At 46.7% G+C, this 144,179-nt stretch overlaps 1 protein-coding gene across 1 annotated transcript; it reads right to left on the bottom strand.

Moving 5' to 3' along the window:
• Positions 1-106,497: 106,497 nt before the first annotated feature.
• Positions 106,498-142,088, bottom strand: GPR50 (G protein-coupled receptor 50; the record flags this gene model as incomplete). The annotated part of the gene is made up of 2 exons (XM_084269307.1): positions 106,498-107,366; positions 141,914-142,088. 2 exons carry the CDS (start codon positions 142,086-142,088, stop codon positions 106,498-106,500), a joined length of 1,044 nt encoding a protein of 347 aa, XP_084125433.1.
• Positions 142,089-144,179: the final 2,091 nt, after the last annotated feature.

Here is a 144,179-nt window from a genome sequence, read left to right as displayed (position 1 = left end):
AAAAATAATAATAACTAAAAAAATATCTGAATGATAATTCCTTCAGTGTTAGATTTGTAACAGAAGCTCATCACATATATCAGATCCCTGGGTACAGATGCAGATGTTTCAGCCATATGCAAGAACATATGGCACGCTTTCTCACAATAACTCATCTTTTCTTCCTTCATGAGGCTATACAACCATATAATCACAGGGTGTCCCAGCCTGCTTGGGACAGAGGGGGTGTCTCTGGTGCCTTCAGCTCCCCCCCAACAGACCGACTGCCCACCAGCCAAACACTGGTTCAGCTTCCTCTCCTATGAAGACAGGATGCGAGAGCTGGGCTTGTTCAGCCTGGAGAAGACAAGGCTCTGGGGAGACCTAATTACTGCCTCCCAGTACCTAAAGGGGTCTGACAGGAAAGCTGGAGAGGGACTGTTCACCAGGGAGTGCAGGGATAGGACAATGGCTTCAAGCTGAAAGAGGGCAGGGTTAGATTAGACCTTAGGAAGAAATCCTATACTCTGAGGGTGGTGAAACACTGGAATGGGTTGCCCAGAGAGGTTGTGGAAGCCCCATCCCTGGCAGTGTTCAAGGCCAGGTTGGATGGGGCTTTGGGCAACCTGGGCTAGTGGGGCTGTCCCTGCCTATGGCAGGGGATGGAACTAGGAGATCTTTGAGGTTCCTTCCAACCCTAAGCATTCTATGATTCCTCTCTCTCTCCAGTCCACTTTCCAATTATCCCAGTAGAATTCAAGCTCTGCACAAAATATCTCTCTCAGACCAAGGTGCAAGTCAAGGCACATCCAGCCAACCGAGCAAGCCCCCGAAACCCAAGAGCTTCTCCTCGCTGCCTTCCTGCACAGTGGTGGTGTTTGCTCCAGCACAACAAGCCTCAACATGGCCACGTTATCAGCAAACAGAATTAAAAGGAGGGACCTTTTTATCTTGAACAGCCAGGCGTTTGATCTCAGGGCCTGGTGTCTTTGCTGCGAGATCAATAGCAACAAATTAAGTGCTGCTCAACCTCTACTTGATCAGATCACCTCCCTGCCCCAGACGTCCCCGTGGTGGGAACAACTGGTTGCAGACACCAGCTAACTTCCTTCACAGGCATCCTTGAGCAGCAGCATGCGTGTCGAAAGGCACAGGCTCAGCAAGCCTCACCAGACATTTCTCCTGCCCAATGAGTGACTGCTTATTGCATCTGTGAAAGTTATTTGTAGGGCAAAGCTTTTTTCTGGGTGCAGGGGGAGAAGTTGGCAGCTCGGATGAAATTCAGGGCAAGTGCTTGGGATTGAAAGGTGACGGTTGTTAGACTGGGCAAAATTTAATTCTATAACCAATAGCAGCCACAAAGAAGGAAAGAGAAGCTTGGGGGTTCCAGCCTGGCTCGCAAGGAAATACAAAACCAGACCTACAGGAGATTTTAAGCTTCTAACCCAAAAAGCAGGTTGGTTTGAGTGATGATGTGGGATCACAGAGAGATGCTTCAAAGTACAAAATTCCCAAAACAGAGAGAAATCAGAAGAGCTGCGGGGATTAGGGAGTGCTTCATCCGAAATAATTCACATGGCTGCACACATAACCTATACCAGAGGGGACTGAAGACCTTCCAGCCAAAAGCCTGCATCAGGAGGGCTCCCCTTCACCATCAAGCTGTAATTGAAGAATGTGGCTTCAGTCAGGCGAGAGCGGGTGGCTTTGGTGGATGTGCCAACCACAAAGTGTACCCCTTTTAAACAGAAACCTTTTGGGATGTTTTGGTTTGCAAAATGTTATGAGTTTTGAAAAAACACTTTTCCCCACTCCTTAACACATGTTTAAGCTTTGCCAGCTTCCCCGGGTCTTCGAGCTTTGTTTCCTACTGGCTCTACACAACTCGCAACATCGCTGCTTCACTCGGCGCAACTGCAGCCTGCCAGCTCCCTCAGTGCCAAATCACACTTTCCAGTAACAATATGAGCTGGAGCATAAGTGCAGCAATAAAAAAAAAATAAATATGGAGGTTTTTTGAGACTTTTTTGCTTTTTTACTGCTTTGTTCCCTGAAAAAAAGGGTGTACTCTACACACAGACAACTTTGTTTCCTAAACGCCTGTCAGAAGCAGGAATTACTCAAATAATGTGACTTTCTGGAGAGATACAGCTATTTCAGACCTCTGCTGGAAGTTTATTGGAGGAAATGTTGGTGTTTACAAGTAAGAGAGAATGTTTGTTTGGGAGAAAAGAAAAAATAAGACCAGAGCTACAAAGATATGAAAGGATAAAACCTGTTTATTTTTGGGCTCTGCTTCTCCGTTCCTTGACTAAATAAAGGACTCTGTAGCTCCAAAGGAATGTGGCTGCGAAGCCCTGAACCTCTGCCCACTTACTCTGTCTGATCCCAGCACGAGAAGTAGCTGTGGAAGAACCAGTACTCTGCTCATTGGCATGCAGAGGAGGTGTAGGTTTGGTTTTGGAAACTGGAGGATATCTCCAGCTGGTTCCCAACCCATCCTCCATCTACTTGCAGAGGTCCAGCCTGAAAGATGCCCATCCTGCTTGATGGAGCCTGCCAGTCCCCAGCACTGGGCAGAGCAACAAGTTACAGCTCACAACAAGTTCTTTAACAGCATTCAGAGCAAGACTGGTCTAAATGCTGCTTTGATACCATTTAAGAAGCCTGACTTGGTCTTGTTTTCCCTGACTGCTCCGAGCCTGCACCAGGAATAACAGAGCTCTGTGAGTGATGGCTCTGGGCCGCGCACCGAGCTGCTGGGGGAAGCAGGGCCACGGTGCTGGCTCTGTGCATGCTTTAAAATGATCGTTATATTAATTTAAACTCTTTATTTTGTTTATGACCTAGAGGCTTAGCAGTTCATTTTGCTAGAAAAGGAACGCCTCCTTCTAATAAAGAGCAGAGAAAACCCAACCCTCACGTTCCTCTTTTCTCCCAGGCCTCTCTTGGCAGCTGTATAGCCTCTGCCTTACTGAGCATACACACTGGGGGAGGTCAAGTTCATCTCCTTGTGCTCCTCAGGAGTAAGGCTCAGTCCTTGACCCAAGGTCCAGCCACCCTCTAGGTACATAACCTGAGGCATGTCACCAAAACGTGATCACCTTTCCCTGGGGCATGCCAGCTGAAGTCAAGGGTGTGAAGAACAAAGGAAGCTGGCTGGTGTCTGGGGAAAACATCCAGCCCTCCAGAAGAGGACAATGATAAATAGAGCAACAGCTGGCAAGAACAGCCCAATAACAGCATGGTACTGGGGGAAGACAAGGGAAAAGATGGATAGAACAGTGTGTGTTTTCACAAGCCTGACAGCTGAGACGCATATTCTGGGAAAGATAAAGCTGCACCCATTCTTAAGATGGCTCCAGCGGGAATCTTATACCTGGGGGTGGGGGAAAGCAAAGAAGATGGAGCCAGACTCTCCTCTGTGGAGACTTGTGGGCACAGTGACAGGACAAAATTGAAATACAGGAAGTTTTGTTTGGAAATTAAAGCTTTTGTTTGCTTGGGTTCTTTGTTTTGCTTTTCTTTGAGCGTGAAGGTGGTCAAACACAGGAACAAGTTGCCCAGACAGGTTGTGGACTCTTTGTCCTTGGAGATACTCAAAGCCCAAGCAGGAATGGCACTGGGAAACCTTCTCTAGCTGGTTCTGCTCTGAGCAGAGCTCCAGATGCACCTGCTCACCTCAACTGTCCTGTGATGCTGAACCAGACAAGGCCCGTAGCCAGCTTAAGAACAACCTCTCACCTGGTGTAGATGTGTTGTATCACCTTCTGCCTTGCGAAAGCACAGAGGGCACCCTTAACTTCTGTTTGGGCAAAGAATAAACTTAGTGAAAGACATGACTTGCATACAGATAAAAACCAAACCCTCCACGTATTTTGGGTATACTTTGTTCCTCTCAGCGAGGGAGAAAAGCTGCAATCAGAGACCTGATTTTTTCAAACAAGGCAGCTCAAATGAGTCATCCCATATTCCTGGCACGAACCCCTGCTCACTCTGGGAGGCTGACAGGCAGGATATACTAGGCAACAGCCTGACTGTACATGACTTGAGAGCTGGATTTGATCATGCCAATTACTTTCAGAGATTAGCTTCTGCAAACACGCTTTCTACAACCAAATCAATCCCTGGCCCTGTTCAGTGCCCCCGTTCTGTGGCCTCCTGTCACCCACCACCCTGCAGCAAAGCAACCAGCTTCTCTGCACGCTGACCTAGCTCATCAATTCTCAGCCTGGATTTTGGTTCCATCCATATCTCTTCACATGGCTTGGGCAGACCTAGCCCTGAGCTCCTGTTTGCTTTTCCTTCTGGTGCTGTATTTTCCACAAACTGGGTCTAGGGTGACGTCTTCATTCCAGGCAGGACAGAAACACAATACATTTCTGTGCTTACTGACAACCTTGACACACTGCTGCTGTAATAATTTATATTTTGTCATTCTAGAACAAGAATAAAGCAAGTCAATGACCCCTGTTTGACTGAAGTTGTTGCCTGTATTGTCAAAACACACAGATTTAGAAATATAATTACCCCATTACTTCTGGATGACAATCTCAAATTAAACTACAGCTCCATGGCCTATCTCTTTGCAGATGAACTCACTCCAGAGACACACAAGCCAGAAAGGAAGATAACCAGGAAGGCTTCACAAGGTTCATGCCTCAACTGCTATGGAGAGAGGGCCAAACAGCGTGCCCCCCCATCCCCAGTAGGCAGGGTGAAAGCCCATACAGCCTGGATGGGCACTGGAGCAGGCACAACCTCCCCCAGAGCTACAGCAGCCCATTCTCAGTGTGACCAGCTCAGTTGCCCTGGGAAGGACCATGAAGAACAAAGCTGTAAAGCAGCCACCTGCTGAGGCCAGCTCCCTTGGAAAACCCCTGGAGAGACACAGGCTTGTACAGCCCACAGGCAACAACAGGGCACTGACCTTTCCATAGCACCCCCCACATTCAACTACCTGAATTTGTGGGAGAAATATCTTACCCTCTCTCCATCTCCCCTGGCTCCAGGTGTTGAATGCTGCTGGCTGAGCTGGTCTGGAGGAGCCATGGTGCTCTGCAAATATGAGACCTTCCACTCCCAGGAATCCCTAAAGTACCACTAGCAAATTGTGGGACAGAGTAGCCCAAACAAACAACATACCCTGAAAAGAGCAACTGCAGTCCAACAAACAGAGCTTAGCAGCCACAAAACTCCAGCTGCCCCTGTTTGGGTGGAGCTAACGTAACAATGAGCAACTGGGGAATTGGCTGGGTCCCATTCAAGCTAAATTGGATAATGGTGTGAGTCATGAAGCTGGTGATGAGGAGGGAGAGGCCAGGAACTTGGATCATCTGGGGATCTGGCAGAGGTTAACACCAATGTTGTATTTGAGCATTTGCTTGAAAAATGTGCCTCTCACAAGTGCTCTGTCTTGCATACAGGGTTTTGGCTGCCCAGCAAACCCAGCCCTTCCTCTGCAGATACAGCATAACACCTCTTACTATGCCTCTAGCAATACTTGTTTATTTGACCTTACAGTTGCTTTGTATCAAGTAATCCCTCTTCTTTGTGGTTTCTGTTCTGGGCCATCACTGGAGAGTATTTGTTCAATCATTCTTTTACGGGTAAGAAAACATCACATGTGCTTGCATACATTTGTCAAGCATGCAACTCACCTGGCACGTGCTCTTTCACAGTGAGAGTGCCTCTGCACAGGTCACTGCAAGTCCTGGATCAACATAATGCACACACATGACATACAGACCCGTGCCCACACTCCTGCCTTCCTGCTGCACACATGGCCATGCATCTCACCCACTGTCTGAGCCTCCATCCGACATGATCTCTGCTAAAAGGCCCAGTCAGCAGGGCTTCATGAAAAGCAGGGGGTTCATGAAAGGCAGGTCCTGCTTAACTGACTTGATCTCCTTTAATGACAAGGTGACATGCTCAGTAGATAAGGGAAAGGCTGTGGATGTTGTCTACCTGGGCTTTAACAAAGCCTTTGACACCATTTCCCATGGCTTTCTCCTGCAGAAACTGGCAGCTCATGGCTGCAACAGGCGTGGTCTTTGATGAGGTAAAAACTATCTGGCTGGCCAGGCCCAAATTGTTGTGGTGAATGGAGTTACCTCCAGTTGGTGCAGGTCACAAGTGGTGTTGCCCAGGGCTCAGTACTGGGACTAGTTCTCTTTAATATATTTATCAATCATCTGGACAAAGTGCACCTCAGTCAGTTTGCAGATGACACCAAGTTGTGTGGGAGTGTTGATCTGCTTGTGGGTAGGAAGGGCTCTGCAGAGGGATCTGGATGGGCTGGATCAAAGGGTTGAGGCCTACTGTACAAGGTTCAACAAGGCTCAGTGCTGGGTCCTGCCCGTGGGTCCCAACAACTGCAGGCAACCATACAGGCTTTGGAGAAAAGAGGCTGGAGAGCTGCCTGGTGGGAAAGGACCTGGGAGTGTGACTGGACATGAGCCAGCAGTGCATCCAGGTGGGTGTGCAAGAAGGCCAACAGCACCCTGGCTTGTATCAGGAATAGTGTGGCCAGCAGGACCAGGGCAGGGATCGTCCCCTGTACTCGGCACTGGTGAGGCTGCACCTCCAGTGCTGTGTTCAGTTTTGGGCCCCTTGCTACAAGAAGGATGGTGAGGTGCTGGAGCGAGTCCAGAGAAGGGCAATGAAGCTGCTGAAGGGAATGGTCAGTCATTGGAATGGGCTGCCTGAGGAAGCAGTTGAGTCACCATCACTGGAGTTATTTAGGCAGTGGTAGATGTGGTGCTTAGGGAGATGGTTTGGTGGTGGACTTGGCAGTGCTGGCAGACTTGATGATCTTAAAGGGCTTTTCCAACCAAAATGATTCTGTGAATAAACAGGGGATGATAACCACCTGACTAAGTATCAGCCCCAAAATCTTCACTCTTAGCCTCAAAACAGTCAGTCACCAGCTGCAACCTTGCCTGACTCAGAGTTCACAGATGCTCAGTGTAATGGCTTTAGTACAGGCACAAATTTATCTTCATTTTTTCCCATTGTAATTATAGAGTAATTAGAAAATAATCCAAACATGTTTTATTCTTGATAAAAGCCATCAGCTCTTATTAATCTAAGTAGGTATGATATGTCTTTTAAGGCAAAGCCAGGCTCAACTCAGGTTTTTCCCAATTAGAAGATGTATTATTTCACTTCTGGATCCACGTGGAAGCTGCCGTGAGGCAGTTCTCTGTGTTCCTCGATTGAGCTTGTACCGTCACACATTCATGTAGGCTGCCACTTGGGCAAGGCCAAGGTCTAAGGTGCTGTTGTGCTCTCCTTAGGATGTTAGTTCTTTTCTGAGTGCTCTCACTAGTATTGCACAAGTCTAGTGGTTAATCACGCCTCAGGGAGCGGGTCTGAGGGCTCACAGGGACACAGATGCATTTTTGTGGGGGTTTTATGCCTTAAAGTACTGTAGCAAGGTCAGGATGTGGGATACAGTAGAGGTGAACTAGACAATTCACTGCTGGACACGCAGATAGAGGCTGAACTAAGGAAACCAACACAACTAACTATTGGAAAGCTCTGCTGTAAGACCTGAGACCAAGAGCTGATGCAGGATTTCAGAGGAGGAAGATATATTTTTTCTGATGGGAACAGTGCTGGTCTGGGCTCCGAAAACATTTGAAGCCCTGTAACTTTTGTGTTCCAAAAGAAATATTTGCTTTTGATGTCTGGGGCTGAAGAGGCCAAAAGGTGAGTCTGTTCCCCTTTGGTCACGGGACAGGGAGACGGCTCCAGGTGCTGCTGGTGGCCAGCACCATGCTTTGCAGTTGGATTATCAGGGACATCAATATTTACCTGCTGCCCTGAGGTAGGTAAATAAAACCATACCCAGCATTAACTTTTATTTCATCCCTTTGGCACAATTTCTTGTTGCTGTACCGTGAAATTTGCCACTTTCTTCCAATTGCTTTAAAACGTAATTGTTTAAAAGAGGGGAAATGGTTTTACTGCTCTGTTAGGTAACCAGCTGGCCTTGAACCATGAGGCAACACAGAAATTTCCTGTGGGGAGAACCAGGATAGGCCAGCAGCACACTGGGTTTAGCTTCGGGACCTTTTCAGGACTTGCCCACTGTCCTTAAGCAGCAAGGGATGTGGGAGGGACCATAACTCCAGTGTTGTGGTGGGGCTGAAGGACCCTAATGTCAATGAGAAATGGGCCTCACTTGCTCTTCTAGCAGCATCTACTGCAAATGCTTTTGGTTTATTGTAAGCTCTAATTGTCTGCTTCAGTTTCACCAGTTGCATCGCTGATGAGCGAAACTAATGTGCGATCGTCATGTTCCATTATGTTGGCAGCACTTTGGCCCTGATTAAAATATGCCTGTGCTGCAAAGCAGGCTCACACTGAACCAGCCACTCCTCCAGCTCTCAGGAACACAACCAGGACCTGCCCGAACGCGGCTGCCCATAGGGAGCACCTTACTGGTCTGGTAAGGATGAGCATCACTCTCTTGCCCTAAAGCCATCCATTTAAGCAGTTACTGATCTGCAAATAGAATCCATAACGGCTTTTAAAATGATGCTCAAATTAGGGCTTAATTATCTGCCCTCCTTTGGGAGGTCAGATCTCCTGTTTATTTAAATCATTCCTTTTGCAAGGCTTTAGAAGGCCTGGCAGTGTGGGCTGCTGAGATTTTGATTTGGAAAAGCACGAGAGATGGGGGCACAAACGGAGGTCAGGAGCCCCTGAGAGAGGGTGTCCCTCCATGGCCACCGATCCCCTGGCAGGCCTTGGTCTCCTCACTTGGTGAAGCCCCAGCCAGGTCTGCCAGGCAGGCGCTTCAGCCCCGGCTGCTGCATCCAGGCACTGTAGGAAGGGCTGGGGAGAGGGAAATCTTCTTACCTTTGCATCCTTGGGCTGCCTTTTCTGGGAGCTCTCAGAGGAGCCTCTCCCTCAGCTGGGGTGTTGGCTGTGTCCCCTTCCCAAAAGCATGGGAAAAGGGTCCTCATGGTTTGCACTCATCCGTTTGCTTTTCTTATGCCTTGTAACCCTTGGCCGGGCTCTTCCCCTCCTGGCTGAGCTGGGGCTGATCCCTGCAAAAGGGATTGAGTGCCTCTGTTAGGAATGCCTGGGGGAAACTCCTTTTGAAGGGGAACACACTTGAGTTCCCACCAGATGTGAAAGAGCCGAGATGCAGCATTAAGCTGCTGGCCTCCACCATCGATTCACTTTAGATGTAGTCGAGCTATTGACTTTAAAGCCTCAATTCACCCTCTTAAGAAAAAACTGAAACAGGATTTGGGAGAGGAAGAAGAAATCTGCATTTTCATGAGCTGGCACCTGTGATTTTTTTCTGTGTGCTGATGAAAAACTGGGGGGAACACAGTGCAATAAACCAGGAGAGAAGACAGCCCAGTTGCCAAGTTGTCATCAGGAAAACCTCAGACAAGGGTTGAATGGCCTCCAAAAATCTTGTCTTACCTCTCCAGTGAGAGGAAATGAGCTTCAAACAAACCATGAAAGACTTCAAGGCGATAACACAGAATTAAAAATAAATCTGGAAGACTGAACAAGCTGAGGAAAGAGACCTCAGATGTTCCTGCTGCCAGTGTCTGCTCTTGGCAAGGAGGCTGTGTGCTCTCCACCCGATCTGGGTCTGTTGGGACCTACAGAACCATGAGATGAAGTTTCTACTGATTCCTGCAACCAAACCTTTATTCTTCTCCAGCATGCAAGAGAGAAGTTTTAAAAGTTGTGACAGCATTTGGGGTATAAGTCCTTGGGAAATGATCACCCCACAGCATTTGCAAAGTCCAGCCAATGTGCCCATTCACCTGAGTAGATTATTCTAGGAAAAAAGTACAATTTGTATTCCTGTCTTGTTACACCTGCATCAATGAACCTAAAATATCCATGTAATGACTGCCATGATTACTCCATGTGCTGATTATAGATGTGGTTAAGTTTATTTAATACAAAACTAAAAAAGGTTCCAAGAAGACCCAGTGGAGAAGTGTGACTCCCAGCAAAATGAGGCTGTGACGAAGATTTATTTAAATTAAGGGCAAAAATAAAGTCAAGAAAGCAATCAAAAGCGTATTTAGTGGACTCTCAGATGATTAACCAACATGTTCACAGAGCCAAACCTCTGTATCAGTATTTTAACTGCTTCATTAGTTTCTCTTGGCATGAACCAAATTACAAACTTCCAGCTGACCTTGACATTTGAGAAAAGTGAATTCTGACAATATTGTGATTTATATCAGGAAAACTTCTTTTTCAGAGAGCAGTTTGAAATAGGGATGCAAGTATTGTTACCTTCCTCCCTCCTTGAATTGGAACTACAGGCTCTAAGCATTGGTCTCCTCGTACAGCACATACGGTAGTGTAGAAACTGCTGTGAATTGAAGGAATGTTTAACATGAAGGACTCAAGTGGATTTCTTTTCTTTCCTTGTCGTGACTGCTTAACTCTGAGTTGTTTCATTATAAAATTTCATGGTCAGACATACCCCTGAGTGGCTGCTGTGTTCAGGTTTGGGGCCCTCACAACAAGAAAGACATCAAGGCCCTGGAGCATGTCCAGAGGAAGGGCAACGAAGCTGTTAAAGGGTCTGGAACACAAATCTTAGGAGAAGTGGCTGAGAACTGGGACTGTTTAGTCTGGAGAAGTAGCTGAGGGGAGACCTTATTGCTTTCTACAACTACCTGAAGGGAGGTTGTGGTGAGCTGGGGGTCAGCCTCTTCTCGCAGATGAGTAACAACAGGACAAGAGAGAATGGCTGCAAGTTGTGCCAGGGAAGGTTCAGGTTAGAAATGAGGAGAAAATTCTTCTCAGAAAGAGTGGTTGGGCATTGGAACAAGTTGCCCAGGGAGGTGGTGGAGTCACCATCCCTCAGAGTGTTCAATTAAAGGTTGGATGAAGTACTTGGGGACAGTTTAGTTAGTAATATAGGTGGTAGGGGAACGGGTTGACTAGATGATCTTGGAGGTCTTTTCCAACCGTAATGATTCTGTGGCAAAGGAGCTCTGAAGCGGCACAAGTAACTTCCATACCCTTACAAGCAGGCTCAGAACTTCTCACATTGTGTTGACCTTGTCCTGTGTTCATTACTTACAGAAGTGATATAATACTGGTTCTTTTCCTTGTCTGGATGACACTTCCTGATATTCAAAGTATTCTGTGACTGTTATAACCAGACCCACTACTCAAGCTTTATTTTCACCCACAGTGGTAGGAAAACAAAAACCCCAGAAACTATGAATTTGAATTAAAGCTGTTTAACACAGCCTTGCTCACCAAACCCTCCATGTGCACCTTCTGCAAACGCCCTGCAGGTAAAGCTTCATGAGAACAAACACAAGCAAAACTTGTGCTGGAATCTACCCCACATTCAATTTTTCCATATTTTACAGAATACAGGATATTAGGTAGCCTTGATCAATGCTAAATAACTTTCTTCAGACTTTGGAGTTAACACAGGACACCCTCCCCACCCACAAAATGAACTGAGTAGTTAAAGAGTTTTTCAAAATTAGGACCCAAATCCAACTGCTGTTCAGTCTCTGCTCACACCAGTTCACATCTGACCTATCTGACCATCATTCTTTTAATTATCTCCTATTAGCTATATTACTTTGATAATACAAAATGATCTTATATTAGTTTCTCATAAATATAAATTGCATTAAGAAGTCAAACCCTTCATTCCAGTTAAGGTTCCTAAGTGATAGCATTACACTTCCCTATCATCACTTACAAAAATCCAGGTACTTACGGGCAAGAAAATTAATAATTAAGAATGTAATAAATCATATACTGCCAACTTAATAAACACATTAAAAAGCAGAAAGTGCACTTCATCTTGGTGTTAACGATCCAATTACAACTTCAAGGGCAGCTTATGGGGGGAGGTGGCATTATTTCTGTCTTGGTGTCTGGACTTCTATGTCTGCCCTACCAGCTGCTGGGCAGCTGGATCTCCCCATCACAGCGTGGGAGACACAAGGGCTTTTTCCCTCCTGCTTGAAGAAGCTGTCAAGAAAATGTAGGTAAGGTGTAGGAAGGAATAGAGAGGAGGGCTGAGCTTGCTCTCTTTTCCAGCCAGAGCATCTTCCCCTGTGACCCATGGCAATGTCCTTACATGCCGTCACCCTGCCCTGGCTGTAGGAGAGTGGTCTTGGAGTATTTCTGAATACTTTGGGCCAAACCTAAAAGAGCAGGCTGGTTTGGGGTGCAGAGCTCCTTCCCCCTTCCAGGGGAAGATCCCAGTTTTCCCTAGTGGTGTGAGATACAGGGCAGCCTCTCAAACACGCGAAGGATCTGGGACATCATGCAGAGGAGGAGGAACATTGCTCCACCAGGAATTGCTTTGAATGCACTGCAGCCCTTCATAAAGCTCTAAAAAACACGTTTCAAACCCTTAAAAGTGAAGCGAGTGGCTAAAAAAAGCTTCATTTTTCATTTGAGCCGCTCCTGTAATAGAAGATCTATAAATTTACCTAGAAGACACTTTAAGAAGAATCATTGATGAATGTGCTTATTAAGTTTAGCCAAGTTACCCTTTAATTAAATCAGATGACTGGCACTTCACTGAGACCAGTGAAGCAGGAGTATGTGAGGGACTTCTCTGTTTTGAATACACTGAACAAGTCAAAGGACTGCCCCGACCCACTCATCCCTAAGGGCAAAGCCAGCCATCGCTGTGAGCTGCCACACCACCTCCTGCAACAAACTGCACGGGCTGCACTCGCCTATCTGGGAAGAGATTTACGCTTTAACAAGCTACTCAAGGCAGAAAGAGTTTTCTCTGGAGGCTGGTTTTGTGTCCCTGACTGGGATTCACCCTTACTGGAGAGCTTTTATGGACACAGCTAGAACCATCTGCCATAAATATGGGCAAAAATAAGCTGGGTTGTTGTTTTTTTTCGCTGAGGCAAAACCATAGCTCCTGTTGATTGCTGTGGGAGCTGGGTCTGGAGGGACACTGCTGGCAATTCCTGCAAGAAGGAAGAGAACAGCAGCTGTAGGAAATCTCTCCTGGTTCCAAGAGCAAAGCATATGCAATAGATTTCTCTGACATGGCAATAATAAATTATAAAAACTACATTCTCGTTGCACTGATGAAGAAGACTTCTTTCTTAATTTATTATTGTTGGACAGCTTCATTTTGTTGTAACTCCAAGGCAGACATGGTAAGGACTATCTGCAGGGTAATTTGTCTTTCGCAGGGCTGTTTGGGATAGCTTTGGATAAGTTTCCAGTTCAGCACAATGAAGGTGCTCAGATTGAATTTAAAGATGAATTATTTTTGTATCACACTTAAGCCTTTTGAAGAAAGCTTGCTAAAATGATTGACTGATGCGATCACACCTAGGCAGTAGGACTGTGTTCCCACTTAGCAATACAGGTACAGTTCCAGTAGACCCAAGAAAAAAGAGAAAATAAAATCTATGGGATAAAAGTTCTTTTTCTTCCTTGGTTTCCACCCAGACAGCCTTCACAGCCCCCAACCCAAATCCCCTCTGGAAAACAGCCTGGGATATACCCATGTGCCAAGGTGTACTCCCAACATCAGCAACATTATTTTGGAAAACTAGACAAAAAAAAAAAATCCCAGAGAAAGCCAGATGGGAACCCTGATGCCTTGCACAGGGCAGCCATCCTCAGCAGACTCTCCTCTTAGTCATTCATCTCTCGTAAGCCCTTTTCATAAGCAGATGGAAAATGAGAAAGATAGCCAAGCGTGGCTCTGACAGCACAAGGGTTTATTAAAAACGATGGGAAAGTTACAAAGTAAAACACCTTATCAAAGAGAAGGGACAAGTCCTTTTGGGAGCCTGCCACCACTCCTGATTCATCAGCACATTTCCTCTTTCTAAAGCAAAGCTACCCCAGCACTCCTCAACGGGACGCAATGAGCAGCGATGGCAAAGGGTTGCTGGATTCATTGCCCCAAGGTGGGAAATGAATTCCTCGTGCTCAGCTTGGCACTGCACAGGCCATTAGCTGAATGAATCTTGGAGAAAATTGCAGCCTGACCTAGAAAATAGCTGCTCAAGGGAGCACAGCAGCAGCAAGTAGGTGGCAGGAGGGATGGGAAGGCCACCGAGTACCGTCCTCGCTGTGTGCGGTCAGAGCAGCACCAAGCCCAACCCCTCCAACACTGTGCTGTGGCCCCAGCAGAAAAAATGGGAACAGAAATAAAATTGTGGCAGGCAGGAGGAAAACTGTGTAAACTGTTTAATACTTTGCCATGGGCAGGCTATGAGCAGCTTGGATTACTAACATCATCTCCAAAACATTTTTGAAATGAGTCAGAGAAACCTTATATGGTTGCTGAGCAGGGTGGGAAAGACAGTGCTTCCTTAGCACCCAAACCCAAGCCTATCTATGGCTGGCTTCTGGTCCAACACATCTACCTCACACGATCCCGCCATGCCTGAGATGCTGATGAAAATCCTCAGACTTTCCAAGATGAGACCCAGCCAAGCATGTTCCTGCTGCCTGGTCTAGCAGCGAGGGCTCGCTCTTCAGCCTTCGCTGCGCCAAAATCCAACAATCCTGCCAAGCAATTTCTTGCTTCACAGAAATTTCAAAGCACATTACTGATTCTGCAAAAAAACCTGCCTTGGTAATCGCTGCTAGTACAGGATCCATTTGGATAGGCTGCTATTTCATCCCTTCATCTGCCTGGATTTCTGTTGGCCTGAACCAGGCAACACCACCTCGTACCTCCCAACCAAGGTCACCCAGCCCATCAGCTTAGCAGGGCTCTTAATTACTGTTACTACTGTAATGCCTCAACCATTCACCAGCTGCTTTTCAAGAACTTTTATTTCATCTATTTTCCCTTAAGCCAATGCCTGGTTTTATTATTTCTTTCTAGTCTCATAAGCACGTTAAATACCTTCCCCTCAGAATCAGGCTACAGATCACGCAGCAGAAGCTACCAGCAGTTATCAGATAATGTACCTGATTAGCCAAACACTGCTCAAACATACGCTTTCCAACAGATTAGCCAACATAAATTTTAATCATGCAGGATTATAACCATGCTAATTTGGCCTTAAGATGTGCCTGTGCCCCATGAGGGGGATATTAAAAGCAGTGTTGGAACAGTGTGTGATTTCAGAAGGGTGGCTTACAGCCCGTACCTTGCCTTAAAGATGCCACTTTCCAGGCAGAAAGGGAAGGGGAGGGGATTTGCCATATAAAATGCAGATTAAAACCATATGATGCAAGCAAACTCAGCAACAAGTCCCATGGTGCCCAACAGTACCTTTCAGGAAAGTGACTTAAACAAAATTTGGTCCCTTCTGATAGAGAGCATCCAGCCACAAGACTCCATCCTGTCACAAAACTAACTTCTGGAGCAGCTCTGTGGCACTAAGTCCTTGCCTCACCTAGTGCAGTAGTTTAAGGTGTAAGACACATAAGCTTCAGTTAAAGGGTATTTCAGGCAGGGCTCCTGTCAGGTGTCACTCAGGTGAACAATCTCTGCCAGCACCAGAACAACATCGGTCCTTTAAGCTCCAGAGCCCAGCAACTGGGAACCCACCCAGGTGCCAGGACCTGACCTTTCCGTAGGAGCACTGCCAACAGGATCCTGAGAAGATCCATAGGTGTAGGCTGTGCAAATATTTCCGGCCCGTGTGCCGCTGCCAGGAGCAGTATTACTCACCCTGTGGTTAAACCTCAGCATTGTTTTACCTCGTGGTGTTGTTGGAGCTCACAGGCCCCTTTGGCAGACACCATTTCGTATTTCTTCAGTGTCCTAATCACGAAAGCCATCTGTTTGCCATGGAGTTCTTTTGCTTCGAGCATAATCCCAGCAATGTTAGTCTCTGTTCATATTTAATCTCTCTGGCATTCACATACACTCACTTTCAAGAGCATCAGGCTTTATACTCAGGATATACTCACAGCTTTCAACTCCGCAGAAACAACTGTAACTTCAGGAACATTGAGACCAGTAAACCTGTAAGGAGCACATACCGTGTCATTACCTGCTACATAAACCTGAGATTGCCCTCAAGTTAACTCAAAGCATCCTAAATCCTGGTGTCCTTTCTAAAGTTTGCTCTGCTGTTTTCTAAGTGTGCCACAGCCAGCTGGATTATTGGTTCTTTCTCAGCCCTCTCCCTGCACAGCTCGTCCTGGCAAGGGGAAAGAAAAGCAATGGGGATCTTTGACAGCACAGCAAAAGAGAACCAGGGGCAGTCCTGGGACCAGCGGGCTCCTATCATGCCACTTGGGACACCTTGAATGCAGCCCTTGGCCTTGCATCACCTGTGAGCCAAGATGGATCTTTCCAAACATCCTTTGGGCTGCAGAGATGTGAGTTCTAAGGCTGGAGAGTAGCCTAAAGCCAAGTCATTACTCAGGTCCATGAAACATTAGCTTCCCCAAAAAAGTAATCCCATTCCTACAAAACAGTCTTGAAGAGGTTTGTGTCTTGCTTTTCTCTGCATGTACTTGGTCTGAGGGAGAAGATTCACTATGTGGCAATCCCACACATGGTATTTTTTTCTATAACAAACTTCTAGAACAGATGGGGCCTAAACTGTAATAAAGAAGGTTCGATGAGTCATGAGAAACACATGGTCACATGGCAGGGAAGGGCAGAAAGAGGAGAGGATCACCATGGAAGTCTGTGCTCCATGTCCTGGGACAGCTGGATGAAGGTTCCCTGGGAAGGGCTCTGGCCTGGCACTGTGATGCTGCCCATGGTTCTGCCCACGTGGGCACCGACAGGACTCCTGCCATGTCAGGGTGGTCCTGGACCAAGCACAGTGCAGATCCCCAAAGGGGTTGTACCAGTTTATAGCACCTCTTGCCAGGGTGGAAGCTCATTTTCAGATGTTATTTGTGGGATTTGTTTAAGCACTCACTGCAATGTAGCAGAGATGTGCATCTCTTCTGCTAGTCCACTGCAGCTACTGTAGTGTAAAGCTACTGTAGTATAAAGCTTATAAAAACACCCTATCACTCACAACCCTCTGGACCTGCGTGCACTGCAGGGTAAGAGGGTGCTGTGACAAAGGAATGAGAAGCTGCTGGTTTTTTACAGGATGGCATGTATCAGACACCAAATCAAGGTGGCTCCAGCCCTGCAGCCACACTGGGACCAGCTCCCCAGCAGCATAGATGGATGGACAGTGAGTACAAGAATGTGGTGCCATATGGATGACTTGCTACTTACAGTATTTAAGTTTTATTATGAAAACAAGGGCTTGCCCAATGTAAACTTGTGGCTTTCCTCAGGCTGACTTGTTCTTTTGTTTCTTGCTCTGGCCCTGCCTTGGTTGGTTCCTGATGTGGTTCATTCTCAGCCTCTCCCTTTCCCCACAGCTCACCCACACCCTGCCCATCACTCACCTGGTGTCAGTCTCCATCCCACACGGCTGAAATCATTAATGAAGTCAGGTTCTCAGAGCCCGTGGGCAAGCAACGAGCAGAGGGGGGCTGGAAAGCAGCAGCGCTCTTGGGGAAAGGTACCAGTTTTCAGGAGCTGCTTGTACTTTGTGTGGACCAAATCCTAACCAGAGGATCTTCTCAGATCTTCTGGGCTCCAGGTCACCACAGGGCTCTTCCCCTCCACCCCCTCTGCTAGTTGGTTTTAAGGAAAAAGCATTTTCCAGTAGAGAGAGTGTGGGGATGCTGGTTTGGCTGAGCTCCTCTGCTGTCCTGCTTCTTGGGAAGCTCTACCAGTGCATCCACCATTCCTTGCAAGGGCACAACCTCAGCTGTCCCCGTTTGTGCTGTGCTTCCTGCAACTCAAGGGAGCAGCTCTGGGATTGCCCTGGTCCCTGCTCACTGCTGTACTTCAGAGAGGAGGGATGGAGCAGCCACACATGTCATGTCCCTACAGTCACTACAGCCAGGGCTGCCAGCTCAGCAGGATACCACTGCTCTCCCACAGCCCCAAAGACTCTCCTGAGGGCAGTTTTCAGCCTCACCATCTGGCAAGAAACCTTGCTGTGCCAGCACACAGATGTGCTAACGCGGTTCTAAAATAAATAAAAGTAAAATCCCATTTGTTTTCTAATTGCCAAACTAACTTTCTCTTCAGAATTGGCTCCAGTTTTCCATAAAATCCAACCTGTGTAGGGGCAACTATGGGAAAGATTCAGCTGAAACCATCCTCAAGGTTATCAGCAGGCTGAGAAGTCACTGCCCAGCTGGCTGTTACAACCAACGCCCCATTCTGCCGAAGCCAGGCAGTTACAGCACCAGGGCTGAGTAGGAAATGCTTTTCCCATCATTTGGCATCTGAGACACTGAAGATTTTCAGCAGAAAACAGTCAAAACCTCCTGTGAACTGAAAATATCACAAAGCTCCTTGCAGACTGGGACTGATTTGTTCAAACCAGAGCCCTGAAAAATCATTGAACATTTTGATTTTGACCTTGAAAATATCCAACTACACAGAAATACTGGCAGAGAAGCATTTTTCCTTACTTCAAAAGTCAAAATATGATTATTCTCATTATTTCAAAACAATTCTTTTTCATTTAAAAAGCTGTCATTTTCCCCCACACGCTGCCTTGGCATCGCCTAAATTTCTTTATCATTCAAATGTTAATAACCCAAATAGCTCACAAGCTTTATTTTTAGTTTGCAGAGATTAAACATCCTTCACATTAATGGATCTTCTCATGTTTTACTTCAGTTCGCTCATTTTCCTCCCTTGGTGAATAGCAGACAGCTCAGAAATCAACACAGCTTGTTAGAAAAGAGACAAAATGCCTATTAAATTATCAAGCACAGTTCTCACCAGAGTACAGCTATCATTCTCTGCAAAGAGAAACTATGGCTTAATTGACTTCCCAGCAAAAGCAATGTTTAGACAGATGGTACCAGGAATCATCTGACTGCTACTCTTTAAGAGGCCACGTTTAAGTGATGGGGATGCTGGGGAAACACGTAGGCAGAAGTGGGCACTGGCTCCATGGGGACAGGCTGCAGCCAGGGACAGCCCTCCTGCTCTGGCCACTGCCTGCTGGGGGAGGTGGTTGGCACCAAACCCTGATGGCCCCAGGAAGAACCTTTAAATGCAGCTTGCTGACATGTTGCTGGTTTTGTCAGATTCCCACGAGCTTCACTGAGGCTTTGTGCCCAGCAGCTGCTGGGTGGGATGTGGGTGCAGCCAGGTCTTTGCTTGAAAGGGGTTAGTGAGCTTTTTCAGGGGGGAAGGGGAAAAAAAGCAACATCCTGAAAAAAAATGAGCCTTCAGCCCAGCCATAGGGATGTGAGGTGTTACAGAGCTGGAAGGCTGTAACAGAGTCAGCCCAGCATCTCTGAGCACCTGCACATCCAGTTCAGAGCAGGATGCTCCATGGTTTGGACTTGAGCACAGGGACCCCAAAGTGTTCCTCCAAGGAGCCTGCATCCCTCTCTGCCACCATGCAGAAGCAGCATGAAGAATTTCCCCAGAGGGTGACGGCTTTATTGCCTGTTCCTCTGAAAGCACATCAGAAAAACTAAAGATGCTGCAGATAAATTAAGCTCTAAGGCACAAGAGTTAAAAAGGAAATCCTATTAATGAGCTTTCTGAGTTAAAAAGCCCCATTTGTAAATCAAATGCTATAGTCTGTTCCTTAATAGACTTTTGTGGAAACAAAGCCCATTTACTTTAATTCTTTTCATTTTTTTCATTAGTTAAGTATTTGAATTTTATAGAGAAACAGATTCAGTTGTGCATTCAAATTACATTAAAAAATTAAAGAAAAATTATTCTTAGACAATTTTAGGCTTGTGATTGGAAAAGTGCCAGCATTGGTGATCATCTCCAGAACTCTGTTTTCTATGGCAAAAAGATTGGAAGAAGTTCCTTCAAGCTACATTTCTCTTAAGCTTTTGAGGGCAGGAACAAACCCCATCTATAAATTGTTTAGGCTGAGTCTTGCTGGAAAATCAAGCAGCAGAACCAATGCCAGCCCCAGAGGAACCAGCACATTTTAGAATCACAGGCTATCCTACCCTTTTCCTGTAGCATTGCACCACAGAAGCTGCCAGAAGAGCCTGTTGAAGAGCTAAGCACATTGCTTAGGACTGTCTCCCTGCAAAGCAGAGAGAAAATCCTCTAAATGGGATTTTAAGAGCAGTTGGAGTCAGGCTGCAGCTGACGAAGCATTCGCCTGGCGACGTGACCACTGCAGCGAGCATCAGGACACACACCCAGACAGCGATGGAGCTCGTGCTAGGAGTTGTAACAGGAGGCATTAGAAGACAACTGGTTGCTCATCTGATGGCCAAACCACCTGAGCACTCTTACAATGTGCCCTTTGAAGGGGTCTGGGGGAGCAAGGCAGAAAAGACCTGGGAAAGGGCTCCAAAAATCTCCCTACCTGACCTGCTTCAGAGCAGCTTTGGCTACCCCAGTGACAGTCTGTGATGATAAAAGACACATGTGGCTTTACAGTACAAAAGCTTGGCTTACCTGGGTTTGCAAGATAAGGTCCTGGGTCCAGGTTCTTCTTCAGGATGGACGTACCCTAAATGTTCATATCAAGGCAACCCCAAGGTGCTGCAGCCAGGTCCCACAGGAAGATGCTGGGCTCCAGCGGATACTGGTTGAGGGATAGCAGGACAACACAGGGCTACCCTTGCTGCAGCAGGAGTCACTTGGTCCCACTGGACTTTGCTGTGGCAGAGCAAACACAAGCAGTGTCTCTGCCCCACAGCATGGAGTGTGCACGGCGGCAGGGAGGCAACACAGGAGCTGCCACCCTTCAAGAAACCTCCCTCTCACTGCACGTCTGCCTGGGCTGTAGCAAACCAGAAGCAGCTGAAAGGCTTGCACAGAAGGCTTGTGACACCCTTGTCTTTTCCTGGCTTTGTCAGTCTTACCAGTGACATTTCCAGAGGGCCCATCCACATCAGTAGTCATGGGTCTTGGGTGGAGGTTGCAGGGACCATGGCATCCCACCCCTTCCTCCTCCAAAGCCCCAGCAGGTAACGCTTGCCAAACAGGGCTTTCCTTAAACAGGAGCTCCCTGTGTCTGCGACAGCAGTGACAAAACACAGGAGAAGCACCATCTGTTCATCTAGACGGGTACCAGTGGTACCAGTCCTCACCACAGCAGTTGCAGCTTTTAATAAATACATACTGCTCAGTTTCTCTAAATATTGGGAACAGACCTAACCACAGAACTGCTATTCCAGCAGAATTTATTGTTATTTATGTTGCACCAACAGCTGCCCTTTGGCAACAAGCACCATAGGCTGATACAACAGCTCCCCTGAGAACATTGAGTCTTGTAACAAACCCTTGATGCTCAGCTTCCCACTCCTTGCTCCACACTCAGGCCAAGTGGGAGTGTGAGATGTGGCAGAGGTGCTCCGGCTCTGAGCATCACCAGCAGCAGCCCAAAGAGGAGAAAGTCCTCTCTGGCAGCCTTCCCCCATGGCTTTACAGGCACAGGCTGGGTGTCTCGCAGGCATCTCACGTATTCTCAAGCCCTGCACATGTACCCTTCTCCAGCATCACCTTCTTTCTTTGACCCCACTGCACTGGCATTGGAATTGTTTTCTAGTTTAGTAAATGTCAGCAAATGCCACGTGGGCTGTAGCTGTTCTGGAATAGAGAAAAATAAAGGTATGTCCTAACCTAGCAGGGATGCTCTCCGCAGTCAGCAAGCAGAGCTGGGTCTGTCCCAGGGCCTCGTTGCACCCTGAAGAGTCTGCTCACTGATTTTGGACTCCCTGGAGTTGGCTGTAGGACAAGAGCTGCTTTAATGGGGGCTTTTCCTGGCAACAGCGGTTTGCTCTGAATAGGGACATGGGATTAATAACCCTGGTAAAACCTTGCCTTTTTTTCCTGAATCTTGTACAGAAATCAGACTGGAGCTGGATGATAGGCATGGAGAACATCAGATAGGTTGAAGGTGTCACCCCCAACCAGTCTATAAATAGGGGCAAGCGTGGAGCATCACAGAAAGGAAACTTGTGTCCCAGGACCCAAAGCCAGGAGCTATGGGGCTATCCGTGCCCTCAGCAACTATCTCTCTTGCTTTGCTAACAGATGGTACCTCAGGCTCTTGAAACAAATAGCAATTTGTTGCCTAAGCTGAGAATGCCAGCAAGAGCTCTTCAGATAAGAAAACACCCACAGAGGGGGCTGTGTTATGAGCATGTTTTAAAAGATGCCACAAATTGCTGGGGAAAGGGAGGGCTTTAAGTGGGACCATTTCATTGACAGGATTGGGGATTGCTGAACAGGGCTGTTTCACCTGACAGATGCTGAGCAGGGATGGTTACAGGAGCACGTGGTGGCTGAGGGGGGGCACATCCACCCAGGCTGCTCGCTAATGACAGACCCACCAGATCAGCGTGCGGGCACCGCCTCGCTGCTGGTTTAGTCAATAAACCCCACTGGGTGATACTACCAGGATGTTTATTACAAATAATATTTGACAGGATGAAATTAGCACATAGATGCTCTTATGTTGGTTAATGAGGTCTGAAATATAATCCTATAAATCATCAACAGCAGCCATCTGGTGACAGACACATGAAAAGAAGAGCAGGTGATTATAACACAATCCACATCATTAGAGTGACAAGTGTTTAAAACAGCAGCATACCTTTGCAGAGGACACCACTGGGGTAGATTAGGAAGCAATGGGTTATATACCCTGGTTGCACAGTTCCCTTGCCAGCAGACATCGTGAGAGGAAGCTGGAGCACACCTCAGAGCTGCTGAAGCAATTGTTTTCCACCACAGCCAGGTGCAGCCAGGTCCTTGAATCACACTGTTGGGTAAGAAGGACCTGGTTACCTTGTCCCTTCCTCCAACAAAGGAGGGGAAAGTTGTATCTGCTGTGGTGGAATGGTCTAGATCTGGGTCAGACAGAAAGTCCCTGGCTGCTTTCCAACCCTTACTGGGCAAGCACCTAGGTTACCATTCTATATAAACACCCTACTTCAGTACCAGCAACAATAAAGGAAAATTACAACCAGTCTGTACCTGTTGACCAATTATTAGAAGTAACTGCATTAAGTTACAATATTTATCATCCAATAGGAGTCCTTTTTCTCACAACTGAGGCAGCAGTCAGGCTTTCCAAACGTATGTCTATTTTAATCCAAAGTCATGTACCCCAGCAGGAGTCAATGACTTACAACAATTCCCATTTACTGTCCACTATTATTTATTCAGGAAGAAAATCTACTTGGAAGATGACCACAGGTAGCAGGAGGTAGAGTGTGGGGAGGCATCACAAAGTCCCTCTGCGCAGAGCCGGATCATGGCTGCCAGCACATCTCTATGAACAGTTCTCTTCAGGCTGGGCTTGTTGTCAGGACTCTACTTATTTATTGATTTTATTTATTTAGGACCCCCAATTATTACCAGGGGTCGTATCTGACCCCTCTACACAGCCCTCTCCTACCTGCGCCTCCTGACAAGCAACACAATCCTTTGACAGTGGGTGCTTGAGCATCTCATGACCCGTCTCCTCACTCACACAAGTAATCTCCAGAGAAGCAGAATATTCTCCCCTGGGGGCTGGGAGAGGAGTATGCCACAAACAGTTAATATGACTAAATGCTGTATTAAAAAAAAAAAGATAGCCCTAGGCCTTTTTTCACTGCTGCTTGGCCTGTGCTTTAAATTATCCTATGACAGAGTTTAAAAATACATGTACATAACTGAAGCATTCTCCTATTTTGTATCCCACTACAATCTGCTCTATAGCTGTGGTTTTTACTTCAATTTTAACTAGTTTTCCTATGCTTCAGCTCATCCTTTGACAGGGTAAGATTTGCTGTGGTGGCATCTTTCTCAATAACAAATTACATTTACTCATTTCTTACATTTTCCTCAGTCCTTTAGTACTTTAAGTCATGTCAGCCTCCCATTTGGGACAAAGTTCTCTTGGTTGGATGTTGCAAATACTCTCCCCTTTGAATCTACCAGGAAACTTAACAGAATGTGTGCAAGTCACTCATTCACAAAGGAAACAACCACACCTGGGAAATCTGTGACAAAGGATTATGTCATCTAGCAAACAATACTAATTCATGTGAAAGAGAATAGCTAGCTGATACATTGCTTGATTTTTAGTGTAAGGTTATATTTTGCTGTCCCCACGCTTTGAGAATGAAACAGCATTCCAAGTCTCCAAGAACCAGCACAAGACAGCAGTCCCTGTGAATACCTCCCTGAACCAGGAGCTAGTTCATACAGAACTGCAGTGTAACCAGGGCACAGGAGGCTTTGGCTGTACTTTGGGTGTTTTTTGAAGCAAGCTTTCTTTCTCATTGCTCATTGAAATGATTTGTGAATTACTTTTACACTGATCAGGACAAAATGTTCCACAAAGAGCTGGTATGAGAACATGGAAATAGTCAATGGGGACACAAGAGGCAAGGCAAGACGCGCCCTTGCTTAGCAGTAACACACAGAAACCAACAGAAGCAAGGCCAGAGACATCGACTCTGTAGTTCATCTTAAGCTTACATACCCACAAGGAAAGGAAAACTGATCTGACTTCTCATATTAAATGCTCCAGAAGAATAAGAGACACTGGAAAAACTGCAAGTTTGCAACATGTGTAAAGCCACTGCTGAGGAGCAGAACTTCAGCTGGGGACAGAGACCAAGGATGTCAGCCTCAGCAGATGGAACTCTGCTTTCAGTAACCCCTGGCTGCAGCACAGGAAGGAATGGGCATGGGAAATGTTTGACAGAGTCTGTGTTGTGATGAGTTAATTTTGAGAAAACATGCACTGAGGCTTTTGGGACACGGATCTAACTCGTAACAGCAGGACGTGTTTGGACTCCTTGGTAAATGCACTGTCAGCAATGACAGGAAACATCTTGGAAACAGTACGAGGCACAGAGCGAAGAACACGACCTAAAGTTACATTTCTTTCATATCTAGATATCAAGCTGCTTTCACCCCACAAGCAATAATGGATTCTTCTCAGTTGCTCGCTTTGCTGATAGAACCTCATCACTTCCAACATAAAAGGTGCGCTGATGGCTTTGCTGCTGCAGTCCCTGTCCTTGATGCTGTAAGATTAACCTGCAAGCATTTGCTGCAAGTCTCCTAAGGCAAATAACTCACATGGAGCAGACTGCATTTGCAAAAAGATGGGGGGGGGGGCTTTAAAACACTGCTGCATCTCACAGGCGACGAACACAATGTATTTCTAAGCTGGCCCTGTCATAGAAAGCAGACATACCATTAAAAGAAACAGCAGCCTGCCTCATTTATTTTTAGAGGTAACTAAAAAAGGAAAACTTTCCTTGATGTAAGCCTGGGGAGGAAAAGAATCCCGCTCAAATCACCATCACTGTGCACTGCAGTAAGGCTACTGCAGAGAGGTGGTGGATGCCCCATCCCTGGAAGTGTTCAAAGCCAGGTTGGATGGGGCCCTGGGCAACCTTGTGTAGCTCCAGGCCTGGAGGTTGGCAGCCCTGCCTGTGGCAGGGGGGTTGGAACTCTATGATCCTTGGGGTCCCTTCCAACCCATACCACCCTATGATTCTACTGAACAAGGGGGGCACTTCTCACAAACATCTCCTGACTTGTAAATGGAGCGCTGCAGCAGTCACCTGGCCAGGGAGACAACCGTGCTTGGCACATGGGATGTGGGAGAGCACTCACTGCCTGTGCTGCAGAGACAGCTCTGGCATCCTGGTCCTTACAGAAGTCCACAGTTCAAGTCTTTCCTCTGGGCCTTGCAGGATTTTCTGTGGGCTCCATTCCCCAGAGCTGACTGTCCCTGCTTTGCAAAACCCACATCTTTAAGTAACCGACCAAAAGGGCCTCGAGACCATGGCAGTTCTCTAAGTGACATCGACTGCATCTGCTAGAGGTAAAGAACCAATTACTCTCAGCACACAGTTGGCAGAATGCTTAAGCTGAATATTTAAGGAGCTTTAGAAGCTTATCAGAGATCTCAATTTTGTGACTTGTTTTCAAATTTCCTCCAGAAGTCACGTGCCAAACAAGGGGACACAAATAAACAATGAAAAAGATATTGAAAATATTATTTCAGTCAGCACTAAGCTGAAACAAAGGAAGATTAATTTCACCTCAGCACATGCTGAGTGATGACACAAACACTCATTTGAAAAGATGCAAAAGGCATTGTGCCCCAAAAGATGGAGTGCGATTACGAGCTTAATGGGTTGTTTAACTTGATAAAGTGCCAGTTTCTAAATAGAAACCATGCTTTAAATATTTAATCAAATTTTGATCAATCTCCCATTTTTTCCTTGGCTAAAAACAGACACCAAAAAATTGCATTTTTCTTTAAGCACCCAGGAACACTGATACAGAAATTAAGCAGGAGGAGGGAGATTTAGTTAAATTTGAACCTACTTGGGCTTGTAAAGCACATGCCAACCCACAACGAGAACAGCCTGTGTCCTTTGACTTCCCCATGGGTTACACAACTACAAGTGGACATGCAGGCTCCTTCCCATGCATCCCCATCATTCCAATGCCTTGCACCAGGCAACAGTGTGGTACCACTGCCACAGCCTGGCATCCCCTTGCTGGCTCCCTGCCCTTGCCCAGTGAAAGGGTGCTGGTCTTTGCGGACGGCTGGCAACAGGACACAGAATGCACTGCATCCCACCATCTGTGCAGTAACCCCACCCTGCAGGGACCCTTGGCCTCCCCTCACACCTTCCACATTGCTACCATCCCCCATCTGCTTTTTTTTTCCCCCATCAATATTTCACTCTAATCTCCAGCCCCTGGGCAGTTCAGAGCATCCCCTGGTTTTCCCAAGGTTGAGCACCCCCAGCTTTGGGGTCTACTCCGACTCAAGCAGCAGCCACCCAGTGAGGTGGCTTCCCTTCTGTCCACATGCACGTGGGAAAACCTGCATATTTCCATCAAAAGACGTTGCAAACACTGTGAGAACTAAAAGCAAGACGACTGTCAAGACAGGCTCTGTCCCAGGACCAGGGTGCTTCACAGTAGCCCAGCTCCAAAAGCCCAAGAGGCTTTTTTCCTTTCCAAGTATCCCTCCATTCCCCTTCCCGCTGTCACCTCCCATGGGAGAGAAAAGCTGCTCTCCTCTTTTTGCCAAGGCCACAGCATCGCACTTTGAGGGAAGGAAATGCCTTTGTGGCTGGACGCTTTATATCCCAGTGACAGATTGCTCCCTGGCTGCAGCAAGGCAGCGTCCCCAGCACGTGCCTCCAGCCCCAGCCTGGCAGAGCAGGGATGGGAGCAGCCCCTCCGGCACACACTGGGCTCGGCCGCGTTTGGCTTTGTGCAGAGTCGGGTCCTTGGCAGTTGGGAACAAATTAACATTCAAGTGAGTCTGTTTGGATAACAGAAAATGCAAAACCTCCGCATGGATCCCTTTTAAAGCAGCATTACAAGCCTGGCAGGCGTCCAACTGGCACAGTAGCTCAGAGCAGCAAATACACACCACTTAGCTGGTGATGGCACTTCTTAATAATTTCCGCCTTGAAAACTGTCTTGTAAAATATTCCAACTCGGGTTGTATTCATACATCACCCAAGTCAGCTGCGCATCATTCAGTGTAGCTATTAGTCCCAGCTTTAAATAAATCTAGCATCTGTGTCACCCACCAGCAGTGACAGTGTGACACGTTTTTAGTTCGCCTGTTTTCCCTTCCATTTGGCACAGACAGCTGATTGATGAAAAGTCCTGGATGCTTCCTAGAGTGACTTTTTTGCACCCTTCATTGTTGTCATCCTCAGAAGCTCCCTGTGCTTGGAGCTAAAAATCCCACTGCATTTCCAACTTCAGCTTAAACTCCCCTAGGGGCTTCCTTTTCCAAACCCATTTTCCCTAATGCCCCCACTGGGTCAAACTCTGCAGTCAGCTACCTGAGGGATCCTGATTATTGTATCACAGACTATCCCAGCAAAGCAATAGGTGCTTTACAGCTCAGTCTGACTTTTCTTGAAGGGACCTGATGGGACCATGCTTCTCCTCCACTGAGCTTCATGGGCATACATGGGAAGAATCCAGAAAGGAATTCCTCTCCAAAGCAGCTGCCTCTTAGCCCGTGCCTCCTCTCGCAGGTGCCAGAACAGTAGCCATACCTCCTTACAGCAAGAGGAAACACTCATGCTTGGAGTCCCACAGAAATTTCACTTGCCCCTAGCTAAAGGTTACCACTTCATTTGTGGGCTTAAACCTCCTGGCAGCTCTGCAGAGGCTCACACACACACACAAGCACAGCTTTTCCTGCAGTGAGATGCAATAGGAAAGCATCAAGCTCAGTGTGGCACCTTCTCTGCCTCCCTGTGCTGACCCCAGCCTCAGCTCTTCCTCAGACAGCCCTGAACCACACAGCCTGCCCCGGAGGGTAACACATTTGAGCTATTTTGTTGCTGCTGTTGCAGGAACAAAGGCAGCAGGAGATGGGCTGTAGGACACAAGTGTCAGGGAAAACCAGCCAGAGGCAGGGAGGGGAAAGGCTGCAGTAGTGTGTAGCCCCTGCCCTGGGTGGAACAGGGCAACTTCATACAGGCGCATACTGCAGTCCACCCCTTTTGCTACCAGCTGTCTTGCTCTTCCCTGGTAGGTTTTGGGTTGCTTTGCACTCCCACTGCTTTTTAGGCTTCTTGGGAATTTCAAGGATCAAACACAATCAAAACCCAAGCAAGGAACACCCCCTCCTGCCACAGCTTATGTTCTCTGCAGAGACAGGGTGAAAGGGGTTTGGACAAATCCAAAATTCATTGCTGTTGTAGAACCCCAGAAATGCTCCCTGCCCTTTACAGAGGGGTGAGAAAGGCCTAATGTGCAAGGGCAGAGACATCACTCACCCACACAGGGGTAAGTATGGCACAGTCACAGAGACTGTCTCTGGAGACCTCCAACCCCCTGAAGCACTGACAGAGGGTACCAGCATCATTCAGAAAGGCCATTAGGAGCCAAGAAACGTGACAGAAGAGAACTCAAATCATGTTCTTTGGTAGGTCAGATTACATTCCCATACTTACCCCACTGATGCCAGCAAGGGTCCTTGCAGGAGAAACTCCTGATCTGTGTGACCTAGAGAGATAAAATCTGCCCCTCGAGGTTTGTCTGGCTGAGACCTAAAAAGGTCCTTGAATCTCATTACTTCTGTTCTGAAACCCGTTATTTTCTCTGGGCTTGCAGCTACCCCAACAACAGCCAATTTTACAAGATTAAAAGTTAAATGTAAATGAAAAGCATCAAATCTAACTGCTAGCAAGCTAAGCAAAGGAAAAGGTGTAATGAAGCAACTATATGCAAATAAGCATCTTGCACAGGTAGCAGAAATGGAGAGATAAGAAGCAGTAAGAGGAAAAACTTTAGTAACTCAGGTAGGAAAATGGAAGAGATATTCCCAGCAAATATATAGTTTCTACAGTAAATCCTCAGTGTTTCATTCCTGCTCTAAATCATCATAAGTGGGACACTGTGGTTTAGCCCCAGCCTGCAACTACATCCCACACAGCCACCTGCCCGCTTCCCCCAGCAGGATAGGAGAGAGAATGGGAAGAGTGACAGTGGGAAGACTCCTGGGCTGAGCTAAAGGCAGTTTAATAAGTAAAGCAAAGGGCACACACAAGCAAAGCAAGACAAGGGATTCCTTCCCCGCTGCCCCTGGGCAGGCAGGTGTTCAGCCATCCCCAGGGCAGCAGGGCTCCAGCACATGTCACAGGGACCTGCAAAGATAAACACCTTCATTCCAAATGCTGCTTGCTGCACTCCCCAACCCCCATCCTTCCTCTTACCCCAGCTGTATATGCTGAACATGACATCATACAATATGGGAACACCCCTTTGCTCAGCTGTCCCGGCTGTGTCCCCTCCCGACCCCTCGCACACCCCCAGCTATTCGCTGGAGCAAAAGGGGCCTCAGCTCTGTGTGAGCACCGCTCAACATCACCACCTCTGCAGAACAAAACCATCTCTATTATCAATACCATTTCCAACAAATCCAAACCACAGTCCTGAACTAGATACTAGGAAGAAAATTAATCCTGTCCCAGCTGAGAGCAAGACATGGGGTGATGGGAGGGGTGAGGTTACCCCAAGCACTGTGTGAACAAGCCCCCAGCCAACCCAGGACACATCATCCCTGCAGTTTCATGGCATGTCAGGAGTTCTTGGATGCTTGCTCCTGCCTCAAGCCACTTACAGGGACAGGCTGAGCATCACTCAGCTCCATACTGACTTATAGATGATTTCCCCTTGTGACCTAGGCAAATCTGTGATGCTTGAGTTTCAGGAAGGGCATGCAGTTCTGCCCAGCCAGTGCAGAATCCATACCCTTAAGCTATGCAGCTCAGACAGCAGGGCTGTAGCTTTTCATGCTGTATCATTACTTCACATCACACTCACCCTATAAGCAGTTGGGTTTGCAGACCTCAGACCTCTGCAGGACACAGACTCAGCAAATATTGCAGCTTCTGTGTGTGGTGCACAGACCACATCCAGACAGACTGACAGCAGCTAATCAGCTCTGTGCAGAGCAGCGGGACCCTGATAACCTTTTACTCCTTCCTTCTGCAAACCCATCTGCAGCAAGGGGCTTCCTTCCCAGATCAAAACAAGCAGAGCATATGCCTGTGCTATCAGTGTGTGGATAGTTCACTCGCAGGACTCCACTTGCTTTGCTTAGAGAACAAACAAGATAAAATACCCAACTACCTTATTGCACTGGCCTGATATGGTCTGATGAGAACATGCTGAGAGCTGACAGAATCACTTGTCTTTGCAAGATGTTCAAGCTTGGTAAGAAAGTTTATTGCAAGAGCTCTATTTAGGGGTGGATTTAGAGCACAGAGGAGAGGGGCACCTAGAGCTGCTGGCGTGCACAACCAACGCAGAAGCCACTCTGTTTGAGCTGGGGGGACACTGTGCTTCTGGGGAGGGCTGCCCACACAGCCTAGTCCCAAACTGCACCACCTCCCAGAGCCAGATTCTCTCCTGGGAGCATATTTGAGCTTGTTTAGCTAAGTGCATCAAAGTAGAAAAAAATTAATTAAAAAAAAAATCAAGAAATAGAAGACAAAATTGGCTAGGATAATACCTGTCTGATGGGCAGCACTGTAAACGCCTAGGAATAATCACAGAGCACCCAAAGACTGTTTTTTCAAAGGAAAGTAGTTCAGCTTTGATGCCTTTGGAGTCCAAGCACTTTGGCTTTTTGCTTAAACTCCTTCCATTATGTTTCATGTTTTCTCAGGGGAAACAACAAGCATCAGAAAAACACCCTTTTCCTTAAGTAGGCTGCAGCTACAGAGATGGCTTCATCTCCTGTGCAGAGATAAGAAGTGCTTTGCTTTTCAAGAGGTTGAAGTAAACAAAAAAATCTGCAATCAATGGAATCAGGATGCCCAAAGACTCTTTGCTCCCTGCTTGTCATTAATGAACAAGTTCCCGTAAACCCAAAAAGCCCAAACCAAACCACAACCCCAGAATTGCAACAGATGTTCAGGCACTCGCACTGCCCTGTTTGGCTGCAGGACAAGGCAGACACACAGCAAGAAGAGATGCTGAAGTGTACTTTTCCCTAGGAAAACAACAATAAAAGCTCAGTGAGAGACAAGAGAAGCCCATGCTTTGTGGAGCACAGCAGGAGCATCGCTTGTGCTCACCACTGTATTTCTGCTACCTACAGTCCTGTGTGATGATACATCAGGAGCTCCAGGGTTTGCTTCCTACTGGGAGGGGTGATGTTTGCCTCCATCCCAAGGTAGCACTGCTCCAGCCACATCGTGCAGCTCCCTATGAGCTGTGACCATCGCCCACCCCTTCTGTCCTACTGTCCATGTAGCAGCGGAGATCTGCTCCTGGCCCTCTGGCACCACTACTCATGCCCACACCCCCTTGCTGCCCCCATCCCCGAAGCCCAGCTGGGGGCTGCAGAACCACAGCAAATCCCCAGGGCCACAGGTACCACCCTGCCCACAAAAACCTCCAGCCTCAAAGCCCCATGGAGCTCTGCCTTGGTGTGGATAGTGCCCCACAGCCCTCCCATGAAGCACCAGCGTTAGCCAAAGGCCACGTGGGCAAGATCATGGGGGTGATGGCACGAGGGACCACGGGCAGCACTCAAACTTTCATGAGAGGAGCAGACAGTGTCTCAGGAAGCACTGCACGTACCTGGCCAGAGGCCAGAAACATGCTGGCTACAGCACTAACTTATCAGCAGCAGACAACTTTACAAACAGCCTACAAACAAGATCCTCCGTAAATCAAAGAGCCTGAGACAGGGTGAGAAACCCCAGCCACAAAGTTCATGCAGTGAGATGCCATTTCCTAAACAAGGCAGGGATGCAGAGAGCAGCAACAGGCAGCATGGTGCAGCACAACCCCTGGAGCAGGGAGGATGATGTCCCAGAGACCTGCCTGCCACCCCCTTGACTCCTGGCAGAGACAGACTCTGGTCCCTTAAATCCAGCGTTCCCCTTTTAGCTTTGTATTTTCCTTAGGCTGGCCGTTCCCTCCTGGGAACACAGCTCACAGGTTTGTCCCATCTCCTCACAGTGCTTCCACATCCCTGAAAATTTCAGATCCCACCGACAAACCTTGGCCACTGATGGAGTCTGCAAGGCACTGCGTCCAGCTGTTCCTGGGAAAGTGGCAGACAGGTAAAGTTACCTCACTGCTCTAGCAGAAAGTCTATAAAATAAGCCAAGCCCTTCTTTACCATGCACCACTGGGTCCACCTCTGCATCCTCAGGCAGCTCAGTTCCCATGTTTCTGCAACAGACAGATTTTGGTATTTTAATGGTCAAACAGTCCTCTGAAAGGATGTGCCATGCAGGGCCTTTTTTGATAAAGGGGCTTTCAATAAAAAGACTATTTCTAGTCTAGTAAACGATAATATTATTTGAAATAACTGGGCAAAGTCATTAACGCACCATTCTCAATCAGCATTTAATGAACAAGAACACAAGAAAACTACTACCCTAATTATCTGCTGTGGTAATTTCACATTTCCTTTCACTAAGTGAATGAAAAAAAATAAAGTGACCACAATTATCTGAGATTTTAAGTGGAGTCTTGCAGCCCTCCCACAATTACTCGAGTAGATGGCACCATGGTTTCCTCTAACTGCCCAGATGGTAAGAGGCAGCAGCCCCAGGGTGCAGAGCCACATGCATTTTACAGGGAAACACAAGAGAGGTGGTTTTACCTACCACAGGACATGGATACAGCTATTTGGGGCAGGCTGTCTTCACCAGCACTGAACTCTAGTGAGGTGCCATCGGGTCAAACCTGGTGTCAGCCAGATCAAAATCAGTGTTTATGCTGCAGCTGAAAGACCAGCTTCACCAGTAACGTGTGGTCTGTGCCAGTCCCCTGGGCAGCACAAAAGCCCATGCTTGCTTGGAAACACTGCAAAGCTCCTAGAAAGCACCCAGAGAACAAGGTGATCCCTACCCAGCAGCATGGGATGCTGTTAACTAGGAGGGCTGCAGTAAAGGGAACCTCCTGTTGAGCTGTGATGCCTGTGACATGACCCAGCGCAGGGGCAGCAAACACATTTTCAGTGATGGGATCCTAGCCCTGATCTCTGGACAAGCCTGGCACAGAGCTTTCCTCCAACTGGAGCTTCCTCAACAGCAACCTCTCTGTAGGGCCCTGTCTGAGAACATACCACCCTGAGAAAGGAGAAAGACAACTGTGCCTTGTTTCAGTCTGTAGAGTATCACACAGATTTATCAGCCAGCCCTAAGCAGCCACCAGCACGTTTTAACCTGTGGCTTTTCAGAGAACCATCTGCACCTTGACCCTCAGTTCTCTACCCTGTCCTTGCCCTTCCTTCACCATCCCCATAAGATTCAAACAAAACTCCAACCACCCCCATCTTCATAAAGTTGTGCTTACACCAAGCAGCAAACTGGGCACAGCACCCTGGAGCCAGGTCCTGGTTTGGAGACTCCCTGCTCCATGGCCCTTGCCACTAAACGTGACCGCGCTGTCCTCTCCCAGGAGCACCACCACGATGATCAAGGAGGGCATTAAAACACTCCAGACTCCTGCTCTGCAGTGAAGTCTCTAAACCCGGTGACCTGGCGCTGTCTGACAGACAGAAGAGAAGACACACAGCGTGTCGAGGCTATTAGCAGGAGTCAGGCGACAGAGAGCGTCGTGCTATGGAATGAAATTGCAAGGCAATAAAAATCCCCAACGGGAAAATATGCAGATGAACCTGAACTTTGTCACCAGGCTGAATTACAGCATGTGCAGTGACAGGGATTGCTTTTCAACTGGAAAGCAACAGATTTTTCCATCTGATGCTACAGAGGTCTGGGTGCAAAAAGCAGTTGCCTTGGGCAGGGACAGTGGAAATGCAATAGGTCTAGAAGGTGTTGCTTCCTTTCATTCAAAGGGATCTCTGTTTCAAGGAGAATTGAAGCTTTAATCAAAGTATTTTCTTATGTTTGTCGAAAGCAGGGGGGGAAAAAAAGTGGCAACCTCTTGTTGGTTGTTGGCTCGTGCTGAGCCAACCATTTGAACGTTATTCCAGTTGATTAAATTTGCATTGCTAATAGGGGAGAAGCCATATGCCTCACACACCTGTAGAATACAGCTCCAGGTTTTGAAAGGTTATTAGCACACTATTATATTCTGGCAAGGAAGGGTTTTTTTCTGAGTGGGATGAAGAGCTCCTGAGGGGTGCAAAGGAATGCAATGGGTCCTCTGCCACTGCTCCCCTTCCTGCACTGAACAGATCCTCTCCCTGCACACTCACCCCACAGCCGGTCGGTCACAGCAGGAAGGGAGAAACCTGTCTCTTCCTGGGCAACCCCCTTCAATATTAGCAGAGAAGCATCTATCAGAGCAATATGAGGTCTCATTTAAAAAAAAGAGCATGCAAGAGATTTATATCTCATGGAAGGGCTTATAAAGATAATGGGATTGCTCCTCTCCTTCTGGCTTCAGCTGAATTTTAAATGGCTTGGGTAAAAATGAGGGGTTTGTTTTTCCTGTTGTCCAATTAAGAACTCTGTCATCACTAGAGATTGCTGGAATTATTGCTTTCTCCTTCAGGTTATATTCCAAAAATTAAACAGACTTCTCCTACTCCCCACAAGACTTTGTAGAGGGATTTTATCCTGATTAAAGTGTTAAAAATTAATGCCACTCAGACAAGTCCCTTTGGATTCTACAGACTGCAGCTACTGCCTGTCTCCTCCAGGTATTTCAGTCGACATTATCTGTAATTAACATTACATGTCTTAGCCACTGGCTTTTTCTGAGGGAATTTCAGCTGTGCTACATGGGGACCAGCCCTGCCTGCTGTGAAAGCCAGACTCGAGCGCCAGGCAGATCCAGCCTTGTTCTCTTCCTGGCATGAAACATTACTAACAATAAAGCAAACACTGTATGGAGAAAATTCAGTGTGCACTTAACTTCCCAGGCTAAGGACCCTCCTTAGACATCACCTCTCTATACTGTGACATCCAGGCTCAGAGACAACAATCACTTTTCTCATTTAAAAGCTGTTGCCTGGCAAGAGGACAGAGCTTCTCAGGAAACCCAGCTAACAGTCTGCATGATACAGGTGGGAATGTGTTTGCCCTCAGGATGGAAAAATCTCTGCAAGCTGAGATGTACGACAAGCTGATGGTGGACGACAGGTTGGCCATGAGCCAGCAGTGTGCCCTGGGGGCCAAGGAGGTCAGTGGGATCCTGGGGTGCATTAAAAGGAGTGTTGCCAGCAGGTCAAAGGAGGTGATAATCCCCCTGTATTCTGCCCTGGTCCGGCCCCACCTGGAGTGTTGTGTCCAGTTCTGGACTCCTTGGTACAAAAAAGACAGGGATCTCCTGGAGAGAGTCCAGCACAGGGTTATGATGCTGATGATTAAGAGCCTGGAGCATCTCCCCTACGAGGAAAGGCTGAGTGAGCTGGGGCTGTTCAGTCTTGAGAAAAGAAGACTGAGAGGGAATCTTATTAATGTTTATAAATATCTCAAGTGTGGGACACAGGGGGAATTGACCAGCCCCTTTTCAGTGTCTGTGGAGACAGGACAAGGGGCAATGGCTGCAAGTTGGAGCACAGGAAGTTCCGCACCAACATGGGGAAAAACTTTTTCCCAGTGAGGGTGAGGGAGCCCTGGGGACAGGCTGCCCAGGGGGTGTGGAGTCTCCTTCTCTGAAGATATTCAAGACCCATCTGGACACCTCCCTGTGTGACCTGTCGTAGGGAACCTTCTTTGGCAGGGGGGTTGGACTTGATCTCTGGAGGTCCCTTCCAACCCCTACGATTCTGGGAATCTGGGAATCTGTACCATCAGAAGATCCAGCGGTACTTCCACCACTGACCCAGCCTCAGTATTTGAGAATTACAAGTTTCACACTCCCCTGAATTTCCAGAACTTAATTGGGTTAATTGAGAACCCTTTAAGGACAGCTGGCAGATAAATTCCTCACAGCAATGCTGTACAAGTCGCCAAGACAGTAAGAGGAGCTGGTGAGGATTTGTTCACAGGCATGTACGTGTGTTCTTACAGAAGGAGACATCAGCCCAAGTGTGGTTTTCCCCAAACCATGCTGCTAATCCTTACCCAGCAAAGAGGATCCAGCATGATGAACACCACTTTTTGCTCAAAAAATGTAAAGGAAATACCTGACACGATGAGCTCATGGGTGAATCCAGGCAGCAGCAGCATCCCACACTGTCTCTCACTGCAGGGGCCAGGAAGGCACCTGGAAGGAGTCCTAGGAGGCAAAGGGACACAGGGAGGGGCATATGGTGGCTGCAGTGACACCTCTGGCCCAGCATATGTGAAAATGGGTGCTTCCCCACAACTACCTGTTGAGAAACATGGCACTTGGGTCCTTCAAACACTCAATAAAGCCATTTAGATTTTGATAAAACTCACTGACAATTCCCAGAAATGCCTGACGCAATAATTGCCATTTAAAAACTCCCCAGAGCAATTTTTATTTCAATTCATTTATCAAATTTATGAGGAGGTTTAAAAAATCAACAAAACTTTCTGTTCGGGCATTTCTAAACCAAAAATATCTGGGATGACAACCCAGATGGGGTACACAATGTTGGGCTGAAAAAACTCCAACTGTAAAAATTCCAAGCTTTTGACCTAACAACACAGAAATATCAAATGCCCAAAAATATTGGTGGGACAAGCGACCAAACCACCCAAAGGAACCTTGTATTAACACCTTAGTGCTCACGTCAGCTTTGCTGAAGCATCAGCCATGGTCAATGTGTTGTTTTAAGCTACCTACTTCTAGATTTCAAATTATTTGGCTCCCCAAGCACAGGCAAGCTGCCTGCTCCTGTGGCAGCCCACCCCTGCACTTTATGCTGTTCCTGTTGTGTTTGCCTGACCCACAAAGGGGGCTGCGTGGCTGGAAGGAAAAGGGCAGCTCTGCACAGTGTGAGGAAGGCACAGAGCACACATCCCTCCAGCAGGCTTTTAAGCTTCCCCAGCATTTACTGCTTCCCAGGAAAGAAAACAACCACCAAGAGAAGCAGCAATTGCCACATACTTACAGTGTTCTGAAAATAATAAACTACTCACTTTGAGAAAAGGAACATGCTACTAATAAAACTACAGAACTAAGGTTGAAATAAGGCTCCAAGGTAATAACATGCAAGGGCTGTACAGTAATTCCCTGCAGAACAACTGAGCCCCTCCAAAGCTCAGCCCTGACATCTGGGATGGCTTATTAAAACCCACCTATGGTGCCAAGCAGCGCCTGAGCTCAGGATGGGAGCAAAAAGCTCAGCAGAAGAGGAGAGAAAAGGTTGGAGCTCCCCTCAAGGTGAGCCAAGACAACTCAAGCAGTGTGAGATGGAGAACCCATCAGTACAGCTGACCTTAAGAGATAGCTATCAAGGCACAAAAACATCCCTTCAGGAAAACAAGGCAACCCCTCCTCAGCCACACTGTACAGCAAGCTCAAGGACACGCAATGTTTCAGCACGCAGGCGTCTGCTCTCTACTCTCTACATTGGGAAGGACCTTGAATGCTGTGTTTAAATTTAATTTATAGACAAGAAACCCAAAGTTTTTTAAAAGAGCACATCAATAAATTAGCATCAAATTTTGCTGCCTTGTCAGGGATTAGCAGTTTTAATCCATTTCAAGCATGAACTGGGAATTAGAAAATAGTGCTGAGATATTAATAACAAGTAGTTCAGTGTGTGCCCTTAATTTGCTTAAATTTAAAGGGCTGCTAGGAATTTGTATGCAGAGTGGAAAAGGAGCTGAGCAGATAAGAATTAAAATGTCTTAATGGCATAACATACCTAGAGCTCTCAGGCTAAACCCCTGCTTTCCTATTGGTTTCTGCATCAGACATTTGATGGCTGGACCTGTTAGTAGCTGAGGTGTATATCAAGAGTACTTAATTTTCAATCATTTGAGTGAGCAGGACTAACTGCTGTGGACAAAAGTACACAACTGGGCTTCAGCACCAGGCTACACCTTTGACTTACCATTAAACCCAGACACCCTAGTTGTCAGGTTAGCTTGCTCCACTGAATTTACCAGTAGGCTTCTCAGCTTGACTACAAGGACCCCCCTTTTATAACAAGACCCTTTAGCCCCAAAGACTGCAAAGCCCAGTTTTCCAGAAGAGGCTGAATATGGTCTCCCTCTCTAGTAGGAATACAAAACAGGATTTACATCTTAAACTGGAGGGTGGATCTTAAATGGACATCCTCATATGACATGGAAATAATTGTTTGCATCTTTGCAGTGAATCCTGTTCTTTGGAAATCTGCATTTAAATCTGGATTGCAAAGACCTGTGTATTCTATATATGTTAACGGAGAATGTGTCTGCATGACTGGTATACACTATGATGAAGTGGTGAAATCCTACACATAAATCAGTTTAAAGGAAGGGAAATGGGTCCAGGGTTAAGGGACTAGCCTTGGGTTTTGAACACCAGGGCTCACATCCCTCCTCTGTAGCTGAGCACGCTCCCGGGTGAGTCCCGCGGGCTCATGGCAACCCGCTTCTCTCGCAGTAAAATGGGGTTACAGAAAAGCCATTACCCAGTCCAGGGGCTGCTGCAAAGGAAAGAACTTCCTGGTCTGGGAATCATTCAGCTATGAGTATTGAAGAAAGCGATGGAAGAGTCGTCATTTCATGTTTCAATTGGTTTTTGATGGAAACATTGCCATAGGGCAATATGTGCCCAGGTGCAGGAGATGAACATTCTCCTACCTCCAGCAGGCATTAGCCTCAGCAGCTTGAGCATTGTGTCTACAGATTAGACCATGGTAGTCCCCATGTGGGACCTCCACAGCAGCCTTTGTGGCAGTTCCTAAGATGTGGTTGTCTCCCAGGCCATGTGAAAGGAGTCACTTTTTCCATCCCTTTAAAACCCACATGCAATTTCCTGTGAAACTTCAATCTGCTGCTAAAAGCCCCAGTGCTGAAAAGGAACTGTGCTATATGTGCCAGTAGCAAAGCTACTGGGGGATGCTAAACCTACTTTTCCAATGAGACAAAGTCAGCCAGCCCTGCATGCCCAGCAGCAGTGTCCTCCTGCTCCTCCCTGATCCCACTATGGGCGGTACAGCAGCCCATGCAGAGATCTGTGTAGCAAGCACAACATTGTGGGTCCTCAGAATAAATAAAAAACAAACCCAGAGATTTTCATCCTCATGGGGCACACAAGGACTAAGTATGTGCTCATATGTTGTCTCCCAGATCTTTTACAGGTCTGGAATAATTTGGAACAATCACCCTCCTGGTGCAGTGTCATACTATACTCCTCAAATACCACCTTAAACAAAGACCCTGGCTGGACATAAGCTTTTGATTCTGTATTAATTCACATTTGGTCTGTGGGTGAACAATAGACAATGCAAAGCCAAGACCCAGAGGTCTGCATGAGGTCCTGTGCTGTATCCCACTGTCACCGTCTCTCTATCAGCAGCTGGGAAGGCAAACGGTGATGTGTGTGACTAATCAGAAGATCCCTGCCTGACCCTACGAGATGAAGTCTCAGGATTTTGCCACCTAGAGAGTGCTCACACACCCCTCTATATACTCACCCCCTCTCTTTGGTATCTGTGCACCTAGGAGCTTCCAGCCAAGATGCTGTGCTTCCCAAAGCAGAACTGGTGGGGATAAAGGAGGTAAGATACACAAAAGGGCATTCAAACTGATCGTTAGCAATTCAGGGAGAAAATTAACACGCCTCAAGTTATCTGGAGAACACTTTTAAGGCCAGCTCCTTAGCACAGTCCCATAGATCATCAATTTAATGGGTATTAATGGGCTGGTGTCTTCAAAGCTTTTCTGTCAGTACAGATGCTTGCCCTTTGACAAACCACTTTGATCATTTATCCCACTAATTATTTTTAATTCAGACATTGCCATATGAATTGTTTGAAATGTACTGCACAACAGGGCACAGTATTGTTGATTACCTCCCTTAAACTTCTGCAAAACTTTGGTTCAGGCATGCAAGAAGGAAATGCAATTAACATAAACTGAGCTGTAAGTTAAAGTCCCCTTTCTCCTCCCAGATAACAGTAGATGACATTAGGACAAGTTGTGCAAAGAAGTTGAGAAAAGACTGCGATATTATGGTCATAAATCAGTGTCATGACATAACCTCATTTACAACATGCACTTCATTCCCTTGGCCCCTTACACAGGAAAACACAGAGATGCTCCAAACCCAAGAACAGATTGCAGAACCAAAGTGAAGAGAGCAGTGCTCATCCATACTTGCTTTCCAGTAGCAGAAAACACTTCTTTTCTAGGCAGAATGACAACAGTAGAAATCTCATCATGTCCCAGTCACTATACATTACATCTATATATTACATCTGTAATCCAGTCCAGATTTTTTCAACAGTTCAGTGTGTTTTCCCTTTTTAAAAGAACTGCTCTAGTTTACCTAAAAAACCCAAAAAAACAAAGCCAGCCCCAAGTCTGGATCAACCAAAACTACTGGCACTGGTGCTAAGAGCACATATTTTGATGCAAAGTTAATTTTTAGGGTTTTCACTTCAGCAATAACAGAAAAAATTATCAGTGTTTAACTCAGGCAGTTCAGCTGCCCATCAGCAAAGCTAATAACCAATTCTCCACTGTCACAGAATGAGGCAGGGCAGAGCAGCTCTAGCTGCCCCTCTCTCTCTCTAACCTTCATTCACTGCCTACCAGAGTGTTTGAATTCACAACTGGTAAGTGTGGCCTGAACAACACCAGGGACAAGCTCTCAAGGGGTAACATTTAACTTGGGGTTCCTGAAAACATGCCTTGGAACACAGCAGGTGGTGTGGGTGATGCTGGGTTTGCCAGAGCCACCATAAAGAGATGCAGCTGACCAGAAAGGCAGGTAAGGAGAGATGCTTAATGCTCTGTTGAAGAAGCAACAGCTTGTCCTGGACATGCACTTCTGTGGACAAGAATTCCTGGACAAAGTCTATGACTCCAGAGAGCTGGCAAGAACAGTGGGAACGGTGTCTCATCTCATGTCTTAGGGCAGACAATCATGGAATGTTTTGGGTTGGAAGGGACCTTAAAGATCATTGAGTTCCAGCCCCCCTGCCATGGGCAGACACCCTCACTACACCAGGCTGCTCAAGGCCCCATCCAACCTGGCCTTGAACACTTTTCAGGAGGGGGCATCCACCACCTCCCTGAGCAACCTGTGCCAGTGTCTCACCACCCTTGTAGTCAATAATGCTTTCCTAATATCCAATCTAAATGTTCCCCCTTCCAATTTAAAACCATCCCCCCTCATCCTATCACTACATGCCCTTCTAAAAAGTCCCTCCCCAACTTTCTTGTAGGCCTCTGTAAGATCTCCCCAGAGCCTTCTAGCACAACACAGTAAAGTTGTCCCCTGCGAGACTCGTAGGAAGGCTCCTGAGGCTTCTCTCTCTTCTCCATGCAGGGTGAGACAGATGACTGCCTTGGGTGCTCTGGATGTTGGTTAGGAGATAAACCACCACCCTAGGATGTGCAGGATCGCTGAGTGGTCCCAAAGACCACCAAAAGGTTAGGAAAATTCATTTAAAAGGAAAAGGAGGTATTTTCTTCCCTAGCCAGATCAGGTTCCAAACCTTTTTTCCAGATAATGAATTGCTCTAAAGTATTTATATTTTTTCTGCAAAAGTTACAACTATTTAATAGTATTTCCTAACAACCACTCCATACCTGTTTTTCTAGGATATCTTAGGCTAAGACAAATAAAATTCACAAAGGCAGTAGAAAATACAGAAAGAAAATGGTTAAGATATTTCTCCCATTTGACCTTATATTGGAATACAAATAGTGAAACGTTAATAGAAATAGTGAAAGTAAATTTGTCAAAGAGATGCAGTTTTAATCACTCCTAATTAAAAAATAGCTACAAACAGTCTATTGAAATGAAACAACTTGAATGAACAAGGGGAGGAGGTGGCATGTACCTTTGTAACAGGCTAGATCAGCTTCCTGCAATTCTCCAAGTTGTTGACATGATCTCAGAAGTAATCATGTTGATGTCTATAGCCAGGGAAGATTGATGCCTATCTGTGCTGACAGACATGCTGATGCCTCTTTTCCCTGGGTTTCCAAGGTTATGGTTTGACAGTCAATTAAAAAGTTCTGCCTTCCCTGACAAACTGTTGGGCTCCACTGGCATTTCTCCCCTCCTCCCAAAACACCTTCACATCCTCTCCTCTGTCACGAGGATTTTATTAGCACCCTGTTGCTGCAGCCTTTTTTGGATGACTTTCTTCATGGTCTTTGTACCACAAAGGGGGTCCTGGCACCTGCAACGGGGCACCCCCCACGTCTCTCATGACAGAGGAACACAAACATCAACGCTGCACTCCTGTACACAGTTGAAGCCACATACCACAGCTGGCTGGTTCCCTGCTGCCTATGCCCACCCTGCCAGAGGTGGGGTGACAGGGGTCCATACCCAGAGCGCTGCCCTCACCCCTTCCTGCTGGTCCCTGCAGCCCATGGGTGCAGCCAATCGCCACCGTAGCAGGATTCCAAAGCACAAACCCAGGCAGTGCAGATGTCAAAGCTGCACATTCCCAGCTTCATTCTTCTACCTGTAGATGGCATGGATACACCTTGTTATCTGAGGCAGCTCTCCACCTCCGCTCACTTCCTTAGGAAGCAGTATTCTAGACAGCAGCACTTTTAAATATGAAGTACTATCTAGTGAGAAAAATTAACTCCCATCAGATGGTGTATCAGGAGGAGTGTGGCCAGCAGGTCAAAGGAGGTGATCCTCCCCCTCTACTCTACCCTGGTCAGGCCCCACCTGGAGTGTTGTGTCCAGTTCTGGGCTCCCTGGGATAAAAACACCAGGGATCTCCTGGAGAGAGTCCAAAGAAGGGCTATAAAGATGATTAAGAGCCTGGAGCATCTCCCCTATGAGGAGAGGCTGAATAAGCTGGGGCTGTTCAGTCTTGAAAAGAAAAGACTCAGGGGGGATCTAATTAACGTTTATAAATATCTTAAGCATGGAATGCAGGGGGAATCAGCCAGCCCCTTTTCAGTGTCTGTGGGGACAGGACAAGGGGCAGTGGCTGCAAGTTGGAGCACAGGAAGTTCCACACCAACATGGGGAAGAACTTTTCCCCAGTGAGGGTGAGGGAGGCCTGGGACAGGCTGCCCAGGGGGTGTGGAGTCTCCTTCTCTGGAGAGATTCCAGCCCCGCCTGGACGCCTGAGTGATGTGTCCTAGGGAGCTGCTTTGGCAGGGGGGTTGGACCTGATGATCTCTCGAGGTCCCTTCCAACCCCTACAATTCTGTGATTCTGTGATAGAAGACATCTGTATAAACCACCCACTGGAAACACCAATGCCCTTAAGGGCAGTGAAGGTAATACTCAAGTGAGAAACAGCTGTAGGAACTGCTGCACTTTGCTTCACAATGAAGTCTTCACGCAGTGAAGGTTTCTTGTGGCAAGTGGAGCTGCCTGCAGAGCAAGACCAGGACCCAACAAACCTCCAAAGAAACAAACAACCAGGAGGAAAGCTTCTGAACACCATTCAAGCAATACCAGGTGAAGGACTGTACCAGCAGACTCCCCTCACTGGGACATCTCTCAGCAAGTACTACCATGGAGACAAGATACAGGAGGGCACTCTTGGGAGGAGCAGCCTATCTGGCTAAATTTGCAACTATGCCAGTGTATCTTTGGGCTGGTTATGCAAAAATATTTAATTGCCTCAATGTTCAGAGAAGCAATTAGTAGGAAGGACAGAAAAAGAGGAACTGTAGCAAGTGTGGCTGTAAGGAGAATGAGGTACTGCAGCATTTCTGTACCTCCCGGTAAACATCCCTCCCTAATTTTAACCAGTTAGATACCTTTGTAAATCACTGCTTAGACACTCCTGAAAAGTCTATCCTTAACTACAAAGCAGAATTTTCCCAAAACTCTGCATTTGATTAAAATGAGAGATTTACTCTGTGCAGAAAACAAGTCTCCATGCAGAACTTCTGCCTTCACACGGGAACCCTCCAGCAGTGACTCTGTGTCTGCAGGGAGGTGGAGGCTCCCTGTAAAACCCTGCCTGCTGCAACACCTCTCCTCCACAGAAGAAGAATACATTAATTTGGGGCACTCCATTAAGCTGCAGCAGTCAGAAGCCATTCCTGCAAAGACTTCTCACATGGTACCATCAGCACCTACTTGCAGTGCACCAAATTAAGTGTGTAGGCAGGACTGTGGAGAAGCAAAGTCAAAATAATTCAGATGTGCACCTACCTAGGACACTGCTTCAGAGATGCAGCAGAACTCCTGAACATGTCTTAGTTCCCACAGCAGTTTCAGTAAGACACCAAAATTTTCCACTGTGCTCAGATCCAAGCAGCTTCAGGTCAACTCCCTACATGGCCAAGCAACCTCACCTTAGGGCAATGGATATTTGCTGAGAACATATCCTCATTTTACCTCTCCCCCTGGCTGAGGGCAGCCCTGCTGGCCATCGCAGACCATGCAAATCACACTCTCTGTTGGAAGTGAAAAAACTTGAAGTCTGGGCAGACTTCATACTGTGGACATGCCAAAAGTTTGAAGAATGAAGTTGGAGAAGAAAGAATAAGCATTAAGTCGTGCGTACATTAGGGACAAGGGTTCGCTGTGCTCTGTTATTTTATCTTCTGCTTCTTTTTATAGTTGAGGAAGGGGGGGAAAATGACAGATTAAAAAAACTGAGAGAATGATATTTTAATAGTAGCTTCTGTATTTTGAGTTTTGAAAACACACCCATACTCTTCAGTGAGTCTGAGAGACACTCACCTCTGCTTTTGAGTGACCGAGAAGATATCTTGTTCATATTCATGAAATTCCTGATTTACTCTGGGGCATGAACCATAACAAACTGTGTTTATCCTTTAAGAACGAGGAAATGAAGTGACTGAGAATGCAATTAGCTTCCTTATAATGTGTAAGAAATCATATGAGCAATTTCCCTAGTTCTTCAGAGGTGCTACATATATTTAGTCCCCTGCACCAAAATTCAACCTTGTTTAGGATAGAAAGCCAGAGGAGAAAATCAGACTGGAAGCACACCACCTTTCTACAGACTGTTCAATCATTCAGTGCTGTTTTAGCCAGCTAAGAAGTTTCAGCTCAAATCAGGACATTACAGGACTGTGCCAAAAGCAGTGAGTTGGTTCCCTTCAGCCTTGTATACCTAGACTTCATCTGAATTTAATCAAGACAAATTGGCACTGCCTTATAATTTACTGTATCTGAGGGTTTCATAAACACCTCTAGTTCGTGCTATGTAAATTAAGTGACTACAGAAATGGAGACAAACCTCTCCAAGATGTTGTAAGGACTGAAAAGAATAATTAAGCTTGGTCTTAGATCTCTTTTGATGCTTAGTTTCTCAAGTTTTAATACGAAATAGTTTCTCACCCTCCAGTTATAAATTATATTCATTCTCCAATTCCATCCCTCATTAAGGTAAGTGCACAAATTGTTGTCCTCTGTAATCATTTAGGTGAACATTGGTTCCTGGCTTTATTTTTAATCCCAGTTGATCAGTGTTTCTGCATCACCTCCCTCTCCACAACAGAATACCTATCCTTACCTGTCTATCCAAAAGGGTCACCTTTTTGCTGCATCACCTTCAGCTTCTTACAACCATTCAGGTTCTACCAGAGTGAACTTTATCAAGTAAAGCAAGTAAGTCTGCTTTTCTAGAGGACACAGTGTGATTCAGCTGAAAAGTTTAGTGACAATAGCTGCAGCCTTGCTTTGGAGACCAGAGCCAGAGTCCTCCACGTACCTTCAACTGGGAATATCAACAGCCTTTGGGTCGTACAGCTCTTCTCCACGGTCCTGTGCATTTCTCAGCACTGCTGCCAGGTTTCCTGCACATCTTGCATCACACTGGCAAGGTACTATTGTAAGAAAGGCAACAATGAGTGCTAATTACTCTGAAGGTTGAACAGGCACATGGGATGCAGAGGCATCTCACATTACTTAATGCCAAGTGTTCATTTCAATACCAAATCTACTGTAGCTGGAAACAACAATGGCTCCCAGAGCCATCTCAAAGCTCACATTTTAAACACATTTGGGCAAGTTGTCCTATCATTTGCCTAGAAGAATTGAAAAAGTTTGTGTGTTTGTTTTTTTTTTAAATGACACTATTTTTAGTAAGGCACAGAGAGTCTTTGGATCCAGCCATACCCCATTGCTCCACCCTCAATGCAGCTGAATCAAAACAACTCAAGCACTAAGGGCACAGAAGGTCACTTGGGATGAGCCAAGATATAAGTAATTTGCCTCTTAGGCACATCCAGTTCTTGTGCTTTGTGATGTTTATAGCTGCATATGCAGGTCTCTCTTGGGGTTTTTGAAGAGCTTGCCCAGCATGGCCAAAGCAGCTATTTAGCAAGAGCCTACACAAGGGAGGTAGCTCACTCCTGGTGTCTCTTCCACTATGCCCTTGCTCTTCACACCACAGAAGTGCCCCTTGTTAAGGTCAGATCCAATGCCAGTATCCCAAACTACAGAAAGTTGTGGGGAACCAAATAAAAGTGATTACCTCATCAGCCATCAGCTCAGACAAGGTATTTCCTGAAATTAGGGTCTAGGAGTCTCATGAACTCAACTACAGGCTCTGAGGGAGAAATAACCTTTTCCATTAAAGGCTCCCTGAAGACCAGTAAGTGTCAAGCTCTGAACACAAGCACCCTGTTGTTAAGGCAAAGTTGCCAGAAAAATAAAAGCTTAGAAAAACTCCCTAGAGAAAGCTGACAGTGGCATTGATCACTAATGCCCCAAAATCAAGGGACAGCCGTGAGGCCCATGAGCATCAGAGGATCTCTTGCATAAGAGAAGGAGACTTTGCTAACAGTGCTTTTCTCTGTGCCTGATCATTTTTGGGTCTCACAGCAAAATAGTTTGGCTGAAGAGAGATATCCGCAGGCATCAGTTATTATTCCATTTCCCCTGACACCCATTAACATCCATTAGCGTTGGCTTCTGACAAAACTTGGAATGCTAGGAGTGTTCCAGAGGGCTGGAAAGGAATAAATAGATGGCCGGAATAAGCAGATGGCCAAGAAGCCATAATCTTGCACGTACCCCAAGCAAAATCACAGGAAGGCTAATATGATACACAAACAGGAAAGAATTAAAGGAAGATGACATAATTGAATATCCATCAAAACAGCTTTTTTTTTTGCTCTGAAGTTATTGGCTCTGACTGATAAAGATCCCTATATGTTGGTCCAACAGTTGTCAGTAAGGTTTTTCATTTCAGTAAATGAGAACACACTCCTGGTGTAAGAGGACATCGTGGTCTGAAGTCAGCACTACAGATAAATCAATGTAAAGCAAAGTTAAATGAAAGTTCCTTACCTGAGCAGTCACAAGAAGCAATTGCAACATCATCCATCATAAACTTTCTCACACTGCAAGCTAAGTTCAGGCAAGTCTCTCTTGATTTCCCACAGATATAGGGAGACTACACAGGCATGGACTCCACCACTCAGCTGGCAGCTACCTGTAGCCTCATCACATCTGTGAGCCCCAGCCAAAGCTCCAACTTCATGTTATTGAAGATACCATGTCTACATAGCTTGGTACTTGATCCAATCCTTCTGCAGAGCAATGGACATGTCTGTCTCTTGCAGTTATGCTGCCAATGAAAACTTTCATAGAAAGCATTTCCTGGCTGGCTGCTTCTCCTACAGACATGTTGGACAAAGCTCTGTATAGACTCTCCTTGTTAAGCCTGCTTAGATACCTCCTTTCCTTGTGTCTGAAGATATAAAGGCCCATCAGAACCATCACCCTGTTAAAAGGTGATAGTCTGTTGTTTTATGTTCTGCCTATGTTTTCTTGGTCAAACTGTACCTCAATTCTTCAAACCCTTTCAACATAACCTCACCTTAATGCACAGACTCTCCTCTATCTCCACCTAACCAAAATTATCATCCAGGGGGTTGCTCCATGTGTGGACCACTGACACATGGGCATTGACTTCCTTCTAGCATGGAAAATATCATACTGGCCTACACACTTCTGCCAAGTGTGACTCAATGATAACAATCTGCTCTAATGTTTGCAGTTCTTTGCCCTATTATTCCTTGTGTTTTGGAAAAGCTGCTCCTACACTTCCACAAGAGACACACATTGCCTTCCTTCAGACCCTTTCTTTCAAAAAAGCCTTTCTGCAGGTCCAAACTCACAAATAGTAATGCTCACCATTATGACCTTCTTCCCTATTTCCTGTTCTGCCTCACCTGAGTTCACACCTTTCATTACCTGTGCATTACTGCACTCAGTGCACCAAGGTCCCAGCCCCTGACAAAGGCTCCAGAGTCCTACACATACTCCTACTAGAACCTCATTTGCAGGTTTATAAACTAGAAAAGGGTAAGCAATTTCTCAGCCATACCCAACTGCAACTTTCACAGTAATTTCTTTATCCTCTATGACTGTACTTGTTACTCACATGAGTGTCAAAACAGCAGGAATAACAAGCCTGTCCTAACCAACACTGCTGCTTCTCATTTGCACAAGGGCTGATGGACAGAACTGAACATGCCTCCAGACTGCCAGAGCTGTGTGACACCCCATCCTTCCAGCTTTCAGAAAAAAACCCCAACACATTAAGGATTTATTCATCCAGCAGAAGTTGTGACAAACCAGAATTGCCCAGCACTGGAGCATCAACACCACATTTTACTGACTCATGTTCCAGCTAAATGCATCCCTCCTGAAGTGACAGGTGCTCTTCCCCTTTATATCCCAGGACATGCAGATACACACTATGGAGCAAAAAAAACGTGTCAATGGTGCTCAAAACCTGGGAGACTCCTCTGCTCATCAGTGCCATGCTGCATTGAACTCTCCCCACGGCTGTGTGGTGTGGACCCAACAAGGAGCAATTCCAGATTTTAAACTGTACACAAGAGCTCATCTCTCTGGGAGGTTTTGGGGTACAGGTCAGACCTGCTCCTCACTTATAAGCACATCCACACACCAAACATGATGGGCAGCACATAGCAGAGCTATTGTATTCTTGGCCCTGAGGCTTACACCCTTCATCATGACAGGACAGCACAAAACCACAGTGAAACGTAATCCTGCCCCGGAGAGCAAAGGTGAGTCATGTAAATACAACACTTGGACACAGAGTGATGGTTCACACACATGTCCATATGCAGCCTCTTATGACAGCACCCCCTCCCCATTTCCATCAGGTTACTGACCTTTTCCAAGAGGTCCCAGAGCGAACTTTGTGGATCTGCAGCTACAGATCTGAGCCGCCTTCAAATCTGGAGGATGACTTTTTTCCTGCATGGTCCTAGTAGAAATAAAAGCCCATTTTATTTACCAACAGCATCTGAAAGGCAGGATTCAGTGCTACTACTGCAGCAGAAAGCAAACTCAGCACATAATTTCAATTACTTGGGTTAGACAACCAATTTCCATTACTGCTAATGGGATTTATGTATCCCTTATGCTGAGCATGTAGCTGAAAAGCTGCATCTCATTCTGACCCCAGAAGTTTTTCTTCCCTTGCATAGCTTTAAAAAAGTAGACTGAAATGCAAATAAAGTGAACGTTCTGTTAATTGCTGCCTTAGCTTTGGGCCATTTGCAATGCCTCTGCCTCTCTGGAGTTACACAGTCTATCTTCAGTAGATCTCGCTCCACTCCAGCAGTGAAGCAGTTGCCTGACATCGTCTGTCCGCTCTGGGTTTACATGTTGCCTGTGACAGCGAGTTACCCTTTCACATCTTTCCCTAGATTACTGGTTTGGGCATCTTGGCTTTGCCAGGCATCTTCAGGACTTTGTTCTTTCATTCCTGTTCTTGCATTACTATAGCATGGGGAATCTCTTCCCTCAGCCATTTCCTACCTGGAAGGCACAGGCCTGGAGGAATGCACCCCCAAGAGGTACTGGGAAAGAAAGTCGACTCAATTACACCGTGCTGACACTGAGGTTCAAAAAGCTCACAGTTGGGTTTTTTTGGTGCTAAGAAACAGTTAAAAGTTTAAATGTAACAATGAAAATGAGAATGTCAAAGCCTCTTTGTCTCTTGGATAATGTCCAGAATAGGTCTGTTTATTAAATAGGAAACCATGACATGACCACCTGTTTAGAGTCTCTGCAAGCCTCTTGCTAACCTTTGCGATTCATTTGTCTTAAACTGTTTGTATACACACAGGAGAGCTCCATCCTAACTGGAGCCTCAGGGTTTCCTGGTAATTTTAATAAAAAAGTCAAACTGAAAGAGGAGTGCTTGCTCACAAGAACTGTGCTCCTGCACCAGCTGCAGCACAGAGGAATGACACCAAGAAAATTCTAGAAGTTCTGTTCTCGATGCTCAGTTTGGTTGCATTTTAACACAAAGAAATCTGTGAAGCCAATACTGCAGTAATGAAGTGTGATTGGATGTTTGGATTTGAGTTACAGGTGGAATCACATGGAACAACAGATCTCTGCAAGAATCTCCCATGAGGCTGGACTCCAACATCCCAGCTGCTGAAAAGGAAAATGGCTTTGAAAAACACCATCCTCCCCTCTTTGCTTCGACCCCTTGCTTCTCAGACATAGCCCTTTACCCCCTCTAGCCAGTTTAGTCACTCTAAGAGTATTGACACCTTCAATCTCTTAAAAGCACTCAACTGTATTAATTTAAATGTCACTTAAATGTCATCCGGATTAAATTTATATTAGCAAGGCACAAATCTCACTCCACACTGTACTAAATCCATGACTGACAGAGGCTGCCCCCAGTCACACAGATGTTATGTAGATGGTGTTCCTGACACTGCTCAGCTGGGACATCTGAGCAGTCTTGTCAGTCTGTCCTGGTTAGACTTAGTTTACACAAGGAGCTGGGATTGGACACAGCCAGGACAGATAACCCAAACTTGCCAAAGGGATATTCCATACCATGCCAGAGAGAAAGACTGCTGCTTGTGTACAGGCTGGGCATTGGATCAAGTGGTGAGCAAATTGCATTGTGTTTTGTGTTTTCTAAGTACTGTTGCATTTTCCTTTTCCTTTACTGCCCCATTAAACTGCCCTTTCTAATTGTCCTCCCCATCCCAGTGGGGTAGGGGGAGGAATGAGCAAGCACCCACATGGCGTTTAGCCAGCTGGGGCTAAACTATGTTGCAGTCCCACAGACTACTCCTGGGATCTGCCAGAAGGGCACAGAAAGACTTTTCCAGTTTCTTCTAAACATTAAGGTAGCATAAACTTGCCTTAGTGTAGCAATCACAGCAGATCACTGCTTAAATCAATGCTTTAAAGGTGAAAGTCACAGCCAAAATCCAGTGACAAACATGGAATAGCTATAGGCAAAGTTGCAACAGCTTAAATACCAGTTTATCAAGTGTGGGACAAGACAATACTTTGTGCTCACAGTCTTGTAGTCCAGGTAAAATTCCACTTCCAGGGCAGCCAAAAAAGCAGAAACCACATCTTCAGCCACGGCGTTAACAAGAGAGGCGTCTTACCATATCCAATACGTAAATGCAGTCTGGGCTCCTTGGAGAATCAATTCATCAGCTGTCCTAGTTTTGTCTGGGACAGTTAATTTTCTTCCTTGTAGCTAGCACAGGGCCTTGTTTTGGATTTGTGTTGGAAACAGCATTGAAAATAGAGATATTTTTGTTCTATAGAGGTTGTGTGAGCATCGCTCAACACCACCGAGTCAAGGCCTCTTCTGCTCCTCACACAGTCCTGCCAGTAGGATGGCTGGGGACACAGCTGGGACAACTGACCCCAGCTGACCAAAGGGACATCCCATACTGTATGATGTCATCCTCAGCATGTAAGGGGCTGGGAGAGGCAAAATTCAGAGTGATGATGTTAGTCTTCCCAAGTTGCCATCACATATGGTGGACCCCCTGCTTTCCTGGGGGTGGCTGAACACCCGCCTGTGAAATACAGGGAATAACTAAACCCAAAGTTGGACAAGGAGTCTCCATAGGTAGCTGAAGCAAAGGTTCAGTTTCAAATTCTGCTCACCTTTGGAAACTTCCAGCCTAGCAGTTTTGCCACAGCAGTGCAGACCCCTCCACACAAGGAGGACAGGACAGCTGACATGAGACTTGCTTTGATCAGTATCTTCCATTGGCCCTGGTAGATCTGTGACCAAGGAAAAAGATTAAAAAAAAAAAAAAGAGGTGAAAGGCTGAAGCAGGTGACTAAATAAGGCTGGGGAACCAGTTAATGGAGAGTTTGGTTTGTTGGGAATGGCAGAGGTAACTGTGAAAACAAGATATGATAGAAAAAGAAAAGAAAACGGAAACACATGCAGAGGGACCAGAAGACCAAATTCTTGTCCCAACTTTCCCATATGACCTCAAGCATGTTGCTTTTCCACTGCATTCCCATTCCCTGTGTGCTCAGACATCAAGTCAGAGAATTTCTTCCTATAGCTCCATACAGCCTTTAGCACAGTGACTGTAACAGAGACCTGTGGCTTTTGATGTAATACAATTGTGCATGTCCTATCAAGGAATAGGATGTACTCAAAATATGTGCTCAAATACAGACTAGTGCTGAAAAAAAGTTAAGTGTTCATCCTGGAGCTGCATTAATGGCTGGCATAAACCCAGTCAGGGTGAGGGGAGTGTGGCTGGCGTGGAGCAAGGGGCAATAAAGCCACATTTCTCTGGGAGTTACCTGAGGCTGGTACACAGCCTGTGCTGACTACAGACACAGCTGACATCCTGAACAGTGCATCCCCCCACATCCTACTCCAGAGTAACTCTGTGGGAAACAGGAGAGAGCAGGAGCCTGGCTCCCAAGATTGTACACGCTGTCATCACGTGGGAGGAAGAACAAAGTCCCAGTAGGTTGGATTCACAACCATGCCTGAAAAATTGGCAGTGAGAAGGAAAGGAAGAGGGTCTGTACTTGTAGCATAAACATTTATATGGTAAAAATCTGAGAAATACCTAATCCTCTTCTTAAAAAGAAAGAAAACTTACTGGTAGTCTGGTCACGTCTGAGAGGAGAACCATACTCTCAGACACATCAGTCATAGCTGTTCCTGGTTTCCTGCTACCAGCTTTCAGTCTACCTGAATGGGCAAAAAGACACCCTACAGACAAGGCAAACACCACAGTCAAATGAGTGTGCAAAACCCCCTGCTTCCTTTGCAGGCTTCACTGAAAGTAAAAGGCCACTGCATCCCAACCTTGTGCAGAGTTTGCTCCTAAGATACAGTTTGTGCCTTGTTCAGAAAATTTTACTGATGCTATTAAGACAGAAGAGCTTTTTTCCCTCTTCATTTGCTATTCCCCACAAGGAAGCATTGCACGTTCAGAGGCATGATTTCAACAGACAGTCTATCATTCCAGACCAGGAAATAGGAACTGCTACTGATCCCTTAAGGACAGACAATAATCAGCACCCGCCTGCTGCCCTCCCTCCACGGCAAGAACACTGCGGGGTCACTGGTGGCTCTCTCTCCAGGACAGGGAAGGAAACCACAAAGCAACGACTCCAGCCACCACGCAACTTGTAGCTGGAGTCTCTCCTGGTGAGAGGTTAACGGCATTTCCATTTCTTGCCCAGTGCCTGTGCAGGGCAGGTTAACACCTTCTAAAGCTAGAGCCGTATTCTGCAGGAGGGGCTCGGGACACTTGGTGTGATGCTACAGAGCATCACCTTCAGATTCAGGGCTGTTTGGAGACCTGGTGTCAGGCAGTTCAAGCCCCATATCAAACCCCAGTTCCTCCCTGCATTCCTATGGCCTCCTCCCCCGAGAACATAACAAGTGCAGGCATCTGTTGTGATTTAAGGTTGGGGGGGGCATGAAGGACTGTTGGGCTTTTGTTATGAATTTCATACAGGTATGAGAAATTTTCTCTGCACTCGGAAATAGATGGTCTGCAGAGCAGCTTCAAAAGCCCTTAGTTTTCCTCACACTCACGTCCTTTAGGTCACAGAAATCACTTTAAAGTCAGCAAGAGGAAAAAAACCCACCACCCTGTTGTCTTCCGACAACTAAATGGGGCATACCCTCTTGCTGACAACAAGATTGAACGTAGCCTGCACACACTGAGACACGATAAATCCCTTTATTGGCACACATTACCAACCTGATTGCTTGCATACAGATTAATGCAACAGCATGAGTCCTCTGGGTGACTGCAGAGCAGGGGAAGCAGGAAGGAGGGATTTACTTGCTCAGACACTTGTGATATTTATCTATCAATCACCAAGGAAAAAAAAAAAAACACATTTCATGAGCTTAATTCCAGAGATATCTTTGTACACAGAGAACAGAGCTGTGAAAATTACACAGATTAAAAAAGGGAAGGAAGCAGCCCCAAGGTTGCATACATGAAAGCCCAAAGTCAGAACCACCTGACCCAGATCAGTGTTACCCCAACACCACAAGCGAGGCCCCCCCTCCAGCTGTGGGATTTCCTAAGCCGCCTCACTGGAGCAGCACGCAGCAGTAACACAAAGAGCACGGCTGAAAGAGGGGATGTAGCACATGAAGCAAATCATTCATCTTCTCAAGAGCCTCGGCAAATTCTTTCCATTTCCATTTTTAATTCACCACCAAATATGGCCAATTGAAGGGAGGCTGTGAAACCTTTCTTATGGCAGGGAAGAGGGAGGAATAGCCCCTTCATATTTTTAATTAACTCTGCATTGAGTGACAATTGGTCATTTATCACTCCTGCTTCGTGCTCCCTTACCCAGTCCCTGGCTTGCTGGCTACAATTGGCCATAGATGGCACAGCACAAGTTGCAGCCCCCCTCCCAGGGAGGGGTCCATCCTCCACAGCCCACCACCCATCAAACCCCAGTGATGCTGCTGCCATCGATAATGGACTTGTGCACAACCATCAAAGTGCCAACAGGGGTAGGTCCCAGCCCCATGACACCTGTGTGATCTGTCCTAGGGAACCAGCTTTAGCAGGGGGGTTGGACTTGATCTCTTGAGGACCCTTCCAACCCCTACAGTTCTGTGACACACTGTACTGTAATGAAGGGTCACCACTGAAAAGGCTCCAGCTTCTTCCAGGGACCCTGCGAGGAGCCAATCCAGGGTCTCTAGAGTTCCTTCTCATGCAGGAGGCTGCCAGGAACCAGGGTACTATTGCTCAAGCAACACAACTTAAAGATCTGTCTAATTAGTGAGATATTGTTTTCATGCTCGTAAGCAGTTAGACACCTAGTTATCACTCAAGCCATTTTGGGGTACTGGGCCCAGCCTGCCAGATGCCAACATTCTCTGGCAGCTGGATGTACTAGCTTGGAGCCCCTGGGAAACTCAGTCTCCATGTTTGAAAACTGGCCTCAGATGTGAAAATATGGTTTATTAAATAGACACAAACTGTGCTAAACAGACAGCAACTCATTCTATTTTTTTTTCTGTAATTTTCCTGAGCTTGGCTATCCCTGAAACCTTTTACTAATGAAATTACTTCAGCAAATTTCTCAGGAGACAATAAACATCACAGCCTCATTTGGCATAAGGGAATTTTTCTAAGCTGAATCGAATCTCCTACATTATAATTGAGATCTGCTGCTAAATACTCTGTCTCCCCCAAAGACCAGACTATAAATCCAATAATAAACACAATGATATATTTATCAAGGAACTAGAGGGCAAAAATAATTGAAATGATCTGTTCCTAAATATATTCCAGTGTTGGGAAAGCAGAGTCTGCTTCCATTTTTGATGTAAATACTTTTTCCCAGTCCTAGTGTCCTTTAGGGAGCACTTTAGCACATGGTGGGAAAAACAAGTATGACCTTGCGAGTGCCAAACCCATGGGTGCTCCTCATCAGCTCTTCACACGCTCAAGGAGAGGCAGCTCCTGACCAGAGCACCTACAGTCACCAGTCACTGGGAAAGCTGGCACTAGGCAGGCTCATCCCAGGCACCAGGATGATGGGAGTGCCATCACATCCCAGGCACCAGGATGATGGAAGTGCCATCACTTCCCAGCTACTTCCCCACTCTTTCCCTGCCCACATTTGCTATACGCTGACCAAGCTACTCTCATCTTTATTACCCTTCGTGCTCAGAGACCAGGAAATGAAGGTGATTAAACCAGATGCTCATCAGGTCTTGTAGGGTCAGTATGCACCTTGAAGCCTTCATGAGGAAGCAGTTGTGCTGCCGCTTGTACAACCTGATTTTTCTGAGTCAGTTGCAACTAACTCATTGTTTTGGTTTTCTGAAAACAAGAACAATAACAATTTAAAAAAATCAGTGATCAGCAAGAAACCGTTCCAGCCATCCACACGGTTAACTTTTGTTAATTATTCAAAGGACTATGGACAGTATTTGTTTTCTGTCTTGCTATGGATACTTGGTGTGAGCCATGAAAGTGACTTGACTTGAAGGAAAAGAAAAATATTATCTATGGGAAGTATTGCTGCCAAAAAAAGTCTTCTGAAGTAACTTCAAAATAATTGTGTTCAGGCAACAGGGAAACATTTTTAAGATACTTAATTTTCAAAAAGTAACAACACTATAACAGCACTATCTGGTCACAATCCGGTCAACTGTACTTCATTCAGGACCCGAATATAACACTGGGTCAAAAATTTGAAAGGAAATGTCAGAGTGTCACAGACTAGTTTGGGTTGGAAGGGACCTCAAAGATCACCTAATTCCACCCCTGGAGAGGGACACCCCCCACTAGCCCAGGATGCCCAAAGTACCCCCCCAACCTGGCCTTTAACACTGCCAGGGATCCAGGGGCAGCCACAGCTTCTCTGGGCAGCCTGTGCCAGGGCCTCACCACCCTCACAGGGAAGGATTTCTTCCTAACATCTAATCTAAATCTCCCCTCCTTCAGCTGAAGGCTATTATCTCTTGTCCTGTCACTCATTGGCCTTGTCCCCAATCCCTCTCCAGCTTTCCTGTAGCCTCTGAAAGGCTGCTGTAAGGTCTCCCTGGAGCCTTCTCTTATCCAGGCTGAGCAAGCCCAACTTTCTCAGCCTGTTTTCATAAGAGAGGTGCTCCATCTTTGTAGCCTCCTCTGGACATACTCCAACAGGTCCATGTCTTTCACATACTGAGGGCCCCAGAGCTGGACACAGGTGGGGTCTCACCAGAGAAGACTAGCAGAATCACCTCCCTCAACCCACCAGCCACATTGTTTTTGATGCAGCCCAGGATGTCATTGGCTTTCTGGACCACAAGCACACATTTCTGGGTAGTGTTGAACTTTCCATCCCCCACCACCCCCAAGACCTTCTCCTCAAGGCTGCTCTCAATCAGTTTTCCACCCAGCTTGTGTTTGCACTTGATATTCCCTAACCCATATGCAGGACCTTGCACTTGGCCCTTTTTGAACTTTGTGTGGTTGCACAGGCCCACCTCTCAAGCCTGTTAAGGTCCCTCTTGGCTTTTCTCCAGTGTGTCAACTGCACCACACAGCTTGGTGTTGGCAAAGTTGCTGAGGGTGCACTCAATCATAGAATCATTTTGGCTGGAAAAGATCTTTAGGATCATCAAGACCAACTATTAACTCAGCATGGCCAAGTCCACCACCAAACCACCTCCCTAAGCACCACATCTACTCATTTAAATGCCTCAAAGGTTGGTGACTCAACCACTTCGATTTCCCCTTGGATTACAGAGGCTTCATTCTCCTCCCCATGCCTTGTGTCCCAGCTCAGGAGACTGGGTACACACAGAACAACTGGTCTTACTACTGAAGACTGTGGCGAAGATCTGATCCCTACCAGAGAAACTGGTCAGGAGACTGATACCAAATGGAAACAGGATGAGAGGAAATAGAAGCAGTAATAGGGCTGTGTCTGAATGTTTGGACTAAGTGAACGGACCAGCCCCTTCCCCCTTTCCCTTCTCCCCTCAGGAGCACAGAGGAAGTAATAGCATGTCTGAGGGTGGCACTGCATCTCCTCTGGCCTGCCTGTCTAGGGACGACAACAAAGGAGCTGTGAAAAGCAAGGTTAAGGGTGCAAAGCAAAGCTTCAGCTGGAAGGCAAGTGCAGAGACTTGTGCAGTCAGTCAGGCCTTTCTCATTGTCTGCATGGCCCTCAGAATGCTCTTTCCTGGTTGTCACCTCCCAAGAGCTGACACTTGATAGTGGCATAACGGGGAGAGCTAGACCTCTGCTAAGGAGCACTCAGTGAGGACAGGAGGAAGACAGCAAAAGCTGCAGTTGCACAGCATGCCTTCTAAACCAAGGACAAAACTCCAGTCAGTTTGAGTCTAAGAGATAACAATGACAAGGCAATTTAAAAATAAAGAGTTATAAAGGAAGAAAAGTAGGGCTTGATGCTGCTTCTGCTCTGCAGTCCATGTTGGATGTGGTGATCCTGCACAGGTGTGCTGGAGCAAGGCAGCTGTGATGCTGCACAGACCTTTGCTGGAGCCAGAGCCTGCAAGACCAGGACAATAGAAGGGGAGGATCTGCTTGGAAGGACTTGCATGTTCTTGCCATGCCCCTGAGTGCTCCCCCTGCTACTGCACACAGCCAGGACGTGCACTTTCAGGACAGCAGAAATGCTCTTTGATTTCCAAGAAAATAACAAACTTACCCAACGCTAAGAGCCAACTGCTTTACCCTAACAGAGCCCTTGGTAACACAGCAAAGTGTGCTGAGAGACTCCTTTCATGGAAGGATAACCCCATTTATGATTTTTGATCTAAACACACTCCCCAAACAATGCATTAAAAAAAACCTAAGCATAAGCCAGAATGTGTTAAAAGTAAACAGGGTTCCCTGCCAGCTTTCTTGAATTCAGGGAAACTCACTTTTTCTTTCAGTTGCTCTAAGTTTTCCTAAAAATAAAGACATGGCCCTTAGAAACAGGCCATAAATAGGAACACAGGGTTTAACGTGCAAGTGTGTCATTAAAAGCTGTGTTCATTTCTGTAGACAATAAACAGACACAACTAGATATGCATTTCCTCTTAATTTTTGTGTATCCAGCCATAAATACCAGGTGTCACCATAGCTCTCCCTGGCCATGCTCTGTGGTTACAGGCAGAGGTCGGCCCTTGAGGTCTCCAGCAGCAACGCGCTGCTGCTTGCCAGCGCCACAGGCAAGTGGGGCACTTGGAGACTTCACAAGCAGCAAGTGAATCCATTAATACTGGATCAAAGGTTGCATTTTCAACCCTTGCATTCACTGGAGCTCTAGAAGCACACCCACTAAGGTTGCCACAGGCCACTCTAACCCTCTTGAAGGTGATATTTCTTGCAGATTTACTCAGTCCATGTCCAGCAGACAGGGCAGCTCCCACACACAGACATTTATTTGCTTACACTCTAATTTAGTGAGTGGCTTAAGCTGACATAAGGCACCACTAAAAGGTGCTTCCTCTCTGCTTCCATCCTCCCCTCCCACGCTCAGAGAAAAGTGGTATCAAGGACTGATTCAGATATCAAAACTGTTGGGTTTTTTTTTTTTAAACTACAGGCTGATTTTCATGTAGGCTGTTAGCCCAATCCCATCCCCTGCACAGCCTCAACAACACCCCTGCCAGTGCCAAGGGGAGTCTGGGGTGATGTGGGTAATGGAAGAGAGACTCTGCAGTATCCCTGCATTGGGTTTTGGCATCAGTTTCAGTGGTCATTGGCTGCCCTCACTACTGGAACAGGTATCCCAGCGGTTTGCCCTCACAGCCCAGCCAGTATTTCCATTGCTCTCTCTGTGCCAGCACTAGACTGGCTGAAAAATAAACTCATGAACAAAAAGCTCTTCCTCAATTTTTGGTCCAGCTTAGAAACACGTGTTTACCCCAAATGAAAGTGGCAATTAAAACACAGCATTAGGCCCAGAAATCCAGCTCATGCTTCAGCTGAGATGCTGCCAGTGTAAAGGCACCCCAGGATACAGATTCAACACCAAGTTTGTCTCCTGGCACTAATATGAGTGAGCATAATACACCATCAGGGTGAAGGATCCCTCAAGCCCCCCATGTTCTCTGCTTGCTGGGCTCTCCCACCTGAGCTGCTTTACCTCATCTGAGCACATAATAGATTCATGAATCCTCCATTTCATTTGCTCTTCTCATACATGGCCACAAGTACCCAGCTAGCAGGGAGTGGGCTCAGGCTGAAGCAAGCCAGCAGCATGGGGTGTCAGCAAGAACTGAGTGTTGGCTGCTCTTCCTGGAGCTCACACAGTTCAGGGCCTTTCAGCATCGCATGCGTCTTATTTCTGCTCTCAGAGAAAACAGCAAAGACATGTGCTGGCCTTGGCCAACAACTTCAAGGAGCATTAATAAAACGTTACAAAAACCCTTCCAAACCATGCCAGTTTGATGGACACCACAATGTTATGATCAGAGTCACCGTCCAGGCGTGCTGCCAGCAGATGTACTTGTGCGGCGTGGAAGCGGCCTGGTAGCACAGGCTGCACCCCGAACGGGTGAGGACAACGCCACACATCTGTCATGACACAAGAGCCCAGGGACCTTGTAACAGCAAACGAAGAGCAGGCTGAAGATAATCTCCTTGGAAGAACACTGAGGCAGATGTGGTTGATTATCCAGAAGGAAAGCAAATTAGGAAACCCAAAACAAAAAGTAACAAAGCTGTGACAACTCCCACATCACAGCTAACAGCAGCGGGCAGGAAGACTGTAAAAAAATCAGGAGCTGTTTAGCTTTACCCCCTCCCAAGTCATATAACTCACTGAGTATTTCAAGACATCCTCCTCCAGGTTTTCCACAGGGAAGACAACATAGAGGAAGATGATGTGTGCAAAATCTGCCCTCACAGACTTCATGTGATCACAGTGGTACCCGTAAGTGGGAAAGCAACCTCAGCTATGAAAGCAGAGGAACTGCCTCTGCCCAGCCCTGGGAGGGACAGGCACAGGGGGAGGGATGCAAATACAACAGAATTAAACAAGAGTAAAGTCCTGCTTTAATGTACAGTTTCATTTTTTTTCTATGGGCAAAAAAAGTTTTGTTCATTTTTTGGTGTTGGCTCCTGAGTAGATAATTTCAGCTTTGAGAGATGTTCCTATAATATTGACTTTTAGGGTCTGTCTAGACTGAAAAACATTTCTGGCTTGTTTTACAGCCAGTTCTGCCTAAATGATTTCTAAATTGGTTAAAGTCGTTGTTCAGATTTTAGATAATCTAAAGCAAACAGGCAAATTTTTTTCCTGCACTAAATTCAAAGTAACTTTGAGAAGTCCATTAAAGCTAATGCAATAAAGATGTTCAGACCACCTGTAATCCTGAACACACAGTTTAGTGCTACGGCTTTAGCCTGAATTTATGTTGCTGTTCTGAGCCTTGTGGAGGATTCCCCCCGGTCACGGGAAATCCATTAAGGTCAGATGTCAAACAAGCAAGTGATTTCCTTTCATGTTTTACCTACAGCATCACATATATCACATTTTGAAAAAGTAAAAGAAATTAAAATAAAGCAGCCTTCAATTTCATGCAATTTACTAAAAATTTAGCAAATATAGCAGAAATTACTTAAAGTCTCATGCAATTGTCACCACTGGAAGGTAGAGGCAGGCATGTGTGTGATTCTTACCAATTATTTTTCCTTTAAGTGACCTAAAACCAGGTTGTACATTAGCCTTCAAATTTCCTCTAGCTTTATCCAGAGAGAAAGCTTTATGAGGCCTTCACCCTCCCTGCTTTGAAACCGTTGCTGATAAAACACTTGAGAAAAGCTTTGGATTGCTAAAACTGAGATCCAAGCAGGTACTGTTTAGCTGGAGAGGAATCACCTTCTTCCTTCTTTTAAAGTAAATTACAGAAGGTAACAGCCAGTGCCAGGAAAGATGAGGCCAGCTGGGAACTCACTATTGCATGGAAGAACTGAGAACAATTTATCAAAAGAGGGATTTTACTTTTTAAACCAGTCTTGATCAAATACAGAGCTGTTCAAATCAGTCTCTTGAGTGAACATATATCTGTTTTCTCTAGATGGTGAGTATCTGTCAGCAACAGGGACATTCAGCTGTATCAGGAAAGACCTGGCACTCCAGAGGTCCTCCCTGTTCTCTCCTGACAATTTCAACCCCATACATTTCCATCCCAAATTATGGCTCTGTCCCCCACAAGACATCCAAGGTGGGTGGGCTGCAGGAGTGCTCTCCTGGCCCATAAGCCTTCTTCATTCATAGAATCATTGAATCATTTAGGTTGATTAAAGACCTTTACAGTTATAAAATCCAACCATTAACCAAGCACTGACAAATCCACCACTAAACCATGTCCCTGAGCACCACACCTACATGTCATCTAAACACCTCAAGGGGTCAGTGACTCCACCACTTCTCCAGAAAGTCTGTTCCAAGATTTGGCAACCCTTTTGGTAAAGATATTTTTCCTATTATCCAGTCTAAACCTCCCCTGATACAACTTGAGGCCATTTCTTCTATCCTATCACCTGTCACTTGGGACAAGAGACCAAGACCCATCTGGCTACCATCTCCATTCATGTACTTGTAGCGAGCACTAAGGTCTCCCCTCAACCTCCTCTTCTCCAGCCTAAACCATGCCAGTTCCCTCAGCCACTTGTGCTCTAGTCCCTTTACTAGCACTGTTGCCTTTCTTTGGACACACTCTACCACTTCCATGTCTGTCTTGTAGCGAGGGGCCCAAAACTGAGCACAGTACTTGAGGTGCAGCCTCACCAGTGCCAAGTACAGGGGTAGTTCATTAAGGGTCAGGTCTTAGTGTGCCTCCTTACTACATCTGCACCTACCTCAGGGCAGGAGCAAAGGTGGGTTGAAATTACCACTTTATTTCCCCTCCCAAACATGCTCTCAGTCCAACAAAAGATATCGTCCCTGGAGCACTTTGTTGCTCTTGCACTTTAATTGATCCCAAGATAGATTCTAAAAGCCAGAAATGACAAGTATCCATTCACCCCACCTCTTCATCAAAATCTCAGTCTTATGCAGCTGGATATAAACTAATTCCTGATCATGAGATTGAAAGAGAACACGTGCCTTAAAATGAAAACTCAGACTGGCTTGATTTCACATAATCTGCTCATTAATCATAACATAAATCATTAATTATTGCCTGATTCCTTGTCTTAGCGTGAGTTTGTCTTTCTTGACTCCAAATTTCTTGGCCTTTACCAGTTTATTTAAGTGTGAAAGAGGAAGGGGCACAAGTCTGCTCCACTAACAAATACAATATCAAATTCTCTGGCTGAACTTAAGTGGTTGTTATTTTTAAGCATTCTGCTCTTTCCCAGAGCCCATGCTGTTTTTGCAACCCTAAATCTCAATCCTGGTTCAGAAAGTTAGGAGAGCAGTTGTATTTGTTTTTCTTTTGCCTAAATGGATGTAGAAGTCATTGAAATAAACAAGATAAGTAATAGCCAGTAAGTAACAAGAGAAGATCTTCTTGCTGGTTCCAAGAGCCTCTCTCAATAATCCTTCATCATTTCAATAAAAGACAGAAAAAAATCTTCAGATGAAGTTTGAGAGTTAGAGCTTGGAAGTCTGGATGTCACTGAGAAAGGCAGAGAAGTCTCCTAGGCCATATAAGAACTGAAAACTGGGAAATTACTTGACAGCAAGTCATTACTCCCTATTTTTTAAATCATGTACAAGTCGCAGCTGAAGCCTTGTACATGATGAATCTCTCCAGCTGTAGGAGGAGTTTATGGATCTGCTTTGCACATTGTCTCAGAGAGCCCAGGACAACCTCAGTGTTTGCATACACACTTCCCTGAGGAGAGATTACCAGCTTGCTGACAGTAAACAGTGCGTTTGTGTTCTGCTAAATGTGAAGCCTGAGAGCCATGTTCTAGGACGACAGGTTTGGTTACTGTCCACGCTGTCCCCATTACAGTGCCAGTCCCTGGTGCTATGCAGAAGCACAGATGCACACCCCTCTGCAAGATGCTACCTCTGCCTTGCAATGAGCAGATACCTGAGTCCATCAGGGCTAACTGCTGGCTCCAGCTAAAAGGTCCCATGAAAGACTGAGATATAGTGGGACACAGAAAGGTCCAGATTCTCCCGGTGTTGAATCTGGGGTGTCCAACCACCAGTACCCAGACTTCCCATGCACAAGTTATCCTTGACAGAGTAAAGATCTAGGTAGAGATCCACCAAATGGCTTTAGGGTTTAGCAGGGCTATTCAGGTCATAGCAAAATGCATTAGACAGGCTTGGCTGAACCATCCCCTTCATTTCTGCACTTTGCTTTAACTCCACTAAGCCTAAAAGAGCATTTCACTGATCTTATCAGAAATACTAGCTCATCCTAATGCTCCCATACCCTCTGGCCACAGCACACTGAAGATATTTTTGGTACAAGCCTGACTGGCTATTGTTCAAAACAAAGAGATTAATCTGCTGGAAAGAAGAGACGCAAAAAGTGAACTTAAAGTAAATGTCATCTTCTCAACTACACAATTCAGCCTCTTTGTAATCTCTGTGCAGCATAAATCCTGAGTAAATGAATCTGGAACCATACTCATCCTCAGAACTTATGTCCACATGCAAGCGAGCAGCGTTATGTTCATTCTAAACACTGACTTCATGGCATATAAGGAGCTTCCATCTCCAGCAAACAAAAGATACAGAAACTGCATTGTTACTACCCAACACGGAGCCATGTTCAGTGTTTTACCTGGGCTTCACCACCCAAGGCCTGAATTCAGCTTGATTGAGCCCAGTCAAAGTGCCTTCAGGTCAAGCTGCTCTTGTCTCTCAGTGTAGCAGCCTACTTACAAGTGCACATCACTGCTTGTGAACCTATGGGACTTTCTAAACTCCTTCTCACACCACCCTGAAGACACTCAAAGTTACAGAGCTCAGGGATGCAATGACACCAGGCATGTTTTGATAAGCTAGATACACAAGCTTAGGGTAAAGCACAGAAAGCCACATGTACTTGCACTAGACCAAGGGTTCAGGCCCAAAGACACCATCTGAAGCCAGATTTCAGCACTTGCAATCAAGCCTGAGGTCCTGGAACAACACTTCCCACAGTTCAGCGGGCTGAAGCTCTGGGAGACAGACTATACATAGGTTTTGGTTCTCACAGCTTGTGATCAAGACCTCCAAGGCTCCTACAAGCCAAGTACTTCAGGCACTTAAATAACCACATGAGAGCTCTTTCATAAAGCCCTGGTAGTCCCGCTAAGCACAGGGATACAAGAAGTCTGAGGATGCTGCAAGTTTCTTTTAAACCTATCGAGATGTAAGACACCACAGGAAATCATCACAGCCTGAGCTTGACCCCAGAATCTTCTACTAAACATCGTGCAGATGTCAGCTAAACACCAGACTGCTCTGGTGACATCAAAGCTCTTCCAAAAGATACCAGCATATCATACTCACAGTGTAGGCACCGGTGAAAAACAGATAGAAAAGAGCAATATTCTGTGTCCAAAAAAAGAGAGCTAGTATGAACATGGAAAAAGTCCTCTCTCTTTTGGAAGTCAATGACTGAGACACCAGGAGGTAACAGAATAGATAAAACTGCCTATTGCTGCCATCAAGGAGACCCAGAGAACAGCTGCCCATAAGGTGCAGTAGCACCCCCACTAGATAATGCCTCTTAGAAGAGACCCAGCCCTCACCAAACCTTGTCTGTCCAATCAACTTGCGGAGTACTCCTCTCCATCAGGACAAGACTTGCTGTCGTAGCTGGTAACACTGATTGATTTGACTTAGCTAACATCTTTTTTTTTTCTAATGGCTTCCATTTTACTCTTTCTTCTGGGATTTATTGCTACAGCATGCACTTGCAAGTGATACCAAACAATTTTCCATTAATGCACAGAGAGGAGGCTGTTGCTAGCTTCTTTTCCACACAGTTTGAGGGGGTTTTCTCCTTTTTAAAGAAAATTGGATAGCTGGCGATACTAATTTCAGATTCAGATCCTATTTCACACAAGCCTGCTTCTCTCCCCCTGATAAAAATCAAGCATAATGCACACAGCATATTAAGTCCCAGGAAACCTCATTCCTCTGTCACCGAGGGACCTCTATTGGTTTCTGTGCCCTTCATCTGCTATTTGGTCATGTTACAGACTGAGTTCAGTCTTTGAGCCATGAAACACCTCAGCTCAGATGGCACTGAGGTAAAGCCTCCTCGCCCAGGATCAGGAGAGGGAGCTTGTTCTGAGGAAGCAGATGGCCCAGGAGGACATTTCACACCATTCAAATGCAAGAGTAAGATCTCCAAAGCTGTTCATGTCAGATACCCCCTATGCACTGCAATCATGCAGAACTGTGCGTTGCAAGGGGTCCTGACATTCATTAAACAGACTTCTTCCTAAGTAATTTCAGATCATTCCTCCAGCCACCGGATAAGTTCCACTTTTACAGTGTTTAAATGTCACAAGCTTTTCCAGAAGCGCATCAACCGAACAGCTTCACTATACTGTGCAGGCTGCTAAAGCTCTCCTCTCAAAATGCAGTGTGTTTTAATAGCAGTGCAATATGTTTTATTGCCATATAAATCTCTCTGATGTTTTTTCTTTAACAAAGTAGCTTCAACCTTCTGTTCCAGAACCAGCTCACGCAGCCACCTGCATTAACTCATGGCTCCATACAAACAGGGGGCTGGCTGCAGGGTGCACAAAGCAGATCCTCACTCCCCATTTCATCTCTTCCCTGTAGTTTACAGGGGGGCAGAATAGGGTGAACTACCTTTGAGGTAAGCCGTAGCCACCCTTTTACTACTGTGGAAAGCTGAGAAAGCTGTCAATCAGGAAGAGGACCTCCAGAAGGGACTCCATCCCCAGAAAGCTTGCCTCCACAGGTGACAAATCTGCTTTGAACAGAATTAATATGAGTGCCAAGGAAGATGGAGGGAAAGCCAGCTGAGGCTATTTTGGATTATAAAACTCACATAAATATCAATCTTCCCTTTCCCACATTCCTGAATTAAGGCAAAAAACATTGCCAGGTTCTCATCCATGGCATGAATGTAGTACGCTGACATACCAGGCACCAGATTAATTATAGGCAGAGCAGATATACATAAAGTCTGGGAAGCCCTCACTTTCTGAAATACTGCTGATTTTCTAGCGATAAACATGTTCTCTGCTGTGCTCACATCTCCATTCCCTTCTTTGTTGGCTGCTCCATTTGTGGTCTGTACTGGATTTGGCTTCTCATGAGCTGCATCAAATATTTCCTTAGCAACTTCAGCAGATGCAGAAACAGCTGCTGGGCTGGCCAAAGACTCCATCTTTGGGTTAAGGAGTAGCCATTAGTCCTCATGAAGTTGCAGGTGCTCCAAAATTTAGTCTCAAAGTCTTGTTAGTGTTACAGCATTCACTGTAGTTACAGGCCAGCTGGTATCACTCCCTCCAACTTCTGGATTTTAACTTAAAAACTAAGTATAATCAATAGTGTAGAGTCAAACATCCGAGTTTTCCAAACCCACAGCCTAAAAACACTGAGCTTGTTTCTAACATGCTTGCAACTTCACATCTTTTCAACATCAATTCTACACACCAGAACTTAAGACCTCAACTTTAAGTAAATGTTATTCTGCATAATTGAAACCATTTCAGTAACCCACTTTGTTTATTCCTCCCAAAACATCCATTTTCTATTATGCTTCAATAAAATGGAGCTGCAAACCTGATGAGGGAAGATACAGATATACCCAGCTCTGCCAGGAAAATCTGTAATGTTTTACGCCTTGGTGAGATATATCTGTGTCTAGGGCACCCACTACACACCCACGGTATGTCTTTTAATTGTTACAGGCCACTTCAAGCTGGTATCTAAACAGTCTTTAAATGTTCTGGATTAAAAGAGAACTAAATGCTTTCTGAAGACCCAAAGTGCCATAGAGTATTTTAGCTCAAATAAAAATGACTGTGGTGGCTCACTCCACTGTGTCAAAGCTACTTATGGTCCTACCTCCCTATTAGCTGGGAGAATTCATGAATATTCAATGTTATTAGCTATTATGTTCTCAGGGCAGACATATCCAGTCCTTTATAAATTATACATGCACTCTTTGCAGACAGCTGAGAAAGCCAATTAGCCAAGTGGCATTTGCATAGCAATTGAGGAGAAAGTGTCCCATGTTCGACCACCATAGAAGCATCTTAGATTCACACTACTTCCATAGGTTGGGTTTGATTTGTGTAAACCCTCCCCCATAGTTATTATCTTAACTAGAGCTTTAACTAGTAGCACACTTGGGAAGCAACTGAGATGCTGCCCAGCACCCATCCAAGCAGCACAAAGCTCAGGGCACAGGCTGAACCTGCTTTTGGAGCCTAGGAACTTTGCTGCAACAGGAAGGGTTTGGGACTGCTCTTCCTGAAGCTCCCAGCTGCCTGTCCACACATGGCTGCCAGAAGCACCACAGACAGACAGGGACTCTCTGGACCCACTGGTCCAAGTGGATTCAACAAAGTGAGCCTGTGGAAGAGGCACAGAGGGATCCAGCAACTCCAAACTCCCTTCTAATGGGTGACATGTTCACAGCAGAGATGGAAGAACATCTGCAGAAAGCACAACAACCTGAAAGCCAGATCAGGAAGTTTAGCAATCATGAAAGGGAGCCATAAGCCACCTGGAACATCATCACGGGTCAGCAGAACTGAACCAGCTGTCTCACCAAGGCCAGCCCAGCACTGCCACAGCTGCTTTGCAAAAACACCCAGCAAAAAGCAGCTGTGGATCAGCACCCTTCTCTGCCCATTTCTCAGTCATATGCTCTTTTGCAGCCCACATTCATCCACACTTGTGATTTATTTTGCCATGCTGTGATCTCAGGCCTCGTGGTCCTAGTCTACATGTGCCTGTAGCTCACCCTTTCCCCCTCTGCAAACCCCATCAAGTCAGAAGCAGGAACCAGCTCCGAGTTGTATTTACTAGCTCAGCAGCCAGCTCCTGTGGTTGTCCCATGTGGGCTGACATGAGGCTATATTTAGGGCATGAAATCCCTGTCTTACCTCTATAAACGCTTTAAATGATTCATCATGGGGAAATTAGCAGCCCTATACAACCATGAAAACAGAGAGAACGATACTTCAGGGAAAACCGCCAACACCCTTTCTCTCCAATGGGAGTTTTAATTGGCATCAGCATTCTTCTACACTCAACACCAGTATTTAAGCATGAGAAGGCGTAGAAACAGTACAGATGAGGCATGTGACTGTGAAAGCCATATGGGAAAGGGCTGCTCCCTTCTCTTTCTGGTATCAGCCTGTATTTATTGCAACGTCTCTGTTTACCACTCAAGGTTTACACAAACTCAACAAAGAATACGTGCAGCCAGCTAGGAGCACACAGATGGTCGGCTGCTACAGCTCAGCAAATGGACAACACCCACTCACGATCTGATCCTGTAATTACAAACATGGCTGGACAAGGTCCTGTTCAAAATGCCATACCCAAGCGTGCAGGCAGAGGTCTAGTCAAGCACTGATGCCAGCAGGAGATAGCAGTCTCCTACAAGAGACCAAAACATCTGGTCCTTGCCCCCTCGCCAGGTATGGAAGGACTGGGGGGACATCATTGCCCGCAGCCTTGGCATCCGTCATCCACACCTGAAGCAGCTACTTGCTGGAACATGCAAACCTTTCCCTTGCAGCTCTTAACTGAGCAGAAGCTGTGGGCACCATCAGCCTCTGCTGTATCAAAGTTCTAGTGCGCTTGGTTTCTTTGCCAGGGAAGAGAAGGCAAGAGAGAATATGGAAACACAAACAAAACAAGCTCATCCATAGCAGTGAGCAGTTGTATTCTTGATTGGAATCAATTTTGATAGTAAAAAGACATTTTGCAAGCAAATAACCCATTTTGCAGTCCAGTGCATTTCGCTGTCTCCCAAAAGAACCTAAAGCTGCAGAGTGTAAGAGCCACCTGTCCTGCTCACCCAGTCACGAGGATGTTACTCATGCAGTTTGATCAAATGCATATTTAAGGCCTACAGCCATTACAATCTGCTGATATATCAAAGTGATATTTTTGTTGTGGTGAAATGCACTTGTGCTCTACCTCTGCATGCCCCCACCCTGGCAGGCTGGGTGCAAGCAGCGGGCACCAGGAGCTGGCTCTCTCACCTGCTCTGTAAACTTGTTTTTCTCTCCTCTAAACTGTATTTGCTGCTCTCCCTGCCCTTTGCTACCCACAGCACGTGTCCTCCAAGAAGGGCTGCCAGTATGGTCTCCTGCCCAGGCCATGTCCAGAGCCTGTGTATCCCAGTGGGGTCACCACATAGCCTGGCCTGACAGTCACAGCCATAACATGCTCCCTCAGTCACACATTGACAGGGTTCAGGCCCTATAAAGAAATGGCAAAAGGCTGACTGCATTGAGTAGTTTCTCCTCCACATCCCAGCAAGATGAGGCAGGACTTGCTGAGGACACCCAGAAAAGGGTTAATAAGATTAACCAATACTTCTGAGGCTCTTCAGTTTCCCCAGAGAGCTGAAAACACAACCACCTCCTCACAGAGCCAGGACACAACAGTCCCACCACAACTGGTAGGACAGATGACCAGGGACTCCCTCTCCCCTGCAGCTCTGCAAAGGTTTCAGCTTTCCCCTAGGAACACAAGCAGGATGTTCACTTTCCTCCAAACCTCTTTCACACAAGCAGTTTCTCATCTCCAAAGAGTTAGCTCTTTTCCTGTTGCAAGAAACAAACCAATCTAATTATTCACTGTCCATGATCAATTAAAGCAGGAATCAGGACTCCAAAGGGGCAAAAGAAATCCAGTAATATTCATCTTCCTGGACAAAAAAATAATATAGAGATGGTAAGTTAGTTGGAATGGATGTTTCCTCATATTCTGTTTGCTTTTCCCTGGGTAGCTTGCTGTGAGCATCAGGACTCTAAACCTGCCATGGAAGGTAACACCATCCTGTTTAACGCTGTGAGCATTAGGAGCTTAGTAAAGCAGATGCCCAAAGACACCTGTACTTTTACCTCACAGAGCTGAAAGCAGCTGGCTGGCCATAGGTACCTTAAATGCAATGGGCAAGGGCACCAACCACAAAATACAGACTCTGCAACAACAGCTTCCAGTGGCCTTCCATGCCCCAATGCCGAGCCAAGGCAGCTCCCACCAGTGCACACGAGCCAAGACAAGAGCAGGAGCTGCAGCTGCTCCAGCATTGCTGAGCTGTCCCACAAGAAGCAGCCTCACCAAGGCAAGCAAAGTGTCTCATCCAAAACAAGAACCCCCAGACAGGCTGATGTCAGGGAGATAAAGCAGGAGCCTGAGCTGCCAGTCCCAAGCACCACGACATGCTCCTGGCCAGCTCCCAAGGCCAGCGAGGCTGGGTGCAATCAGCACATGGCACAAGCTCCTGGCTCTGCAGGGTGGCAACCCCAGGCCCTGCCAGGAGCGCTGCGGGGAGGCTACAGCAGCTTCAGGCACTGCCTGCTTGGGTGGCCTCAGGGGCGATCCTGAGCTGGTGGCTGGAGAAGGCCCTAGCAGGCAGATGAGGGGAGGCAGATGATACTGCCCACTGAAAGGGGGAGCTGCTCACACCTCTGCAGGGAGCAGACTCTTGGTTAGGTCTGAATACAGGCTGGCACAAAGCTTGTGACACCAGCACGGGTAATATATCACAGAAAGCGTGCAGAGTAGGTATTTAGAGGTTCAAGATGAAAGTCTAGCAAGATCTACTTTACTTTCTACCACAGGCTTTGCAAGGATTTGTTTTTTCAAGGAGCACCTCATGTACCTGGGGACCACTGATGAAGCACTTGTACCCCACTGCAGCGGGGCTGAAGCTGCCCCAGCAGGCCAGCAGCTGAGCTGCTGCAGTTGGTGCTGTGCATGGCACAGGACTGCTGGCAGCAGCGTGGCCACAGCAGCGTGTGAGCAGCACAGCTGGCACCACACACAGCTCCCAGCATGCCAGGAGATGATCACACTTCACACACCTCTGTACAGTTAATCTTCTTACCCTCTTTTGCAAGATTGAAATCTAAATTCAGAGTTACTGCAAGACTGATGCCACACCAGCACTGCTTCCACTGCAGGAGGAAGGTTTTGGGAGGAAGCTAATCTGTGCATGGCCCTCGATGGGATAACACTGCACAGAACAAAGCAGCAGCCCTGTGCTGTGAAAGGTGATGCTCTGCCAAGCCAGAGCTGCACAGCTGCTGCAGTCTGTGGGCAGCACCAGGAGCACCGGCTGACAATAGGGGAATAGGCAGCATTGGTAAAGAGGAAAGAAGCATTTTCATTTAAAAAAAAAAAAAAATAAAAACCTTCATTTTGTCCCCTCAGATGCTCAGATCTAACTGCAAAGAACTGGATCCCATACAACATGCTAAAACCTCAGTGATAAAAGCTTTTATATCCTTGAGCATCTAAATGTTCCAGAGATGTCAGAGTTTAGGGCATGTTTTACTCTCCCATCACCTTTCCAGTTACTTCGCCCTGCACTACCAGCTGCAATAGCACATAACAGGGGAGCCACTCCCCCAGGCTATGATCCACACCAGCAGACTGGGCTGAGGCTCTGTAAGCAGCAGCTCAGGAGACAGGGACCAATTCAGCCCCGACAATTACCTCCCTAATATCCTGATAATAATAAGCGGACACAGACAATTAGCAGCTGGGGAAAGCTCGGTGGTTTCATTCAGTCCTCATGAAGTAAGAGCCCTACAGAGGGAAAGTCTCTCCAAAACAGCTGAGGCAATTTGTGTTTGGGTTTTGTTTCCCTGTGTGCAGAAATTAGGAATGAAATCCTGCTGTAAATCAGGCAGTTACAAGAGCTCCCACAGCCCTTTGGTCATGTCAATCATCTGATTGCCTTCCGCGAGAGTGTTTCCATGAGTGCGGACTTTTGGCAGGAGTAAAGTTTGAACGATGAAGCACTTGCAGATAATGACAGATTCACAGAATAATATGAATATTTATATACACTGGCATGGGAGCACTAAGCTTCCCTACAATTATTTATGTGCTGTGCTCAGGCATGCCATTCATCTTGGCTACCTTCAATCGAGCCGCTTCGTGCCTCGCAGAGGCAGTCAATACAAATCGGAGTAAAGCGTGGTCGGGTGGGTATTGGTGCTGATTCAGTGCCACGGCTTCTGCAGAACAATGCCAAGGCAGCCAACGCAGGTTTTACCCCAGCACTATTCAAGGACTGCAGTGGTTCACTGCTTCCACTGCCAGCTTTACTGGCTGGGGCACTTGCACACCCAGCTCTGCCTCCCCTTCCCTCCCTGCTGTCATGCAAAAGGGTTTCCCCCAAACATCTGAAAGAACTGGGGCTGTTCAGCCTTGAGAAAAGAAGGCTAAGAGGGGATCTGATTAATGTTTATAAGTATCTTAAGTGTGGGACACAGGGAGAAATGGCCAGCCTCTTTTCTATGGTCTGTGGGGACAGGACAAGGGGCAATAGCTTCAAGTTGGAGCACAGGACGTTCCACACCAACATGTGGAAGAACTTTTTCACAGTAAGGGTGACAGAGCCCTGGGACAGGCTGCCCAGGGGTTGTGGTGTCTCCTTCTCTGGAGATACTCAAGACCTGTCTGGACACCAACCTGTGTGACCTGCCCTAGGGAACCTGCTTTGGCGGGGGGGGCTGGACCCAATGATCTCTGGAGGTCCCTTCCAACCCCTACAGTTCTGTGATTGTGAGCCCTAAAGGACCCACCAACACTGAGACCCAAGACACAGAACTTGAGAGCACTGAACTCTCCCCAGGTTTGTCCACGAGTCAAGCACACCCATGCCATTCTGTGATTCTTCGGTGCCAAAGCAGTACTGCCAAGAGAGCAGGGTCAGCAGTTAAGCACAGATGCTGTAGACCTGGTGTGCCCACTTGCTACAGTGTGGTGCAGGAGAAGACAGTATTTCGCTCTTGTTTCTTCTCTGAATCCACACTGGCAGCAAGAGTGAATCCACAAAATCCAGCATGAAGCAGTGGAAAACAAATGTTTCAGGGAAAAGCTATGAGACATCTCATGAGGTAAGGGGTGTGAGCACACACAGCGTGGAAAAGGTGTGGATCTACCCAAGAAAACCAGCCTGGGAGAGGCATCAATCATGAAGTAAGAAGCCTTACAGACCTACTTTGGTATTTACTGAGGTGGTTTTTGTTTTGGCCCCCCCCCAATCTGGGGTATGTTTTTCTTTATAGAACAGAAATCAGCAGAGAAACACTCCTCCTGAGCCTCTGGCGTGGGTGGCAGCCCAGAGACTTGCATCCTGCCAGAGCTGAACTATAAACTCCTAAGCCAAGCGAGCTAGGAAAAGGTATTCCCAGGGAAGACTGCTTTCTAGCAGCACCTTCCCTAGTTCTTTTTGTGTTCCCCCCAAAAAAACAATACTGCACCCACAGACTGTCAGCAGCAAGTCTCAGAGGCTTCGGGAGGGAGCTCAGCCTGCCCTCCCATGTAACACCTACCCGATTACACCTGCCATCCTGCACAATCAATACTAATTACAGCCACGCTGTCTCTCCACTAGTGAGGAGTGAAATGATGATGGTAATGATGATGGGGTAGTAGAAACATTCATCCTGCAGACATCAGTAATCTGAACTCACTCATGTGCTTTGAAGGCATTAGGACAGATGTGTTCTGAATCCAGAGCGATTCAGATCAGGCTACAGAATAGCTGTGCAAACCGTTCTGGCCATAACCCTTAACAGTTAATTAAAACATCAAGTGCTTCCAAATCAGCACCCCATAAAAAACATGTTTCATAGGCACTCTCATTCATGAAAGCTTGCACGACAGGCTGCATCAGTGACAAGGAGACATCTGTACAGCGCAACAGAGATCTGTTAAACAAGGCAGTGTTACAACCTCCTGTGGACCAGGGGATCTCAAACAAGAATTTCTGGACATTCCCCAGTCCCACTTTTGGCCGAGCTCAGTGTGTCAGCTTGGGAACTGACCAATTTGCTGTTCCTTGAGGGGAAACAAGCCTAGTCTCAGCCTCCTTCACTGCCAAATGCTAAGCAGTGGTTTGCAAGCGCCAGACCTGGCACCAGCAGCTCTGTGGTGGGACTCTGTTAGGTGTCACTCTAACCCTGCACTCAGTATTGTCCAAGAAGCCAAATGTAGTGGGCAGAGCAGGTTTTCCTACTCAAGGCTGATCTGAATAGTCACCATGGGCAGGCCATGCCCAGGGAGTCACTGATGCCCAAGAGCGCAGTTTATCAGTGGCTCTCACAGTACAACCACAGCCATGACATAGTATGATATGCTGAGCTCTGCAAATCACACATGCACATACAGAGAGATGTCCATCTCCAAATCATGCATGCCCACAACCAAAATACAAGCTTTCATCAGCATTTAAGCATCAGACTTCGCTGTCACACCATTCAGACACATCAGGAATGGGTTTTCTTTGCCCCCTCAGTGCTACGTGTACCGAATTCAGGTGCCAAACCAGAGTCAATTAGCAGCATGCTCAGCAATATCCTCTGCTGACAAATCAAATGCATCAACAGAAATGCACCTATGGGCACTGCACAGCATGGTGAAATACAGTGGAAGTCAGTCTGTGTGGCCAGCCAGGCCTGGCTCTCAAAGCATAGCATTTAACTGAGAAAAGCAAATGGGCACTGAAAGCAGGCTAAAAACAGCCATGCAGAAAACTTGTGCTGTATAGTACAGTCTGGAATAGAGCCCAAATGTCCCCCAGATCCACTGCTTTCTACTCCACACCAAAACTCAACGTATTGCCTTTCCTGTCTCACCAGGGGAGAAGATTTATGCAATACCCAAGCAGGCCTGTGTCAAATCCAAAGGCATTAACCATACAGAAGGGTGCTGTACCTATCACAATGCAAATTATATCAGCCGTAAGCCATAAAAAAGCTCATTTCAAACAGTAGTAATTTAACAGAGTTATTCCAAGGAGAACTAGTGGCTATATTTGTTTTCTTTCTGATATTGCAATAGCAAACCATGCATGAAGTTTATTAAGCCATGCTAATTGTCTTTCTGTTCTAGTACATTTTAGCCATATGGAGAATCTGGCTGGTGCTCAAAAGACAAAATTGTTATTTGGGGAAAAATATCCTGAAAAGCTTCCACTGCTTCAAATGTTAATTTCTTCAACAACGCAAATAATGCATAATCAAAATGTCAGCCTGGATGTGGTACAACATGTTGGAATCCATCAGAGAGCGGCAATTTGCAAACCCTGAGGAGATACAGGTAGGAAAACAGCTGAGTTCACGTAAAACATTGGCCATTAACCTGAGAGTTCACGCTCTCCGGGGAGAGCAGGTAATTGTGCTGGGTACAGCGCCCATCCAAAAGCACGTGCTAGTGCTGCATCACAGAAACAGCCCTGCCAGGGCAGTCGGGTCTCCAAGTCAAAGGCTGGAGATACTAAATCTGTGGGAGGAAATTGGGGCCATGCTCAGATGACCAAATCTGCTCTTCACCGTGACCACGGGAGAAGCCCCAGGAAGCACATGGCTCATTCAGGGAGCCAAGCCCTGCCCAGGGTGTTGAGCACGGGATGGGGGAAAGATTCAAAGGGAATGAGGTTGATGCTGGAGTTACTGACACCATTTCCATGAATCATCCATTCAGAAATTTTTCATGCAGGGAAAGCTTGGAAGAAACCTTCTCAGCACAGAGAACCCCCTCAATGTTACAGATTATTTTTTTCAGGTGAAGAACAACAAAAATCAGGTGGTAAATTCTCCTTCAGCTACTATTCCCAAGGGAAATCTCAGCAAAGACTGAGACTTCAATGAAGTTCATCACTATAAACTATCTTTTTCTAACTCTCCAGATCCTTTCAGCTGCTTAACAAATGAGTACCAATACACCAGATTTCACAATCACCTGCATGCCTGGCTTAATTATTTTTTTATGCAGACATATAATTTTTATTTCATCAAGAGATGACACAATGTCAATAAGCTAATTCCAAGAAGCATTTTACATGCCATGGGTTTTTTCCATCCTCAGCACACTTTGTTCCTGCGCTGCTGTAATTCATTCCAGCATTTGAAACAGCAACTTGCAGTAAGGTTAGCCATAAAACAAGTTACTGCTGAGAGTCTTATGATACAATCCAGTTATTTATGAACAGGGATGTTTTATTTTACTATTCTCTTCTATCCTAAACAATAAAATGTAACAACTTGCTGCTGAGAAGATACAGGAGCACCAAATCAAGGCACATAGGATACAATTAATATGAATAATATGGTAGATTTTTATTTTAAAATAATATTTTAAATAGTACTGATCGTGGGTTAACAGAATTTATGGTTGCTTCATTCTCAGCATGTCCATTATGTGGCTCTGAACTCACAGTGACAGAAGATTTGCTGTATTAGGTGTTTCTTCACTCAGGGATTACAAACATTAAGAACATACATACAAAACATCCTAAAGCAAGCTGTGTTTAGGGGTACTTGAGGAAAACCCACAAGCAGACACAGCACCATTACCATTGCAATTGTTACTTTAGGAAAGATAACAGAACATCCCAGAAACAGCCTGTATCAAGGCCTTCATCCAGAGGACTCAAGGGGATGCTTTTGGACAAGCATCGCAGCCTTGCCTGGAAGCACAGGCTTCCTCCACTAGAAATCACCTGAGCCTGGAGGAAAAGCAGATTCTTTCCAACAAGCATAACTCCCTGCAAGCCAAAAGGATAGGCAGACAAGTCTCCCAGGTCTCTGCACAGACAGCTCGTGCCAGTCTCTCAAGCACATTCCACTCAGAAGCTTCTGTCCTCCTGTCCAGCTGCTGGAAACCCACCACCCTAGAAGATGGGGCTGGAAGACAAGTTCAAGTGGCTTTATGCAGCTTTATCCACATGAGCTAAAGTGAACCAGGCCTGTTTTACACCAAGAGTCTACCCAACACATCTACCACAAATTCAATAAGCTACTCAAAGAATACAAATGGACTGGGGTAACTCACACTATTATTACATGATGCTCTGGCAATGATAACTGTCAGTTGGTTGGGTCTTTTGGTGGTTTTTGCAAGCAGTCATTTTGGAGAAGGAGAAAGCAAGATCAAGTCTTTTGTTTTGTTTACATGTCTTGTTCTACAATAGAATGAGGGTTTCAGCTGACTTGACACAAATTTACACAGTGCTACTGGACTAAGCACAGTTGAACCTGAATACACTTACACTCCAAAGAAGTTAAGGAACCCACATTTCTACTGCCTGATCCAGGTTCCTTTGGAATAGAAACTGCTCAAGGCAATTCTCCTATGTAGCTCAAGCAATTCTCACCAAAAAGCAGATGGCATGAACCATCTCCCAGGAAAAAAAAGGCATTTGCTATGCAGTGAGAAATGTTAGAGGGCAAACAAGCCCCCCCACCTGTGCCTGACACATCTTCCCCACGTCAAAACAAACCCTTCATTCTGCCTGCTGAAAACCAGCAGGAGAAAAATTTGGGGTTTTTTTTTTTTAAAAATAATCAGATGTCGTCACATCGACTCTGCTGCTGAAGCTACAGGGGAAGCTCCCATGACTCACTTCAGTCACGCAGCAGCAGAACGAGGGAAGTTGCAGGAGGAAGAGTAACTTTTGTGACAACTTTTTATTCCAATAAAGTTCCATTTTCAGCATTAAAAGGAGGATATTTTTTCCCACAGTACTGGTACACAGGCACTGCAGCCCAGATGGAGACAAGCCCCACGTCATTTCAACACCTTTATAAATGCATAGACGTGATTTACTCATCCAGGACCTTGGCAGTGGCTTCCTAAACAAGGGGAACAGCCCTACATGGTTCTCATCCCCATCTGGCAGGTTTGGAAAGCCAGGCATGAAGACAAAATTTTGCTGGCTTCAGAGCTGACCTTGGAGGTCTCCAGGAGTCAGCCCTCCCACCTAATTCATCAAAGGAGCACCCCAGCATCTACAAGGTGAAAGGCTTCCAGCCCAAAGCACCAAACCCGCATAGGAGGTGCACTGACAGCCTCTATCTTCTAACTTCAAGATCCTTCCAAGATGGATCTTGAAGTTGAAGATACTAAGTTATCCTTGCAGTCATTTTGCTGCTTTTCCTCATTTTTAACCATCCCTTGAGACCACCCACACCCCTGGGTGTCATTGCAGCACCCAGGGCACCACACTCTACCTTGCATGAGCCCCACAAGGTGAGGGGCTGCCCCAGGCCACTCCTGTGCCCTTCCATTTATTCCACAAGAGACACATTCCAGCGACTGCTGGGATCACAGCCATGGGAAAGGTAAGTTTTAATGAGGGAGAAGCAGGAATATTTTTGCATCAAACAGCAATTACTGAACATGCTGCCTTCTGAAGATTAAAAGGGTTTTTAAAAAAATAATGAATACACCTGGGCTTGTGCATTCAGTTGAGTCTTAAAACTCAAAGAAACTGAATTAGCCTCATTTCCTCAGGGAAGATAATTTTTTATAAGTGTAGTTTCTACATTCTAGAGACTTAATCCATCACCTGCAGTGCTGTGAACAAATTCCAGGGACTTGCACACGAAAGGCTGGAAAAAAAAAGTTCTAAGTGAAGCATCCTTTCAATACCTCATTTCTGGTTGATTGCCTTGGAAATTCAGAAAGCAAATAAGAGCAAAGAGGAAAGAAAAGCAAGAAAACCTTCCTATGTCCACTCTTACTCGTGGCACACACAAGCATTTCCTCACCTGTACAGCCGCCTTCACTGTTTGCATTTTAATTAGTTTTGCACAGCTAATTGCACAGTCAGTGAGGCACAGAAGTCGATGGCATCCTGATTGTCAGAGATGTTAACCCTTGGTTTGTCTGAGAATATAGCTACTGAAAAATAAATCCACCTACTAGCACTGCAACCAAGGTAGGTGCTATCAGACACAGAACCAAGCACCCCTTCCTAGAGGACTCCCTATGCTCTGCACATCTGCTAGTCCCACACATCTTACCCCTTGGCTTTTGATGGCATTTCTTCTCAAAGAGATGAACATGCCACTACTCTCCAGCCTCCCTTCTGCTCCTGTGCCAGCTGGCTCCATATTTAGGGTACCACAAATTCCAGTGCAAGGACATTGCTATGTCCTGTTACATGCTTTCTGTGCCTCAGGTCCCCTTTTTGCAGACGCCCTGACATGGTGACCCTGAACAAACCAAACACCCCTAAAGGGGTTGCCTTCCTTAGTACAGCACACACTGGGCTTCCCCACGCTCCACCTATGGGGCTTGGCTCTGCCTCTACCCCATCCATGCAAGCAGCACATCTTGGAACCATCAAGTTTTCCTCCAGGACACTTCCCTGTGTCAGAAGTACATAGCTATTGCTGCCATCTGCACTTTGAGATTCAAGTAGTCTTAAGTATGCTGCAGTCAGGGCACAGAGTATCTAGAACAGCCACATTCCCTAGCAAGTTCCCTCAATGCAAAAAAAAGCCCAATCCTACTCCCAAGCCTATTTGTAAGGCTCCCATCAGGACACTGTTTATCAGCTCAAACTTGAAAATTGGTAGAGAAAAATAAGTCAGTGCTTTTCTGTCCAACCTCTTGCAAAAACCTTTTTCTCTGCTGCAGCTGAGAGCTCACCACAGCTGAGCTTTCCCAACTTTTCTCCAAATTACTGTTTTGCTTCCCAAAGCAGGTCCCATAACCATGGGGTAAGGCAGCACCAGCTTGCTGAAGGACAGCCCAAGCCCTCAGCTCAAGCTTGCTGCTGCAGGACAGGCTGGTGGAGGGAGCACACTCACAGTAGCCTGTGCTCCTGATGAAGCCTGTGGCATCACATCAGGTTATGCTGCTGGGAGAACTGCATGAAGAGCAGAGCCAAGCCCCCAGTTGCTAAGATGTGCCTGAGTCTGGCAGGAGGCAATGCTGGGGAGCAGCCCTTGGCTTTGATTTGGTGCTGCTACATGTCACACGAACTGAAACTTCCCAAAGAGCTAACTTGACAGGAAAACAGATGGGACAAAAAAGACACCAAAACCATTCAGCCACCACAGATTAAAGTGCATTTTCCTTTGGTGGGTTTAATAAAACTCTATCATTTGCCTATTTCAATGGCTGAAAAGTCACCAGAAAGACCCATCACCTGGCCTGTCAGAATACCCTCAGGACTTGCAGGAGCTGTTTAAGTAAACATCATGGTTTAGCCCCTCCCTGCACCCCATGGGATGAGGAGAAGAATCAGAAAGGTAAAACACATGGGTTGGGATAAGGACAGTTTACTGGGGCAGCAAAGGGGGAGGAAACCAATGATAACACATGGGATATACAAAGCAGGTGACACACAATGCAGTTTGCTCACTGTCTGGGGCCCTAGGCCAAGCCCACCCCCAACCAGCAGCTCCTCCTCCCCAGCCAGCTCCCACTGTATGTACTGACCGTGACATCACAGTATGGAATATCCTTTGGCTAGTTTGGGTCACCTGTCCTGGCTGTGCCCCCTCCCAGCTCCTGGTGAAAGTTACCTCTATCCCAGCTGGAAACTGTGACAGCAGACAAGCACTGCAGGTTCAGGAGAGGCCTTGAAAGGAAAGCAAACCACCACCAGACTCACAAACCCTACTTGCAGTCGACACTCTGATGTGGCCATTTCCCTAAGGTGCAAGCATCAACAAAAGCTGAGAAGCATGCACTTCTAGGACACAGAGATACTGTGAGCTTGTGCCCTTAGCATAGCTTTCCCCAGAGAAACTGCATCTTAATTGAAGGACCTTGTTTCTTTCTCCCACATGCCCATACATAGTGCTGCAGCCAGTATTAGGAATCTCTGGGTTACATCACTAAGCACCATGCTGCCACCACAGCTGTGTCTGTAGACAAGGTGTACACACACAAATTACTTGCTCTCCCTTGTTGCTAAGTACAATTTAAGCAAGGAAGCCCTCTTCTGAGGGGGCCCACCAGCTGCTTTGTGGTTACACTACATCAGCTCCATGCTTTGCTTTGGGACCGAGCTGAGTTACTCCACATGAGCTGAGCTCTGCAAACTGTGTGTGCTCCACTTACTCCAAAAGAAACACGGGGAAAAAGAGGTTTTGAAGTCACTGCACTGGGGGGAACTCGTTGCAGAGCCACAGGATGAGACAGAGAAGCTGTAGCAAAGCTATAAGGTAATGTCAGATCTGTGATTCTGTGATCTCCTTCCTCCTACTCTGATACTTTTAGCTGTAAGGCCATCTGGTAAGAGGGATATAAAGAGATTTTTAACTTGCACTCACAACACAAGCATGGTTGAAAACTAGATTAACTACAGTCCATTTGTGTCCACTGGAGATGTATCAAGCATTAAATTAGATTGATCACCACTAATCTCCATCTCCATCTCTGCTGGTCTCTGGTTGAGCCCAAGGAAAGAACCAGTAGAGCCAAATGGGGAAAAAAAAAAATAATCAAGTTTTGACTGTGTTTCTTCAATAATGTTTAAGGAACAGACCATAAGACCAGGCCACTCTAAGCTTCCAATCCCTTTGGTGGTGAAGCTGCAGGGAATTAATCTGAGGAAAGTTTGTAGAAAATTTTGAACCATGATGATGATTGTTCATCAACTCAGCCAACCAATTCCTATCAAGTCTGACCCTTAATTACATTTCAACAGAACACAAGGAACTTTTATTTAACCTTTTTCAAAACAAGACAGCCTGTACATTGCAGAAAACAACCTTTCCCCAAGTGTGAAGCCCAGGGGATTTCCTTTACAGTTCCATCCGTGTTTTTCTTTGCTCCCACAGCCAAGTTTCTGCTGTAGGGCTGGGGTTCAGACTCTAGGTCTTGAAAACAGCACCAGGATCTTTATCCGAGACCTAGGCAGGATTTGCCATTAGCTACCACAAGCAGTTAAAAACCTTCAAGCAGGGCTCTGTTTCTGTTCATAGGCTTTTTCATGGATATTTTGAGCTGAGATCAGGGCAAGCTCCATGGAGATGTTGCTCAGGAGAAAGCCAGAACAATGTCAACCCCTCCTTTGATGTACACAGCCAATATCTGCCTTCGTCTGCTCTCCCAGCTGGGTCCCTCCACCACGAACCCAGATCCACACCTAGGAGCAAAGGCCAGCCTCGGAGTACCCAGAAAAGGGTCCCCTCAAGGCTTCCCTAAGGATTAAACCCTGCAAATCAAAAGCATTAACTATCACTGAAGGGAAGAAAGGCAGAAAAGACTCTCACTCATGGACCCAGTTATGCTTCAAAAACTGCTCAGGGACATATAGAGCCAAGAAGTCCACGCCCTGTTCAGAATTGTCTGGGGAAAAAACATAATGTGGAATTCCCAAGACAGACCAAACTAGCTTGGACACACAGTGTGCAGTCCCATGGTATGGGTCAGGTCAGAGCTCGCAGATCATGGGTGACCTTGTGCAAGTTGTCCAGCTGCCTCCATCACAGTCCCAGAAGAAAGAATTATTACTCTGCTTTCTTCAGATAAGCTAATTCAAGCCCCTGTCTGACATGCAGTGCCTGGATGCAAACATGCAATGGATATACCCTACAAGGCATTCACTCTACAAGTTCTGCCCCGGGTTTTGTTCTAAGAGAGTTGTTTAGTCTGCACACATTCTACCACACAGATCACATGTATTCTGCAAAAAGAGATGCTGCAAAAGTCCAGGCTATGGAGAAAGGTACTGCATGCTTCTCAGATGCAGAGCTGGCTGAAATAACATTTATCTCCCCCACAACAAAAACGTCTGCACTAAAAATCTCCATTAAAAAACCCCAAGCCACTTCCTGATGTTTAAATTCCTTGTAGAACAACCAAGGAAAAACTAAAAATAATAGAACAACAAAATAAGTCACTGTTGATTTACACTAACCTCATTTTTGAGTCACTAGGGCATGATCCTTCCCTGCTGAGCCCAACTCGAGCACAAGGCAGCCTTTAAACCACCACTTCTAAATCAAGTGTCTATGAGCTAGCTGCACCGCATGCAAGTGAACACCAAGAGTTCTCCTTTACTGAGTGATTCAGGGGTTAAGTATGATGGGTCACTGTAGCTTTCATCCAGACACAGCTTTCTAGCATTAATAGCATTTCTCAAAAATATTATGTTGACTATTTCTATGTCTCCCTGACCCTCAGCCCTATCTTTACTTTTTCAACTGCCTTTCCCCTTGCTACTGCTCCGTTTCCTTCCTAAGTTTTCCACTAAATCCAAGCCATTGACGTAATTCAGGCATTTGGAGGGCAAAACAAAACCCACCCTTGATCTTTATCCAGAAGTCTTTAAAAACCAAACTGAGGTCAAGCAGTTAGGATTGCTCCACCAGCTTGAGGACCGCATGGACAGCTCAGAAGTACTGTGTCTAAGACGACAACAGCTCCTGCTGTAGTTAGTACCAAGTGCCTCAGCAGCTGCCAATGCCAGTTGCTAAAACAGCTTTCTCAGTCTAAAACACCAGAGTGGGATTTCATTCTTCACTTGAAGAGCAAAAATAAGGTTTTTTTTAATGCCTCTCACTTCAAAAACCTATGTATGAGCTGGTCTCAAAGGTTTAAGCTCTCAATTTCCATGCAATTCTGCCCCTCCTTTCATCTAAAGCAAAAGAAAAGCTACCCTCAAGGACTCTTCATTTGACATTTGGGAGGTATTATCAGCACTAAAGCCATAATCTAAACTGATGCCTGATTTTAGGTTCAAATACTGCTGGTGTCCGTTTGTGCCTTCTAGTTTTGAACTTTCTCTATCTGCCTTCAGAAAGACATACCCCTGGTGTTATTATTAACTTTGAACATGATTTGAGCTGTTAAGAAATAAAAGCTTGAGATACCTGCCAGGAAAAACACCAGAGAGCAAGAAAAGCAGCAGCTAGTGTTGATAGAGAATCAGAACATCTTTAATCGATCAGCAGCTAGAAAATAACAACTTCTAACCTACCTTGTAGCTACATTCCCCACCTCTAGAAGATATTACTATACTAAACTCTTACTTTCTTAGTTATTAGTAGGGTTACATGTGCAAAGCTGTTTATAAAGCAATAATTCAAACCAGCAGCACTTCAGCAGTCCCACATCTCCAGCATTACTTGCCAATTATCTAAACCTGCAACATTTTCTGTTGTAACAACATGTCAGTCTTAGCTTCACTATCTTTAGTAATCAAATGCAACACCAACAGAAATATTAACCTTGAGAATCACATGAAGTACAAAACCAGGCATGTATGTTTGTAATTTAGCTGCACTTTATTCAAGGCAATTAAATAAGCTATGTGATTCCCATCAGCTTTGTGTGACTGGTAGGTAAGGCTGGGCAGAGGTTAGAACACACCTTTTTAGCATCTGGTAGACAGTTTCCCTGCTTCATCCAGAGATGAACCAAGATCTTCACCAAGGTGCCAGTATTTCCTTGGAGGTGGGGACATGGTGTGTGTGGACTAAAATAATAAAAAACAAAGAGGGCTGAGAGTAGATAGGCACCTCTCAGCAGAAAGCAATGTGCAGGACCTGCACACAGTTTTCAGGAACAGCAATAATTTGGAATTTCACAGATTATAAAATTGAGCCAAGAAATAATGCTCTCATCTAGGATTCCATAGAAAAAGAACAGTTTCCCCTATGTATGTCTTAGGAGCATCTTCCACTTACTTTTACTAAGGCTGCTTAAACGAGCAAGCTAAGACACACATTGAGCATGCTGTTAGCTGGCCATGTTACAGCCCACAGGATGCTTGCCAGGATTCATTCAGAATAAATCAGTCAGCAAAGGCAGCTTCAGACATATCAGTCTGCATCCAAGCGTGACTTGTCAACTGGATTGCACCACCATGATGGGGTAAGAGACTGAAAAACATTGTCTCAGGACAAAACAGTAGTTCTACCAAGCCCAGACACTGGCTGCTGCACTCAGGGCTAAAAGGCATCCAGACCCCTTGGCAGCCTATGCTAACCTCAGCACTGCAGATGCCTCCTCATTTCTGAGCAGTGTTACTCAGTTATCCTCCAGAAATGCACTACAGCTCTACAAAGAGCTGCATGCTCGCAGCAACCTGCGGCTGGCAAGCTGTTACCATGACATCCAGATCTCCCATCACTGGTTTTGGGGCATTCAGCTCCCCACAGGTCATGGTTGGGCTGGAGGCAGTCAGCAGGGACAAGCAGCTTGTGGGAAAGGCAGCCAGACCCCTCCCACCCTGCCCTGCCTCTGACACAGCAGCATCTCCCTCCATCAACCCCACCAACTGTCCCTTCCAGCAGCTTCATTCATCATCTGCTTCCTCAGGTCAGTAGATCCCAACCTCACATCAAGTGTGGGAAACCAGTCCCCACCACGTGCCTTACCCCAGCTCCAGCCCGGATGATACTGAAAGGATAGAATCGTTGTCACAATAACTTTCACTTGAGATTTCACTCTTACTCAAAATAGGTTTCTTGCCAGTTGGCTTTAATGTGATATTAATTGTTGCTGAAGTCATGCAGGCTCACATCACACTCTTAACTGCTGCCAAAGAGTGAACAGCTTCTATTTCCCATTGCTGAAACTGGGAATATAGGGAAAGTTTGAATTTCCCAGATAAATTCCTCAGCTCTGTACTTGCCCCTTTCGAAAGCGTAAAGCAGCAAGGCTGCACTGCCACCAGAAAAAGGCTTCCCACTAAATAAGGATCAGGTCTTTAGCAGTGGTTACAGAGTGATATCACCAATCTCTTGGTGATCAGCAGTGCAAAGTCTAGGACATTTGTTGTACTACTGCAATTCCCTGGAAACGGGTCCAAGTTACAAGTAGCTTCACTTCACACCTAATTGGCTCCCTAAGGATTATGACTACATTCTCAACAGGATTTTTTTCCTCCTACAGCTCTGCATTCAACAGTCTAATCTCCTATTGCTGCTGGAACAGTTGGTCTGGTATGAATATTGGCCATTTGGAAGGTCTTTACAGAACCATCACTCTGCTAACACATGTGCCTGAGCTCAGGGCCATTTGCTCTTCCTCCTGTTCCCCAGTGCCTCTTACCAAAGTATCTTTCCCCATGAGACTCAGCTGTAGCACCATGGTTCTGCTCTAAGGGATGTGTTAAGTATCCAGCCACCTCCTCCTGAATTTCACTGCTGCATCTCAAGAGGCAAGGTGTGGATTTGTGCTGGCTCTCTTCAGATACTTCAGTGCTGCTTTTTCACATCCCTGACCATGTCCCACACAGGTGGCTTAGATGGTGGCAACAGCAATGACCCACCAGCACAGCCTAGGTCTGCTCTGGGAGGCAGCTTACAGTGCCTGCTGCACTAGACAGGCCTCCTGTCCCAGGCAGAGGGCTGCTCCTGCAACTCCACAGAGGGAGACTTCCATGGAGAGAAGACTGCAGAGTACAGTGTCCCCAGTGCCTCCCATGGTCTGTCTTTAGGCAGCTTCCTGATCACCACTTTGCCTTTTGAGACACCCGATTTTCCACACGCCTCACTGCAGCACATTCCACTGTTCCAGACCTAAAGTTTAGGAACTTCCACTGGCACCAGCCCAGCCTTGCATCTGGCCTCCATTCCTCATTTGTAAAAAGCAGATATTGTGTTCACACTGCAGAAGCCCAGACACCCAAAAAGATGGGAGCCATTATTTGCCTTGAGCAGATTGCCACAGTAATGCCATCCACCGAAATGGATTTCTACCAGCCTGCTTCCCTGGAGTGTCATGGAGCTTCTCTCAAGTGCTTTGTGCTCTGAAAGGCTTGTTTACAAGTGCTTTGCTTTTAGCCAACAAGTATGAATCCTGTTAAAGTTACTTGGATATTTGTCTGATATTCGTTTGTTCTCAAGCTGCAGCCAGCCCACTGCAGCCACCACAATAAGCTACCAGAGCTCAGTAAGAAAGAAAGAACAAATATGATTTTATTTTGTTTTTAAAGCTATTTAAAAAACCCACAAAAGCCAAATAAGAGAATGATGTTTTCCTGAGTAACACACCATCATGCCAATAAGACAACAAGGTTTAATTTGGAGGATGTAAGAGGTAATGGCTTCCTTTCCTAGCAGCCTTTACTTACCAGGCAAACAGGGCTGGGAGTAGAATCAGCCCACCACTCAGCAACTTACTGGGCACCAAAGTTGACACAGTGATGAGTCCCAGGGGTGGTTTAAATAGCAATGGCCATGAGAAAGAACCAGGCTTTTGGAAAGCAGTGGAAGACTCTTCCCAAGACATGGAAAAAGAGGAAATGTATAAATAGTAGCTGTCCTCAGCAGTACATACAGACCAAAAGGGAATACAAGGCACTAATAATCATACCACTAATGTTCTTTTAAGGTATGATCAGAGTAAATATAATATATCCCCATATTTCTAAAGGTAGATGCTGAACACAAGATGTCTGTCCACATAGGAAATAATTTCCTTCTTAGCATCCCCATTGTCTCACCATGAAGAAAATGCACCTCACCAACCAAGTGTAGGCATTTACTTCTTTTTGGGCCATTCAGCAGGAGTACACCATCAGCACAACACCAAGATGCACTGAAAATGATGCAGTGTTCCATGATGGAAGAAAACCAGATTCAAACTGAAACAGCCCTTAAGTTTGTGATAATTAGGTGCTTCCACCACCTTCTGCCTCTCAGGAAGGGAGGGAAAGAAGTAATTATCAGCCATCCAAACTCTCTGCTACACAAAGAGGGCTCCCACGCTCCTGTCAGCTATGACAACAGCCAGTACTCTGTAGGCAGTGCCTGTTTTGTTCCCTGCCAAACAGCAACTGAAGGAGGCTGGTTTTGCCAGTCTGCCTGTACTGGCATGGGCAACGCTCAGGTAAGTTATAAACTGTGAGGCTCAACCCAAGGAACTCCTCCTGAGGAGTCCCTAGAGCACTTTGGAGACAGAACTGAGGACTACCAGACTCACTCAACACTTACATGTGCAATCTGGAGAGATCAGCTTGTGGGATCACATCTGGCCAGAGACAACCTGCCAGCAGACACCTCCAAGCCATCTCTTGCCAAGTGCAGCAAAGCAGCTTTGAAAGCAAGGTAGGAGGGTGGGATTGCTGCTCTTCCCCCATGAAGAAGAGTTCTGCTCTGAAGTCATGGCATGGATGCCTCCTACCCCTTAAGAAACAGCAAAAGCAGATCAGGGTCTTCACTCAGTGCCCACAGGTTTCAGTAATCAAGTTTCAGTCAACTTCAACAAGGGCAGAATAGATTTTTCTTGTCATTTTTTTTCTTCCAGTTGAAATAGGTGACAATCTGACTTGTCAGTTTTAATTAACATTTGCATTATGTTCTGCTCCAAAGACGTTGTTCTGTTTTGACAAACAAGGAGAAAAAAAGTCTAATACATAACTCAAGCCTAGAATTTAGGATGTCAACATGAAAGGCAAAACTAATTAAGATGCTTCACAGAAGATCCCAGCACTTCCCACAGACATGATGCTTTAGACAGGTGATCTGTACATTTGTATATATACAGACACATCCAAACAGCAAGGGATTCACAAAATGAAAACTGACCTCCATTAGTACTAGCAATGGAACAGAGCCCAAGACTTGCACTAAGTTCAAGCCTAATAATAGTGGGTATTGTTGCAGGACACAGCAAGAATCAATCCCTCTGCAAATAACAGAGTGGGGTGACTCAAGATAAATACATGAAGAAAGTGTTACCAGCAGCAGCTAGCAAATGGAAAACTAAAAAAACCAGGTCTTCCAGAGCATGTTTGGTTCTTGTCTCCTGCTGTAGTCAGTATTCACACAGGTATACCTCCAGGGACAGCAACAGACATTTAACCATTTTAAGTTAGAACTGGACATTTCAGTTGACTCTGAAGCAGGCTAACAGGTGGGTTTTTCCCTTTGGCACATCTAATTTGACCAGACTCACAGGCAAAGTGTGCAACCAGGGCAAACCCATTTGCAAGTGCCAATTATTCTGCTTAGTGCCATTTCTGACCCCGCAGAGCACTGCTGGAAGCACAAGTGATGTAAAGCACACTCGGAGGTACTTCACAGGACTTGAACCCTTTGAGAAGCCTCTCAGCTTTTAGAGCAGAAAAAGACCCAAAGGATGGGAGCCATCTTCAGTCCTGGAGCAATATTCAAGGTTGCAGGTGGGTTTGGGTTGTTCTTCCACTGACCATAATTTGTTTAGATGTCGCTGATGCTTTTAAAGCTGGGTGAAGTGCACACAAGGAAGCTCTGCACAGCAGACACTATCCATATTCCTGGCAGCGCGTTCACATTCCCTTTGCTCCCTCATCTGTATCCAAAGACAGGAATAGAAGCAAGGCTCCTCAGACACAGGGAGGTAGAGCTACACACAACACAAGAGCTTCATTTCTCTTATTTTATACTTCTGGCTTTACCTGGTCTGGAAAGAGCACCCAACAGCATTAACCAAGGTACAAACAAGGACAAATGTAGAAACTCCAATGAAATACAACAGTGAGAAACACATGGATGAATGGGGAAAAGCTCTCTGAGGTAAAGAACAGTGCAACAAAAACACTGACATACACAGACAAGTTTCCATTTTGACTGGAAAATAGGAGATGCATCAGAACAGCCTTCTAGGAGCTGGAAAGGGAGTAACATCCTCCCTGGTGTTAAGATAGAGTTTGTTCTGCTTCTGATAGTGCCATAGCCAGCTGCAGTTAGGAGTGGTGGGGACACTGATGCTGTCCTCTATGACAAGGGTGGCCCCTAGTGCACTACTTCTGCCCACATCAACTGTCTGCTTGCTTGCAGTATGCCAAAATTTTGGAAGAAGCACTCAGGAGGGACTTTGGGGAAGGGAGAGGGGAGTAGGGAGGAGACAATAATATTTAAGACAACTCCTCAGTTTAGGACAACAGCTATTTACTTGTTCCACAGGCAAGTTACAAGACTCTTGGGAGTGAAGGTTTGTATTGAAATACCAACCAGCCTTTGATTACAAGAAGTGTGAACACTGCTGCTCTAATAAATCACCAAAATCAAAGCTGAATCATGCCAGGAAGAGAAGATTTCAGAAAGGGGATTTGTTTTGACTGGGTTTTGCACAGCTGTGACCCAATCAGAATCAGATTAGCCAAAAAGCAATTTTATTTTTTCCTTAATAAAACAGGGAGAAGGGTGCAGACAAGAAAGGTAATAAAACATTGGAAGCATTTGGGTTAATAGAAAGGCTGGAGTGTTTCAGAGGAAGAAAGTGTTTTCCTCTTTAGCTACAGCTTCTTCCCTCATTGTGTTAGGACCAGGGCATGGCAGAGGGAAGCCATATGCCTCAATGACATCACAGGGCTATAAAAGCAATTCCTTCAATGAAAGTTCTCTGCCCACCTCAACAGACCTTGCCCCTGTAGAAATCACCAGGGTTTATGCCTCCTGCCTCTTCTGAAATGCTTTAATGCTCTTTGCCTTTCTCTAGATTTGCTTAGGGTGCTCACCATCAGGAACTGAGGATCTAAATCTCTCCCTGAGAGCTAGAATAAACTACTCCAATTCAAATACAGGCTTGTAAGCTTGAACAAAGTAGAGCCAAAGCAGGGACCAGGGAGCATCTTTTGCACATGGCTAGCACAACCACCTCCACCTCATTGATCAGATAGGATCGTGTGTCCCTCCAACATCAGACCTCAAAGGCAAACAGACATCTTGCTTTTGGCAACCCTGCTGGGCTATATGTATTTCAGTGAAACATCCCTCTGGGCACCGGCATTATTTGTAGTCATGTGGACAAATACCTCAGAAGTGAGGTGCTGAGTTGAACATCACCCAGGAAGGGAACTGCTCCAGTCCTATTTACAAGAGGAATCGGCACCATGATTAGGATCAAGCACAGCATGGTCCCATCATCTTGTTTTAAAGCTCTAAGTGTGCAGAAACTCTTCACATGAATCAAGCCCATGCTACCAGACTATAGGAGTCTTTCCAGAGTTAAATTCTTTCCCTAAATCAACTCAAAGTAAAGGAGGTTTAAGCTCACCAGGCTCACATAAACGCTTCCTCTTCACCATGAAATATTGATGTTAATATAGAGCATGAATAATTGAGCTTCTGATCTCTTTGAAGAGTCTAGCCTTACTGAATGTTACAGGACATATAATATATATTATTTGGATAGTAGAGGAAATAACAAATGGCTTCACCTCTTAACCCTGTCTAATAGGCAGCCTTAAGAACACCAAAATACAGTAAATTGCTATAATGGCAGTTTGCCCAAGTTAAGTCTTAATGTTATAACAAAAAGGGTCTTTTTGGCCCTATTTTTAAGATTGATTCACTCTAAAAAATAATCAATAGATGTAGTTTTTCACCTTCTCACTGCACCTGCTTGGTGTTTCTTAACTTCTCTTGTTCTATAGTCCCACAGCACTGAGCCACCTGGTCACCAGTGCTCCAGGACCCCCTCAGTCTGGAACTGGCCAGATACAGACAGTGATGCATGTGTGGAGACAAGGAAAGACTAGAGCAGCAATCCTGGCACACTTCAGCCTTTCCTCCAGACTCTTAAGTCCCCAATTCCTATCACTAGGCTCCCAAGCATATTTTTCCCTGACAAAGAGAGACCTAAAAATAAACATGGGATGAGCCCTGCCCAGGGTTTGGCTGGTGACCAAAGCCTCTCCCACAGACTTTCCCAAGCAGTGCTGTGTACTGTGAAATACTCCATGGCCAATGCATATCCCACAGGGCAAGTCATCAGTCCCAAGCCATGGCAGTGGTGTTCATGGCATACATGACTGCAAGGCTCTGGACTGACCAAGCACACAGATCCCATTGCCCTCTAGCAATTGCTGTTCATCCTCAGCTTTGCAGACTTTGTCTTGCTGTTCCCTTTCGACTCAGACCCTCCACTGTGAGCAAAATAGAGGGTATAAAGTGGAATACCTTAATCTCACCTGATTTAACAGCCAATTTAACCAGCATGTTATTAGAAATATGTCAAATAAAGAAGTGATGGCACTTCCCTTAAAAATATCAGGTTAATTATTCCTTACTGGCATAACAATAATATTCTGATACCTCAGCTAGAGCCCAAGGCAGTCCAGGGGGAACCAGGCATGTTCTCCATGATCCCCAAGCCCAGCCTAGCCCAGTGCCAAGGTGGTCTCAACCCAGCAGGCCCATGTTCCTCAGGATTCTTGCTTAACTCCATTGAAATTGATCCTTTTAGGGCTACATTTGAGCACTGAAATTACCCATTCCCCAGTGACAGGGCAATGGGGAGAAGTATGTATGTAAGGCCCATGACAGAGTCACTGCATGAGCTGCTTTCCTTAACCTGGCACCAATAAAAGGCACAGGGATTTGGGTGGAATTTCATGCAGCCAACTACAGCCCTAAAAGCAGTTACATCACTTAGGAAAGGATTGTTACCAATACTCTAGATAGTTTTCAGAATAATGAAACCCAGCAGGTGATATAATTGAATATTTAATTTCACAGTAGCCATCACTTGTCTGCAAAGCATTTACCCCTAACACGTCCTGTCCCATCTACACAAAATCCATCCCAGGTGAATTGCAGGCATTAGGGATGTGGTTTAGCTGCTGAACTGAAGCAGGGTATCCAATTTCACAACAAGTGATAAAATGTACTTCTAGAGCACAATTTATTATGCCTTATTTTTGACAAGCTTTCACTCCAGCTTAAAATACACATTTTCTAAATGAGCATATCACTCATTACACACAACCTGCTATATTTCCTTCAATCACCAGGCTCCAGCAGTAACAATATTACCTGTGTACATGTATATTAACTCAGTATCTCTGATTTCTCTCTCCAAAGACAGTCATCCATTAGATTTAAGAATACCCAATTCAGGCACAATGCAGATTTGTAGAGTACTGAGGTGAATTTTTAATACAAGAAGGAATCAGTACAGCAAGACAGACTGACCTCCAGCCTCACACAGATTTCTGCACTGGTTTCTTAGAAAGGCTGCTGATTCTGCATGCCAACTCCAGCTAAATCCCTAGCCCCATTTTACTTTTTCCCAAAAACATCACAGATATTGTTAATTTTGCCTGCCCATGACCTCCTGGAACATTCTAAGATTGCATTTTTTTGATCTTTTTGTACTTGTATCATTAAATCACTCAACACTTTTTTCTGTAATAAAACTTAGAAAAATTCCAACAGTCCTAATTTCTAACTGATAAAAAAGCAATACTGGATTTAGCCCAGTTCTCCTCCTACACTAGTGTCACATTAGCATAACCACAGCTTTCAGTGAAATTAGTCTTTTCTCTCCACTGAGAAACAAAGGAAAAAGGTAAGTCCTACTGTTTTCTCCCTAATACACTTACAGTGGGAGTTTAATCCACAAATTCATATGCATGACCTAAGATCTTTAGGGAGAATTACTCAGTGTAGCCAAATAGTATTGCAGAAAATCTGATGTTTCATTACTGTTAATCATTTTCACTAAGAAAACGGTCTCATTTAAGGTATCACAACACCTGCGTACACCAGAATTAGACAGTACACATTAGTATGAACACCAAAAAACCCAGCTCATATTAAAATAAGTTCTATGTCTGAATTCAAACAACAAATATCCCAAGGAAAATTATGAATTAGCTTGATCGGACACTAATACGTTAGTGATAATTAGGTATTTAATCAAATTAAACATGACATGCAGATCTATTGGGTCTGTCCTACCTCCCTCCCTCCCCCATGCTTTTGACTGTTCTCACAACACTTGCTGTGTTACAGACAAAAAGATCCCTTTAAAGGATGAGCAGATCACAACTCCACTTGGGGATGTTTCTGGCTAGTGTTTGACTCCCAAGTTTCCTGCTAAATTAACTTCCTCCTGTGGAAAAGTTATCTGCCCAAGCAAGCCCATATCCAGCCTACACATGAAGAATCAAAAGCAAAGGACACATATTCCTGCCTTTCATACACCACACTCAGGGGAAAAATGAGCTAGAATCTTAGAGCAATTTAGGTTGGAAGAGACCTTTATAACATCACACCCCAGCCATTAACCCAGAACTGCCAAGTCCACCATTAAACCATCTCCTCAAACACCATGGCTGCCTGTCATCTAAATACCTCCAAGGATGGTGAATCAACTGCTTCCCCAGGCAGCCTGTTCCAAAGATTGACAACCCTTTCAGTGAAGACATTCTCCCTAATACCCAGTCTCCCCAGCACAACTTGAGGCCGCTTCCTCTTGTCCTGCTGCTTGTCACATGGGAGAAGAGACAGATGCCCACCTGGCTACAAGCTCCTTTCAGGTAGTTGTAGAGAGTGATGGGATGTCCCATCAGGCTCCTTCTCTCCAGATGAAGCCACCCCAGGTCCCTCAGCTGCTTGTGCTGTAGGCCCTTCGTCAGCTCTCTTGCTCTTCTTTGCACACACCCCAGCACCTCAATGTCCTTCTTGTGGTGAAAGGGAACAGATCAAAACTCAGCTGTTCCTTCGTTGTCAGTGCTTTTCTGCCACAGGGTGTTCAGGTTTTGTTGGTTGGTTTGATTTTTTCACTCTCCCCTTACCCACCCCTCACCCCCAGAAGCACATCAGTAAATTAAAAGGAAACACCCAGGAACTGCAGCAGTGTAACAACCTGTAACCCAGCACCCAAATCCTAGGATTGTCCCAGGACAAACAAGGGCCTCTACAAAGCCTTGCTGCAGCTGGTTTGTTCTGTCCTCTACACTTTTGAGACTGATGCTCACCTTTGATTTTCATTTCAAAGGTCCTGCTTCAGCAGGGTTAATGAGAAAGAAATCATATAGCAAATTAAGGCTTAATCATTGTGCAATTCCCTTAGATAAATGTTAATTGTCCCATCCTCAGTGCTTTGCAGTGTAATTAGCTATACCTCTGTACCAAAGGGAAAAACCATAGCATGCTCCATTTCAAGGTCACAAAACAAGTGAGGAAGAAGCAAGAGCCCTGACTTGTCACCTCTATGCAGTCCCCTGCTTCAACCAGTCGGCAGCATCTTCCTCTTCAAGGTGACACAAACCACAGCAAAGCAAAGTCAACACCAGCTACGAAACAGCTTTGAGAACAGAGGCTGGGAAGAGGAAGCTTTTCAGCATTGATCACACAGAGGAACGAACTGAAGTTTAAATCAGTGTTTGATACATAATAACTTTGACAAATGGACTTGCATATAAAGTCATCCAGCTCTTTTTACACACCCTTGCAATAACTACAGCAACCATAGACTTAAAGATTCAAGCAGCACATCTGAGCTCAGCTGTAATTTACTCTTCTTTGCTGAGCTATTTATCACCCTAATGTCCCTGCCAAAACAAAAATTAATTCTACTAGACATATCATTAAAGTATTTAGCAATCAGAACAAGATAGTGATATAACTCACTAAACCCAAAATACCCCAAAACGCTAGCTGCTGCTGCTGTCCCTTTACAGTCACTAATGTGCCTTAATGAAACCCTATCTGGCTGCAAAGTGAAAACATGGATGGATTTACACATAACAGAAATAGGCCATTTAATTACCAGCTAAGAGGTTTAATGGCTAATATTAATTTCTGTTAAACAACGAGCCATACCTCTCAGCTGAAAGTTGCACATCCAGACAGTTGTTTGGGACTCATTTACTCCAAAGGCACAAACAAGGCTGAATGTCAGCTGCAACTGCGCAGTGAACAGTCTGACTTATGATTGAATCAGAAGACAAACATTCAGAACTGGAAAGACCTATAGAAATTGGCACCAGGCAGCCATCCCAACCCACTCTAAGTCCTATGCTGCAGCCCCAGATGACAGCACAGACAGGTGCAACACATACCTTACCCAAAAGCCTAATAAACTTACTCCACAAAGCATGAAGATTAAGAGATTGTGCAATTACCATCCCAGCTATTATCACCAGCTATGCTGTTCCAACCCAGCCCAGTGCCCCTTGAGAGAGGTCACTTGCATGTAACAGTAATTCCTCAAGCCACAATACCCCTGAACACGCTCCAAGGCAAGAAGCCAGCTACAAGCACTTGCAAGGTGCCACCTTTTAGGGCAGGAACAGTAAAAACTATTTTTTGCTTTCCAAAACTCCAGCATCAGAGAAGAAGGGGGGGGTGGAGAGATCTGGCATCTGGAACAACATGGTCTGTTAGCCAGAGGGCCCAGTTACAAACAAACTCTTTATTTCCTTCTTGGAATAAAGCCTGCCCACATCTCTGGCCTACAGATGGGATCAGCTGTGGAGAAGCATCTCCATTTCTTAGCTCTTAGAAACACATGCACTGAGCAGTGCCTATTCCTGCTGGAGAGCTGCACTCATACAATCCAGCTAGTAGGACTTGCCTTGCTTTTCTTCTACAAGCCTCACTTTTTAAGCATGCTGAGCACAGGAACCCTTCACTGTCTGTACCACCAACCTCCAAACTATTTTTCTGTGCAGTCCTAAGAACATGCCAAAAATATACTGAGGCTTCCATTGCCTATTGAAGCTGCTAAGGAAAAAAGCACATGCACAGCAGCTAAAGCAAAGCTCATTTTACACTCTCCAGTCACTAACACACAAAGCACAAGCTCCTGCACTCCCTGATGCTGCCTCAGTAAAAATAAATATACTGGCCTTCCTCTACATGCTCAAAAAAAGAGAGACATCTTTCTTTTATTGCTTGTAGCTTATTGATTTTCAGTTGTTCAAGTGTGAGTGAATCTGTAAACTTCACCTCCAGCCAGCCTGCACGTTACAGAGCTGTGTCAGGCAGGAAAGTGTCAAAATAAACAAGATAAACAGGTAACAGTGACAGGTTTTCCCAAGGGCAGAGAAACATTATCAGCACCTGCCACGTTTTCCATCTGCTCTGAAGTACCCAGGATCAAGAGCAGAACTTCTATTCAGTCAATACTTTGTAGGTTATGATTGGCATTGATTCCTTCAGGAAAACCCGGGCTGCTTGTATGTGTGGGCAGGTATATTTTTTCTATACAGTTAGGACAGCAGCACAAAGAAGATTTATTCTGGACTTCAAAGGGCTTCAGGCCAAGTTGCAGCTCCTTCCTTCCCCTGTCTATTCCTCTGTTTCAGTGGGCCCCTGCAAGCAAAGTCTTGAGGACCAGGGCTCCTATGAAGGAGTCCTCAGCATTGTGCTACTTGGAGAACAAGAGAAGTGACAACAGAGGAGGTAGGTAGATGTTAATTTCTGGTCTAGGACATTCTCATGTAGAAGAGAAGCACCTCAAGGTTTGCAGGTAAGGGCAGCTGCTTGCCCTGCTACTGCTCTCATACATGGCTTGGTTATGACTAACCCCATTTGGATTTAACGTGGCACATTACCTAAAGATTTATTATTTCTCAGACATCCCAGGCTGTGCTTGGGCTCAGTGTCATTAGCACAACCACAGCAGCTCCACAAGGCTAAGACTGGCCAGCAGAGCACAGCAATAGGGACCAGTGACAAAAGCCCCTTGCCACAGCTTAATTCCTGCAGCACCACCAAGGGCAAGGAAAGCCACAAGCCACCAGAGCAGCCGTTTTTCCACAGGAGACATCCACTTTCCTAAACACAAAAAGAGCATTGCAGCAATGCAAGCCTCACCTCCCTCAGCAACCCCTGCTCCTGGGCAGGACAGCCACCCCTACCTCAACAAGGTGCCTCTCGCGGTTTAGTCTCACCAGTCCCCACTGCAACTGGATTTGGGCTCAGCTCCACACTGCCTCTGAGTGTAGGGTTTCTTCCAGCATTTGGGGCAGATACAACACTTCCCTCCTCTTCCAGCCATACCCTGTCAAGGAAGGAAGAGGAAAAACCTCTCCCCAGGGCAATTTAAGCTCGTGGGGGTTGGGTATGACACCACCTCTCCCCAGGAGCAGCTTGTCAGCCCATTAGCCTGGTCCCTGCCCAGCCCAGCTGCACCCAAGTTGCCATCCCTGCAGCTTCAGGCCCTCCAAAACTGCTGTTGAACCAAACCAACATGGTCCTTCAGGAGCAATAGACCTGTTTGTTTCATGCACAACTAAATTACAGCCACGGGAAAAGAAGGAAAATATTTTCTTCAAGATCTGTCTGTGAACTACTGGCGTAGCCCCTTCTCCTGGAGGCTGGGGCTCCTCAGGTGATGCCCTCAAGGCACTGAGGGGCTCCTATGATGGCAGCCACCTCACCCACCCATGTGAAACATTAAGCAGGCAGCATGAGCATGGCATGGACCTTGCCTACAGCACAAGGTGATGCACATGCCCTGGCCTCCCAAAATGCTTTTTTGGACTCACTTCCTCTTGCAGGAGAAGCCTGGGAGAAATTACTTGTCCCTAGTCATGCCAGGCTAATGTCACAGGGAGCTGGGGTGCTGCAAAGACAAAACGAGTGTTCAAGTTGACTGGCAAGGTTCTGTAATTTTCAAAAGTGTTAGAAAGGAAAATTTTAGGTTTGCATTTTTTAATACAGCTAAATCTCACTAAACTCCAATATCAACTACCAATATGTTTGTGGTTCTCATTTTTTCAGAAGTATGTTCTGGTTTTCTCTAGATTTCTTCAGTTTTACCTACTGTATTGTCTTTTATTCTACTGGTGTGGCAGCAGGTCCTGCAGCCAGACCCCCGGCTCCATGCCAGCTGTGAGCCCCAGGGCCACGCAGAGTGACCTTGACAGGCTTGAGAAGTGGGTCCATGCAAACATCATGAAGCTCAGCAAGGCCAAGTGCAAAGTCCTGCACAAGAGTGAGGGCAATCCCAAGCAAAAACACAAGCTGAGCAGAGAATTAATTGAGAGCGAGTCCAGAGGAGGGAGACAAAGGTTATCAGAGGGCTGGAGCACCTCTGCTATGAAGCGCTGAGAAAGCTGGAGCTGTTCAGCCTGGAGAAGAGAAGGCTCAAGTGAGACCTTACAGCAGCCTTCCAGTACCTAAAGGGGCTTCAGGAAAGCTGGAGAAAGGCTGGTTACAGGGCCAGAAGTGACAGGAAAAGGGGCATTGCCTTAAACTGAAGGAGGGGAGATTTAGATTAGATGCCAAGAAGAAATCCTTCCCTGTGAGACTGGCTGGGTGCTGGAACAAGGTTCCCAGAGAAGCTGTGGGGGCCCCTGGATCCCTGGCAGGGTTCAAGGCCAGGCTGGGTGGGGCTTTGGTCTTCCTGGGGGTTGTCCCTGCCCGTGGCAGGCGGTTGGAACTACGTGATCTTTGAGGCCCTATCCAAACCTGGCCATTCGATCGAACTATGGTAAAAATCCCTGGGTCATTTTTTATATTAACAGATTTATCAACTTCATTGTCCTGGCCAGGTCCCAGTTTGAGCCAGTACAATCCCTCCAAATGCTCCTGTCTTATTTCAATCACACATGGCTTTGAAAATTTATTTCTTGCTAATTATTTTGCTTTTTCCCCCCCTTTTTAAAAACCAATTATTTCCAAACAGCTGTCACTTTTCACTCAGGCAGTAGTTGCATTTTGATGCCACCTTAACACTTTCATCCTATGCACTCCTCAAAACTGCTGGAAACCTCCCCAGAGGCAAAGCAACCTGCTTGCAGCCAAGGAAGCAATTTTGCATCCGACTTGTAGGGAAATTCAGAAGTTTTGCTCATAGGAGGAGCACAATGCAGAAGGAAAGACCACACAATTTATAAAATATTCTATATACAAAATAAATTAGGTTCTTAGCTGGGTGGATTTAAAATGGTTTGATGGCTCAGTATATTTTAAAGGTAATCTAAGCAAGGCGTGACTGCACAGCCATTGGCACTAATCTAAAAGACATTAAAGTTTCCCTGGTCTCTTAGAAGCTGTTATTTGCGTTAAAAACCTTATCAGGAGACCATACTTGGGAGAAAACATAAGAACATATTTCATTTAATGATTTAGACCCACCTTGTTTGCTCTGGAAATTGACCCTATACTATAAATTCTCTCTCTGCTGTACAGTGCATTACTTACCACATATGAATAATGAATATTATAAACAAGTATTACAAAAATGAAAGTTTAGTTAATGATATTATGGAGCTTGCATTCACAAATGTAGTTCATGAGTGATACAAATTTTATGGCTCTTATCACCAATGAAAAAATTTGCATATCCCATCACAGACGTCTTGCAAGAACCCATTCTGCATTTCTTATCTTAGGGCTTTTACGGTAAGAAATATTGCATTAGGCCCAGTAATTTACATTTCTCCAATAAAATTCTAAATACATATGCAGCAGCTCTTTGCTGACTGGCTTCACGTTATAAATTATAAGCTTGGAAGTAAATACATTATGGCAAATATTGATTTCTAAATAGGCACCGTGAGTGAGATTTTATCCTGGTGTTGAATTATCGCACCTCTTGTCTTTTATAGCTGTATCTTATCTCCCAGCTACTATACTTTGTGGCAAGTAAGTAAATAAATAACACCACCTCACTCCTGACAGGTCAATTCATTCAGTTCCATGTGGTGAAAATAGCAGGTACAAGTCCGTGCAAGGGTATTCTAGTAGCTCAGGTATTTTGGGTTCTGCAGCTATCATAAACACTGCTTTCAGCATGCCACAACACCAAGCATTGCAGGTCAAGTCTAGTGCCTGTTGGACAAGATTAACCAAAAAAGTAGCAGCACTGCTCTGGGACATCACTGACTGAAGAGTGCTTGTTCATTCAGCACGTCTGCTCCATGGCTGTTTGGCAGTTTTATGCTTTAATGGATGATCTCAGCCTTTACTGTCTTTAACATCATGATTACACATTGCATCTGGTTAGGAAAGAGGAAGAAGGGATTTGCTCTGTGTAAAAAATCAAATAAACATCTCAAGTTGCAGTTACAACTGGACCACCCTCCACACACCCTCACTTTGTAAGTGAAACTGAGACTCCCCGAAAAGCAGCTCCAGAATCATAGAATCAGGATCATAGGGGTTGGAAGGGACCTCAAAATACAACTGCTACAACCTATGGACAAAACCTACTTTCTGAAGAACTGCCTGAGTACAGCAAAATGCATTCCAAAGAGAACACAAGTGGGGAGGAAGAAAATCATTGATAGAGAAGTCCTCATCCTCACCAATCTCCTTGATAGAGATCAAGTGCATGGCAGCCTTCACTGTGCCTCCAGCCCAGAGGGAGTCCTCTTTGTCCCCAGCACTTCCCTACAACCCAAAGGCCACCTCATGCCCTGACTCATGCTCCCCCTGGCTCTCATAGGCTCCCATTCACAGCTTGGCTGTGCTTTCCTTCCCAGCTGTGAGGCAGTTTCACAGATACACAGAATTGTAGGGGTTGGAAGGGACCTCCAGAGATCATCAGGTCCAACCCCCCTGCCAAAGCAGCTCCCTAGGGCAGATCACACAGGTCAGTGTCCAGATGGGTCTTGAGTATCTCCAGAGATGAGAGATTCCACAACCCCCCTGGGCAGCCTGTCCCAGGGCTCTGTCACCCTCACTGTGAAAAAATTCTTCCGCCTGTTGGTGTGGAACTTCCTGTGCTCCAACTTGTGACCGTTGCCCCTTGTCCTGTCCCCACAGACCACTGAAAAGAGGCTGCCCATTTCCCTTTGTTTCCACACTTCAACGGCAACAGGGAGGAAGATTCTTCCTGGGTGAGGAAGGCTGTAATGCATCAGGCAGATGTCCCTCTAGAAGGTGGAAGAAAAACATGTGAATCCAAGGAGATGTCCCAGATGAACTTACTCATTCACTTCCAGGTCTGAGCTCAGCAGCTGAGGTATGTCTGAACTTAATGATACTTGCCAATTCAATCTGCTTTCTGAGAGTCAACACAACACAAGCTGTTATTCCAAATATTTATTAAAAAATAACTGCAAGTGGGGAAAAAAATCAATAAGCAGTTGAATGACAGATTTATTACAGTTTTAATGGGTAAAGGGAATGAATCTACTTTATGAACAAAAATAGCAATAGGGAAGTATACCAAAGGATTCTTAATCAAATGATAAAATGGAAACAGCATATGCAGTATGTATTTGTATATAAATATATTGGTTACATTCTTCTTAAATAGATTAAACAACATTCATTAGCAACATCCAGAAGTATTTCTTTGTGGCAAGAGATTCATCTTCCTTCATAGCAATACCACCTCTCCACAAATTCATATCCACTACGACAATTTTAGAGTTTGGGGCTAGGATAGGTATTCAACACCACCAGGTAAGATCCAGAACAAGCGACGATTTAAAGCCAGTTTACAGGAGATCCCAATGTCATTTCTGAGACTTAAGGCCAGGTATACACCAGGTGGAATTGAAAGAGCTCAAGTTTAAACTGTAGGATCTCCTTGAAAACTCCCAATTTGGATTAAAGCTAGATTCCCAAAGGGAAGCTCTGACACTGCTCAGGATTCCAAGTTTAAGACACACTTCCCTTTTTCTGTAAACAAATAGTAACAAAATAAACTCTCTGTACCCTGTTAACCATTGCTTAACATAAAAATAAGGAGCTGCTTGGGTAGTTTTAAAATCAGTATAAAAATCTCTCCTATCCTAAGCACTGCCTCTGTATCAAAGTGCTAGCAAATGGCACAGTGTTTTCTGTTTGAAGCCACGTCCCCTGCTTTTCACGCTTCATATTGCAAACCTCAGCTCCAGCAGGATGGAGCTCAGGACTCCAACCCTGGTGGCTGAATCAACCCAGCTCCAGGCTCACTCTTGGGCAGCCCTCACTTATACTGGGACACCCCAAGCTCTCTGTGCTCTTAGATGGACATGCTGATTGCAGACCCATCCCTGCACGTGCAGAGAGCTGCTCAGGACACACTCCAGAACAGCTGGTACTTAGCCTGTGCCTTGCAAATATGTGGGCAAGAGCTGGGCTCAGACCCTACAGCAGAAGATGAGCAGATCCCCCCATCACTTTGCATAGTTTGGTTCAGCAGTGACTCTCTGCAAGAGAGTCCTGGGGAGATGCCCTTCTGTGCTCCTGCTGCTGCTCCCCCTCCTACCTACCACCAGCAGAGACTCCCGCGGCTTGTGTGTCCGGGACCTCTTTGGCTTACTTGGTTTGGTTCACATGCTCGCTGGCCGTTACTCTGGAGCCTGGATAAGAAATAGTGCAAACACATGCTTAAAGGAAAAAAAACAAACACACACGTTGCCTCCACTGAGCGTTGGGTCAAAAGGAGGAGGATGCCCAAGATGAAACCTCAGCTGTGGGCATTTGAGACATCTGGCAAACTTGGACAAGATTCTTCACCATTGTCTTCAAGGAGTATATTTGGCTTGGCGCTAGATGCTTAGAATTATTTGCTAATGTGATTCTAACTAGCACTGTTGTGCCTAATTGCAAATGATTTTGAAGACTAGTCATAGGACACGGGACATCTCCTTGGCGCGACGGGACAAACACTCCCTGCAGTTACGGATTCCTCGGTGCTTTTCTTATCCAAGTTTGACTCAAAATGATTTTGTCTGCATGGAATGGTGTGAATTCGTCCAGACTGGTTTTGCTGGAAGGCAAACGGACCACATTATTTCAGTGGGTCAAGATACCTTTATTTGGCCATGCTCAGGGAGATTAAAAGGCCAAAACAGAACTCGGTTTGATTCCTATTATGGGAGGGCGGCTGCGGTGCATTTTAAAACAATAACCATCTGAAAGGGGCTGAGATGTTCAAATCTGAAACGTCACAAAGTGCCAGGGTGCCCTACAAATGATGATAACCCCCTTGCATTGCAGCAGCCTTCTCCCCTGGCAGGGCACACACCGCAGTCCTCACTGAAGCCATGTGCCACACAGTGTTTTCCAGCCCACTTCATAAAGGGCCTTAAATTCTCTCAATTCCTCTTCCTCCCAAAAATCAGCAGAAGGGACATTGAGCCACAAGTTGCGTTCAGCAAGCAATACACAAATGGCTTTTCTACCTCCACAGAGGATTCAGCACTTAGCCTGCTCAGGTTCCTGTAAACCCTGCGTCCCTCCATCTCCAGGCACCATGCGCTACCACAGAGTCTAGTTCATGTTCCAGGGCTGAGCCCTGGGAACTGGTCCTGCTTTGACTGTGATAAGAGAGGGAAGACTGCACTCTCTGACCAGGAGCAGGGCTGTCCTCATTAGACCTATGGGGCTCAGACCTGCTCCTCTCCATCGCACAGCTCCTGCTGTGCCTCTTGGTACAGCAGCAAGCCAGGCTCCCCAGCTGGAATGAAGAGTTGCACCAGAGGAGTTTTACCTGTTGATCTTATGGCACCATTTTAAAGCAGGATCCACACATTTGAAACCGTAAGGAGATGAATTCACAATGAAGCTAAGGGAAAAGAAGTAGTTGTATTTACAGACAGCTGCTGTCACCCCTCACACACACCATTAAAGAAACAGCCTTTGCTCACATGCTTGTTCCTAACCTGATACTGGCCTTCCCAGCACTTCAGTGCATTGTTTCTAATGACAAAGATAACAGAGGCTTTAGCTGAGCACTGATGCATGAATTTGCTTAAGTTGCTCTCCCAGCTCCATGAATTACTTACAGTTTTGTACATCAATAAAGTGCAAAAAAAATTGTTCACTTCCCGCCCCCTCCCCACCCATCAAATTGATGCTCTGTGGTGGGCAAAAGGAGAGATGTTTGGAACAAACACTTCCTTCCCCTTCTCTCTTTGTCTGCAGGTGTAAATATTACTGGAACTTAAAAGCTGGCACCTGCATTAAACAAGTGGGACTCAGCTATGTTCATCTTTTTTATGATGTTCATGTAGCAGAGACTTCTGAAAGATGTTTGGAATAAATGCTGGCCCTGACAGGATACTGCCTAAATTAGAATCAGGCTCCAAATATCTTCCTGTAATTAGATTATGTCGTATGTTGTACTCTTACTCATGGCTTGGGGAAGAGAGTGCAAGGGTACCTAATATCTGTAGATATCCAATTAAAAGGAGTGCATCAGACACTCACTAAGTCTGGCTTTTTCCTGCCTCATATCCAGCCCAGGTTAGCTTCTAAACCTTGGGAGACAAGAAAAGGGAAAACAAACACACACACAGAGTGGAAGTCCCCATGCCCTACGTATGCCTGCTGCTAATACTGTTACCTAGCCAAAAATGTAAAAAGTCATGCAGTTTACACTTCGTCTGCTATAGTTTGGCTTATGTTAATGCTAAACAAAATTAGAATTCAGAGGGAAATGAGAAAGGTTTGTTTGTAACACGTGGTGATTTTGCTGGCTCTCGAAGGCTGCATTTCAAGCACAACTGCATTTCTCCGGGCGCCCTGAACGCTTCCCTTTTTGAGGGTATTGGCATGCTTGTGGCAAAAGCAACCAAACCAATTAATTAGGCACATGGTGAAAGATGGCATAGGAAAAAAAAAAAATCAGCCATTTCCATTCTGAAAGTCCTTACTCAAAGCCTTGGTGTTGCTGCGATAAGCTAAGCATAAAAGATAGCAGACTCCTTCCCTGCACGGGGGGCCCAGCAGCACCAGCTGTGAAATGCACACTTGGAAAGGCTCTGATATATTCTATATATGACTGTAATCCAAAATAAATAGCACTGTTCTGACTCATAAGTGTATTTCAGCTTGGTTGTTGTTGTTTGTTACAGCTGGAGAGGGCTTGCTTTTCAACCCTTCGGTCCCACCCTTGGAGACGTCGATGAACAGCAGCCTGGGAGTCCGGAGTGTCAGCAGTATCCTTTTGTACTCCTTGCGGAAATTCTGGTTGAGAAGCCCATAGATCACAGCATTGAGGCAGCTGTTAAAATAGGCCATAAAGTAGCTCAGGACAAAAAGCCATTCTGGAATGTGCGGCTGCACTTTCGAAGGATTAATCGAAACAGCGAGGCCAATAAAGTTTAACGGTCCCCAGCACACAGCAAAAAGCACAAAAACCACAAACATAGTCAAGAAATTCCGGATGTCAGCTGCCCTGAGCTTCTGCTTGCAGTCTTGTCTCACCCTGTGTTTGACCTGAATTACCAAAATCCAGATCCGTAGGTAGCAAAACGTCACGATGGACAGCGGGACGATGAAGTGAACCACCACCACTGTGATGGTGTACGATGTACTCACTGTCTGGGCAAAGGTGCAGGAGTAAATCCGGGGGTCATACTGCAAGGAGCCAACAAAGAAGTTTGGCACAATTGCCACCACTGTGAGTATCCAGGTCAGGCAGAGATAGCAGTAGGTGTTCTTCAGGTTGAAAAGTTTATCGTACCGAAGGCTGTGGCAGATATAGCAGTAGCGGTTGATTGCAATCGCTGTGATGTTGAAAATGGAGCCAATGACACTTAAACCCATCAGGAACCCGCTTATCTGGCAGTGGACACTTCCCATGGTCCATCCGTTATGGAAAATGGCACTCAAGATCAGAGGGTACGGATAAACTGCAACCACGAGGTCCGCAACAGACAAACTGACGACAAAGATGTTGCCTACAAAACAAGAGAAGAGACTGTGAGAGGTTATCATAGGTTCAGATAAACAACTCCGAGCTCCTCACACGGGCTTCACCCTCCATTTGGAATTTGAAACCCTAGAAAACAGAACTTACTATGCTGGTGACAGCAATGGCAAGTAGCTGGGCATGATCAACCTTCATATTCCTTCTTAACAATATTTGAATCTGGGTCAGGTTCCTGCATTCCTCTAAGTTGTGTAGGAGAGGAGGATTTCGCTGTCCTTTATTCACCAGCATGACTGTAGTCACCAGGCAGCCACCTAGCATTTGCTGTCCTGCAGAGAACTTCATTCCTTACAATACTATATAGGACACGATCTTTCTGTAAGATCCCATAGTGACACTTTACATAAGGTCTGTCCAACGTGGCCAAAAAACTGTGGCAGGCAGGTGAGGTTTCCAGTAGTTCATTTGTTGCACTGGCCCCACTTGCATGGGAAAGGTCTGTTGCCCACAAACAGGCATGTTTTCACCAGAATTTCCACAGTGTTCACGCTAAGGAGTGAGTGTTCTTGCAGGAGCCATGGTGCAGCCAGCCTGTATGTGCTTGTCTTATCTGGTATGTTTTCCTCTTCTTTTAATATTGAAGGTGTCCAATGCAACATGGAAGGTCAATCACCCCAGCACTGGTCTGGGCAGGTTGTCTGAAAACGGAGAGCTGAGAGTCTGTGCTAATAATTTAAGCCTTGCGGGACTGAAAATGGCATGTTGGAAGGGATAAGCCCTGTCAGCTGTAAAGGTCCTTCAACCTTTGAAGGTCCCTTCCAACCTAACACATTCTATAACTCCACCATGTGGAGCAGCCTCCCATGACCTGGGCAACCAGTGACTTCCTAACAGCACTTGCTGCTCTTTTTATAGGTCTAGTGTATTTTTAGGTAGGCAAAAAGCCTTTCTGTTCAGTTTGCCAGTCAGAGTAGAAGAGTGCATTAAGGCCTTGAGGTCTTTTGGGAACCGATGTAACTACAGGACCAGCTATAATGTTGAACAAGACAGCTGTCAAAATTCAGGTTTTGATGACCAGACAAACTGTCATTTCAGGAGGAGTTCGACCATGCAGTTAGAGGACAGAACATTGGAAGAAGTAGTTGTTCTTCCCGACTCTACTAACTTTAGGTATAGCTGCAGCAGCAGGGAGGAAAATAATACTAAAGTACCAGCAGAGGCTGCATTTAGCACATCAAAGAGTTAACACCTGTGCCCCTGTGTGTTACAGGCAACATCCCAGCCTGTAACACCCACACCTTCTCTTCAAACCCTCATATCCTGCTGTCTACCAGATTATATGAAAAAAACCACCAAAAAGAGGTCTTTTTCTATAGTATCCATGAAGGGATTCTCCAAGATCTCTGTTCAGCTAGGTCACTGACTTCAGTATTTGGAAAACACACCCAAGGGCTGGCAGAAATCACAGCACATTGCCATTGCACTTGGCCCATTGCTGTGTTTGTTGCCAACAAAAACTATCAGGACAAGTCAACAGTTCATATCAAGCAGCAGAGTCCACTTCACACTGACTGGAAGAGCCCAGACCTGAGAACAGCCCACGGCAGTGGGGAGCTGAGACAGCTGACACAAAGCATCATTTTAAAATAAATATTAGCAGAGTTCATGTGAAGGGCTGAAATATTTTTAGAGAGACATTTCACATACACAGGTTTGCCTTTTGTGCTCTTTTTTTCCTGATTTAATATCTTACTTAGAGCTTTTTAAAACGCAGTCACTGAGTTTGGTCCACATATAATCAACCCCGTTTATGCCCACTGTCAAGGGCAGAACCACCTGTGGTCAGGCTTAGTGCTCATGCAGGCTCCCTAGAGAGAGAATGCTCTTCTGCAGGAAAACTCTTATTCCTTTGACAGAAAATATGCCACCTCAACAGAAAGCAAAATGCATCCCCAGCACTAGAATTCCTTTTTGGAAAGGTTTTCCAAACTGATTTTCAAGACAGCAAAACAGAGAACAGAGGGGTAATCAGGAACCCATTTGAGGAGACTTCCAGAGGATGCTGGAGGCAGGCAGGTTGTGGATGGGACCACAACCCTCCCTACTCACTGGACCTGTCTCACTTGGATCCGTGTTTATATACCCAAGCAGTCAGTGAGCAAGCTTCTGCATTTGCTGGGAATGAAAAATGGCCACATTCACACCAGTTCTGAATCAGGCAAAGCAGAGCAAAGCTGGATATTCTCTACTTCAAACAGCACATCATTGGATTTAATCCACACCTTAGCAAAATCATAGAGAAAATTATTGGCCTCACATCACTGCCAGCTGCTGGGGGAAAGGAATGGTCTGTCAGTCTCTCTTGACTATCTTGAGTACTTGGGAGGAAGTAAAAATAAAGGCTGGGGAGTCTATAAAGATAATATTCACAGGATGGACTCAGCAGTTTGGATTCAATCCAGGAGCAGAGCATTGTGTGTATTATTTTGACACCACTTCATTGCATGCTGTTCCAGCAGAGGAAAAAAGATGGTTTTATCAAGACCAGAATTAATCATCTCCTCCTTTACTGGGAGACCAAACCTGCCATCCTCTGCTCTGTGCTTTCACCTTGCAGTCTTGGCTCTCCCATCAGCTGGTGGGGTGTCAGATGCCTGGAAATGAGGTCAGAAGAGTTCACTGGGTACTATTTCACAGGAACAAACCCATCTTCCGTTTGATCTGGCAGTGTGGTCAACCGCACTTTTTTTCTGAGATGAACATGAAGGTCAGACCCATATGATAGCTACTTGCCAGTCAGTCCTGAAAAATCAGTGCATTTTTGATGACTGAGTACTGAAACGATGGGGCACCTTGTCTGCAGAACACACCCTGCAAAGTATGGGAACTGGCTGCTGGCAATTTATGAGAATAAGAGTAACTTGAGTTAAAAACCTCTCAATCCCTGCTTTTCTGTGTGGCCAAAGGCTTGTGTCCTTGTCCTCTGTAGGATAAGACCGGACTCTCACTCCCAATAACATTGCAGAATGGGAAGCCATCTAATGGGTGACTTTTAGGGAAGGTAAAGAGCAGTCTCCTGCTGCTGATCCTCACTACTGTATTTATTTATTTATTTATCTTTATATTTTCCACTATAAAATAAAGGAGTCCTGGCCATGAATAATACCAGCAGGGACTTTATCTCAAATTTAAAATTATCTGCTTCTGTGGCACTATTTTCAGATGTATCTTTTTTTCTCTTCGTTGCCATGTGACTGCATTTCCTCATCAGCTTTCACTTTTTCCGTCCTGTTTTTAACTTCTACTTAGTATAAATTGGTTGTTAGCCACTGTGCCCTATCCCCTGGTTATGGAGTCATACATGAAGAAGCATGACTGGTGAAGAAAGGCAAGCCTGTCACAAGCACGCTGGCAATATTGGTTGGGCACCTTTACAGGGAAACTTGTAAATCTCTTTACCTTACAGAGGTCCAACGCAAAGCTGTAGCTGTACAGGTACAATACACTGTCCACAGTGAAATCCACAAATCATCTTGGAAAAAAAAAGATCCCAACCTGAAGCCCAGCAGCAGTGCCGAGAAGCATGTAAAAGTCATACAAAAGGGAATTTATCCCAGAACACCTTCTGCCCTAGTACTCCTTCCCGCCTTTGAGCTCCTCTCCTCCTTCCCAACCTCCTACAATCCTGTTTCTGCTCACTCCAACAGCCTGCTCCTGTATCCCAGCAGTTCCCTGACCCTTCCTCTCATTTTGCCACAGGCTATCTGAGGATTCATTGCCAAGTCCTGGTGCTAGGACAGATGGAAATAACTGCAATGAGTTCTGCAAATCAATAAACCACATACATAAAGGTCTTCAATGGCAGGCTGCCCAACGGCACCTGACTTACATACAAAAGGCCATGGTTCTTCCACAGAGATCAGCCAAGCATCACTGTGCAAGTACAAGGGTCATGGGCCCTGCCTGCCCCAGGAGGCTGCCTGAAATCCCTGGGTCCACAAGCTCTGGTTGCAGAGATCTAGCCTCTCCCTGCTGTTCCCACACAGCAGCTGTGGGCTGTCCCTCAGTACCCACAAGCTGTGTTTTAGGCCTCCTGATCCTACAAGTGGAGTTAAAGGTGTCTTGGGGGAGAAGGAGGTAAAATACTGTTTTGAAAATTGGCAATCGCAAAAGGGCCAAAGCAAACATCCAAAACTGTTCTCTGTTACCCACATAAACCTCTCTGACATCCCTTGCTGAGATATTACAGAGCTGTTTGCTTCAGGTTAACATGGTACAGATGCTCAGTGCTGCCTGAAGTTAATGCTGTTATCTGTAAGCCCAGTGTTGAAACTGAAACGTCCCATGTGACAGGAGTTACACCAACATAGCTCCAACTGAGGAGAAAAAAGGGCTTTGCTGTCCAGATTTGCCCTTCTTGCTAGCCACCATGCTAGCTGAGCTGTTCCCAAATAGCTGGTGCCTAGCATAGCATCTGGGGGCAAACAAAGGCACACACAACAGCCTCAGGGCCAGCAGGTGAGAAGGTGGCCCATGAGTGTGACAGACACGAGTGTGCCATGGGGGCTCACTGCATGACCAGTCCCCCTGCTGTCCCAACCTCTTCCCAGCAGTGAGATCAGACCCCAGCACCTGTTGGGCTGCAGCCAGAATAACTAGAAGAGCAGGTATGAAAACCTATGTTGCAAAAAACCCGCTAAGATGCACAATGACATAATGCTAATAGTTTACTGGAGTGACTGTTATGTTTGTGGCGACACCTTAATAGTGGTGTCTTCTAATAAAAACCATCTTAAAACTTTATGTTTGTCCTTCCAGGTTTTATGAAAAACTCGGCAGACTCATGTCTACAAGGAAATAAATTGGAATTAAGACTCACATCAACCTCAGAGATATATATAATAAGGTTCATGAAACAATTTAACGGGCCATGTCTGTAAAGTAAGCCTCTGACGACCACTTACCATAACTTAATACTCTGTATTTAACCTTCCAAAGCTTATTCTCACTGCAAAACAGAAACAAAATGTACTGCTTGCCCCAAGCAAAAAGATAAAGGCATAAAAGCTTTATTCAGCATGCATCAAGACTCTGTTAGTTCGATAGCCTCCTTTGCTTCTTTGCTTTTTACCTGCCACTCGCTGTGTGTTTGCTTGTATTTCACTAACCTCCAGCCTGCAGACATGAAGTGTGTGCTCTGTTCTGCAGACTGAGTGGCAGCTCCTAGAAAACCCTTTCAGACCAATTTTGTCCTTTTTAGAATTTAAAGATACCGCTGTGCGTGTGCAATCAGACTGATCACATACTGCTTGTAATTTAGATGGATAACAGCACCTTGGCCTTAGGGATCCTGACCCTGCAGCCCTCCCTCTGACAAGCATTTCTTACATCATGACATCTAAAGGGTTGTTCCCAAGAAGGCAGTGAGAGCATGAAGAACCACCAAAGAACATTAAGAACCATCCTTCTAAAGGGGGCTACGACCTGTGTCGCTGCTCCTTGCAAGCTCTTGGCTTCCAGGGCATTGCAAACACTGTGCACACAGCAACAAAATGGCACGTGAAGAATCCCAGACTGTTAATTGTTGTCTCCTTCCAGCATTCTGATAAGCACTGATGCATCTCCATCCAACATGTACTTACCCATTCCGACAACCAAAAATGTGTGATGGTGGAACACAAGTGAAAAGCAGAGAAACTCTCCTGAGACACAGGCAACGGGAAAAAAATAAACCTGTTGTTCAATTCATTAATCCACACATTTTAATTGAGGATTTTATTTGTGTATTTAGGGAGCCTGTTCAAAGAGAGGAATAAGCAAAAGAAAGGAAAGAGCGTTCTATCAATTATCTGTTATCATTACTCCATCAGGATTCTGAGGGGGATAAAGTGTGGCTTCCTGCAGTTAAACAGACAATGCAGTTGGGCTGCCAGCTGGTCTCAAATTCTGACTCTGCCGCATAAAACAATACAGAGGGCAATGAACAGACAGGACGGGAAGTATTGCCAGCCCACAGCATCCTTAGGATGTAAGGTTAGAGAACATGGAGAGATCCAATTTAAGGACATTGTGAAGGTCCTAGGAAAAAGAATAAAACTCCAGAATAATTTAACTTTTTCCTGGCAAAAGTCCTCTGAGATCTCTCAGCACAGTCACGAAGCCAGAGAACAGCAATATGCTCTGGGCTACCAACCGTTACCTGGTTGACTGGCATCGTTCCCTACGGGAAAGCTGTGGGCGCTTGATGCTGCTCCAGCGCCTTGTGCCAGCCCTGCGTCTGCGCAGGAGCACAGCCAAGGCAGAGCGGGCAGCAGTCTGCACAGCAAACCCAGCCTCCTTCGGCACCCTTCCGTCACCAGACGGCTTGGCATCACTTCGGCATCACAACCGCAAGCTTCATTAACCACCTCATCAGTATCCCACCATGGCTGCGTGAAAACTGCTGTTCCCTCTGGAGCTGAGAAATCAACTCCCTTCCAGGAGGAGGAGAAAAGCCTCCCAGCTCTTACTGAAGGAGAAAGGACCAGCTCCCCAAGCACTTCAATCCCATTTATTTTATTTTGCTCCATATATTATTTTGGCTGATGGCTAAAGAAAGGAATTGCTTACGCTGCCAGGTGGAGGGCTGGACTACTGGATTTTAGACTTACTTTTGGGTCATGACCTTTTAATTGTATTGCTGTCAAAAATACATTTGAGCCATGCCTTCAGCTGCTCTAACTGAACGCAGACAAGGGCAATCATTCCAGAGTTCATGCCCCAGAGAGTCATCACTTTCATTTGGCGAAGGCCAACCAGATTCAAAGTCACATCTGAGCTCAGAAGTCTGTGGAAATGTGCTGGAAATTAGAGACCAGCCCTGCTTGCACGATTTCGTATCCCTGTCTCCCTTGCCATTACTTTGAAAACAATGTAAAGGAGGTGATTGTTCCCTCGGTGTGACGCAGATCGTAGCTGAACATTCACTCTTGACTGAGTAAAAATGAGTTTAACGACCTCTTTTTCTGAACCCTTAAAAAAAGGGGTCGGCCCTCTTTTGATACCACTGCAGAGCAACTTCATCATTTTCAGAGTTTCAGATATTTAAGCAAAAAAAAAAGGAAAAAAAAAGTTTCCAGACCATCCCAGAGGAACGGTGTTTGGAAAGCTTCCCAGTCACTCCACATTAATCCTAACACAGTTTAGACACACCTTCCCAAAAAGATGATCTGAAGATAATTGCAAAGGAAGGGGAAACTACATAAAGTTGATATTTTACCTACCTCCAACAATTTTCAGCGTGCCTTTTAATGACTGCTTCCTGTGTTTTCCTAGAAGTTCTGACCCGCCACATGAGGGAAAACTATGATGCTGTAATTCTTCTGGATTTCCAAATTTAGGTCTTGTTGGTGTGATGTTTTTCCTGGATGCAGTTATGGCAACTGCTAGTAACAGGGGAAGAATAAGTGGCGGGCTTGATCTGGCTTTTAATATATACCAAAAAAGCGCTAGAAAGTAGCCCTTCTGGGCTCCCAGACTCCTCTCACATAACTGTTACATCCATCAAACTCCTAGCATGCAGTCAGGCCATGAGACAGCAAGCCTATCAACTTAAAGCTCCATTGTCCTGGTATCACTTCCAAATAAAGTAGGGTAAAGCTGGGCTCAGAAACACTGCCTGCCTGCCCACACATACCAGCAGGCCTGATGGAGACCAAGTGTCGAAGGCAGGTGGCTCTTGAGTTTACCCTCCAATTTACACTGAGCAAGAGGAAGCCTCAGCACCTCCTGAGCCCACGTGGCACTGTCTGCTCTGTCTGACTCTGCCAGGACAGCATGGCTGATGGGTACCTATTCCCTGTGGCAGCTTCTCATGGGACATGGCAGATTTGTGGGCAGAGTCCAAGCAAAACCTCTTGCAGCTGTCAGAGTGTGAGTCCAGGTGCCCAAACTCTCACTCGAGGCCCTGGCTACCAGTGCCACCCTCTGGATTCCAGTTGTTTATCCTCCTTTTTTGCCTGAAATCCCTGCTGAGTGGTATTATGGGATTTTAAGAAGCTGCCTACTTCCCATCCAGGCTGTGTAGGCAGCGCAGGCTCACGCCTTTAGGTTCACCCTCACACACTGGCCACAACAGCACAGAGATGAGCTCTACCAGCCCCCGTTAACTCCAAGCCCATTATTTGTCCACCGGTTTGTAAAGTGCTCTGAAACAGGAAAGGCCCTGTATAAACATAAATGTGAATTATTGCCAGCACCCATTGAACTGACAAACCAGCATCCATCCTCTCCCGGGCCCGGCAGCTGCACCGCCACCATCCACCATCTGTTACTATTCTAAAACAAAATCCATGAACTCAGGCTTAATAGACTTAATAATGCTCCTTTGCTACTGGTGCTGGTCAAAGCGTGTTCACGGCCTGGAAAGGAGTACGTACAAGGAACCGATTCCTGGGCAGCTGACAGGCAGAGCGTACAGCCAGATCTGAGCACACAGCTGATTTTAGTGATAAAAATCATGTCTGACTGCCCTGGTGAGCTCTGCCAAACCACCCAGCTGAGCCCCGGAGCTGGATGCTGCTCCTCCTTGTGCTTCACCAGCATGGGTTACTGACTAAACCTTAGTGACAACACCAGTCACTACAGCCATGGACCTCCACCACAAGCAGCAGATGTTACCCAGCCACAACAGCTTCTTTTGGCCTCTGGAGTCCCAGGGATGAATCTCTCCTGTACCCGCTCTTTCTGGTTAGTTGGTGGGGGAGAGGCAATCTTTTATTTTTTTGTAGCTCTTTTGAATTGTACATGGAAATGATGCAGGTATTAAAAAAACAAAACAAAACAAAACAAACTCCAAACAAACCCACACTACACAAAAATGTTTCTTTCAGTGAAGGATATTTAGCCTTTAACTCATTCTGGACCAAATTTTGTCCAAGTCTGCTACAGGCAACAGATTTCAGGCTGCAGCTTGTCTGTTGGTTAAGCCTTAGGACGGAATGGAGAAATTGTGTGGGGTGAGGAGTGTCCAAGGCAAAGAGGTAGGGACTCAAAGCAGCCACCTTCCTATGAAGACTTAAAGGTGCTTTTTATAAGAGCTTTTTGAGCACACAGGTAGGTTCGCTCTCGGGCTGCATTAGATGTTGTGATACCAAATTCAGATGCCATTTTCAAGATACACCCCAATACGCTTTTTAAAGATTCAGACTTGAAGCAAAGTAATATCATACAGTTCCCAAGTTCAGAAGAACAGGTTGAGCTGAGAGCACAGAGAAAACACTCAGTCTGAACACAAAGCAGCATGACAAAACACTGCCTTGGATCCACCCTGACTTTCTAATGGGGGCTGGGCAAAGACCACTGACACACACTGACCCTGGCATCAGTATCACCTCTGGCACTCTGTCCAACAAGAGGCTAACATAAAAATAACTCCGCTGCCATAAAAACATAAAGGTCATTCTTAGACAAAAACTAAATCAGTGCATGAAATAATTAAGCCTAAACTGATAATTGGAGAAGTAGTAACAGAAGAGCTGGGGTTAACAGAACAGCATTCTGCTGGGTACACGTGCTGAGGCAGAGCAGCTATGCTCTGAGCATCCTTAGCTTGCGGACACTGGGGTGGGCTTGTGTGCCCAGAGGAAGCTTATCCACTTTTCCCATCCTGGGTTGGTGTAAGGAGGGCTGTTCCCCTTTGCAGCAGCTCTTGCATCCTCAGGAACTTTGTGAATTCCTGTTTTCCACTGACAAGACAGATTAGCCTGTGCCATACAGACTGTATAACTGAAAATTCTTTCCCAGCTGTTTCAGCAAGGGTAAACAAATGCCATTCCTTGAGCCAGAGTCTGATCTCACACAGGTATGGTAAATCTGAGACAAACCCAATGCAAGTGGGCTTGTCAATCCACTACCTCTGCAAGCTGTCTCAAAACCCATGAAGTTGTACTGCCCTGCACTTTCCTACAGTATTGCAGAGAAAAACTTAGGCTTATTAATTAAGAAAAACTGTCCTGCAAACAGGTGTCAAAGCCCAAGGAAAAAGGGATGCAGGGATGAGAGCCATCATGCAGAGAGCGTCTGCAGGATGCAGAACTTGCAGGGGGAAAGCAGACTTGCTTACAGGCAAATGAACAGTGCAGTCTGCTGTGACAGAGCTGCATTTAATTTGCCTTAGCTGTTAAAACTGTCCTCACTATAATTACACAGCATCATCCTCCTCCTGCTATGAGCAACACAAACATGCTGAAAACATGGCTAGCAGGAGACAGAGGGAATGCAGCCTGTTTCTCTCCATCTTCATTCTCTCCTCAGAGCTCTTAGATATCCTCCAGACTTAACAGCTTGGGGCTTTCTGTCTTATGCAACAAATTTGCACCATGACACTCAGGATCTGATCAGCTAAAGGCTGGATGCCTTCCTAATAATCCAAAACTGGCCTTCTGAGGTCCCTCACAGATTTGGGCTTGTGGCAAGGAATTCACTGGCCAAGCAAAGACCTCGCTGACCAGGGCTCATGGGCAGGGGCCAGCACACCCTGGTGCCAATGGAGATGTGCTGAGCATATACCAGATTCCTCATAAATGGTCTTTTCACCAATCCCTGTAACAAGCCAGCTCCCTTCTGCTCATCTGCTTAGCACTGAAAGCAGAAGGTCTGCCAGTTAAGTACTGAATTGAATGGAGGTCACCTAAATGAAGGCTCGGGTGTTACTGCAGTAGCAGGGTGATAATCAGGGTAGGACATTTATTCTGCTTTGGCACAGCATTTGCCACTAGAGTTAGGGAAAAGAAACACAATTGGGATCCCATTTATCTCCAAGGCAATAGCCTTGTTGTAGGCTGGAGCATGGTCCTGGTGTGCCTTTCAGTGCTGCGCTGCAATCGATTGGCTTTTCTTCTGATGACCTTAATATATTTTTTCAAACATTTGGTGGCAAATGTTATAAAAGCAGATTATACAAAAAGCTATGGGGTAGATTTAGTCCACAGAATTCCTTCCAGGCCACAAAGAAGCAGGTACTGCCACAGTACAGACATACAGTGAGGATGAGGCTGGCAGAGAAATGGTACTGGGAGGGACAGGAAAGCAACGTATCTGGGGGGAAACCTGCATTCCTGTGCAGAGTCAGGCCTCCAAACCCAGCACACAGCTCCATGACAAGGAAAAAGGTTGAGCTGCATGAATTACTGTTCATCCAGCCTTCACAATCTGCTGGGAAGATGAGTAATATTCCTCACATTACAGATGGGGAAAGAAGGAGACCAAATGTTTAACGGCTTTATCACGACTGTGCGAACTGAAAGAGAAATCGTGCATTTAAGTAGGAGATCAGAAAGTAAATCTACTCTGGACCTCGTGGTTCATTCACAACTATTTAGTAATCCCATTGGAAATGAAAAGTTACTTTCACCTGGGAACACTTTAGGGACTCTGATACAATTGCATCGGCAAAAGTCCAATGCAAACAGTCACACTTAATTCAATAATAATATTAATGATACTGGGAAAAATAACCTCAAAAAAACATGCCCTAAAGGACCTTTTCAATTTTCCCAGAAATACGTCTAAAAACCAGTGTTTCCCAGAACATCACCAAAAGCTTCACTTCAGATATTCCCCAGGGCTGGCAGGACTCCTGTGAAGGAGGGGCAACAAGAAATCATCAATGATATCAGAAACCTGGACTAGGAAGTCCCAAACATTTCTGAAAGACATCGACTGTTCTCTGACTAATGACTGATGAAACTTATTTATCTTTGAGGTGAAATGTGTGGGGAAATTAAAAAAGCCAAGGTGTTTTTGCAGTAACGTCCACACTAAACACATGAGCTCCAACGCAAGCCCATCTCAACAAACGGTTCAACTGAGTGTGCCCTCACACTGATCTCAGCAGGTAATACCAAACTGGCCTGAAGGAGAGTAAGATTTCACGGGACTATGACACCTAATTTAGTGGAGGAACCTCTGGAAGTAACCAGCCATACTGGTAGGCAGCAACACGCACAACAAAAGGGAGGTGTCACACACGCGAGGTGTAACCGGTGGGGCTGGCAGATGTCTCTGCCATCAGCAGCTCTCAGCAAAAGGGCATCGCTGGATTCTGCTCTTGCACAAACAACATTTTACCCTCAGCAAAAGACCACCAGAAAGAATCAAAGGTGGTGAAAAGGCCATCCGTGTGAGCCAAAGAGTTCTGAGGTTCTCAGTTCAGTTGCCTAATCCTGAACTGAGGATGATCAGGAGATCCTGAACTGATCTCCTCTGTAATGATAAAGGCAGGCCTACTTTTAGAGTTGTATAAACACCATCAAATGACGGGGCTTTTAGTGTCCCATTAAACTTTCCCTTCCCCCGTTTCCCTTTTTATCTCTATTCAACTTTTCTCAGCAAGAAATAAATCACAGACATTTCTTCTCTCTGAAACAACTTAACATCCATACCAGGACACTTCAAAGCCGTAACGTGTAACTTGAGCCTCATGACTCCCATTAGAGCCAGGCACGCAGGCTAACCTCGAGAGGGCCTTTTAATTCAGTTGGCATTGGTAAGGGATGCTCTGCTCCCCTCGTCAGTGTTTCCATGGCCAGTGCACGACAGAGAAACTCATAGGGGGCAACAGAGCTGGAAAGGACCCTGTGACATCACTTGACCACCTCCCCCAGGCACAGCATCTCCTAAAATTTGCTGGCAAAAAGAGAGCTTTTCTAGATCAAGGACATTGCCCCTACTCAAATCCAAGCTCCTCTCCACCCTGCTTGCTACAAAAAGAGGGTTTAGACATGTACTGGTTGAGCAAACTCAGAAACAAAGGAATAACTGAACAGCACCTTAAGTCAGCGTGAGACCTTCACCTGGGCAGGGGCAATACAGAGGAGGAGCTACATCTTTTCACACTGCCTTTTGCTCCCAAAGTGTTGGAATTCCTACCAGGTTTAGGGACACACTTTCATTTGCCATCCTCTACAAAGCCAAGAGAAAATGTCAAGATTCATACATTTCTAAAAGAAAAACCTCACTCACTCTGTGCAATGCCTCTGACATGCCCTTGTCCCCACTCCTGGATTTCACCTAACAGCAGCATTTTTGAAAAAAACCTCCATCGTTCATTAAACATGCTGCTTCCTGCATCCCAGTCTCTTCAGAAGCATCTCTGACCCTCTATTTCCTTGTCTTAGTAGGATTCACTGATACTTTTCATTCAGTTGATGAAGTCCCATGTTGTTAACTGTCCCCAGTGAAGTATTATTGTTTATGAACACACTCTAAAGTAACAGAATACTTAAAGCTGAAGCAAAGCATGGGCACATAGAATAGTGGCTTCTAGCGAAGAGTCCTCGTGACCAAATGAGCACACAGATGTCATACATTCATCCTGAAATCTTAAGGGCATTTGCAGTATCACATATCATTAAAAATACCTTCCTGGGAGGCAGTAGATTTGACAAGGTTAGAAAGGATGAGAAATTCTAGTCCTTGGCAGGAGCGTAACACGCAGCTATCAAGGTAGGCAACAAACAGTCACAGCATGTTGCCCACCTCCTTCTCCATAGGGAGCCCTGAAAGCAAGCAGCTAGAAACACAGGACAGGGAGATCTAAGGTGAGCTGAGAGTGCTCTGCAGAGAGCTTTGCAGAAATTCTGTCCAAAAAAGTTGCTTGGCATGCTGCCGGGAACAGAGGAGAGCTCTGCACATTAATGAGGAACTGAGTGGGGTCCAGCAAGGACTCTCTGCTTTCTGATGGAGCTGGCATCGCAGCATGATCCGGTGTGCATTCCCTGCCAGCATGTGAACGCACCAGTACGTGTTGTGGTTCATTTAGGCAGCTCAAGAAACACCTCTGAGAGCCAGGAGGTCATCTTCAGTCTGAAGATGCACAGGACTGTCCCCGCACAGCCACGTGAGGTGTTTAGCACACTCAAGCATCTGTACATATTCTAAGGAGCCCAGGGAGTTATTTGCACCACCAGAGCTAGAAGGAACTGGGATCCACAGCTTTAGCAACACATTTACACAAAATAACAGAGACCAGCTCTTGCAGCAAGCTCTCCAGTCTGAACCACCCCAGAACCCCCCCAGGAACACACCCTGCCCAGGCTGTCATGTCAGCCAGCTCCAGCTGCCACATCTCCCCAGCTCCAGGGTGGGGGAGATGCACCCCGAGGAGCATATGCCAATGTCTGCTAACCCACTGGATGTGAGAGTCTTCGTTTGGGACCACAGCAGAGAAACACTAGTGTTGACCACACCACAACGAAAAACAAACCAGAAGCCAGCATCTCCACACCAGGAGTGCAGGGTGTGAGGTTCAACTGCTAATTAGGACAAGGCACTAGCAAAGAGCAGAAGAGGGGAAGAGGTCAGCTTTGGTTCCCCTGGGAGTTGAAAGTCTTTCCCAAATCCAGCTACATAACACATCCCTCAAAAGGAGAACGATGCCTTCTTCTACGTGACCACCAAAGCAGAAGCACTCATGCCAGCACTGCCTTCTGATATGAACTGTTCTTTTATCATTTATTCAGGAATAACACTGTAAAGCAGCAGATTTATATCAAATGACAAATAACAGCTGGGTGGAAAAGGAAAAAAAGTGTCGCACTTCATTAGAACTCTGTGAGACTCCGACAGCCAGAAACACGCTGCCAAAGTGGCAAACACAGCCAAAAAGACAAGACAGAACCCTCAGCAGCTGTTAAACCAAATGGGAACTTGTTAAAATTAAGGGCCATTTCCCCCCTTTCATATTTAGTCTCAAAACACCATGTAAAGAAATTCAACTTCTAACAAAGCCAGGCTGAGTCATTAGCGCAGAAGGGACACGAGACCCTTGCAAAGATTTCAGATTAAAAGGTAACCATTAAAACTCAAGTGATTTTCAAACCCCATGAATATGTTAATCTGGTATCAGTTGGAACTCTCCAATATTAAAGTAATAAATCTTACTAGACTGGATTTTACCATGATTCACTTGGTGTTGCAATATTCATTAAAAATATGTAAGCATTCAACATGGAGGGTGCTGATGGGTCTGTAGCATCCATGCCAACGCCATCCTGGACCAGACCACAGATTTCCTTCCCCCACCAGAGAGGTCGAGGCCATACCTGTCCCCGAATATCAGCACTCCTAAATTCTCTACACCACCAGTCACTGGTTTCACCCATGAACGCTTCTGGGATTGCCAGGAGGGAACAGGAGAACACAGAGCTTAGTCACACCAGGAGCTGATTTTGTAGAGGTACCACAACAGCCGCCAAGAAATGCCCGGGACTGAAAAGTACCCTGTGGGCCAAGCTACAGATTTTGCCTGAAGGATGCTGATTTCCAGAGGGGATGGGATGATTCTGCTTCAATCAGGCACAAAATAAACATTGAAAAACCAAATTAATTAAGTATCTAACCAGCCAGACCACTCCAGGTTATCCCAGCGCATGAGGGTTCAGAGCTGACAGGTTTTGTGCTGTATTTCTTTAGAAGGCAGGAGATGATGACACTGCCTAATTCTGCACTTAATTAGTCAGAGACTGTCTCATATTGGAGCACTGGCTGAAAGGACAAACAAGAGAGCCATTCTTGTTTCAAGCAAGGGCTTTCCCAGTTAATGGCCACGTAGCCTTAAGCAAACCACTGCCTCAGCTTCCTACTCTGCCATCAAAAGGTCTGCCTTCCTTGCATCCACTGATGTTTACAAGTGCAAGGATGTAATTCAGTAAAAGGCAGAATAGAAACAGAAATCAAAGTGTTTCTGGCGTGCTCACCTTTTGGCTCTCAGGCAGTTCTCCCAAACTGGATACTTGGTTTTGAAGAGCCCTTGCAGAGCAGCCCCGGGACCCTGTGGCATGCAAGGACAATCAAAAGCAGCAGGATAAAACCAGCAGAAGCATGGCCCTGTTACCTACCCTGGCATTCCTCACAGTCCCCCAGACAGGGAGAAGTTTAGATGGGAAAAGCTGAACTGCAGCACACGCAACTGAGTTCAGGAGGCAACACTCTTCCTGCTCAACTAGATGGAGTTGTTACCCCACCATGGTCCCAGAAGCACGTTTCGTTGCTGGAGGTGCTGTGACTGGAGCTGCTGCACTGGAAGAGGATGGAGCTGGCTGGGTTAACTGGGGATTCGCAACAACAGCGACCTGAATCAGAAGAGCCCTTGACTAACTCCTAACTTGGATTGCTGCATCCAGCACTTATCCTGCAGCTTCCCCTTGACTTGGAAACCTTTCATGCTTTAAGCTGGATGCAATTGAATATGGTCATGGTCCATTCCCGGATTGTCAACGCTTCCATGCCTGCAGTCTGTGAGAGTTTGCAAAGCGCCTGGAGATCTCTTCCAGAGAAACCTCACCAGCTTATTTCTGGGGGATAATTGGAGAGGTCTATTGTAAATCACACTGCACAAGAACAAACACGCTGTTGTCCTCCTGGCACAGGGTAGAAGCTGCCTATGGCCCCGCAGGTCAGCAGTGATGCAGCTCATGGGTAAACTATGAGCACTACTTGTTTAATTTATGCCCGGTTTTGAGCAGAGGTAGTCACACACAGCCTGCAGACAATTCCCTCTTTCTAACTGGAGCCCAGTGCTAATTCCTTGTTCCCAGAGACCACGGCCTTAGGAGCTGAGGTCCAGACTCAGTTTCCCCTTCAGGCCCCACTGCTTGCGCATCTCCCAGCAGGTCTCACTTAACAAAAAGCTCACACATACCTCTTGGCTTCCCAAAACAGCTCATCTGCCAGGAAACAGAGCTTTGCCCTCTATGTACAACAGCATGGCTTTGTAACCCCAGCTGTAACAATACCACCGTGTAATAGCCAGGAAGGCTGAAGCAGCTAAAACTATCAGCAACAGCACAATACGTTGCTGTATGACCTCAGCATCTTCTCAGGGAAGGAACATTCAAGTACTAAGAGCTAAAGCAATGCAACTTTCATCAAAAGAACAAAATGCCTTCTGATACACCTGCCTAAGATGACAGGTTTCTGTGTCTCAGCAGTAACAAAGGGTTCAGACAAGCTGGAATCAACCTTCTTCGGTCTGCAGGGTATTTTGACTTTTTGTTCCAATTCCAAACACCAAAACCCAAATCTTTGCACAGCATGTCGCCACAGAAGAGGAATTAAGAGTCAATGCCGTTCTCTCCCTAAAACAGTACACGAACTGAATCTGCAGCCTTCCTCTGAGGTTCCCCATTCAGCAGAGGGGAGTAATCCCATACAACAGCACGTGTCCGATACTATTGCTATGGAGAAATTAGAGCCTTACATCTAGAAAAGGAGAAATCCTGCATTACTAAGGTTTCCTCGGCTGCAAGGGAAAGAAACATTGCCTCCTGGTGATTAAGAATGTAATTATTATTAATAATTCTGAAACACTTTGAATTACATGGTACATTTTCTTTAAATGGGCACTATTGTTAGTGCAAGCTGATTTGAACCACTGATTTATTCATGGCTTAATAACCCTGCCTGTTTCATATGCTCAGCACATTTTGCTTGGTATATTGTATTACTGGCTGGTTGCTATAAACAGTCCATTTAAATTTAGACAGAAGCTTTTGGAAAAGTTCTAAATAGAACAGATACGTGAATTAAAACACTAAGTACATTGATCAGTAACTAATGGCTTCTTCCAAACTCTTAGCATTTACATGTGTGCATTAGGATCTCCAGCAAGCTCACAGGTTAGCTCTAGCTGAAGTCCTCATTCTAGCAAAGCTTTCTACTCAGACCAATCCTATTATCCAGTCATTTCAGAATCCAGAGGAAGTCTGCCAGACAGCACTACCAAGCTGTGAAATTTCTGAAAATAAACTAGAATTCGGCTTTCCCCGTTGTGGTGTCAATAAAATACCTCCAGCCCTGTGGGTTAATCTGCAGTACTGTCCTCCACGTTGTGAAGTAAAAAAGCTCAGCTTTACCAACTTTTTTGTAGGTCTTAAACAAAACTAGCCATGGAAGAAGAGAAAGAAGCCTTTACAACTCGGCCAGCTACACTTCCAACAAGAAGTGATACCTCCTTACCTGTGGTGTCATTACATTGTACTTTTCCTTACTGAAAGTCACGCGGTGCCGCTGACGTACAACAGCTGTACAGCCAGCTCCTCTGGGGTTACTTCATATTTTAATTTTTAAAGGTATCCACAGGAACCAAGCCCAGTTGTTTTGTTCTCCACACTTGCTACAGCCCTTTATAAGGGCCACATACTGTTCCCTCTCCTAATATTTACATGCTTCAGTTTGTTAATCAGTCATCATTTTCAGGACGACAGTTCTTATTTGGCTCTTTGGAGGAAGAAACATTCCTAAAAAGAGCATCAGAGCCAAGTATGTATAAAGTTGGCATAAGTAATACCTGCTCCCTATTATATACTCCTTTTATCTACTCAGAGCAGAATACGAAGCCACATGTTAAGTGGCACCACCTGATTTACAACCTGCTCTGCGCAAGCCTGCAAGACTGTGCGTTGCATCTATGAGTTTATACACCACTCTACCCTCTAGTTATCTCACTCTGCTAAATAGATGAGGATTGTAGAGGACTAGGACACTACAAGCAACAACTGCTCAGCTTTCCATAGTCTGCCCCGCTCCTTGTTCAGGGAAGTTATCTGAATGGTGTGAAAAACAAGAATCTAAGTCAAATGTTGAATGAGATATAGCCATGAGCTGGGATGGTGCATCCTGGGGGTGCAATCATTCTTTTTCTTTAACCAGCACATTTCAATAAAACATCTGGGTATCAATTAATGTGCCAAAAGCCTGCTGTTCAGCTCAGACATCTCGGTTGGCTGTGCCTGCCACCACAAGCCAGCTCTGGAGCTCATCTCCATTCTCCCAGAACAGCAGTGTAAACACGCTTCCCATTTCAGCCCCCTTCACTGCTAACCAAGCCACTCACACAAACCCCTGGGCTGCCCGAGTCACTGGTTTTGTTCTTACAACAGAAGTTGCAGCTTTTGGTAAGATGGCAAAGGACACGAGCTGCTCATGGTGGGGCAGGAGTGCTCTGGCAAAGCAGTACAAGAGCTCAGCACACAGGCTCTGTGCTGGCAGGGCAGGCACAGCCCCTGCCCATGGGACCAGCACACAGGATGAGCAAAGGGACAGGGAAGGAGGGGATGCAAAGTCCCTCACATTGCACCTTCCCAGCCACTTAAACCTCCCTGGATTCAGTGCTGCAGAACAGACACCCCAGAGCAGGGCTGCGAATCACACACACGCCAGATCCGTCCTCTCCCCAGCTACCCAAAAAGGTTGTGTAGCCTTCAGTCACAATGCCACAAGTTTAACTCCTCGAAGGCAATTAGAGGCAATTACTATGCTTTTGCTTAAATACTTGGGAACTCTTGAACATGAGTTTCGGTTGGAATTTTTATTCCCCAAACCAGTTGGGTGTGTGAGGGATCTGTAACAATCCATGCTACATTCTTCACTTCAAATAAAAATCTGGGTTTAAAGTAAGTGAAAGAAAATGAACAAAATGAAAAAAAAAGTATTAATTAATAAAGTAATTATTAGGTACCACACTCTTGGGTCCAAAGTGGTTACAGTTCTAGGCAACGTTGTCCATGGAGATATTCCGAGATTAAGAAAAAAGAGGGAGAAGACTGGCAGAAGAGATCAAATATTTTCCATGCCATGAAACCCTGCTCATCGCCTTTACATCGCTTCCCAGCGTGGAACCGTCCTGGCCCGCTTCCACAGGAGCACTGGGAAGGGGGCACTGGGAGGATGGCAGCAGAGGTGACCCCAGATGACACCGTCCTCCTCACAAGGCAAACCCAAGCACCCAAGCGACAGCTTCGTGTCACCCTTTCCTTTTAAAGCCTACCCGAATCCATCCCCGTGGACGAAGGGTTATTTTTCCCCTACAACGATTCAGAAAGCAGATCTTAAGTGAGAAGGCTCCAAGCTGCTTCACGAAGTAATTCTGGACTCATCTTGATCTATTTCTGTCTTTTTGCTGCTTACATATAGATGTTTTGTTGCTCACCTAAACTGTTCTAATGCAGATCATTTACAACTCAGCTGGAAGGCAAAAGGACTGAGCAGCTTTTGAAACAGGGGTGCTTGATCTCTTCAAGTATAATTTTGCAGCACTTTCAAGTTCCACGTCAAAATTGCTTCGTGTTGCTTTGAATTTTAGCTGGCATCTTACTTCTGAAGAGACTCCCAACACGATTCTAGGCACTGCTTACTGTGGAAAGAATTAATACAGCGTGATTGTGGGGAAGACAAGAGGCATGAGGAACAGATCTGATGTGTTATCAGACACCCACGTTCTGAATTCATAGAGTTAAATATATTAAGCAGTGTTTGAAAACCTAAGTGTTACTAGAACAGTGAATTACAAAACACTTGCTGATAGAGAATGCAGAAGGATTGTGTTCTCTGTGGTGTTGAGTATTTCTCCGTGTCAGTAGCTTTCCACAGCTTGGAAAAACACTTAAAAGCAAACTAAGGTTAGAAGATGGGAGAGGAATGAGGCAGAGAAACTAATACAATGTGGGTGACACTTCCCCACAGACAGCCGATCTCTAGGTCTCACACCCCACCACCAGCAGCACTCAGAGGAAGCGGCATTATCCCTGATGCGTCTGTTAAAATGCAAGTTAGGCATTTCTGATAGAAATAAAGTAAACTTGATGATGGGATAGATACTAACGTATCTTAGCATCTTCCAGGTACCACAGCTCTAAATCCCCTTGTCTCAGGCAGAGGAAGCAGCCCATAGTGGGTCTGAAATGTATTCATCCAGCAGCACTCCCCAAGAAAGGATGCCCCTGTTACAGGCCAGAGCTTGTCCATCGCTCTAAAGAGCTCAAATCTTCTGTCATCCTCTCCTAAGCACAAAGGGGAAGAATAAAAGTTGCTGGGCCCAGTTTGGTGTCAGGGATATCAATAGCATTGGGTTTTATTCCCAGCTCTCCAGAAAGGCAGCACAAGAGCTTTCTAATTACTCTCACCCTCCACAACAGGAACTGAAACCTGTTTTTGACAAAGCTACAAATATCACAGGCAGAGAGGTGTGAGAAAGGAGCCCTATTCAAGCAATAGCTACTTTCATCTGTTCTGCAACTCAGTAACGTTGCAGCTTCAGGGTCTCCTTTCACTGACTTTACAGGGAACTTCCACTCCAGTGTCCCTGTTGCTATTCCTGTGGCACTCCAAGGCCACCCCAGCAGGTCCCTTGCCTGCTTTAAAGCCGGCACTGTCAGAAGGACAAAAGGTGCCAAATCAGAAGCCCTTTATGCCATACCTTTTAGCATGACTGCAAAGTACCCATCTCCCCATCACAGCAGAGATGTTCAAGTACTTTGAGCTCTAGGATGCCCAGGAGGGAGACAGTCATCCCCAATCCTGAACCCCCCCATTTGCCCCATCATCCCGCCCCCAGGAACGCACAGTGCAGGAGAGCAGGACGGGTACCCAATACCCTGCAGACAGGCATCACATCACACGTTACTGGCAGTGCCTTTTGCTCCTGACAGCGATGTGCAAGCCCCACGGTTCCCAGCAGCATGGCAGCTCCCAGGTCGGCATTCCAGGGCAGCAGCACTCAGCCTTCAGCCAGCACCAGGGGCCGTCAGGCAGCCAGCCCGCAGGGAACACCAGCACGGCAGCCTCTGTGGGCAGCCAGCAGCACGCGTGGCCAGGTCCAGCTCCTCTCTGCCAGACCAAGTGATACAGCAGGGATGGACATGTCCTGGGACCAGCCCCCACCCCAACTGCATCACTATTAGAATCACCTGTTCCTCTCATGGGAGGGGAAACCCATTTGTGCTCTGGTAGTGGCCTTATAGCCAGGACACCACAACACATGCCGCTGTGCCAGCAGGTACCCACAGCGCTTCACCAGGCTGCCAACTCAAATCCCACCCAATCACTTCAAAAAGGATTCGCCACCCAACGTGAACCCCACGGTGAGGAAAGTCCATGAGTTCTAACAGCCCCATCAGAACAAAAAGGGTTTCCAAGGAGAGAAATGCACTGCAGTGCCAGGCTCTTGCCCACACTGGCACCCTCATCCTGCAGCCAGCCACCCAACACATTTGGACGTCCCAGACACAGCACTTCTCCCCTCCCTTCCTGGGTTCGCTAGTGAATGAGCAGTCTCAGCAGAATTAGAGGAGCAAAGGTGTGTGGAAGGACACACACAGAATTAATGCTTTGCAGGAATTGGCCTCTCTCTCTCTCCTTCAAAAAAAGAAGTGCTTTTCTTGGGTGACACAGAGCAGAATAACCCGTGGCTCTTCTGTTTCAAAATGAATTCGTCTTACATGTCTGTGGCAGAAAGCCAAACCAGACAAAGGGCTGCTCAGCAATTCCTCTTCACTGGCATACCCTCCACCCCAGTTTGGGAGGAATTTACCACAGCTTGTGGCTAAGGGCCTGCCCCAAAACCTCACCAGCTTTGCAGTAAGGACCCTTACAACACAGGGGTACTGCCTAAGTCCTACAGCCATACAGCAACAAGCACAGGACCACAGTACACAGCAACTTTGCACTACAGCCACCCTCCCCTTAACACCAAAGCTACTCCTGCGAGAGCCACTTCTCTGCCAACCTTTATCTTCAGTGACACCAATGAGGTGTCACAAGCAAACCTCACCAGTGAGATGCAGAGACAGGTGCACGTCCATTATTAAACCACAGGGTAAAACCTGCTTGGACAGACCCGTTAGAAAGTTTTGTTGATTTCTGGGAACTGAAGCTTGTTTAAAAACAGGGGAGGGAGGAAGAGAGAAGAATTTATAACAAACCAGGATCATATTCCAGGAAAAACATGTCAGAATTTGATCATTTGTCTTCATTCCATGTGGGAGGAAAAGTGGGACTCTCTATATTTGTTGCAAATGGGCAAAAGAATCACTTTCAGAGCTAAGAAAAAACAGTGGAAGACTGGTTCATCAAAGCAATGGGAACAGTTCAGCAGTAGCAACTGGTTTCGTAAAGCTAATGATCCATCAGAAGAAATCCAGCCTCTTCTGGGAGAAATTTGCCTCAAAAAAAAGGAACAGCAAATGAAAGAACTGCAGTCAAAATATCACTAAGGAAGAAGAGGTGCTGTGATGAAGAGGCTGAAATCATCTAGCTCCCTGTAAGTCCTGTTTGTTCTTGCTCATCGCTCTGTTCCCGTATCTGTGTAATTTATTCCAGAGCAAATTTCTTATTTTGAAGACTCCATGGAGAAGGTGGAGACGGCTGTCTGTCTGTCTAAGGGACACAATGCTGGTGTTCACCCAGCGGTTATCTCTTGCTCTCACACTGATCTCAAAGGCTTTGTTTAGCCTGGGATTTAGCAAGACTTTTAATAACTGACTTCCAATGTTACATCCACACTGGGAAGGCTTCTCTCATTAGCTAATTAGTCTATTGTCCTAATTAGGAAGGGCAAGGCAGTTTTACTCCCTTATTGCCTTGCATGGGAAACCCTATTTTTCCCACCTAGGTCTTCCCTCAAGACAGTTCCCAGCTCCTCCGCCCTGACTTGCTATCCAGAAGGACTTAGCTAGGTGGTGGCAGACAGCATCACCTCACCTTTTAATGCTCATCTGGACCAGGGTGGGAACGCATTGTTCACTGCAGCTGTCCTGAGCACAGAGCCCTGTGAAGTCCCCGGTGAGCTCTTGGGTTATAAGAACAGGCTGGACAGCACCAGTCAGGACCAACACGAGTGCATTGAGTAACGAGTTCTCTGTTTTCTTCCTATGAGGATAAAGCTGGTGTGTCTCTGAAGGACCAGAAACCCATTCCATATGCCTAGATGTTCAGCCCACTCCTAAGCAGGGTGAAAAGTGCCCTGAAAGAGGGCACCTTGCAAGAGGCTGGGTTTGTCAACCCCAAAAACACAAGGTCCCAGCTGGCAGACGCAGAAAGGCACTGCTCTGTGCCCTGCACACCCAGACACTCCACAGCAAGAAACGCAAAGAGATCAGCTGTAGAGGCTGTGAGCTTGGGTCCCATCCAGAACAGCACAGAGCTGCAACTCCCACCTCTGGCCACAACAGTCTCAGCAGGCAGGACTGACTGCTTGGAGGCAGAGGTGAGCTCAACGGCCTTCTACTAGACAAGTCCTCCCTCCTCCCATCACACCTGCCCTTTTCTGCCAGTCCTTGCACCACACTTCTGCCTTCCCTAGAGAAAGACTCACAGATGAGCATGGGAGAGGCAGAGCCTGCAATCTGCACTGCAACATCCCTGATTATTTCAGTGTCTATCAACTACACCTACTCTTAAAGGGTTTTGTCAGCAAGCTTTCCACTTAGTCCACTTAGTTTCACCTAATCTGTTTTGATTAGCAGAAAAGACTGGTTAGAACCTGTGACATAAAGACAGAGCTTGTGGCTGACTTAACACTCAGGTATTGCACATCTCAGGGATGGCAGAAAAGGTTTCTCTCATTTCTGGTCTTCCCTTGGAAAAGCCAGATATAATCTCTGGTGTGACAATGTCTGCCTCTGCACAGAAGGGAACTGTACACTAGCTTAACTTCTCCCTCCAGAGCAGGGCAATGAAGAGTCCAGAGGTGGTGCCAGTACTTTTGTAAAGGCCAGGAAGAAAACAGGATGAACCTAGTGATGGAGAGCAGAGGACAGATAGATTTTGAACTCATCTTCATCTTTGCTGCTGCTGTTTATAGAGATGCTGAGGTCATCATGAATAAGTTAATGGAACAAACCTCAGAAGATACAGGTGTATTTTCAGTCAGATGCTAACAGATACCATTAGTACGAACATGATCTGCCCTCCACCAAGAGTCAGAAGAGCGAAGGTGGGAGAGGAGCATGAGCAAGGACCATGGAGAGTGAGAGAGATAAAAGCTAGAATATGACATTTTTTTTCTTTTATTTGGACTGGCTCATGCCAGCTCTGCAGAGAAGACAGGAGGCCACTATCAGGAGTCCTCCAGCACCTTCCCAGCTTATCCACAACCTTCCAAAAAAAGTTCTAGAGCACCTCAAAGTAAAGGGTGAGGAAGGATGACCTTGAGGTACAGACTGAAGAACAGTCTCTATAGGTGCAAAGACCAAAGAAGAAATGAACCTGGAAAAGGCCAAGTCATAGAGGAAGACTACTAAATGCTCAGCCCTGGCACTGCTCCCCAAGGCACCTCCCTAGTGATGTCAACACAGGTATATGACCCAGGAAACGTTGTGAAAAGCTGCAGGTAGTGAATGGTACAATGCACAGCCGTTGTCCTCAGACTGCATGGAGCAAAAGCTGCCAACACGGGCTATTGTTCTCCCCCTCTATTTAAAAGAGCAGTGACTTGCATGAACACTGGCTTTGGAGTATCTGCTTGGCAACCCCAGCAGATAAACAGACAGTATTTCCATGGAATACCATAAGGTTCTGAAAGAAATACATTAAAGTTATTTTCACAATATTATTAAATCCAGGAGTGAATATTTTGAATATGGTATAATCCATTTTCCTAGGAAACAGCCAAGAACAACACTAGATTTTACTTGGAAACTGACTGCCATCCCCGCCTCACCGTTCCCTCAGGGACAGGAGCAGGAGCCTTGCACGCCTCTCCCAGTGTCCCAAATCCTTCCCTCCTCCGTCAGCGTGCCTCAAAACACAGCTCCCATCATCTCTTCCCTTGGCCTCCACACAGGCAAGTCCCAATCCCTCCGGCCAGTACTGGTGTGACTCTGCTCTCCTTCGAGCCGTTGCCCCAAGCAGCCCAGAAGCTGGCTGCTGGTAAGCGTGTTGGAAGGGCAAATGCACAACACCAAGAGGCCAGGCAGGAGCCTTTCAGCAGCCTGCAGATGGGACTCACGTCCAAAGAACTGGTAGGACAATGAGAACTATACAGCTCCTGTCACTGAAACTGGCCAGCAGACACAAGCAAGAGAATAAGCAGCAGTTCCACCCTAAAAGCAGAAGCCAAACCCATTCCCACACCCCCAGACCCTAGTCCTTCACTCCCTCTTATCTTCCATACCTCCTGCTCGCTGCACAAACCTCCATGTCCATGTGCAAGCACCAGGGCTGGCTTCAGCTGCCAAGGTCACCTAAATGGATAGGCTCTCCTCACCCCTCAGCACACGGGAAAACAAGCTAGTCATCCAGCAGAAGTCACTGGGAAGTCCTGGAAAACACCTCTTCTCCCTAAACCCATCCCTTCTGAAACCCCTCACAGGTAGGGCAGAGCTACAGCCACAAGAGAGCCCTGTGCCCCCCATCTGGGCTCTTGAGCCCATGCCCAGCAGGGACCGTGCCGTTGTCACAGGGCTGGGAGGCAGCTCCCTCCTGCCTGGCTGCCAGGGAGCCTTACCCTCTGGCAGCACGGGCCAGGGCTCCGGTTCCTAATGCATCCAAACATGACTCTGCTGTGGATATCACCCACCCCATTACAGTTCAGTTTGTTCTACTTTCTACCCCAATATCTGCAGAAATAAAACTCACAGCTGAGACCTGAAGGCCAGACACAGGGCCAGGAGTAAGGGGAGATACATGAGACTCCATTTAACTTATGGCTCGTAGAGCCCGAGGGAACTGGAGGCTGTACCCAGGAGCAGTTATGTTCCCTCCTAGAAGACATCAAGGTCCCTTGAGCCCACCTGCCCTCACTGTGAAACACCAATGTCTGCAACATGCAGAACCTACAGCTCTCCCCACCTTTTCCCCCCAACATGGGGAAGAGGCGCAGCTCAGTCTGAGCATCCTACTGCCCTTGTTCACTTTGGTGGTGGTCAGCACATCCCACCACCACTCCTGCTGCAGCCAGATTCTCACTGCTCCATCAGCATTCTCCCTTATTCCACTCATGGAATCATAGTCTCATGAAATCTTTGATGCTGGAAAAGACCTCTAAGATAAACCGTACATCCAATGCCACCATGCCAACCAAACCACCTCCTGAAGTGCCACATCCACATGGTTTTTTAACACCTACAGGGATGGTGACTCCACCACCTCTCTGGGCATCCTATTCCAATGCCTGACTGCTCTTTCAGTGAAGACATTTTTCCTAATATCCAATCTAAACCTCTCCTGATGCAACTTGAGGCCATTTCCTCCCATCCTATTGCTAGTTACTTGGGAGAAGAGATCAACCCCCACCTCACTACAACCACCTTTCAGGCAGTTGTAGAGAGCAACAAGATCTCCCTTCAGCCTCCTCTTCTCCAGGCTAAACAACCCTAGTTCCTTCAGCTGTTCCTCATAAATTCAGCTGCTTCTCCTGCCCCAGGCCTCACTAAACCCACCTCTGCCTGGGTCCTTACATGCTGGCCTGGGATCCAAGCCGTGACACTCTCGTTCCCCAGCAGCTCCAGCTTCCAGCTCAGTGGTGCCAAAATTCCCCCAAGACCAAGGCCAGGTCCACAAATGTTGCATCTAAGCCAAAAGACAAGCAAAGATTCAGGGCAAGTAAGACCCTGGGCTGCTGGACCTCAGTTGCCCAAAGCCACGGCAGCATTTGCAAACATCACATCTGAAGGTGACGCTGGGGATCGCTCAGCACAGCAAGATCTGAGATCTGCCAACAGAAGAGATGCAGTGAGCAGTCTCAGAAGACAGGGGCTCACTGATACTCACTCCAGCTTTTGGGAATGAGAAGAGTTACACATGAGAAAGCCTCGCCACAGGTTCCCTTCCACATTGTCCACAAAGAGCAATCTCATTATGCCAGGGCTCTCAAGGACAGGAGTGTCCTGGGACTGTGTCACAGCCTCCTCCCTGTCAACCAGTCCAGGGGATGGTCTTGTCCTCCTCCACCCTGCTCTCTGCTGTGGGATGGACTTGGAAGGGATTAAACATCCTGCACAGAGAAAGAAAAGCAAACAAAGTGCAATGAAAATGCAAAAACGAAAAAAAATAAGCAAACAAAAGCCATCTCTGAATTCATTTCCATTTTATTTATAGGCCATCACGTGGTAGCTGTCTTTTTAAGCCTTTTAATTAATCACTCCACAAGTCATAGAGGGAACAGCTACTTTGAGCACATATGCCCACCTTCTCTCTTCCTGAAACTCGTTCCAGCTTGTGTTGAAGGACTGTCTGTAAGATAATTAATTATTTGCTATTATCTAAGCCAGTACTTGGCTCTCCAAATCTTGCAGGAACATCAAGTCCTGGGGCAGTAACGCTTTTTGGGTCTGAAAGGGAAAAAAAAGAGCCTTTGCTAAAGGCAAGGAAGGGCAAAAACAGGTTGGGAGGATCCAGAGAGGGAGAAAGGTGGCTCAGCACCAGGCTGAACCTGGCTTGCCAACTCTTGTTTGGGTCCATAGCCCGGCCCTGCTGGGGCCAGGGTATGAGATGCAGGTCCTCCTAATCAGAGGAATTTTGTTCCAACTGATTTGAGCTGCATTGAGACCTGCACCAACACGTAACAAAACTCTTGGTGAACACCACAGACAAATATTCCTCAGATGGGAAATGCCAGAATCACTGTTTCTAGTGGAAATTGGATTCATTGCTCTGAAATCCTACGTTTATCATACAGCCCTGGCTTGACCACATGCCATCTGGCCACCAGACTGTGGGTGCACCCCAAGCACGTGCTGAGCCCTGCTCACTTGCCAAGTGACTAGTGGTATTTTAGCTCTGTCCCCCAGCTGCACATCCACAACTCAGAGTGCTGTGTCCAAGCCCTGCTCCAAACAGGGGGGCATCCTGAAATCCAGCGTGTCGTGGGAGAGGGGGGGAAGAGAGGTTTCTTCTGGAAGTTCAGCAAAGTTTCACAAAGAGGGGGTCCCGAGATCCAGCACAAATAAAAATCATCCCATCCACATGATCTGTAAGCAGCACGGGGAGGGGTGGGGGTTTGTCCTGCAAAAATAGGGGGAAAAAAAAGGTGATGGCTTTGACCTCTGCTGATGGGATGGAGCCTCCTGGGGATGCCCGGCGGAGCTGTACGAAATACCCATTTAGGAGTATTTCTGACGCGGGAAACCACTCCGCGCTGCCGCCGGAATGAGCCGCCGCTTCCTCCGGAGCTCCCAGAGCGCAGCGTGGGAGCCGCACCGCGAGGGGCCGGGAACACCGCTCCGAGCCGCATGGCAGCGCCCAGCCGCCTCCTCCTCCTCCTCCTCCTCCTCCTCCTCACTCGGGGCACCTCGCCGCTCACGCAGCCCAGGAGGAGCCCGGCGCTCGGGGCTGGGAGGAGACACCTGCAAGGTCCGTGTGGGAACCCGGCCTGAATCCCCACCACCACGGGGGCACGCGAAGGTGATGCTGCCACAGACCTCTCCAAACCAGCCCAGGGATGGGGCTGTGCCCGGCGGCTGCGACGCGGACAGAGCAAAGGGCTCTTCCTCCGTGTCCCAGCATGCGCATCTCCTCCTAGGAAAAGCCAGGTCACGACTGTTGCTCCCTTCACGCTGCTGCTCTTCCAGCTCAGGCTGTACCTGAACCCAAATTCATTTTCCCGCAGGTGAAACCCCGCGGCTGCTCCCACTTCTCCCACCTCCTGTGAAGCCCCCACCTGCCACAGGCACAGGGGCTGCAGCCGAGGGACACAGGCACCGACCAACAGACACATCCCCACCCAGCACGCCTGCGCCTCCGCTCCCAAAGCTGCACCCAGGGGACACCCCTGCTGCTCACACAACCAACCACTTCAACAGCTTCTCCGCACCAGCCACGCAGCCCATGGCTGCCAGCGATGCTCCCTGTGCCACCAGCCACGCAGCCCTAGCTGCGTGGCTGGTGGCACAGGGAGCACCGCTGGCAGTCAGCTTCACATGGCACATCCATCGCCATCCAGTTGAGCAACTCAATAATGAAACAAAAAGCAAATGCTGACGTGGGTTATTCCCCACCAACAGCAGAGAAGCGACAGGGAGACCATTTGCCAGCAGCTCACCCATCTGATGTCATGGGCACCCATGCCCATTGAAGAGGAAGGGGTGCCTGGTGTCCCCTTCTACCTCAGAGGACGCAGGGAAAGGGGTGCAGCTCCAGGGTGTCCTAAAGTCCCAGCAGCCTTCAAAGGGCTGCACTGACACACAACCCCACTCCCTCCACAGAGCCCACCAGAAAGCCAGGGCACCTGCTGCAGAGTCCCCAAAATGTCAGAGGATCAAGGCTGGGTAAATCAGAAACACTGGTGGGAGTTTGCTGCAGGCAAATGAATCAGCACAACAGAAGAGCAGCTCCTGAAGCATCTACACAGAAAGAAAAGATGTCATTTCAGGCTGCTGGCAGATGCTGGAGGATTTGTGGTGCTAAAAAAAATAGGAAAATAAATAATTTTTTTAAAAAAAAGTGTCTCCACACACCTACATGTAATAGATAGCTTTCTAGGACAAGGAAATCCTGCAGGAATTGGAAGAAAACCAATCACAGCTCTCAACTGCATCTGAGATAAGGAAACGGAATGTGGTCCAACACAATATCTTTAAGGGGTCAGTTTCCCAAAGCTAGAGACAGTCAGACAAAAATAACTGAGAGAAAACACATAAATATAAGCAAATGTGACAACACTTGAGATGTTTAAAGATGCCTTAGTAGAACCCTCCTTTCCTCAAAATAAAACCCAACCAAGAAAACAAAGCAATGCTACATTCAAACAAAGTTTAGTTGGTTTTAAATCAGAAATTTTTAAAGACAAAAGCCAAATTACAAGATAAATAAAATATGCCACAAATACAAAAAACACTGTAAAATCAGTAGCTGGAAATCAACATGTTTCATAAAGAAAGTTTAAAGATATCTGAAAGCAAATGGGAAGAGGTGTATTGGGAAAAAAGCAGCCGCCTGTCAATAGGATAGGCTTGATGCTAAAAAAAAAAAAAAAATCACAGAATCACAGAATTGTAGGGGTTGGAAGGGACCTCCAGAGATCATCAGGTCCAACCTCCCTGCCAAAGCAGGGTCCCTAGGACACATCACACAGGTTGGTGTCCAGACGGGTCTTGAATATCTCCAGAGGAGGAGACTCCACACCCCCCTGGGAAAATGCTGGGAAACTATCCCGATAGGGAAGATGCAGAAAGTATAACCATAACTCTCTATCTTTGCAGAGAAGAGTGACTTATGTGTCAGCTACAACAAAATCCTCTGAATTCCAGGAGGAGCTGGGAAGATGCCCAACACCACCTGCTAACCATTTTTCACATCTGCAACCAGAAAACCTGCACGTCAGAGTGTAGAAAGGAGCTGGCCACAGCCCTAACATTGACTTTTAAATAAAACAACGAACAGAAAAACATGTCCCAGGCCAGCCAGGAAGTTCCAGAGGTCTTGGAACAATAAATAAAAATCCCCACTCGAGCAAACAAAAACTGAGGACTGTGCCAATGCTTCCAGAGGGCGAATGGGCTGACCCAGGAAGCACAGGCTGGTTACCCGGCCCGCGGTCCCTGGCAGAGGCGGGGAACAGCCAGCACCCAGAGATGGAGACACAATTAGTGCCACTCAACACAGTTTTCTGGTCAGGGACCTTGTCAAAGCGATCTGGTATTTCTTCTAAGGGCACGCATTCGGCTGACAAAGGTAAGCGTGTTGACATAATACAGGCAGACTCGTGTGTGACACTTGACTTGGGCCGGCGTGACAGTCGAAGAACAAAACCCCCAGCGCTGTGCAACCCTCACTGTACAGCCTATATCCAGGGGATTAAAAGCCAGTGGAGCCCAGTGACCTCGTTAGAGCTATACCTGAGCTGCCCACCCCCACAGAGGTTTCAGTGCCCCGCAGGGACGTTCCCATGAGGGAAGCGGGCCCACGAGGCAGCAGAAATCCCTCTCCCCAGGCAAAGCTCCAGGCAGCACTGGTGGGAGAGGAGGGTTTCAGGGTTTCACACTCTGGCTACGTGCCCAAGATTGCAGCGAGTTCAGGAGAGGGACGGGCACTTCCAGAGCCTGCACCCAAAGAGCAGGCTAATTCACCAAACACACCGGCTGGCTGTAGCGCAGATTTTCACACTCATCCATTGAGTTTACTAAGCTGCAGACACAGCCATGCCAGCAGCCTTCACACATGCCACGTAACACACAACTCACTCATAGCCTGTTCTACACAGGTCTTAATCAGCGCTGAACAGCCCGAGCACCTCCCAGTAACTACACAGGGCACACCAACACCCGCCCGATGCACGTTACACCTTCACAGACGGAAAGCCAAGCGCGGTGATTTCTCTTGGACAGTTTTAGAGTTCAAATGTTTTGGTTTTCAACTCCAGCAGTGCAAGGAGAGCAGGGTGACCAGCTCTTTGAAGGCTTTCAGATGCCAAAAACATTCACCTGCTTCCCCATAAAGACACACAGACATCACTCCTGCCAGAGGAGCAGAGCTGTTCCCCATTCCCTTTGCCCTCATCCATTTAGATGTCCCACACTGTGAACCGTATGAGCAACTCCAAGTGTCCAGGTAGCTGGATGTTACTGTGGGAAAGCTTGCTGCTGGCAGCTCTTCAGCACACCTGGCTGAACAACCAACCAGGGATGTGAACTGTCATCATGCAGGAGGTCTGGGGCACCCCGTGAATTTGGATTTCCTCTGTCCACAGGCCTCACTCGCCTCCTGCTGCTCATTCACCTCTGGGCAGCTGCTGCTGTTTTCCAGGCAGTTTACTGCACCAGCAAGGGTACTCCTTGGTACCTGCTACCTTGGTACCCTGCTCGACAGCTGCACTCCCTGCCCATTGTAGCTACAGGCTGCACAGAGGTGCTGACATGCCAAGCCCTGGAGAGAGGTCCAAAAACCCCATTCACACAAGAGTGATCACCCAGCACAGCCTCTGAAGCACTGCCAGTTCCACATAGAGCCTGTATCCAGCTTATCCTAGCGATAGTTTTATCTCCAGCTGGACAACCTTGCAGCTGGCCTCTCAACTAACTTTCCTGCGAGCTTGCTCCAGAACCAGAGGGCTAGGTGCTTCCAGGATTTGGGAAGAGCTGACACATCCATAACCAGTGCCCTTTTCATTTCTTTGACTGCCTTAGGGTAGGTTCAAACATGAGCAGAGAGAAACTCCTTGCTTGCAGGACTTCTCCCCGGCTGCTGCCCAACTTTAACCCACCTCACAGCAGAGGCAGCCTTGAGACATGAAACGCATGCAGGTGATTAACAATTTGAAAGGTGATAAAGCCAACTGAACAGCAAGCAGATCTGAAACTCTCAGCCAGATAGCACAAACTGCTCGTTAACTTGGGGATGAGGGCAGGGTGTCTCTGGTTTTGTTTCCCAGAACAGCTGGCCACAAGCTTGCAGCGCTCACACTGTAAAGTAAATGTGAGGGGAATGGAAAACACCTTTCCCAACTATACTGAAGTTCTCATAAACCCAGTACGGCATGTTGGGGTATTGTGGATACAATGGGCTGCGCTTCGTGCACCAGTTTGAGAGCAACTCACTGGCTGAGGTCACTGCATCCAGCCAATAGCCTGTCCCAGCCAATAGCTGTTTGTGTGCTATCCTTAATCGATCAATTAAGTATTAAAGGCACTGGGGGGGATATCATCCCATCAGTTTTACCCATCAGCTCCTTTTGCCGAACTCCATTGAGTTACTCCATATTCACAGAGAGAGACACCAAGGGATCAGTATCTCCAGAACGTTACATGTTTGTTCTTACACATCACAAACACGGGAGGTATTTCATTAAAACCCTTTTACAAGCTATAAAGCTGAGGTTCCCTTTGTGTCTCGCTCAGTGAGAGCAGGCAGCGGCGCATCCTTAACACACATACTCTGCGGTGCATTGTAAGCAGCACAGCACAGGCTGCTCCAAACTCGTACGGAGCAACTTCTATCCAGTGTTATTTCTGCGTTAAAATCTCTATCCCGTGTGGCTCCTTTGCCAAAACAACAAGACTTGGAAGTCAAAGAAAAATTACCCCCCCCTCACAAAACGCAGCCTTCTATAAAAAGGTTAATATCAATATCAACTTTAACAGCTTTCCTGGATTAGTTCATCGGGGAGATCAACATACAGACTTTAAAGTTATCCGCGGGAAAAAAAACCCACGGGAAAAAACACGGGGGGGAAAACCCCCCACGGGAAACCTTCTCTCTACTTCCAGCCGGTCAGGTAACGCACAGCCGTTTTTAGATGGAAACGCTAAAACTCTTGCAGGGCTGGGGCGTAAAAGCCACCGTTCAGCGGTACGATAGGCTCGTCCTAAAAATACGAGCGGTCCTCCCCTGCACCGGACCCCGGCCCCGGAGTCCCCCGGCCCAGGTCCTGCTCCCCCGCTCCGCCCCAGCGCGCTCCCGGCTGTGGGAAGGCGGCTTTACCTGCGGCCGGGCTGCGTTCGGGCTCCTGGGCTGGCGGCTGCCTCTGCGAGACACGAGTTCCGAGAAGTTGGAGGACAGAAGCAGCGACACGGGACAGACAGACAGCGCGTCGGGAACCCCCGCGGCAACTCGGGTCACCGGAGAGAAGAGACGAGCGGGCGCTGCTCTGGCTCAGCGGCAACTCGCCACCCCGGTACCGCTCCGGGGCTAAGGAGAGGGGGCTGCGGTCCTGCCCGCCGACCCCCACAGGCTCCTACCCCACCGGGAGCGGGCAGCCACCGCCGTGCGGGGCCGGGCCGGCGGAGCCCCGGGCGCGGTGCGGTACTGTGCCGCTCCGCTCCGCCCGCCGCCGGCAAGTTGGCAGCGCAGCCGCGCCGCCCCCCGCGCCCGCCCCGCGCTCACCGGCGTTGCGGAGCTTCTTGTTCCTCAGCACCGAGAGGATGACCAGCGCGTTGCCCAGCACGTCCACCACGATGGTGAAGATGAGCACGGCTGCCAGGGCGGTGGCGGCCCGCGCCGACGGACCCCCGTCCAGCCGGCAGCCCGGGCAGCTCGCGTTGCTCCCCGGCCGCTCCATACGCGCCTCTGCCGCCCGCCGCCGCCGGGGCTCCTCCTCCGACTCCCGCCCGACGGCGGCCCCCCGGGCAGCCGCCACCGCGCCGCGGGGAACAGCCGCGCCTCGGCACTCGTCCCGGGGGGCTCACGCCGCCCCCTCCCCCGGCGGTGCCGCCGCCCTGCCCGGGGCGGGGCGGGGGGGGGGGGTGGAGTGGGGGGGCGCTGCCCGGTGCGCGGCGCGGGGCACCCGCAGCGCTCTCCGGTGCGATGGCGCCACCGCGCGGCGGCGGGGAGCAGCGGGAGGCCCGGGCGGAGCTCGGCGGCCCCGGGCGCAGGTGTGGGACGCGCGACGGGCGCGGAGCAGCGGGGCCCCCCCGCCCCGCCCCGCCCCGCCCCGCCCCGGCCGGCCAGGCCCGGCGCTGGCAGCGGCCCGCAGCCCAGCCGGCTCGGCTTCCCGCCCGGCCGGTGTCAGCCGCCGGCCCTGCGCCGAGGGGGAACCGAGCCAAGGTGAAGGATGTTTAGTTTGGTTTGTCCGAGGAAGAGGTCACGGGCAGCGGCTGGGGCTCGGACAGCCCCGGCCGGCTCGGAGCGGGGCTTTGAAGCGCCTTGGCTGTCCCGGCCGGGCAGCTGCCAGGGGAGCTCCCGCCCTCGGACAAGGCTACCGAGAAGCGGGAGACTACAAGGTGAAGTTTTGCGTATTCTCCACGTCAGGAGCGTTTTCTTTTGCTCTCATTTCCCGCTGGCGCAGCCCTGCCGCCAGCGCCGGCTGTCTGGCACAGCCCGCCAGCCACCCTCGAGCCAAACCCATCCATCCTCACAAAGAGCTTTTTCCACCAGTTGTGTCAGAATGAAATCGCACGCTTTTGGGTTTAAGGGTTCTTACCGATTCCGATGTGAGCGATGCAGAAGCCCCACAGCAGCGATTTGAAGCTCAGCAGCCCGGCTGCAGGCTCCTCCAGCGCAGGAGAGCGGTGCTTAGCAGGGATCTCCATCCACCTCCTTCAGCCCAGCCTCACCGCAGAGCCTTCCAGGCACCTTTGTGCTTTCCTCCAGGCCAGCGTGAGCAAGAAGCAAGCGAGCCCCTGTGGTCAGATTGTGGCTGCAATACAGCAACCGCACCGATTCTCAGCTTTATTTAGAAAACAGCCCCAGAAAACATGTTTTACGGGCCATGGAGACCAGACACGGAGCTGTGCGAGGGGCAGGAGCGCACAGAGGCTGCCCACCGCCCGCCGGCGCCTGCCCTGGCCTCGGCCCAAAGCCACTTGTCTGCCTGCAGGTCAAAGTGCCTGAGCACACACATAAAGGCTGCGCCACAACTCAGCCCGGGGACTTTAAAACTGCCCGGTTGAGCGAGTCAATAGCGAAGCCAAAAGCGAACACTCTGACCGCTTGTTCCGCGCCAGCAGCGTACAAACAGCAGCGAGGCAACAGCCAAACCGAGCAGCAACAGTCGGCCCCAGCACCGTGGCACAGGGTCAGAGCCAGCCCCACATCTGCACTCCAGCCTTGCCTGAGCCGAGCTGTTTTAAGCCACTTTTTGCCCTTTCCCCAGGCCTGGAGAACACTCAGTTTTGAAAAAAAATGTGGTTTTGTGGGTTTTTTTTTTAAGATAGTGATCAAAATCCTGCATTTTCAAATTGTCAAGAAGATCAGTTTGGGCTTCTTCGCTGGCACTCTGCACTGCATTCTGCATAGTTTTCTCTGTGTAAACCAAATCGTTTTGTTCACAGACTTTGGGCTGATCTATGCCCAGGACCTACCTGTGGTACAGGAGCAGGTGCAGCAGTTGTGTGCACAGACACATCCTTTCAGTGCCCTTCACTCTCTCGCCACCCTGCTCTGGCAGCTGTTTGCACCCTTTTAAAGACACTCTCAGGTGTATTTCAGAGAACTTGTATGTTCCTTCAGAGGGCCTGAACTTCATACATAAGTGTCTTGGACTTGCTAGTACAAGCACGGGTTGATACTGATGAAGGTGTTGTTGGAAGCCAAGGAGAAAGCTGCCCGTCTGGGTGCTTTGCTTACAGGCGTGTGCAGTGCTATCGCTTCTGCCCTGGCTCTGGAAGCGTGTGAGAGCCCCAGCAAACGTTCACCCAGGGCAATTCACTTC

The sequence above is a fragment of the Gallinula chloropus genome (genome assembly GCF_964237585.1).
Source record: "Gallinula chloropus genome assembly, chromosome: 11".
In the NCBI taxonomy this organism is placed as follows: domain Eukaryota; kingdom Metazoa; phylum Chordata; class Aves; order Gruiformes; family Rallidae; genus Gallinula; species Gallinula chloropus.
Note: the sequence above shows the minus strand (reverse complement) of the source record. Positions and strands in the feature narration are given on the sequence as shown.